The 105118-nt window shown below is 39.6% G+C and overlaps 2 protein-coding genes across 6 annotated transcripts in view; both read right to left on the bottom strand.

Moving 5' to 3' along the window:
* Nucleotides 1-5956: 5956 nt before the first annotated feature.
* baiap2b (BAR/IMD domain containing adaptor protein 2b) lies at nucleotides 5957-93110 on the bottom strand. Of its 5 annotated transcripts, XM_037754163.1 has the most exons (16): nucleotides 93017-93110; nucleotides 90590-90930; nucleotides 66939-67014; nucleotides 60502-60588; nucleotides 41809-41820; nucleotides 41196-41257; nucleotides 39392-39463; nucleotides 37085-37222; nucleotides 25905-26057; nucleotides 22590-22826; nucleotides 20865-21069; nucleotides 19553-19754; nucleotides 19343-19423; nucleotides 18753-18918; nucleotides 15762-15799; nucleotides 5957-6327 (listed from the first exon to the last, which is right to left on the bottom strand). In XM_037754163.1, the coding sequence occupies exons 2-16, from the start codon at nucleotides 90662-90664 to the stop codon at nucleotides 6177-6179; spliced, it is 1755 nt and encodes a 584-aa protein (XP_037610091.1). In that variant the 5' UTR covers nucleotides 90665-90930; nucleotides 93017-93110; the 3' UTR covers nucleotides 5957-6176. The 5 variants fall into 5 exon arrangements, with proteins under 5 accessions (XP_037610091.1, XP_037610092.1, XP_037610093.1 ...); XM_037754164.1 differs by lacking the exon at nucleotides 41809-41820; XM_037754166.1 differs by lacking the exons at nucleotides 5957-6327; nucleotides 41809-41820 and adding an exon at nucleotides 13531-14049.
* Nucleotides 93111-100916: 7806 nt separating this feature from the next.
* Nucleotides 100917-105118, bottom strand: part of chmp6b (charged multivesicular body protein 6b) — a 4633-nt gene continuing 431 nt past the window's right edge. Inside the window, exons 2-8 of the mRNA XM_037754218.1 lie at nucleotides 104137-104246; nucleotides 103492-103579; nucleotides 103250-103336; nucleotides 103100-103165; nucleotides 102930-103010; nucleotides 102493-102565; nucleotides 100917-101849 (exon numbers count right to left, since the gene is read on the bottom strand). Of these exons, the coding sequence (XP_037610146.1) occupies nucleotides 101800-101849; nucleotides 102493-102565; nucleotides 102930-103010; nucleotides 103100-103165; nucleotides 103250-103336; nucleotides 103492-103579; nucleotides 104137-104246 (555 nt within the window). The 3' untranslated portion in view covers nucleotides 100917-101799. The remainder of the gene's footprint in view (nucleotides 101850-102492; nucleotides 102566-102929; nucleotides 103011-103099; nucleotides 103166-103249; nucleotides 103337-103491; nucleotides 103580-104136; nucleotides 104247-105118) is intronic.

The raw sequence follows: 105118 nt of genomic DNA, 5'->3' as shown, positions 1-105118 counted from the left end.
CAATATTACGACCTTTTTTGCTTGTAATATGACTTTATTCTCGAAATCTCAGATTGATTTTTTTCCCCTCAACGTGGCCCTAATACTCCGTCGTACTAAAGTGACAGGAAATGAAGGAAGTCATTTCAGATTTCACTCTTATTAAAGATTTAACAGGTTTTTTCAAATATAGCAATGCATGGTTTCAAGTATCTAGAAAACAATATCTATTAGAATTCATTGCTGAGACACAGACACACATGTTCATGATTTAAAACACTAGTTCTCTAATGAAGATATGGACCAATACGGGTGGGCAATATGGATGAAATCATCACAGTATATGTAATATTATATTGCAATAATGGTATACATCTTAAAGTACTTTTTTCTGAACTTCACTTTGAATTGTTAGTTCATTAATATAATGTCTACTTTGAAGTTAAACACCTGACGAATCACGGTTCTTCATCACATTGATGCAAAGATCCAGTAAATCCAATATTGAAAAAGCAGAAAGCAATAATTCACAACGGCGGAGTACAACCGGAGATACTAAAGGAAGAGAACAGTTTTTTTTTATTGTCAGTATATATCATCATATTGCCCAACCCGTCAAGGCCAATATATCAAAATGCAAACTTGCAGAACAATATTAAAAAAAAGGCTGTAAAGTTCTATTTTTCTCTGCACATCAGTTTTTGCGTGTATAAATCAGCACACTATACATCCGGTATCATTCCTACCACGTCATGTTTGTAAGAGAAATGACAAACAGCTGTCTGACTTTACTGTCACCTGCTGTATATTGGCGTGGTTTTGTACTCTGATTCTGGTATTAAGCTGAACTGTTGAACCTTTTCTGATTCGAAAGAAAAAAAAAAGTTTGATATAATTTTGGGTTATTAAATATATAAAACATGACGACAAAATCTGAGCATCACATTGAAACAGTAACAGATTTAAGAGCACTTGAAAAGCTGAAATATTGAATGTGTTGAGCCACGTTGTTCTTTTGAGTCGGGACAGATGGAGTCGGTGTTGAGTTTTATTTGTCTGATCAGCTGGTTGAATCGAGGGCTGACGTCATGATCATGAAAATGTTCCAGCGCTTTGCTTTCTGTGTGTGTAAATGTACGGAAGTGAGATGGAAGGTCGGGGTCGACGGTTTGGCTGCTGTTTCGGCTCAAAGAATCGGGACGCCACCTTCCCAAACGCCCCCGCGATCGACATGTAGTGTCTTCGAAGTATTTGTTTGCCGTCCAAGGCGTTAATATCCTGTAACAGTTTAGCATAGAACCATCTACTGTAGACAGCTGTCCGTAATATTTTTGTATCTCCACACAAAAATACTTTAAAGAGTATTGATGTACTGCAGGAGGGAAGGTCAAAACAAAATGTGTCTCATGTTTTATTGTTGCCAAAGAGATGTTGTGTTGTGGTTCAGGGGCAACAGTCGCTGTTGTTTTTAACCCCAGAATGGAGACGGAGAGGAGGAACGTTACAGGAGCTTTGGGCTTGGTCTTGGTTTGCGATACTGTCAGTAACACTCACTGGCCCGGTCACATCATTACTTTCTGTACCTTCTATCAAATATAAATAAAGTCTGTTTTACACATCTTAAGATATCTTTTGACTGTTTATTAATTAAAAAAAAAAAAAAAAAGATCTGTGGAAGTTCTGTGTTCACACAAGAGAGTTCACACTGGCATCGTTGTTTTATTTGGTATAATTCTGTCTCTTAAATCATTTATATAAGGAGATTTAAAGGTCCCATATTGTAAAAACTGCCTCCTTCTCATCCCTGCTTTAACCTTTAACCTGTCTCCTCCCACTAATCAGCGCTGGTCAGGTGTCTCTCAGGTGGTGAGGAGGAGGCGTGGTCCAGGAACAAAGAGACAGAGAATTGTTTGTGAGGAGAGACGGAGGAGTTCAGGTTGCAGCTTTCTGGGGAAAATAACCAGATTTAGCTCCTTTTTATGGTTTTACCTGGACCGGCTGAAGACAGCAGAGAAACCAGCGTGAACTGAGGACGATAAAGACTAAGCAGCAAACAAAACCAAACCAAACCAAACCATGACCCAACCCCACATTCGGTGAGTTTGATTACTTTTTGGAGTTTTACTTATTTTTTTTAAATGCATGGCTTTGTTTTGGGTTGGATAAATGTGAACAATCTCGTGGACATTCCTCCAGTTAATATTTTAATTTTAATTTTGTTCTACTATATTCTCTATTTTTGTGGCATACTATACTGTGACATGTATGATTTTTTTTATGGCATACTATACTATGACTTTTTTATGACATTTTTCAACATACCACTCTGACTTTCACCATTTTTTTGATATGTTATACTATGACTTTATTTGCGGGGTTTTTTTTACACATTAGACTAAGACCTTTTTTCGACATACTATGACTTTTATAGCTTTTTTTCAACATGCTATAGTTTGACTTTTTTTAATGAGACTATGGGCCCTATTTCAACCATCTACAGCTCATGGTCTAAAGTGTATTTAGGGCGTGTCCAACTCCACATTTGCTGGTTAAAAGGCGCATAATCTGAGCGCCAAGTGTTAGCAGAGTGGAATTATGCATCATGTGTACCCAGTGAAAAGTCATAATATAGCATGTCGAAAAAGTTTTATGAAAAAAAGTCACAGTATAGTATGTTGAAAAATTCATTTAAAAAAAAGTCATAGTATAGTATGTCGAAAAGTTTCATTAAAAAAATCATAGTATAGTATGTCGAAAAGTTTTATGAAAAAAAGTCATAGTATAGTTAAGTATGTGGAAAAAGTCATACAAAAGTATAATAATAATAAATTCAACTTATATAGCGCTTTTCAAGGACTCAAAGACGCTTAAAGTATACTATACTATATGGGTATACAATGTAAACAGAGAGGTAAAAGAGGAAGGATATTGCTGGTGCTCTGAACTCCTTCCTGATCACTTATACGTTACGCAGGTCATCAAATAAGTCACGGCAAGAATTTATGACTACGATCACCTGATCTGACAGAACTATCATGTATTCTGATATATACAAGACACACAGCACAATGTGGGTAAATACTTGATTCTTTATTCTCAAAATGAAATCTAAAAACAGACACTGTGTTTGCCATCAAATCACATGATACAGGTTTGACTGTCAGTCATGTTTGTATTGTATTAGTCTTCATTAACATATCACTTAGAGTTCCACTGATACAGGTTTTACCAGTTTCAATACCAGTTTTTGGTTAATAGACTTACATCCTTCAAACCATAGATGTCAGTACAGTCATGTTGTTCCTACATGCAAGATTTAAGGTGCAGTTGCTCTTTACAATATACAGTAAATACACTGATTATCATGAGGTGAATAGCCTTTCACATTTAGAAAATTTAAACTGAGGCATACTTTGCTGGAACTATGTACCGTCTGCAAAGCAAGTTGCAAATCTTAGAAGTTTTTTTATATGAAGCCCATTTTTCAAACATTCAAATTTCGCTTCAAATCAGTTTTAAAATCAGTGTATATTTTTAAAATGTACTTTCAACCTCTCAAACCTTAGTCTACATTTTATGAATTGCAAAGGAGAATTCATATAAAAAAATATTTATATATATATATTTAAAGTTTTTTATATATTAAACATTGGTTTATATATAAAAAAACATTCTTTTTATATATATATATATACACATATATATATATGTGTATATATATATATATATATATATATATATATAAAGTTTTTTAAATATTAAACATTGTTTTATATATCAAAAACATTCTTTATATATATATATATATATATATATATATATATATATATATAAAACATTTTTTATATATATATGAAAACATTTTCTTTATATATATATATATATATATAAAACATTTTTTTTATATATATATATATATAAAACTTTTATATATATATAGACATATATAAACATTTTTTTAATATATATATATATAAAAAATTTTTATATATTAAACATTTTTTTATGTATAAAAAGACATTCTATATATATATATATATAAAACATTTTATATATATGTATATATATATATTTTCTTTTAGATATATAAAAACATTTTATATATATATATAAAACTTTGTTTATATATATATATATATAAAAACATTTGTTTACATATAAATATATATATAAAACATTTTTTTATATATATACATAAAACATTTTTATATATGTATAAATTCAACTTTTAACGAAAGGCCAATATCAGTGTAACTAATAACAACCTGTATCAGTGTAATCCTGATTGCTCGTCTCACTACATCAAAGTTATCTTAAACGTGACAATATGCAATCACAAAGTTTTTCTCCTGCTGATTGTATTATTTAATTTCTCTGTTGAAAATGTTGCTTTAAGATCAAACAAACTGCTTTTACACAATATTAATCAAACATCAAATCAGTGTAATCTGAGAACCAGTACATTATTATTACTGTAGGTACAAACACCTGCAGAGCTGCTTATAACTAATATTACAGAATATAGGATTATATAATTAGTTGATTAACAGTACTAGGAGTAGTGTGCTTATCAGTTTTCACTCAGCTCAAATGTATTCCACTGATGCTGTTGATTTTTCTGGCTGTTCTATTTTCTCTGGTATGTTTCATTACATTTGTTTTTCTCCGTCATCGGCTGAAACATCTGGCTTGTTAGATTATCCAGACAAATAACCCACTCTTCTGTTTTCCAGGTGTCCGACGCAGCACCAACACAAGTTTCCCTGTGAGGAGGCAGTGTTATTAACAGGTGAGACTAAACGGTGAAACACCTGACGAGATGTATAGCTCAGCAACATTAAAGCCCTTTTGTTGACAAGGCAGCGAGAGAAGCTGTGTTTTAAAAGCACAGAGATGTCGTCAGGCGACTTTTCAGACCGTCAGTCTTTAAAATGTACGAGGCAATAATTCAGGCTAACATATATTCTTATATCACACCATATACTCCTTGTTATGGAGGACGGAACCTGCCAAAATCAAAAATAAATGAATGACTCGATAAATAATCGTCATTAAATGTAGCACAAATGGGATAGAAAATAAATGTAGCCATTAATTAATTGATTAAATGTGACATAATTGTCTTTATTTATTTATCTTTGTATTAATTCCCTTATTTATTTACTCTTCTGTTTAATTTTCCCTTTTATTTATTTATTATTTTGTATGTATATATGTATTTGTTTTTATTTATTTTTTATTTTTGCACTTATTTTTTATTTTATATTTATTTTTAAAAGTATGTATTTATTTATGCGCAATTTTCCCTTTGCATTTAACCCCCTTATTTATGTCCCCAAACTTAGTTATTTCTGTATTCTTATGCCTCATTATGCAAATGAGGGGGCCGTCGCTCAACGTAAATAAAAAATAAATGCAAAAATAAATAAATAAATTGAAAAATTTATAAAAAATAAATGCATAAAAGGGAAAATTAAACAGAAGAGTAAATAAATAAGGGAATTAATACAGAGTACAAGTACAAATAAAAAACATTCATGTCACATTTTATCAATTAATTGATGACTACATTTATTTTTAATATTATTTTAGCTACATTTAATTACATATTTATTTATTTTTGGTTTTGGCAGGTTCAGTCCTCCATACCTTGTATGTTTAGAAAGTGAAAAAGTGAAACCCTGCTGCTGTCCATCACTATCACCCATAAATGTGAGCTCACGCCTTCACAGAAACACAACTCAGAGGAAAACAATCAAGAGTGATTTTTTTTTTTTTTTTAAAGTTATTTTTTTGGGGGCATTTTTCCATTTTTATGACAGGACAGTGGATAGAGTCTTGAAAGGGGGGAGAGAGAGAGTGGATGCGGAAAGGGCCACAGGCCGGATTTGAACCCGGGCCGCCGCGGTCAGGACCAAGCCTTAATACATGGACGCCCGCTCTACCAACTGAGCTAACCCAGGCGCCCAAGAGTGATTTTTAAAATGATTCTGGCTTCCAATGTGCTTTCCATGCTAGAAGATCAAATATAAATCAATTCTAGCTGTTATTTATATTAAATTACCTCTCTCAACTAATATAGAGATTATTGTAAATGTGAATTGTTTTCATTTGCTGGTCATATTATGATATAGTAGCACTACTGTAATACTGTGGTTGAATCGGAGCTGTGTGTCATTGTGTAGCGGTGATCCAGATCAGTACTCCCCCGGCGGAGTCGAGGCCTTCTCCACGGAGTCATAGTGAGCTTCGTCAGGCAGGTCGTCCTCCACTTCATCCTCCTCATCAGAGAGGGGCGGTTTGGCCGGGGCCTCCACGACCGGCCCGGTGGGTGGAAGAGAGAAAAGACTAGGAAGAGAGAAAATACAGTGGAAAAAAACCGATAAATATTATGCAAATCATGGATAATGCAACGGTCGGTGAGCACAGGATGAAACAGCTCTTTTTCAGCAACAGTGCAGTTGAAATGAAGTAAATAAAAGTCTCATGCAAAAAAAAAAAAGAGAGAAAGGAAGAGGGAAAGTTGAGCACGATGCTGAAACATGCAACTCGTTTTCTGAATTGAACTTTATGCCCCACAGGTCGGCATGCAGTCACATCACATCACATGATGGAAATAAACCCCAAAAAGCTGCTCCACGACACCCAAAGACGACGTGACAGTGAAGCAGTTCTGTGTGATGATGGAAAAGAGGAAGCGGTTACATGAAGACCCCGCAGACCCGAGGTCAGTCACTTACGATTTCACGGTTTTGGTCAGTCAAAAGCGGGCGTAATCAGGCCCTGTACTGAAAGAGACAGTCCCCATGCGTCAATAATCAGGATCTCCTCAAATACCAAGTGAAAACTTCTAACATAATACAGGGAAATGTATAGTTACTGTATACAGTGTGTTCTAACATAGCTTTACAGTAAACAGTATAGATATTTAACTACTATTAACACACGTTGTCATCAATATTAAAGGAGCAATATGTAGGATTTATGATTTCAACAAATGAGACCATGAGTGACAACTGGGAGGCTCCATTTAAAAAAACTAAAAAAAACTTTACTGTTTCTTGTCTGAATTTTGAGGTGCTGCTGCTAGTATTTCAATATTTAAAAAAATATATATTTTTTTACTTTTTTTGTAACATATTTTACTGACTTTTTGTTTTTTTTACTTTTTTGTGAAATACTATACAATGACTTTTTTTTTTACTTTCCTTCTTTTGTGACATACTTTACTGTGAATTTTTTTTTTATACTTTTTTTTCGACATACTATACTGTGACTTTTTTTTTTTTTAAACTTTTTTGTGACATACTTTACTGTGACTTTTTTTTAATTATTTTTTTATACTTTTTTTTCGACATACTATACTGTGACTTTCTTTTTTTTTACTTTTTTGTGACATATTTTACTATGACTTTTTTTTTTTTTTTTTTTACTTTTTTGTGACATATTTTACTATGACTTTTTTTTAATTTTTTTTTTATACTTTTTTTTCGACATACTATACTGTGACTTTTTTTTTTTTTAACTTTTTTTGTGACATATTTTACAATGACTTGTTTTTTTTTTTTTACTTTTTTGTGACATATTTTACTGTGACTTTTTTTTTACTTTTTTTACTTTTTTGTGACATAGTTTACTGTGACTTTTTTTTTACTTTTACTTTTTTGTGACATACTTTACTGTGACTTTTTTTTTTTTCGACATACTATACTGTGACTTTTTCTTTAACTTTTATTTCGACATACTATAGTGACTTTTTTTTTTTTTAACTTTTTTGTGATATACTATACTGTGACTTTTTTTTTTACTTTTTTGTGACATATTTTACTATGACTTTTTTTTTTTTTACTTTTTTTGTGACATATTTTACTATGACTTTTTTTTTTTTTACTTTTTTGTGACATATTTTACTATGACTTTTTTTTTTTTTTTTTTTACTTTTTTGTGACATATTTTACTATGACTTTTTTTAATTTTTTTTTACTTTTTTGTGACATACTATACTGTGACTTTTTTTTTTTACTTTTTTGTGACATATTTTACTATGACTTTTTTTTTTTTTTTACTTTTTTGTGACATATTTTACTATGACTTTTTTTTTTTTTTTACTTTTTTTGTGACATATTTTAATATTAATTTTTTTTTTTTTTTTAATTTTTTGTGACATATTTTACTATGACTTTTTTTTTTTTTTTTTACTTTTTTGTGACATACTATACTGTGACTTTTTTTTTTTTTACTTTTTTTGTTACATATTTTACTATGACTTATTTTTTTTTTTTTTACTTTTTTGTGACATATTTTACTGACTTTTTTTTTTTTTTTACTTTTTTGTGACATATTTTACTATGACTTTTTTTTTTTAAACTTTTTTTGTGACATATTTTACTGTGACTTTTTTTTTTTTACTTTTTTTGTGACATATTTTACTATGACTTTTTTTTTTTTTTTTACTTTTTTGTGACATACTATACTGTGACTTTTTTTTTTTTACTTTTTTGTGACATATTTTACTGACTTTTTTTTTTTTTTTACTTTTTTGTGACATATTTTACTATGACTTTTTTTTTTTTTAAACTTTTTTTGTGACATATTTTACTGTGACTTTTTTTTTTTTTTTACTTTTTTTGTGACATTTTACTATGACTTTTTTTTTTTTTTACTTTTTTGTGACATATTTTACTATGACTTTTTTTTTTTTAAACTTTTTTTGTGACATATTTTACTATGATTTTTTTTTTTTTTTTACTTTTTTGTGACATATTTTACTATGACTTTTTTTTTTTTTTACTTTTTTTGTGACATATTTTACTATGACTTTTTTTTTTTTTTACTTTTTTGTGACATATTTTACTGACTTTTTTTTTTTTTTACTTTTTTGTGACATACTATACTGTGACTTTTTTTTTTTTAAACTTTTTTTGTGACATATTTTACTATGATTTTTTTTTTTTTTACTTTTTTGTGACAAATTTTACTATGACTTTTTTTTTTTTTTTTTACTTTTTTGTGACAAATTTTACTATGACTTTTTTTTAATTTTTTTTTATACTTTTTTTTCGAGATACTATACTGTGACTTTTTTTTTTTTTAAACTTTTTTGTGACATATTTTACTATGATTTCTTTTTAATTTTTTTTTTATACTTTTTTTTCGACATACTATACTGTGACTTTTTTTTTTTTTTTACTTTTTTTGTGACATATTTTACTATGACTTTTTTTTTTTTTTTACTTTTTTGTGACATATTTTACTGACTTTTTTTTTTTTTTTTTACTTTTTTGTGACATACTATACTGTGACTTTTTTTTTTTTTACTTTTTTTGTGACATATTTTACTGACTTTTTTTTTTTTTTTTACTTTTTTGTGACATATTTTACTATGACTTTTTTTTTTTTTTTACTTTTTTGTGACATATTTTACTATGACTTTTTTTTTTTTTTTTTTACTTTTTTGTGACATACTATACTGTGACTTTTTTTTTTTTTACTTTTTTTGTGACATATTTTACTATGACTTTTTTTTTTTTTTTTACTTTTTTTGTGACATATTTTACTGACTTTTTTTTTTTTTTCACTTTTTTGTGACATATTTTACTATGACTTTTTTTTTTTTTTTACTTTTTTGTGACATATTTTACTATGACTTTTTTTTTTTTTTTTTTTACTTTTTTGTGACATACTATACTGTGACTTTTTTTTTTTTTACTTTTTTTGTGACATATTTTACTATGACTTTTTTTTTTTTTTTACTTTTTTTGTGACATATTTTACTGACTTTTTTTTTTTTTCACTTTTTTGTGACATATTTTACTATGACTTTTTTTTTTTTTTTTTACTTTTTTGTGACATATTTTACTATGACTTTTTTTTTTTTTTACTTTTTTGTGACATACTATACTGTGACTTTTTTTTTTTTTTAAACTTTTGTGACATATTTTACTATGATTTTTTTTAAATTTTTTTTTTATACTTTTTTTTCGACATACTATACTGTGACTTTTTTTTTTTTTACTTTTTTTGTGACATATTTTACTATGACTTTTTTTTTTTTTTTACTTTTTTGTGACATATTTTACTATGACTTTTTTTTTTTTTTTTTTACTTTTTTGTGACATATTTTACTATGACTTTTTTTTAATTTTTTTTTATACTTTTTTTTCGAGATACTATACTGTGACTTTTTTTTTTTTTAAACTTTTTTGTGACATATTTTACTATGATTTCTTTTTAATTTTTTTTTATACTTTTTTTTTCGACATACTATACTGTGACTTTTTTTTTTTTTTTTACTTTTTGTGACATATTTTACTATGACTTTTTTTTTTTTTTTACTTTTTTGTGACATATTTTACTATGACTTTTTTTTTTTTTTACTTTTTTTGTGACATATTTTACTATGACTTTTTTTTTTTTTTACTTTTTTTGTGACATATTTTACTGACTTTTTTTTTTTTTTACTTTTTTGTGACATATTTTACTATGACTTTTTTTTTTACTTTTTTGTGACATATTTTACTATGACTTTTTTTTAATTTTTTTTTTATACTTTTTTTTCGAGATACTATACTGTGACTTTTTTGTGACATATTTTACTATGATTTTTTTTTAAATTTTTTTTTTATACTTTTTTTTCGACATACTATACTGTGACTTTTTTTTTTTTTACTTTTTTTGTGACATATTTTACTATGACTTTTTTTTTTTTTTTTTACTTTTTTTGTGACATATTTTACTATGACTTTTTTTTTTTTTTTCACTTTTTTGTGACATATTTTACTATGACTTTTTTTTTTTTTTTTACTTTTTTGTGACATATTTTACTATGACTTTTTTTTAATTTTTTTTTTATACTTTTTTTTCGAGATACTATACTGTGACTTTTTTTTTTTACTTTTTTTGTGACATATTTTACTATGACTTTTTTTTTTTTTTTACTTTTTTGTGACATATTTTACTATGACTTTTTTTTTTTTTAACATTTTTTTCGACCTACTATACTGTGACTTTTTTTTTTTTTAACTTTAGTGTGTTAAATGTAAGATACTGAAAGTGAAAGTATTGACATGCACTAGGAATAATTAAAATATAATGCACAAAATGTTTGTGAGGGTCGCTCTTTGAGAAACTGCTGTAGAGACTGCCAGTCAGACTCAATGATGATCTTACTTGTTATGGTAACTCATATGTATCACATTCATAAATATAGTTCTACACACTCACAAATGCTGTGTGTTAACATGAAAATTATGACCCAAATATACTGAATTCAGGACACATGAAACAGGCAGGCACACCGACAGGCATAGAAACCACAACACAGTCAACTACAAATAAAAACAAACAGTGTCACTATAAAATGAAGATGCTGTGATTAGGAAACACAAACACATACGGTTGAGTTGAGAAAGGTACCTTTGCTAGCAGCAGGAAGAGCAGGCCAGTGTGTTTATGGTAGTGGCAGCTCAGGGCGGGTAGGATGCAGTTTAACTACTACTGTGCACTGAACACACACACACACACACACTCACACTGCACATGCAACAAGGCCGGTGAGAGGTTAAGATGGGAACCAACTCCGTTCCAGAAACGTTGACATGAGGAAGTGACGCCAAATGTGCACGAAAGCTTCTGGTTAATGCGTTAAAGCACGAGGATGATCACCAGCTTCTCAGCTATGAGACGGGAACGCTCATTCTTCTGTTAGGTTGTCATCAGTGTCAGGACCTGGAAAAGATTGTGCAAGAACCACAGCGACCTGGGGGAAATTGCCTCTTTTGTGGAGGAGGAAATTAATTTTTTTTCTCGTAACATTATGACTTTATTCTCAAAATCTCAGATTTGTTTTTCTCTCATTGTGGCCCTAATACTCCGTCGTAGACAGTACTTTGATGAGATTTTTTGTACAAACCTCTTCAAGACTTAGAAGCCAACAATATGAGGAAGACCAGGGACTAACTGGACCGACATACAGATAAGCAGACCAGCGTCTTTATTTAGCACAGAGACAATCAGACAAACAAGTTTCTTTTATCTTTCAAAACATGATGCTTTTACTCACCGGGGTTTTAAAATCAAGCCTTTAATTGCAAAGACAACAGTACAAGAAGGCTGAATGAGGGTTCAACATCACATTAACTCCCCTTGAAGGCTGCAGAGAGGCTGTGCCATAAATACGTGCCCTGGATAGACGTGGCTCAGCGTAAACACCACGCCGTTTCATTATAGGAACACTACCGACGCCTCATTTGAATCTCTGGATCCAGAAGTTCATCAGCATATTTATTATTGACGATAATTCAATGATAAAGTCTTAAATTGCCACAAAAAATATATATATATAATTCACGTTAGTCATTGAATCCACAGTAAGAGGCACTATAATGTCCGAACGTACAAAAAGATTTTAAATGGTTGCAGTTGAAAAGCAGATGTTTTGCAATGACGTGCACCGAACAACAGTACCAGTTGTCTTTTCTTCAAAATTTGATTATTCAGTCTGAAAAATGTAAAAAAAAAAAGTCCAAAACCCAAGAATATTCAATTTATGATGATAATTTAACAGAAAAAAGCAACAAATTGTACAACGGAGTATTAAACCACATTGAGGGGAAAAACTAAATCAGAGATTTCGAGAATAAAGTCATATTACAAGAAAAAAAGTCATATGAGATAAAGTCAGAAGTTTAAGAGACAAAAAGTCGTAATATGAGAATAAAGTCATAAGTTTCAAGAGAAAAAAAGTCATATATTTAATAGAAAAGTCGTAATATTATGAATATTACGACTTTTTTTTTTTTTTTTAAATAGTATGACTTTATTCTTATTAAATTACGACTTTTTTTTTTTTTTTTTTTTTAAATAGTATGACTTTATTCTTATTAAATTACGACTTTTTTTCTCGTAATATTATGACTTTATTCTCGTAATCTCTGATTTATTTTCCCCTCATTGTGGCCCTAATACTCCGTCGTAAAATTGTCACATAAGAGAAGCCAGCGGATGTTTAGCATTTTTAAAAATAAAGTCACGGTGATGAAACCGCTCCTCCGTTACGATCGTCTAATCAACGAATAGATTGAGCACTAAACTCAACTCAGAGCCTCGTGTGTCCTTCAGGGACATTCAGGGACGAGGGATAGTTGACCCCATTCAGCCTCGGCATGATATTCACACACCACAATAGATAGTCAAAGACCCGGAGCACCTGGGTTAGTGTGTCTGAGCACAGCGTTCAAAGGCTGATACTGAAAACAGTTACAGTAGGTTTGTTTACAGAAAGTCAGAAATATAGACTATTACTTTCATAAGGTGCGTTGTTTTAGTTTTTTTGTTGTATGAACTAATCATAGATACTTTGACAAGCACTTGTGTAGTATGGCACATTTATGTACAGTAAACATTCCCATCACAACGTCTCCGCTCCATAAAACATTTACATGAGCTGTCCACTACTCGTGATACCTCTTATGTCCGAGGAATACAAAACCTCACAGCATGGAAACTATCGGTAAATACTGAAAGACCCAGTAAAATATTGATTGTAATGCCGTTTTTTTACATGAAAATCCTCTTTGGGATCATTAATTTCACACCCTGATTATAACATATCCTTTACATAGTCATTCTGATGGGAGAGAGCACTGATGTCTGTGGTTCCGTTGGTGAGGAAATATGTAAAAGATGTGCATGCATGAAAGACAAGCAAAAGATACATTTTCCTCAGAGAAAATGTCCATCACGTTGATTTTTGAATATTGGGATGGCACAGAGTTTTTGTTGTGGTGCGGCGCGGCTCCGCACCGAGGCTTCACCACCGGCCCGGTTAGACAGCACAGGGCGGGGTAGGGGGGAGGAAGAGGAGGGAGATCAGAGAGAGGGGGGAGGATACAGACAAAAGCCTCTTCCTTGCTTTGATTGGCTCAGGGAGAGTTTATTGTCGTTAAGTGGGGAGGCAGGGAGGGAACGAAGGGGTAAGGGTTCGGCCCCCCCTGTCCTATCGCATCGTCTGGCTGAGTCTGTTTGTCTTTCTGTCCTCACACTGTGGAAATCAATTTTCCCTCTGTGGAACTGTGGACACAGAGAGGGAGAGGCTTCCAGGTGGGTGGGCTGGTTCAGGAGAAACAGCAGCAAACAACAACCAGGACACACGGAGAGAAGCAGAAAGCACGTCCACCCTCCAACATGACTAATAAAACCCCCCTCAACGTAAACCCACCTCTGAGAGGATGCTTATCAAATGAACGGTGAATGAGGAGGGTTGGAAGCAGGGTGAGCTCGTTAGTGATTGGGTGAGTGAATGGGTGGGTGGGTGCAGTTAGCAGGTGGAAGCGCTACTGGAGCTGCATGGTGCATGGGGGGGTGTTTGGAGGTCAAAGCACGAGTGTGATGATATTAATGAACAAAAAGAAAACTTAAATCAACTTAAGACAGAAACCAAATGAACCAAAACAACAACGTGTCCTCACACAACAGTTCGTATGATATCTTACGAAAAGTTAGTCCTCATTAGGGATGTCACGAAGACCAATACTTCGGTACCAAGTCGATACCAAAATTCTAAAAATGTGACGGTATTCTTTTTCTACAGTATTTTTAATATTCCTTCTATTTAAATTGTTCATATTTTATATGTCTGACTACTTTTTTTTTTTTTACTGTGTTGTATCTTGATTTTTGTTTTTAATGCTGCTTATTGTTTCTGCACTATATATCCCCTTTGCTGCTGTACACTGCAAATTCCCCCACTGTGGGACTAATAAAGGAATATCTGATCTTATCTTATCTTAGTATATAAACATCGAATTTAATTTAATATTTGAATTTTTTTTTATTTTTAATTTAATTATTTTAGACGAAAAAGGTTAAGAAGCGTGTGATCATGTGTAAATAATAGTAATAATCCACGATTAAAAAAAAAAAAAATATATATATATATATATATATAAAAATAATATAAATAATAACATAAAATAATATAATATAAATAATATAATAATATAAAAATAATTCCTGACATATTTGACTTCAGGACATCTCTGACTGCATACATGCTGAAAACCTTTTTACTGCATTAATTTAGATATTTTCCAAAGTAAAAGTCCCTAGAAGTGTATGATTCAACTGTTTCCCATAGAGTTAAAAAGTTAACAAAAATCGCAATACATATCGAATCGGCACCCGAGTATCGTGATAGTAACGGGAGATAGGTGAATCGTCCCAGCCTTACTAAACAGGGCATTACTTTTCGTATGTATAGCTACGAACAGCGTATGAGAACAGCCTGACCAATAACATGCCTTATAATATAATCCATTTTTATTTCTTAAAAAGGAAACAGTTATTTTGAAATGGTCGTGTCTGTCTGGGGGTGAGATGGACTTCTTAACATTCTTCAACCAAACACAGAGCCAGAGTCTTAATCACTTTATGATATTATCACTTATCGTATCCTATCAAACAGAAAAGAGCACAAAGAAAACAAAACAGAAATGTGGCGTGTTCTGCTGGTTGTGTGTTTGCGGGTCTGAACTTCAGGCTACGCGCCACAAAACGTCCCAACGTCCCTCAACTCTCCATCATCTGTTTGTTTCAACAAGTCAGTTCTGGTTCAGTCAGTTCACTCAGAATGGTAGTGTAGAAGATCCCAGCGCCCAACACCACCATCGTCCAATTATTCAACATATTTAATTTCTGCTTGAACTAACTGAACTGGATCTGAGTTGAACCAGATTTTTGTATCAATACAAAATAAAATATGAACTGCAAAAAGTGGTTCTTACCTTGTGGGGAAGCGGGGCTCGTACTCTTCAACTCCTTGCTGTAAAAACAAAGACAGAAGACAGACTTAGTCATGAATACTTACAATACACTACAAGATGATTCTGAGAATATGTGAGGAGAGAAATAGGCATTACAGTAACAGAATATTGATTCATATTTGATCAGCGCTGCCTAGTTTGACCGTTTGATCGGGGTTGGCGAGTGATTGACAGCTGATCAGAGACGGCAGACTCCAGATCAGCTCTGATTGGTTGTTTTCCTCCGGTCTGTGAAATCTTGCAGATGCCGTCAGGAGCACCGGAGGACACAGAGGCACATGATGTTTTTTCAGATTACCTGTCTCATGCACTACTGTCATGATATACTGATATAGTTTTATAAAAATAACTTTTTTTAAATCATATTTGCTCCATTTCTTCCCACTGCAGCTTCTAGAAACTGGAAAGTTGCGATGACCACAGCAGCCAGCAGATGGCAGCAGAGAAACGTGGTAGAAGAGCGAGACGGCAGCGTCTCAGCAGAGTGAGGCTCTTCCTACAGCAGCTGGATATCAACACTGATCTACTGTATGACTACACATCTCTCAACGAGAGAATATGAAAGATCTTATGATGTTCATATGACTCTAATAACACGTTAATACCTTCTTGACCTTCTTGCTAATTCCTTTTTGTAACCAGCAGATCCTCCGTAAGGCTGAATGTATGTTAGCATCTTCTGGTAATGTGCTCTCTAGTGATTTTCTCCGTTTGCCGTTGGGACGTCGTTGCGGTTTTAGATTATGCATTTCTTATGGATCACAGATCCTTTTATCGCTCATTAGACTGATTCTTCTATTGATCTTATTCAGTCTGTTTATTTAGTAGTTAGTCTCATTTACATCAGTCATCGTTTTAGGTCCTGTTACATATATTGTTGTTGTGTGTCACTATGTTTTATCTATGTTTTTATGTACTAGCTGCTCCAAACCATTTGCCCCTAGAGGGATTAATAAAGTTGTTTGAAGTGAATTGCTCTTTTTGATAGTCTGGTCTGTCCAGTCAGCATTAACTTTGGTGATTTGTAGGTCAAACATTGTTTGATTGTCTGTTAAAACAACATTTAAATGATGATAAGGTCGCTGAGTGATGAAGTTACACGAGTTTCCTCATTGGCTCGTTGCTTTTTCAATATGAAAAGGCGATAACAGTCCTTTATGCAAATGAGTTCATCTAGCGCGGCGCGTCCGTCCAGCTCACGAAACGTGGACCAAGCTGTGAAACTATGTTAACTTAAACGCTTAAAAAACTTAAATGTTTTCAGAAGTAGATTTTGGTGAATTGTTTAGACGGAATAACGTCTACGAGCAGGCCACCATGAAGTTGTTCCCTGTTTGAAAACCAGGGACCAATCAGGTGAACGTCACCGCTTGAACGGCCAGTTGAGTCAAAGAGTACAGAAGCAAAGAGACGAAACTCTGGTGTTGTTTTTGACAACAGCCGCTGCCATCTTGGACTGAAAACACTTATTAAATATATAATTTTATTGTTCAACACAGGCCATTTCAGTAGAATATGACTGTAGAATAGTAATAACTTTGTTTTACTTTCATACGGCACTTTTTAGGCGGACAGTTTACTGGCGTCCGGTAGTCGCTTTCAGTCCAAAATGGCGGAAGTAGCTCTGCTGCTGGGCGCAACGAACAATTGACTTTCACTTCTTGGCGATATACGATCTTTGCCCCTAGTGTCCTCAACGGAACTGGTGGACGCGTCCCGCTGGATTTAACATTATAGACATGACCACAGACTGACCGTACACGGCCCAGACATATACTCCGTTCGGACCGAGTCTTGTTGGATGTGAAACGAGTCCTAACTGTAATTTAAAACATACTCCGTTGAGTGTAACCGTGTACAATAAGTTTAATTTTTCACACCAAATTTAGCCCGTTGTTAACCAGAGGTTTTCTGACCTACATATCGAAGCATTGCGGACACTCTCAAGTGCACATGAGGCTGATGACGAACCCCCAGTTCTCCTTAAATGTCAGCAGAGATGTTTCCCTCCCTGACGGCTGTGAGGCGGAAGGAACACTTTAAGTTGTTATATGACTGCTGAGCAATTAAAGCATCGCCCACATGTTATGTTCCAGGTGAGGCGTGGGAGGCAGGCTGGGCTGATAGAAGGGTTCACTGCTGCATAAGTCTATTCCTGGTTCTGCCTTTTGAAAAATTAACCCCCGCTGCCTCCTCTCTCCCTCCCCTTTCATTCAGTCAGTGATCAACCGACGCCTGTCAGAAGTGCTTCCCCTCAGAGACCGAGGCAGCCGGGCGCACACAGAGAAACTTCTCCGATCTGAGCTGCGTTGCATCTTACACTCGACCTCCAGTAAACAGGAACATGGGAAGCGAAGGAGAACTGATTTGTGCGTCTATATGAGCTAATGTAGGAGGGCGTTCTCAGAGCTGGTAAAGGAAGAAACTAGGGATGCTAATAATTAACCGTTTAACCGCTATACGACATTAAGAAACGGTTAAAAAAATATACATATTAATAATTAATTAAAAACTGAACAAAACTCAGAGGACACCAGAGTTTTGTCTCTTTGCTTCTTTACTCTTTGACTCACCTGGCCGTTCAAGCGTTGACGTTCTCTCTCGTTGATGCACCTGATTGGTTCCTTGTTTTCTGCCTCCAATCCACCAACATCTACTTCTGAAAACATTTTCGTTGCATGCGACGCACTAATCTTGTCGGTTAACGGTTAATAATCGGTTAACTAGGGTTGATTATTAGCATCCCTAGAAGAGACAGCCTGTAGTGTATCTCAGGTCAGCAACACGTAGGGAGAAGCTGCCTCACAACTTTCTGAGACAGACGAGTGCAGCTCTTTGCCAGGTTTGGTGCGACGGCTCAGCTCATGTGTCACGTGTGAACTTGCGCGTGTGTGTGGGTAGATGCCAGTGTGTGTGTGTGTGTTTGTGTGCTTGTTTTTCAGACCCCCCCACCTGTGAGAAGCCTGGCACCGCCACGCTGTAGGGGCGTTGTTGTCTGCCATGCAGCGCCGCAGCGCTCTGTGCCGCCATATGGGAGTGGATGCCGTAATCAGGGACGGGGAGAGCCATGTCTTCTCTCTCTAGAAGGTTGCCCGTGCTGCTGCTCTTCCCGTGGAGGCTGGAAACACACAAGGAGCAGAAAATGAGGAAACAGTAAACATGTTGTCCCCCAGGCGGCCAATCAGGAAAAAATACTTTAGCCTGTGGGTGTTTATGAGGAAGATGTGCATGGGAGCCGTCAGAGGGCTGCAGTACTCTCTGTTTTCATTGGAAGGTTTTACATCTCACAAGCTGTCGGGCCAATCAGTGTCCAATCAAGTCTGTGACTTCCAGACAAAGGAACAGGAAGTGCTAAAATGCTAACTCATTTCCAGGATTTAGGACTCTTTCCTGCAGCGCTCTATTAACCTCAATAATATAACAAACTACAAAAATCATAAATATGCCTACAAAACAAATACATCAGCAATCACACAACATTCAGCTGATTCATGTTTAGTGAAGTAATGACTTTCACTTTTAGGACAAAATTAAAAACATACTTGTGTACTCGAAGTTGCCTCATGGAGCTGGCGTCAGCGTCATGGATCACCCGGGTGTAGGAGAAGGGAAACCAGCCACGCCTGGAAGAGGTGAAGGGGGGACACCAGATATTAGACATACAAAAAACTAATTAATAACTTTTTTAGGCTCATTGAAAACTGTTTTCTACCAAATAACATCAGTCAGCCTGAAAACAAATAAAAACTCACATCCTCGTCTTCTCGTTCTCTCCGTAGTGCCAGCCATCCCGGGCCTCGGGGACCAGCAGGGTGATCACATCGCCCTCGAAGAAGCTGAGCAGGGTGCTGTTGTCACCGGCCGCGTGGGAGAAGATGGCCTGGACTCGAGTCCTCCCGTTCTTCTCCAGCCCTGCCGCCATGGAGCTGGACCGGGGCAGCGTACGGGTCTCTGCTGGCAGAGACAACAGGAGGTATTTTAGATTTAAGCTTTAGACAAAAATGCTTTTTAGTTTTAGTCACCGAAAAGTGGTTTGATTTTAGTCAAAATATTTTCTCTCTTAATTTTGCCATTTATTTTAATTTAATCTTAGTCCTGTTTAGTCATCATATTATATTGAACATTTCTGTAATTTTAGTCAAACTTATTATCATGATCATTATCTGATAACAAACACAGGTTGAATGACTAAGAATGCAGCTTTGCTGTTAGTTTGAATCCTCCTGACTGACTGAGCTCATTAATGATGCGCGGTTCAGTCGCACCCACCAGTCCGTTATGAGAGCCAATCCGTTACTCAACCACCAGATCCCGACCCAACACCGCCAACTTGATGCATTATAGTAGCACAATGGTTGAGATTGAAACAAGAAGGACAGAGACAGAGGAAGAGAAGATGAAAAGTGACAAAAATAAAGAGTTTTTATGTTTTTAAACTACATTTTAGTCTTTTTTCATCAACGATATTTCATGTTTGATATCGCCACCGTTAGTGTTTAATGACGTCGGTGCCGTCTTCTCATCGTCTCGTCTCAGTCGTGGAAAAAAAGGTTGTTGATGAACAAATTTAGTCGTAGATTTCGTTAACAAAATAAACATTTCTCTAATAAAGACCGCTGACTGGTGTAAAACATGGAGCGTACCGCACCTCCAGACTTCTGCTATGAACCAGTTAACGACAGACACCGCAGGCATTTACTAGATGCACAACAGCTCTCTCTTCTGATATTACAAATGACTCAGTTTTTTGTAAAACCTGTCCTATATCTATTTTTACTCATCGTCTCTCTGTCTCATTTTTAATATCACATCTCCGTGTATTCCCGCCTGCTTTGGCCTGTTTTTTAATAAAACTCCACAGGTTGTGTGAGACATCCAGGCGGATGTGTTCCATTAGCTCTTTAATGGCTTCTTTCCTTGAGATGCAGTGATACTTTTCAAGGAATACACAACCTAATAGAATACATTTGCATACCGAATGCCAAGTTAAAGCTAACTGGTTTGATTAAAGTGTTCTTATGCCACCTTCATCCTTCCACATTAGTATACAGTGTGTGTCCTTACTCAGTGTGGTCTTGCTCTTGGCCGGGGCGACCTTGCGTACAGGCAGGGTGTTGGAGTAGACCTCGCCTCCATGCCGCTGGGTCTGCGGCGAAGGCTTGCCCTGGGCCACCTTGCCTTCCATCCACTGCTGGTAGTCCTCCCCTCCGTGAGCGCCCGCTGTGCCGTTCATCACCGCCATCCCTCCTTCAACGCCTCCCATCAGCCTCTGCCGAGACCGTGAAATTAGCATACAGGCAATTAAAACAAAGTCACCCGAAGCCGTTATATAACATCCGGCAGCTCATTAATAATAATGAAGGAGGTGGAGAGGATCTGGGTCAGGAAGTGCTGCTTAATGAAAAGACTACATTTGAGTATATGTTGCTTTTAAGATAAACATATGGAATGACTACTGGGAGACTGCAACCAGTTTCAAAGTGGATTTAATGAATTTGCGCCGCGGTTTTAATTAAAAACTCGAGCCAAACTGAGGCAGTCTTTCATGTAAATCTTGGAAGTTGTTCTGTTTCCAGTAGCGGGGGGGGGGGGGGGGCCGGCAGCAGGGCCGAGGACGGGAGGAATTTAAACCTCTTCTGTGCAACAAGCTAATTAGCATGGCGCGCTAACGAGTTCATTTGCATTCATAAGAGTTTTCTGAGGATGCGTTGAGATTCCCCCCCATGATGCAACAGCCCTCGACACATTCCTGGTTCTTATTAAGGGTCTCATTAGACACCACTTACCGGTGTTTGTGTGTGTTTGTGTGTGTGTGTACGTGTGTGTGTGCACTTGAGCTTCTATCTTAGTTGAGTTTTAGACCTTGAGACTGAAAACATGTTTGGAAAGCGGCTACATTTGCTAACAGAAGACATTCAGGCGTTCCAAATCTCATACTTGTTCTTTTTACTTTTAGTCCGTACTGCAGCTGCTCTTACTAAGTACATACTGCTGCATGCAGTACACATACAACTGAGACGTACCACTTCATCATGACATTGTGCCTTGAACTTTGACCCTCTTGCTCATATATCCGGTGCCTTCTGTCAGTGAGCGGTCATCTTCAGGCTGTCATCTGTCTGTGCTCAGTCTGCACAGAACAGCATGCTGGCTTACAAACTACAAAATGCAACTGGATGCAGTAGGACATCCTGGTATTTTTAGCGTACTGCATTTGACAAATAAAGAAGCCCTAAACGGACACTATTCTTCTTTGACACATTAACGCAACTTGCGATTTTAAGGTTGCGGCGGATTAGCTCAGTTTTAAAGCTAAAGTGAAGATACTAGTATCATATGAAACTAAAACGCCTGATGAATCCATCGGTACCAACCATGTCATACTAGTTTATCGTGAAAGAGCTCTCCTGACCTCTGACCTCAAGATATATATATCCCTGCTGGGCTGCAGTTTGCCATGTTATGATTGGAGCATATTGTTTTATGCTAAATGCAGTACCTGTGAGTGTTTCTGGATCAATATCTGTCATTGTTTTGTGTTGTTAATATGATTTCCAATAATAAATATATACATACATTTGCATAAAGCAGCGTATTTGCCCACTCCCAAGTTGATAAGAGGATTAAATACTTGATAAAAATCTCCCTTTAAGGTACATTTTGAACAGATAAAAAATGTGCAATTAACTATTTTAATTGAGTGACAACACTAATAAAATGTCTATAAATACTGCACAGGTCTCAGGTAGAATAAATGATGAATTAAAAGGTAGTAGTAGAGGAACCGACCTGCTGTCCCATGCCCCCACTGGCCCTGAGGGCCGCCAGCTCTGGAGGTACCGGCAGCGGTTTAGCACCGGGGATGGGCTCGGAGATGGGCATGCCTGGATGATGACCACCGGGGACCATGGCGCCCGCTACGCCGCTCATCTGCTGGGCCAGGAACATGGCACGATCTGGCAGTTTGTTGGGCTCGGCGCACGCCTGCTGCCACACGGGGATCTTCTGGGACAAAAGCTCTTTCCCCTGAAAGAAAGAAAGAAAGAAGGAAAGAAGGAAGAGATGGGTTGATGCTTGTTTTCAAAACAGTATTGTGCATGTGTGTATTCTTTTCCTCACTTTGCTAATAAATCCTTCAGATCAGGATTAGAAATATATGCACCCTCTGGAGGTAATGCTGCATCACCATGGCATCACATTATTCATACAAGCAGAAGCATGAAAAGGAGAAGGCGAGGAACATGGAGGAGATGCAGGCCACGAGAGATGAGAAGAAGGATGAGAGAGTCCTCCTCACTCATTTGAGAAGCTCTCAGATGCTGAGCTCTCAGGGCTGAGTTACATTCCCTCCATACATTATCCAGCAGCACAGTTACATAAAAGCTACGTCTCATTTGCATGTCGTCGTCGGTGAATAAATGAGGGAATCCATGAATATGGGATAGATGCTGCTCAAACAGTTTTAACTCCACCAGGCTTGTTGTGGAGGATAAACACAGCGAGGCTCTGAGGTTGTCTGGCCCCGCTGAGTGTACGTGGGCTGGAGGAGCGTCAGGTGTCAGGGTGTGGGCGGGATGAACCAATAAATTAACACTGATATTAAAGTACAGCAACAACACATTCATACCAGCAGAGTGAGCATCATGTCATTTGGGGATTCATGCTCCAACTGAAATAAGATAATGATTCCTCTGTCACAGTTAAATTATTGTTCCGTTCAGGTTAGATTAATAGATTTGGGATGCCCCCTCCATGTGTTTTCTATGTGCGTGCAGCTTTCTCAGTGTTTCTTGCTGCAGGTAGAAGCGATGAGTCACCGTGACCTCAGTCAGCCCTCTCCGATAGCTAAGGTAGAGTGTAGGTGGGACGTCTTTACCAGTGTGATGATAAAATCAACTAGCAGACGGTGGCTGTTTTTCCTTCATTCCTGCTTCGCCATCCGCAGCACCGGAGAAGCGCTCTCTGGCAGCGTGTGGGAGGTTTGCCAATTTGTAAAATGTTCCCAGAAAGTAAAGAGAGCTTTAAATCACCAGATTATTTCCTCCAGACCTCCATGCTAACGTACACTAGACTATAATGAGTGATAGCGCTGTGTATTGGCAAGAATCTGGCGATACGATCACGATACAGGGGTTACGATTCAATATATTGCGACACTGTAAGCAAGGCGATATATCGCGATTCTAATTTTAGGAAAACTGGTATAAAGACACTCCATATGTATAAAAGCTGAGCAAAAAAAATCACTATGTAAAATGTCTCCTATGGGGACTAACATCATCACACATGAATACAGTCGGGCTCATTGGATCCACAAGAGTCTCAGCTTTACAGTGAAACCCAATTCATGTAATTCAGAGACTGTTTAGGGACCCCAGTATGCAGAAATATTCAAACACATCATTTTTAGGATAAGAGAAAATAACACATTTATACTGCATTCAAAAAGCTGCATGTTTTTTGACCGTTTTCCTTAAATTAGATTTTTTTTAAAACGCAATAAATTGAATTGCTACCCCAGTATCATGATACGTATCTCGCCGCTATACAGCCATAATCTCTACTAAATATATATTCAAGACTCAACTGTACTTCACAGCCGAGTTTAAGACTAATTAAATCTCTTTCTGCTGTTTATTTATGCATCAACCCATCAGCAGTTTGTGCTCTGTGCTTCCTCCCTCCGTCTATCAATCACTCATTCAGACACTTTCACACCCACACAGTCAGTGAACCAAGTGTTCTCGCAAGAAGTAGGTCATCTTCTCTCTCTCCCGCTGCCTCCCCACCTCACCCACTCACTCCTCTTTACCACCTCACATGTCCCCAGTGTGAAGGGGTGAGGAGGAGATGCTTCTCTTATTAGTAGTTTCTTGGACGATATGAAACTCCTGACGAGTGATCTCCCGACTGCACGGCTGCACGTGAAAAGCCGAGACGCGATGGCGGAAAACTTTGAATGAAACGGACGAATAAATACAGAACGTGACGTGTTTGAGAGAGACAGATGGGAACAAGACAACATGTCGTAGTTTTAAAGGACCAGTGTGTAATATTTATGGAAAAGTATTAATAAGTAATAAGTATGTTTTCTTTATATATCTACGTAGGGAGCGGGTCCTCTCCACGGAGTTGGCCGCCATGTTTCTACAGTAGCCCAGAATGGACAAACCAAACTCTGATAACTTTCCTGCTTGAGCCAGAGTCGATAACGTTACTCGCTCCCGTCGTCGCTGCCTCTCTCATGCTTCATCACTCACTCTAATGGTACGTGAGGGATCGCCTCGCTTCCCAGCATTGGACGCTTGATGCCACTAGAAACAAGGAACGCTTTCCCTCGTGGGCTGCTGCTCCCAGCTTTCAAATCCAGAACCAATATGGCTCGTTTGGAAACTTTCTGCTCTTATATCACGAACATAGTTCACCGAAATGTGTTTCTGAAAACATTTTATGAGAAATAAGCCGTGCAGCTGCTGAATCTCTCTTTATTTTAGATCGACAATGTTTAGTTTAAAAGTTTCTAGTGAGTTTCCAGAGGCGGGGAGTCGCGTTGGAAGCCCCTGATTTGAATATGGAGCAGCCAACATGACTCCTCGTCTCTCGAATCGCGCCGCCACGCTACCAGAATGCATTGCACGGCTACTTACATAGACTGTGGACATGTACCACGAGCACGCTACTCTACAACAACAACAACAACAACAACTGGCTCTAGAGTTTGTGCAATAACACACTTTCCCTGGGACCAATGAAGTTCCAACTAATCAAATCATCTTTAATAAAGGATATTCCACAGAGCCCAGACTAGCTTCAATAAAACAAGAGGTGATTTCCCAGGATCTCACTGAGTAAAGCAATGACTTGGTGGTTAAAAGATGCCTCGATGACGACGTTCAAACTGGGATAAATATGGCTTTTAAATCGCTATATATAAATGTTTACCAGCACGACGAAAATAGATCAAGGAAATGCTGTTGAAACAATAAATATATATATCATTTAAATGTCTAAAAAACCCAGGTTTAACCTAGACATCTTTCAATGCGGAAAACTGTGACGTCACCAACACATGAACAGCTGTTGGCCGAAGCCGTTCCTTCTCACCTTGCTGTGGTAGACGCTGCTGTTCTTGGCCACGGCACACTGGCGGTCCACCAGGAAGCAGTACCTCCTCCTCTCCTCGGACAGAGCGTTCTTGTAGCCCTCGGCGATGTAGTTGTCCAGCTCGGTCTGCTTATTACTGATGGCCTCCACGTACTGCGGGAGAGAAGGGAAAAGGTGGCGTTAAAAAAACATGTTGGCATGTCCTTATTAGGACATTATCTCACTGTTCTGATAGGTAAGGAAGTTTATCTAATATAGCACCATCGTACATGTTTTATCTGTTCAAAATGAACCTTAAAGGGAGATTTGTAGATAGAAAACTACAGATTACTCCTTTTAATACATTCATTTTTTTATGTGTTGGATAAGTATGTTGTCGAGGCAGAAATATGTGATAATGAATGCATGAATTAGCTCAATGAATTACCTAATTAGCACGTCTAGTTATGCTTAATATGTGGCGGTGATTACAGCTCAGCGTTAGGTAACTAGAGCTTCTAATTTAAAATCACATCTCGCTGAAACCAGTTCTGCATGTGGACTTCAGCCTTCAGCAGAACTGGTGTTAATTCAACCAGCCAGTCTTTTATGACGGTGCGTAGGCTGCGTACTTTCTCTGCGAACAACGCCGTCATGGTCATTTACACCTCGCACTGTCTGGCGCTCTGAGAATCTCACTTTATTCAGGAATCTTCAAATGCTTTCAGTTACGTAAGTGAACCTGAGGACAAAGTGGGGTTCGCCACATGATGCTGCTGCCTCTGTGTGTCAAGGTGATGCTGGATGTGGATGAGTGGTTCCACTTGTTTGATGGAGATGTCCTGTGCCTCAGTTCAAGCTCTAAGAGGACTCAGTGGGCTGAGTTGTTGAAGGAGTAGAGGTATAAAAGCCAGACGCAGCCAAAAGGGTGAGCGAGTTTATACTGCAGAGCGAAACACCAGTCAACACATAACAGACACATCTACGATCGCATCTATGTGGAGTTTGACTTCTTTTGTTCTAATTCGTGGTTTTCAGGTCTGATGTGTAATGTGACATTTTAAAAATGCAAAGCGAGCGATTTGACTTTCAAAGCAATGAAAGCACAATTTGTCTGCTTTTTATATGTCAGGATTGTGATGTATGACGCCTGATTTAGTTTATAATGGCACAGTCCATTCAGGAAAATACACCTAAAACAGTTTTAACGCCATTATTTCTTTAACACATTAATACAATCGATCTTTCGGAGGTTGTAGCGGACTAAGTTTTAAAGTTAGAATGAAGATACTGACATCATATCAAATTAGAAGACCTAAAGAATCCATTGGTACCAAGTAGGAGATTAAATAACGCTCCAAACTTACGCTAAATTTTGGCGAGGAAAAACTGTCATGGCCATTTTCAAAGGGGTCCCTTGACCTCTGACCTCCAGATGTGTGAATGTAAATGGGTTCTATGGGTACCCACGAGTCTCCCCTCTACAGACATGCCCACTTTATGATAATCACATGCAGTTTGGGGCAAGTCATAGTCAAGTCAGCACACTGACACACTGACAGCTGTTGTTGCCTGTTGGGCTGCAGTTTGACATGTTATGATTGGAGCATATTGTTTTATGCTAAATGCAGTACCTGTGAGGGTTTCTGGACAATGTCTGTCATTGTTTTGTGTTGTTAATTGATTTCCAATAATAAATATATACATACATTTGCATAAAGCAGCATATTTGTCCACTCCCATGTTGATAAGAGTATTAAATACTTGATAAATCTCCCTTTAAGGTACATTTTGAACAGATAAAACATGTGCCATTAATTGATATTTGGTCTTAAAGGCTCATTTCAAAGCTTCTGTTTTTGGTTCTGACCCGGGATTTGGGGCGTATTCATCGTTCATCTCTCTCCTATACAGTCTCTCTGTTTCCCTGGTGGGAACACGGCTGATATACTGACGAGCCACATGGAGGAGCCACAGTGTCGCACCTCAAACCTCTCGTTGTCTCTTGCTCTCCTGTGTTTGACCCTAACGGGCATCAAAACTGGAAGAGAAGCTAAATGGAAACCATCTGCCAGAATGTGGTCAATTTAGCAGGAAAAGAACAATTTCTGAGAAGTGAACGAGGTCCTTCATGTGGGCGCACAAAGGCTGAACGAGCAGCGATCACCCACAGTGAAATATTAAATGGCGGCAGGCCAACGTAGCGGCAGCAGAGGAAGATGAAGGCCACCTATGAATCATAGAAACTGCGGAGGTGGAGAGGCTTTCAGCCAGCCAACAAAAACACACAGCGAGTGACCGTGTTGATCAGATTCAGACCAGCTTGGCGAGGTCAGGACGGCGGCGAGGGAGCAGTTAATCACCAGAGGGACTGACAGGCTGTGACACGAGGGAGGGGACGACGGAGTGCAGTTAGGAGTGTATTCTACGGATTGGAAGTCAATAGGCGGTTTACCCTGACGTTCATGTGTGTGTTATGAATTCCTCATGATTAAAAACCTGCTGAGAGCTCTGACACGGAAACTAAACACCTCACAGAGGTACGACGAGAAAGTGGAACATTCGCCCCGAGCATTAAGTCGTCCTCACCTGGAATCTACGGAGGACGGAACCTGCCAAAATAAATTAATAAATAAATAAATGACTAGATAAATAAATAAATATGTAATTTTTGTAGCAAAAATAATATTAAAAATAAATGTATCCATTAATTAATTGATAAAATGTGACATAAATTGGAATTTCTGTTTTAATTTGCTTCTATTATTCATATAAATACTCTTCTATTTAATTTAGCCTTTTTTATTTATTTATTTATTTTTTATTAATTTCTACATTTTATATTTATTTTAGCATTTATTTATTTATTTTCTCTCATTTGTGTTTATTTATTTTTGTATTTATTTATTAATTTATTTATTATCTTATTCATGTCTGTATTCTTTTCTTCACACATTTCTTTATGCATTTCTGCATACATTATATAAATATTATATATAGCATTAGATAAAAAATGCATGTGTTAAGTGCATTTAATTTGCGATTAATCACGATTAACTATGGACCATCATGCGATTACATATTGTAATCGATTGACAGCCCTTGTATGTACATGTAGAAAACAGAAAATCAGCTAATTTTCACATTTGAGAGGCTGGAAACTTCAATCATTTGGCATTTTTCCTTGAATAAATGACTTAGAAAATTAAATATATGTGATTTTATATATGTATATATATGACTGCAAATGCATCAGGACGGCAATTTCCCCAGGTTAATCCTGCCATGTCTACCATACAGTATATCTCCTATTACCTCATGAATCCTGTTAATACTGTTCCTTAGTTCTGGCACTGTGTGTGTAGGAGTATATAGTATATAGGACGTTCCTGCTGTAAGCTGAGCACAGCACAGTTTTATAACAGATCCCTGGAGCGCACCACTTCTTTGATGTACATTAAAGTACATTAATCCACCATAGCTGTTCCTGTTCTATTATTTAAGTAGCTTTAATACGTCAGGCCTGCTGTATGCGGCGGTCACATGTGATCACTCTCAGATATGTATGGAGCCCTAATTAGATGCCAACCAGCGTTTCATGCTGCTGCCAATCAGCCGCTCTTCGTCTGAAGCTCCTCTTCACACAAAATATAAAACGTGGCCAAAAGCTGCTCCTGGTTTCTGCTGACAGCGAGCGCAATCAGCATTTAAGACGTGTGCTGAGTGTGTCCAGGATTTATTGACTTATTTCTACGGCTGTCAATCGATTAAAATAATTAATCGTGATTAAACGCACATTTATCTGTTCAAAATGAACCTTAAAGGGAGATTTGTCAAGTATTTAATACTCTTATCAACATGGGAGTGGACAAATATGCTGCTTTATGCAAATGCATGTATATATTTATTATTGTAAATCAATTAACAACACAAAACAATGACAGATATTGATCCAGAAACCCTCACAGGTACTGCATTTAGCATAAAACAATATGCTCCAATCATAACATGGCAAACTGCAGCCCAACAGGCAACAACAGCTGTCAGTGTGTCAGTGTGCTGACTTGACTATGACTTGCCCCAAACTGCATGTGATTATCATAAAGTGGGCATGTCTGTAAAGGGGAGACTCGTGGGTACCCATAGAACCCATTTACATTCACTGATCTGGAGGTCAAAGGTCAAGGGACCCCTTTGAAAATGACCATGACAGTTTTTCCTCGCCAAAATTGAGTGTAAGTTTGGAGCGTTATTTAGCCTCTTACCTTACAAGCTAGTATAACATGGTTGGTACCGATGGATTCTTTAGGTTTTCTAGTTTCAGATGATACCAGTATCTTCACTCTGAATGACAGAATAGCGGCCGGGTTAAAGGGTTAATAATCTACTTTACCATGATGACAATGTCGTTCAGTATCTGTCCACCACTTTGGTCTAGACTGAAATATCTCAACAACTAAGATGAATTGCTGTGACATATTGTGACACTCATCTCCTGACTTTTCCTCTAGTGAGCTTCCTGTTTGTGTTCTTGAGTGAATCATCTCATCCCTCCTCGTTGTTCTCTTCGGAACACAAACACAGCGCTCATCTCACGACATCTGATCTCATCCCATCAAAACAAACGTGTCAGAAATCAGAAAACCCAAGTACTGTAGGCCGGCGGGAAGTGTTTTCACGTGGCATTCACACACGTTTCACACAAGGCAGGAAATTCCCACTTCCTCCTCATGATGGGATGATAATAATGTGTTTGATTGGTGTTACTACTCTGCACGTGTTGGGAACCTCAAACGGATGCAATTAAGTGTTAATATCAATCGTAATGTTGCTTCCCACTGAGAAATATCTTTATCGTTTCCACACGATAATCTGCATTCTTCCTTCTTTCTTATTACATTAACAACAAGAGGATTGTGCAGGACCTGATGCAGTGGACGTGGGAGGGAGGAAGAGTGATTTCTTTTACATTAGCATCATCTAAAGCCACAGAGCGCCCCTCTCTACCAATCACGCTCCGCTCACAAATGTACCGGGAGATTTATCAGACTGTAGAGGTAGCAGCTCAGTGCTTTATGGGCCCCGAGGGACACCGTAGTAAACGGGTGACCTCACATCGCCTATAGTTTTAATATCAACATCAATCACGAGCCGGAGGAGTGAATGATGACTACTTTAATCTTTAATCTTGCTGCATCACTTTAACTAACAGTTGGACAGTGGAGTATACAGCCTCATACATCCACACAAACACATTATCTGTCATAAGTACATTAGTATATAGTCATATATATATATATATAACGGCATATTGTATGTTCAAAAAGGCAAATCTGTCATTTTATGTTTGGCTGCGAGCTTCACGGTGCCGACCACTGGAGTCTCCTGTTCCTGCCAAGACCTGGTTCCCATGAGGGCCAATATGACGCCCAGCAAGAATCTGGCTACACTCAGTACATACACCAGCTACTCAGGAGGTACATAACACGCTAACACACTCTAACACACATACACGCTAACACACCAGACAGTTCTCAGAGTGCATATCTTTTCCAAGACTGCACAAGCTCTGGTTTTGTTAAAGGTTAAATTAAAGTTACTCTGGCACAACAAAGACTGGATCTGCAGAAATATTTCTCATCTTTTATAAAAAATGTCTGACTGAGCACCAGAAATGAATCCTGTGTTCGTTGACCGAGCTGAACTCCTACCAAGACTTTGTGCTAACTAGCAAACAAACAAGGATGTAAAATAACCTTCTTACTGGAGGTAAAGGCGTAAAAAGGTAGAAGGTAAAGAGCGCCGAGGTAGCGGCCCGGTGTCTGAGCTGAGACTGGCTCTTTAAAGCCCAGAGGAGGAACTGCAGGACTTTTGGGGGCTGAATGTTCCTCATAGCTCCATCCGTATCGATTTCTGTAACGACCGGCCCGGTCGCCCCCTTTCACGCTCCACCAGCCATCCATCGAAGCAACACTAACAATTACACAATAATTACCTCCCCTGCTGCTCCTGCAGAGCGCCGCGGGGGCCGACCGCCTCAGCCTCTGGAAGTGCTGCACAATTAGCCCTTAACCTCCGACACCATGTTTTCTCTGCGCTGCCATGATGAGTTAAAACCGTACAGTGGTGTGAAAACCACACAGTCTCCTACTGTGTTATGCTGCTTCTACTGTAGAGTTGAGTTAGACATGTTGTCGGGGGTTTTTGAGCTTGTTTAATGACCTGTCTAGTTAGAGATGTTCCGATACAGATACCAGTATCAGAAATGCCTCCGATACTGCCCCAGATTTGGGATCGGGTATCGGCGAGTACGGCAGTCTATGCACCGATCAGATACCATCATTTATTAACCCAGACAAGAATCAACTTGTTTAACTGGAAATCAATTCTTCTTCGCTGCTCCAAAACCGTCACTGTGCTTTCGCCACAAGGAAGGAAAACCGGTGAACCGGCGACAGGGTCAGACCCGAGGCTCATTGATGCACATGGGGAGCGAAGGCTGGCCCGCGTTGTCCGATCCAATAGAAGAGCTACTGGAGCTCAAACTGCTGAAAAACGTTAATGCTGGTTCTGATAGAAAGGTGTCAGAACACACAGTGCATCGCAGCGTAGCCGCAGACCGGTCAGGGTATATGTTATATAATGTTATGGCTGATCGGCGTATACGCTCGCGGCCGACACATCGCAGTTGCAGCGCCCAAAGTTGGGCTTTGCTCAACGCGGCGAAAAGCCGCCGTGGGGCGCAGCAAATCATTGGAAATAACAGGTTTCAGAGCTCAGTGGTGTCGTTGTCGCGTTGCGTCTGAAAGGACCTTCAGTGAGTGAGAGACGGAGAGAGAAATGGAGAGAACTAAGAGAAATCTCTGGTATTAATATTTATCAGTTTTTATTCATTTTCTGCTCCTGCTTGAGTATTTCACTCAAGCAGGAGCAGAAAATGAATAAAAACTGATAAATATTAATACCAGAGATGCTTGAGTATTTCACTCAAGCAGGAGCAGAAAATGAATAAAAACTGATAAATATTAATACCAGAGATTCACACAAGTTCTCGCCAGAGGGGAGAATTATTCTGTTTTCTGTCCTGAGAACTAAAAGTAAAATTAAAAGTACGTCTATTTAATATAAAAATGCGGTTACAGTGTTCTTATTATTTTGTTATTTTCAGTCTTTAAAAGTCACCAGAAGGCAGGAGAAGACTCTGAAACTCAAATTTTCCCGTGGGAGGACCAGAAAACTGGAAAATCTGAATAATAAAAAGGTAGTTCTATGTCATTCATTCTCTGTATAAAGTTGTTCATGTTTTACAAAAGGGTTTAACATGAGCCAAGCCAAACAACAAAGATAGTAATCATATCACATCTATACATGGTCAGTAGTAAACAGCTGTTTAATAATAATGGAGACTGTGGATAAACTGAACATTTCAGGTCAAAATCGGACTAAAATCGATTTAGTTTTTGTCATTTCCGTTCAGATTTAATGCCCATCATCATCATCATCATCTTATAAGCGACTACACAGATATTATGCACACACCCACACAAGCATTCAGCATAAATAATTACACACACTCTCCCTCTCTCTCTCAGCCTCTCATTGGAGAGGAGCAGCTGATTGGACAGACAGCAGCTAACAGCAGCATCCTGTGTGCAGGTTGCATAAGAGGGCACGCCCACCATGTGTCACCACAACACCTACAGACGGGGGCTCAGAGACTCTCACCGTCTCCTCACGCCTCCGCTCAGATACCTGAACACCAACTCGACCCCGTTCACCTGCCCTACATATCATAAACAATACGTTATGTAACAGCGATGGAGCGCAGCGACTAATGAAATAGATGTAAACAGTTTGGAAGAGTGGATTAAACGCTGTTAGTGTTGCATTCTTTCATTCTACAGAACAGCTTTTTAATGTTTCTTTATAGTGTTTTTTAAAAATATATCTTGATATAACACACTTAAAGGAACAGTGTGAAGCAATCTAGTAGCAGAATGGTATATAATATTCATAACTATGTTTTCATTAGCGTATAATCACCTGAAACTATGAACTGTTGTGTTTTCGTTAGCTTAGAATGAGCCGTTTATATCTACGTAGGAATCGGGTCCTATTCACGGAGTAATGTTTGTTTGTTTGTTTGTTTGTTCGTTAACAGGATTACTCCAAAAGTCTGGGATGGATTTGAATGAAATTCTTTGGAGTGGTGGGGTGTTGCACAATAAACAATCTATTCAATTTTGGTGGCGATCCGGATCATGATCCGGATTCAGGAATATTTTTTAGGATTCCGATCCGCCTGAGGATTAAGACCACAGGGTATAACACATGCGCAGGGTAAATGATGGCACGTTGAAGACGCATGAACCCGCCTTCTTCCTCCTTCTGACAGCAGAGAGATGCGTGTGTGGATGTGTGTTTGGAAGCTGCTGGCCGTCCGCGGTGAGAAAGAACTGTAGATTTGGCGTTTTTTCACATTAAACACGGTGAAATTACAGTCGAGTTCAACCAAAGCACACTTGGTGATTGTTGGAAAGAGTAACGACGACGGTTTAGGTGAGTTTTATTTTGTTTGTGTCCAGTTTGAATGAAGTGTTTTACGATGCTCCGCTACGTACAGCTGATCTCAACATAAACAAAAACACACGTGGATGATGGCGCAAGCTGAACGGAGAGGGGGGCGGAGGTCTACGCTCTCCGAGTGCCATTCTAGTTATGGTATGGATGGTATTTTGCACTTGGCGGCTCACGTTACTTCAGTCTTGGAAAGGGAGGAGTGAGCGTAGGGGTGCTGCTGTAATTCATTTATTATCCAGGTCATTGTTTTCTTGTACAATAGCTGAAGGCTGGGGGGGTGTTGTTGGGAGAGCCAGCTGTCTGTATGTCATGTTATGTAACGCTGCTTTTGTCTGTATGTGTTTTAGAATTGTGTATTTGTGTCTATAGGACCCAACCCGGTCTCACGGGAAGGCGTATAAATAGCACGACATTAAACGGGACATTCATGAGTACGCGTTTTAGTGTTTTCACGTATCCTTTGTTCGCCATGCAAACGACCGCAGTTCAGGCAAGAAAACCACTGAGTTATGGTCCGTGTCCACAGCCTCCGTCCTTTCAACAATTCCCATCCATTGTCTATGTAAGCAGCCATGCATTACATAGCACATTGGCAAAGTAACTTACAAAACGCCGGTCAACACCAGTCTCTGTGTTTGTTGGTCCCGTAGCATTTACACGCAGATGCGTTTTCATTGCAGTCAGTACAGGATACATGGCGTACAAATGATGTAGAAATCAAGAAAGGCGTACTCATTGCACGCTAAACGCCTTGTGCATTATCGTGGCATTTATACGCCTTTTTATGGGAACGGGCTGATAGGAGACCCTCGAAAATGAGATGCTACGTCTCCAGATGCCACCAAATCCTGCACACTGTACCTTTAAGAATCCAGATTCATCCCTCACCTGAACATTTCAGCAGTTTGTTAGGTCAATATCTACATGACCATATGATTTATTTGTAACATTTAACTGTGAATAGTTTAGTTTTTTTGATAATTATCCTATTTTAATGTACTTTGCAAGTGTTGACCTTGATGGAAGCCACAGAGGTCAAACCTCAGCTGTCCTTTATATTACTGCCGCACACATTTCGCTGTATTTTCAACTCGGTAACAATCACAGTTCAGATCTCTGGAATCGTTTTTGCCGCAGTGAGTTTGAGTGGTGAACTTTCTCCATCTCCATTTCTCTCCCCGTGAGGAGCCTCGCAAACTGGCACCCAAACAGCGAAGAGCTTGGTCGGGGGTCCCATCCCATTCAGCTCAGCACGTCCTATCCCATCAGCGCCGTCACGGATTACCAGGCGCACTGAAGCTCAAATCCCATCAGGAGGAGAGAGGGGAAAGCATCTGTACGAGGAGCGGAGTGTGTGCTACAACCATGGGTCAACGTGAGTTTACTAAAAGTCTGTTTGGTGACTCGAACTCTGCTGAAAGAAAGATGATGAGAAACTAATGTTTCCTCAAGAGGCTGACTGGCAGATTGTCTGCGCCACATACTGGGCTGAAACTAGGGCTGTCCTCAATACCATTCTCTGGGCTTCGAAGCTTCGCTGAGAAATATTGGAACGTATTGGAAACTTCACGGTGCAGCTGACTGACATGTTCTTCTGTCTGTCTCCATCTCCTCTGTTTCAGCGCCGCTGCTGCACTATTGTACTCACGCGTCTACACACAACAAACAGCGATATCCATCTGAAAATAACTATTAACTATTACTACATACTTATATATAAAAAAAATAAAACAATATTAAAAACGAAGCTTTCAAATAGTGATTTGGAGGTATATTACCATAGCAACGGTCGAAGCTTCGAAGCATTCAGCCCTAGCTGAAACCATGTTCTTGGCGCTGGCTGCTGTAACCAGTAGGCTGGCTGCGGTAGTCCGCAATTACATTACTTGCCCACTGCCATTTTGCTTGTTTTATAGAAATAAAACACATTTAGTTCATTTTGGCGTATCAGCGCTGTGTTATCAACACATGGTCGGACGACGGACGCTACAAACTGAAAGTGTCTGCTCCGTACGGAGTCTCAGCTCAGAGCAGCAGGAGTCAGATTTCACACACGGGACAAGAGAGAGAGAGTTGACCGACGAGACGATGGCGGAGGATTTGGTGTCAAAGTCAAAAGCAATTGAGCTTATCTGGCAATATCTCGGATTTAAACCCAACGCTATGAGGTGACCAAAACATTAATGAGGTAATCTCCGTGCGGAGGACGAAGCGGCGCCGGGTGTAGAGAAAGCTGGACCGGAGAGGCCAGACACACCGCCATCCGATGTTAAAGATCAAAGACGGCGCTCTACACATATATAGCGTCATCTTTTCTTGTAAAATGTCCGGTGTAATCTGCAACACCGAGTTTATTAACCGGTGGGAAAATGTCCTCACCGTCACATCCCTGGTAACCATGTTATGTGTTTTTATACAGCTGGGCATGAGGATGCACTGTGAGCCACAGAGCACACATTCATTATTGATCCATATATACTGCACCATTCAACACATCTGACACTTCAGCCTCCAACACACATCTGCAGACACATCCACACTGCATTCACACACACACAAATACACAAACACACACACACACACACACACACACACACACACACACACACACACACACTGACCTGCATCTCCTTGTCTCCATACTTGGACGGGTGCTTGCTGCCCTGGCTCTTTCTGCGCAGTTTCTTCAGCTCCGCCTGGCACTTCTCCAGACTCTCCCCTTTGCTCTTGTGCTCCATCTGGTACTTCTTCAGCGCAGCCTGAGGGGGGCAGCACAAAGTCAGCAGTGCAGCGTTCGCAGCGCTCGCAGTCACAATTTGTTTCCGCTGCCCCCCCAAGCCAAAACAAATCAGTTACTACAGGTTTAAATTACATTAAAATATTTAAATCGCACATATTTTATCTGTTCAAAATGAACCTTAAAGGGAGATTTGTCAAGTATTTAATACTCTTATCAACATGGGAGTGGACAAATATGCTGCTTTATGTAAATGTATGTATATATTTATTATTGGAAATCAATTAACAACACAAAACAATGACAGATATTGATCCAGAAACCCTCACAGGTACTGCATTTAGCATAAAACAATATGCTCCAATCATAACATGGCAAACTGCAGCCCAACAGGCAACAACAGCTGTCAGTGTGTCAGTGTGCTGACTTGACTATGACTTGCCCCAAACTGCATGCGATTATCATAAAGTGGGCATGTCTGTAAAGGGGAGACTCGTGGGTACCCATAGAACCCATTTACATTCACTGATCTGGAGGTCAGAGGTCAAGGGACCCCTTTGAAAATGGACATGACAGTTTTTCCTCGACAAAATTTAGCACAAGTTTGGAGCGTTATTTAACCTCCTTCATGACAAGCTAGTATGACATGGTTGGAACCGATGGATTCTTTAGGTTTTCTAGGTTCATATGATACCAGTATCTTCACTCTGAGCCCACTAGTACCTCCCGAAAATCGATTGCATTAATGCTTTAAAGAAATTAGTGGCAAAACAAATTTGTATTAACGCGTTATTATCGCATTAACTTTGACAGCCCTAAATGATTTAAAAAACTACTGGACATCTTTTCAATAAAGAAGAAAAACTCAAACTTAATTCAACTTAAATTATTAACTAACTACTAACTAATTAGTGGCCTGTATTTAAAGCATCAACAACATCATTATGTAACCGTGCACCTGACACACCATGTCCTCGAATGCAACACCACGTCAGGTTGGCCTCTCCAGAGAGGGGAGTTATGGGTAATACAGTGTGAAGCATGTTGAGATCAGAGACTAAATGAACACCTCTCTCCTTAATTTCCCATCGGCTTTCATCCAAACCACTGCAGCAAGTTACATAAATTACTTCCCACTCTGCCCTGTGACTCATTCTGAGAAAATGAGGAGTTTTGCAAAAAAAAAATAGACTAACTAATTTATGCTGATCAGGAGTCTGGAATCAGTCCCAGAAACATTTCATCATTTGAGACGGGGGACGTACCGGCATGTTTGGAAAGCTCCACGATGAAGGTCATTCAGATTATTACAGCCAGATATTCTGATGTGTTCAAATGCAAATCAGCTACAGAGACATTAAAATCAATCTAGCTTGTCGTGAAGGAGGTTAAATAACGCTCCAAACTTACACTCAATTTCAGCGAAGAAAAACTCATGATCATTTTCAAAGGGGTCCCTTGACCTCTGACCTCCAGATCAGTGAATGTAAATGGGTTCTATGGGTACCCACGAGTCTCCCCTTTACAGACATGCCCACTTTATGATCATCACATGCAGTTTGGGGCAAGTCATAGTCAAGTCAGCACACTGACAGCTGTTGTTGCCTGTTGGGCTGCAGTTTGCCATGTTATGATTTGAGCATATTGTTTTATGTTAAATGCAGTACCTGTGAGGGTTTCTGGACAATATCTGTCTTTGTTTTGTGTTGTTCATTGATTTACAATAATAAATATATACATACATTTACATAAAGCAGCATAGTTGTCCACTCCCATGTTGATAAGAGTATTAAATACTTGATAAATCTCCCTTTAAGGTTCATTTTGAACAGATAAAAAATGCGTGATTAAATATTTTAGTCGATTGACAGCCAATACCAATATATATAAGAGTTGTTTCTACATGAATCACTTGGAAAATATACAAGCGAAAGCTTATTCTCTAAGACAGAAAGTTATCAGCTATATTTATGATCAAATGTTAAACAGAGCTTGTTTGCTGAAAACAGCTGTTGCTGAAAATGAGGGTGATGAGACCGAACCAAACAGTATACAGTATGTGCTGTAAACCAAAACAACTAGCTAAAAGTGGTTAAAAGGTTCAGTAGAACTCTGTGGTTTGTCACTGTACACACAGACACCAGCTTAGTCGGGGCGTCTATGTATCTGCACGTGAAAAAGGGAAACTCACGTTCAGGTAGCGCGCGTCCAGCTCGACCTTCTTCTCCAGCTCTGTGAGCAGCTCGTTGTGGAAAGACTTCAGCTGTAAGACACACAGGAACACACAAAAACCTCAGAACAATGCAACAAAAACAAGATTAACTAAACCTCAAGTAGCTCTGTGCTTAACCACGGTGGAGTATTTTCACACAGGAATGTCAGTGTTGCAGTGTGAGAATGACTTGAAGGGATGTATTTGTTTTGCTGTCGGAAACGTCACACCCAGAGGATTAGGAGAGGATGTCTGGTATGTAAAAGCATGCCAAAGTCAATTTACTGTCTCTGTGCATGTCCACTATTTGTGTGTCTCCGAGAAAATTACGTTCCAATACAACTTAACTTTTAGTAAACATATTTTAGTTGTATGGGAACGTCATTTTTAGAAGACAGGGCTGGTAGTTGTTGAGTGAGCAAAGTTGAACCAGTGGTAAAATATTGCCAAGGAAAAAATATTTTATACATTAACACACACGTTTTAGCAAAACACATCTATTGTCCCACTTAATGACCTCCACTATCTTTGTCTCTCTTTTATCATCCATGTTGGGAAACATAATATTGTCTTAAACTACTATCAGCAGGATACTTGCTGAAAAAGCAGGAACTCCACTAGGGATGTCACGAGAACCGATACTTCGGTACCAAGTCGATGCCACTCTAAATGACTCTAAATAAATAAATATGTCATTAAATGTAGCAAAAATAATATTAAAAATAAATGTTGCCATTAATTAATTGATCAAATGTGACATAAATTGATGTTTCTGTTTTAATTTGCTTCTTTATTGCTTTTTGCTTTCTTTATTCATTTATTTATTTATTTTTGCACTTATCTTTTTATATTTATGTTCTCTGCCTCATCATACAAATGAGGGGGCAATAAATACACTCATAACTACAAACAATAATATACAAATAAATATAAAAAATAAGGGCAAAAATAAATAAATACATTTAAAAATTAATACAAATAAATATAAAGATAAATAAACAGGGAAATTAAACAGAAGAGTTAATACTAAGATAAATAAATTAAGAAGCAAATGAAAACAGAAATATCAATTTATGTCACATTTTATCAATTAATTAATGGCTACATTTATTTTTAATATTATTTTTGCTACATTTAATGACATATTTATTTATTTATCGAGTCATTTAATATTTTTTTATTTTGGCAGTCTCCGTCCTCCATAGGTCTGTGTTAACTTTGTTTGTAACTGTGTTACAAAAGTTTGAATATTTGTGTTTAATGTCACTATTGCATTCATTCTCAATCTGTCTGGATAAGAGATAAGCATCAGCTCACAGCTTAATTTGTAAATTATACTAATGTACGTAATAATTGCCTCGGATCATTGACATCCATTACCCAAAACGATGAGATGAAGTGCAATTTAAAACACCCTTAATAAAATACTTTGCATGTTTCCACAATTGGCCAATTTACTCTTTGAAAGATTCAAATAAAAATCTTTTGGGGAACCGAATTGAAAAATGTTTTTTTTTTCAGTCTGTAATGGTGGCGATTTACATATGAGAAGATAAGTAAACAAACTGTAATTAAGTGAAGCTGCTGCCTTCAGAAAGTAGTAGAAGCTCCTCAGTGAGAGTGTGTGTCTGTGTGTGTATCTAGAGTGTGTCTCGCTGAGTATTAAATATTAAAATATATCTTGTTTGTGGAGACTCCAAAGCAAAAGGCCCACAGTCTGTTTGGCTCCCGACTCGTGGCTTAAGAAGTGCTGATTTTAGCAACACCATCACCACATGCTCACCATCTCCTCAAGCTGGATCTGGATCTGTCTGTGCACTTCAGCCATCTGAAAGAGCACCTCCCCTGCAGAGAGAAGACAAAGAGAAGAAAGACGATAAACAAAAAAAAGGGAGGGAGGGAGAGAGAGAAGAGAGAGGGATATTAAATCCTTCCAATGTCAGAGAGAGCTACACACATCGTGCAAAAAGGAAAGACCATGCAGCCACACAGAAGAGATGAGAGACAGGTGAAGGGTGTCGAGGGAGGAGGAGGAGACGATGGACAGGATGAAACATCTGACGAAAGCAGACGAAACTCATTAAAATAAACAGAAATATGCAGCACAGACAGAATTATGAAAAAGCAAAGAGCTAATCAAGCAGTCTACTGAATATCTTAAATACTGAAACCATTTCCATATTACCAAGAGCTTACAACACTACACAGGAACAGATCAAGTATTTCATCTTAAGACATATGTGCTGTACTACAACAGGACAGGGGAAATAACACCAAAAAAAGCAGAACCCAGAGAGAAGTTAAAAAGCTAAAAACACAAAAGAATAATAAGAAGAAAGAAAGTAAAGGATGATTCATGCAGCCAGGGAGGTGCGTGTCGTTTTAAAGATACCTACATGCTGCCTCCTCTGAATATGCAATGCGTTGTAAAAAAAGGAACAAAAAGATCTAGTTTGAGCAAAGAACAGAGGGATAGAGACCTGGAGAGACAGTGACAGATCAAACTACCCCGAGAAAAATGAGACACACGACAGGTTTTCACACAGAAAAACACACACAGACAGGCAGTTAGTCAGACCCTGTTTACACTCCGGCTGCAGAATAACATCTATGAGATCAGCATCACATTTCAAAGTTAAAAAACATCCAATATTAGATTGTTTTTCTGTTTTCTTATCTTAAATGTCTTTGACAAAGATACCTCAGATTTGGTTTGATTAAAAACTGTGACAAAGATTTGAACTGAGTAGAGTTCAACCAATACATCCATATATATATATAAAAATATATATATATATATGCCAATAAGTAACAAGACATTACACAGAAATGCAAATAGGGCTGTCGCAATATTGCAGGGGAGTCAAGCAACCATCACCCAGGCTCCACTACACCTAGAGTACATATATGAGTTGGTAAACAGGCCTCGGTACAGTCAGTAAAACATTATACAGCTGCAGCTCTGAGAGCCAATTAAGTGTAAATGAGTCCACTAATAAGCATTAACGGGCCTCATCTGCCTCCCGCCTAATGCACGCTGACATCAGATAATGGATGTTGCTGCAGCGCTGACATGACAGAGCGCTGAGGTGTGTTGGTGGACCTGTGGACACTGGACAGTGGACAGTCATCATGGGGGACACAGAGAGAGGGAGTGGGCTGCCTGAATGGGATTACTGGGCTTAATGGAAGTGCTGTGGTCATGCAGACGAGACTCAGGTGAAGAAGATTTAGGAGCAGGAGGTGGGAAGAAAATAAGTGTATATGTACTTAAGTACTGGACTTAAACTTTTGCTGCTCGTACTTCACCAAAGAACATACAGTATAATGATAAGAAATCAATTATATGTTCCATTGCAACGCCAGCACCCAGCAGCAGAGCTACGCGATAACGTGTTAACGTCAATTAATTTTAACGCCACTAATTTCTTTAACGCATTAATGCAACTTGCGGTTTTTAGGTTGCAGCAGGCTCAGTTTTAAAGCTAAAGTGAAGACACTGGTATCATATGAAACAAGGAAACTTAAAGAATCCATCGGTACCAACTATGGCATACGGACATACGGACAAACAGACGGACGAAAACCAAGATGGTGACGGCAAAAAACCAAGATGACGACGCCAAAAACCAAGATGACAACGCCAAAAACCAAGATGACAATGCCAAAAACCAAGATGACAACGCCAAAAACCAAGATGACAACGCCAAAAACCAAGATGACAACGCCAAAAACCAAGATGGCAACACCAAAGACCAAGATGGCAAAGCCAAAACCGAAAATGGCGATGGCCAGTCATGCCATACTAGCTTGTCAGGAAGGAGGTTAAATAACGCTCCAAACTTCTGCTAAATTTTGTTGAGGAAAACTGGCATGGCCATTTTCAAAGTGGTCCCTTGACCTCTGACCTCCAGATATGTGAATGAAAATGGGTTCTATGGGTACACAAGAGTCTCTCTTTTACAGAGATAAAACAGCATATTTGCCTACTCCCATGTTGATAAGAGTATTAAATACTTGACAAATCTCCCTTTAAGATACATTTTGAACAGATAAAAAAATGTGTGATTAATCTGGGGTAGGAAACGTCTGTTGACCCGCACGACATAAAGAAACTGAAGGCCTTTTTATCCAGACTTTATCACAATGCCCTCATCTCCAAAAACCATCCCAGCTTACACCCGCCCCCCCCCCCCCCGCCCTCCACCCATCTGCTTATGAAAATGCAGTGGCAGCTTTAACAACGCTGTAGAGGTGTCTGACTGCCGCAGGACGGGACATTAGGAGCGGTGAGGCAGATTAATGCACCGGCTCGTACTTTCAATTCTTCTTTGATTCTTGGAGGGCGTCCAACACACCCTCCATCCCATCCATTAATAAACGGCCGCCGGCCAACGACGAGCTACGGCAACTGGGCTGAACCCAAACACACACTGTCATCACACACACACAATTACACAGATGTTGATCTCAGCCAGAGGGCTATCACAAAACTGTACTTTACAAAAACACATTCAAGATAATATTAGTTTACAGAAAATAACTAATTAGCAGGGAGCGGAGGTTGTTTCAATTAACTACCTTTTATGTTTATTTGTTTAGTCATGTTTATTTCTGTTATTTTCATTTTGTTTTAGCCTTTTTCAAATAACTCTATGCTACGGTGGGCGACGCAAAAACATGAATATCCCTCATAGAAACATGGCGGCTGTCTCCGTGAAGAGGACTCGCTCCCTATGTAAATATAAACAGCTCACTCTAAGGGAACGGAAACACAACGATTCTTATTTTCAGGTGATTATACACTAAAGAAAACATACTTATTAATATCATATTCCATTTCTGCCAGTAGATCCCCCTAAATGTAACACACTGGTCCTTTAAAGTTAGTATTTCTGAATGTTAAAAGTCATAATGCGAAAAAAATAATATAAATTCTTATGACAAAACATTCAAACAAGGCAAAAACAATCATATTTTTCCCCTTAACTTTTACACTTTCAGTTTCATTGACTCATAAAATCTCTAAACAGTTAGTATGCCTTCCTACTGTCCTGCCTCCATAATCCAGATCAATGATCTCATCTCTTCTTCAAATACATGTGTAAGCAGCAGCCAGTGCTCGTGATGTCAATGGCAAGTCTTTGTAAGACTACCGTTATCATGGAAAGCATGAAGTAAATGTTAAACGTTACTTGTTAAGTTAAGTTCAGCATTTTGTCCGTGGCCATCTTGGTTTTTAGCAACCAGAAGTGACACGATAGGGTGGAGCTAAGTACAACCGAATGCTGAATAAGACATCTTTAGGCGACCAAAATGTTATCTTGACCTACAACCTACAATGATATACAGTATAATATCAGAATAGATTTAAATTTGTATGGTATGGTCCTGGTTTTACTCAAAAGCCTGTATATAAGAAATGGCGATTAAGACCATAAACTCATGTTTACAATGTTTACTGAGGTAACCAGAGGAGTCGCCCCCTGCTGGCTGTTAGAAAGAATGCAAGTTTAAGGCACTTAAACAAGCCAACAGTCAATCCAGATTATCTAAACCACTTTATTTGGAAGTGAAACTGAAAATGAGAGCACCTGAAATGTCGATAAAAATCCCTCATTGCGCAAAAAAACTGAACACAACTACAAGCACGTTAGGTCAAAGTTGGACCAGGAAGTTGCTCTGCAAAATCTGTTGGATGTTTACAACGGACAGTTTGGGTCACAATTTTACCGCTTCATATTTCTTTTCCTTTCCAAATAAGTTCAGCTAACATTTATTTTATTTTTTTTAAACCTGCTCGTGGTTCTCTGCCCATCTAACTTTCTGTGTTCCCAGATTTCAGCAGTTAATGTGGTGCAGAGTTGGACATGACGGCCAAAACTACAAAGATGAGCTCCAAGTTGTGATAAAACTGAATTATCCTTTAAAAATCAATACACTCCTCTAGAAGAGAAACTGCTGTCTCAGAGTGCAGGTCTGCATCATCTGGAAGATCCCCAAATTCCTGGATGTTCTTGTTTCATTGCACCCGTTTAATCCATAAACCTTCTCCACCTTGCGTTGTGAAATACTGGACTTCTACCCGCCAGGACTAAGCTGCTTACCGGTAATCAGAGCAGATCACAACATCTGAGGCTTAGAGGGAGGAAAGCACATTGTTGTTGTCCGAGCCCAGTGTGCACGGGTCCGGATCAATTAAAGACACCCACGAAAATCTTTCCCAAATAGATAGTGAAGCTGGCATCCCTACAATCACAAGCTGGACTTTTTTTTCACCCTCTTAAGGCCTTTAAAACCCGGAGCGTTTTATTAAATATTATACAAATATTACACAGAACAATGCCAATTTTTCTGAGCTTTCGCACCGCGAATAAAAGCATCAACCGATCACGTTGGACATATTCAATACGTAGACTACAACAACAACACTGAGGCTCCGTAGGCCGAACCAAGACGGCAAACTTTATTACTCCTTTCAACCTCGACAAAGACAGCGCAGACCAGATCCTCTCCTTACGTTCTTACCTTTCACAATAAAAGCCCTGGACATACAGTATACACTGCATAACTAAATATTCAAAGGCGAGTATTTTTGCATTTCCGTGTCATTTATTCGTCACACCCCTGATGCGTGATAATAACGCGTTAACGCAACTTCTGATTCTTAGATTGTAGCGGGCTCAGTTTTAAAGCTAGAGTGAAGATACTGGCATCATATGAAACTAGAAAACCTAAAGAATCCATCGGTAACAACCATGTCATACTAACTTGTCGGGAAGAACGTTAAATAGCGCTACGAATCTACACTAAATTTTGGTGAGGAAAAACGGTCATGGCCATCTTCAAACGGGTCCCTTGACCTCTGACCTCCAGATGTGTGAATGTAAATGGGTTCTATGGGTACCCACGAGTCTCCCCTTTACAGACATGCCCACTTTATGATAATCACATGCAGTTTGGGGCAAGTCATAGTCAAGTCAGCACACTGACACACTGACAGCTGTTGTTGCCTGTTGGGCTGCAGTTTGCCATGTTGTGATTTGAGCATATTGTTTTATGCTAAATGTAGTACCTGTGAGGGTTTCTGGACAATATATGTCATTGTTTTGTGTTGTTAATTGATTTACAATAATAAATATATACATACATTTGCATAAATCAGAATATTTGTCCACTCCCATGTCGATAAGAGTATTAAATACTTGACAAATCTCCCTTTAAGGTACATTTTGAACAGATACAAAAAATGAGATTATAATAAATAAATATTTGAATATATTGACAACACTAGTAAAGACCATTAGTCTCTTAACAAGAATCCCAACATGTCAAACTATTTAGTTTACAAATGGAGACTAATGACAGGATTTTAATTGAGCGCGTCAGCATTTCTGACAAACTAAATGTCCAACCCAATTAACCAAAAGAAAAGGCAGGTTATTGTTGGTCTAATACTCTCAAGGTCCATCGTTACGTCTGAGATTTTACAGCACACGTGGGGAGAAATTAGGTAAGCACCTAAAACACCTTCCAACTCACAGAATTAAAGCTTAAGAATTATGGCTTGTGCATCATCAACACACATAAACCAAAGTGGGGTAAAGGTCATGTAACGGATAATGTACAGCGAGCCAGTCATTGTTGTGAAATAAACCCAGACAGGACTCACATCGCCCTGGAGGGGTTTATTTCACAACAATGACCCGCTAGCTGTACATTATCCCGCTTATTACACGGCTAATTACTAAAGAAATCAATCACTAGACATAAAAACAGTCCGCCAGAGTCTGACAGCAGAACTGCGTCCATAGCAACGGTCTGTTATACCTAGCAACGGTCTGTTACACCTAGCAACGGTCTGTTATACAGAGCAACGACCTGTTATGCATAGCAACGGTCTGTTATACGTAACAACGGTCTGTTATACATAGCAACGGCCTGTTATACATAGCAACGGTCTGTTATACGTAACAACGGTCTGTTATACATAGCAACGGTCTGTTATACATAGCAACGGCCTGTTATACATAGCAACAGTCTGTTATACGTAACAACGGTCTGTTATACATAGCAACGGTCTGTTATACATAGCAACAGTCTGTTATAAAGAAATAACAGACCGTAGAACGCCATGATTGACCAATCAGAATTGAATATTCAACAAAGCTGTGTAATAAAATTCTCCCCATGTGGTCTCAGCTACTCAGCAATCATACAACAAGTGGTCAGTGTATATGTGTGTGTGTATATATAGAGTACAGAGTGTGTGTGTTGAGCAGGGCGAGAACAGGCCCATCACTCAGTGAGGCTAACCCAAGGGCAGCGCTCATAACTGGCTTTATTACCAACTACTGTCCATACAGAGAGAGAGAGAGCCCCAGTGAAGGGCCATATGGAGGAAGGTGTTTTATGTGGCGCTCCTCTCTGCAGGGACTGTATTATAGGAGCCTGGAAGCAAACACAAGCAGCTCTAATCCCCCAGAAAGCTGCAGAGGAGGGAGTACAAGGTGCTGCAGGGAGATTTGTCCTCTGGAGAGCCACATGATTGACACCGTTATTGTTGTTGCTCTTTAATTTCTCTAAGCGTCCGTGTGTGCACGCAAACACACCCCAAGGACAGACATTTCCACTACAGCAAATACAATTGCTCATTAGTATTTACATTTTAAGCACCTACTTGACTACAGAGTGACTTGACAATGACAGGTTTTGTTGTAAAAAACAATTTAATCAACATTTTGTACATCTGCAGTCCGGCATGAAAGAATATAATCCTGCACCGGGCTAGTAGTAAGAGTTTAAGCTAACCACGCTGTCAGCATGCTCCTAGTTATAAACAATAACATTAGGGCTAAAAATCCATTCAAATATTTAATTGCGATTAATCGCACATTTTGTATCTGTTCAAAATGAACCTTAAAAGGGAGATTTGTCAAGTATTTAATCCTCTTATCAACATGGGAGTGGACAAATATGCTGCTTTATGCAAATATATGTATATATTTATTATTGGAAATCAATTAACAACACAAAACAATGACAGATATTGTCCATAAACCCTCACAGGTACTGCATTTAGCATAAAACAATATGCTCCAATCATAACATGGCAAACTGCAGCCCAACAGGCAACAACAGCTGTCAATGTGTCAGTGTGCTGACTTGACTATGACTTGCCCCAAACTGCATGTGATTATCATAAAGTGGGCATGTCTGTAAAGGGGAGACTCGTGGGTACCCAGAGAACCCATTTACATTCACTGATCTGGAGGTCAGAGGTCAAGGGACCCCTTTGAAGATGGACATGACAGTTTTTTCTCGCCAAAATTTAGTGCAACTTTATAGCGTTATTTAACCTCCTTCATGATAAGCTAGTTTAACATGGTTGGTACCGATGGATTCCTTAGGTTTTATAGTTTCATATGATACCAGTATCTTCACTCTAGCAAAAGAAATTAGTGGCGTTAAAATTAATTTGCGTTAATTATCGTGTTAACTTTGACAGCCCCTAACTAACACAAATCTTTGCAATCTGATGACACAAGTGGAAGCGTGTCATGTCATAACTGGGCTCCCCTTTTTATCTTCACTTCTACAGCGTGTTGAAAAGAAAAATGAATCCTCTTAAAAAGGAAGATCGATTGGAATGAGCAGCGATACATAATCATTACAGGCCGGCTGACGGGCTGCAAAATGGAGACTGATTATTTGAGACAGCAGACGCTGGCTGGGATCGGAGGGACGGAGGGACAGAGGGGGAAGAGAGACACAGTCCGATAGCTTTTTTCTGTTTTGACGAACACATGCAGCTCTGCTGGTCAATACGACGCCTGGCACCCAACTCTTCTAATTGGGTCCCAAAGTAAAGATTTTTTTTTTTAACCGTTTTCTTTAAGTGATCCGTCACCTGGTGCATCTCTGTCGCTGTCTGTCTCTACGGATTTCACACACTGAGTCACAAAAGGCAGACGTGGTCTACATCAAGAAGGATTGCAGCTTGGTGACATAAGTTAACAAGGAGCTCACAAGTGGTACTACGTTCAGTTTTTAGAAACTGTGAATCCCACAAGAACAGGGAACAAAACCGGTATTAAAAAGCTAAAAACAGTTTCACGATCTGTCTTGTTGTTGCTTGATTAGTGTTGTAACGATACCAAAATTCTCACTTCGATACGATAAGCTGCCTAAATATCTCGATACGGACACTCAAACGATACCAAAAAACGCTAAACATCAGGAAAAGTAATGAAATAATAGATGACAGAACATGGAACTTAAAATCATTCATGTGATTTCTTTGATGGTTAATTTTATATTTACATTTATTTTTGATAGTGCACACGTATTTACATTTCATCTGTATTCTGTATCTATGTTTATATATATATTACTGTAATTTCCCCCGGGGATCAATAAAGTATCTATAAGTAATACTTTAACACGTGACCTTTGGTGGATTATGTGTTTGCCGAATTACAGGAGATGCTTGGAAAGATTCAGAAAAGATGGTGAATCCAATGTTATCTGTATATTTGATCTGTAATTAGAGCCGCGCTGTTATTTCTTTGTTTTTCTGAATGGAGTTCTGCTGATGGAGACAGCAGCTCAGAGCGAGACTGTGGTTCATGACCTGCTTTAATCTTATTTTCAACATCACTTGTTGACTTCTGGTTATCACTACAGTTTAGTTTTTGACCGCTTGCTTCCACCAGCAGTAAAGTTATAACTTCCTGCCCCCGCGGGATCCCGATCCTTTCTAATACCGTGCAACACTACTCTTGATTTTGTCTTATAAAGACCGCCTAGAGCAGAATGTTTTTGTGTGATCTGGATGTTTGTCAGTTTAATTCTGCAGCGCCTCAGATCAGAGCCGGTGCTTCACATTATTATCAGCATCATTAAGTCACCGTTTGGCCGAATCCCAACATCAAGGACAATGCAACACCTCAAGGACATTTTTATGGTCCGACACGTTATTAAAGCCACATTAAGGCCCTATTACATTTTCATTTGCTCAATCAAACGCTACACAATCCCTCCCTGATCTCTTTTTAACTGGCACTCAAAGAGACGTGCGGCTTACTGTTGACAAGACGGCTTGTTTCAAAGTGTGACACTCGAGACAGAAACATGAGGCGGAGACAGAGGAAGGTGGTGTGGGTGGTGGTAATGAATGAATGGCGGGTAGGGATGTGGGGGGGGGTGATCAAAGTGCTGGTAGTCGGGCCGGTGTGCTCTGTTGGCAGCGAGGGTTTGATTCGACCAGAGACGGTCTGGAGGCTGCTAATGAGCCGGGAACACATCGCTCTCCGCCTCGCCTTCCTCTCTCCTCACCGTGTGTCTGTCGTTTCTTCCTCTTCCTCTCTCTGCGTCCTCCCTTCACCTCCTGAGGTGACTTTGTAAAGGACAGAAACAGTGAGGGGAAGCTAAATTGGTTGTGATGACGAAGGATAGCTGCGTCTCCCATCTGAGATCGGTCACTGGGGTTTTGGTAATTAGACAGTAAGTTCACCCCGGATGGAAATTAAAACCCAAGACAGGTTGGAGGAAAAAAGATATTCACAGTGAGTGAGTGCCAAATTCTTAAAAAGTTATTTAAAGTGTGTAGGATCTGGCGGTATCCAGCGGTGAGGAGATTACAACCAACTGAACCCTCTCTTGTGTGCCAAGCGTGTTGGAGAGCTACGGTGGCCGACGCAAAAACCCGAATGTCCCTCTCTAGAGCCATTTGGAGCAGAGCCAGTGCGTAGAGTGTGTGTGTACGTGGGAAGTGAGTGGTGAAGCAAGAGAGAGAGAACGGCAGCGACGGCAGCGACGGCAGCGACGGCAGCGACGGCAGCGACGGCAGCGACGGCAGCGACGGCAGCGACGGCAGCGACGGCAGCGACGGCAGCGACGGCAGCGGGCAACGGGCAACGTTATTGACTCCGGCCCAAGCAGGAAAGTTAACAGGGTTTGGTTTGTCCGTTCTGAGCTACTGTACAGACATGGTGGCAGTTTGGTTGTATGGGAATGTAAGTGTTCAAGTGTCCCTTTAGCACTTGAGTCCTTGCCGTTGGCCCAGCTGCCCCTTTACATCACCTGAATGTCCCTCAGATTGGCTCAACTGCCCCAATGGTTGGTCCAACAGTGCCTGTGGTTACCGCGTTAGCTACTGTACTGCCGCCAAAGGTGCCCCCATAGAGTTGGTGCACACCTCTGCACACAGCAATATAAACACATATATAAAGTTTTCCATTGGTCTGGAGATGAAGCCTGAACATGCAGATGAAAAGAAGCTCTCCACTATCTTGTACTGACACTTCATCCCTCAGTGTTATATAACTCCAATTAAGTCTAAACTCCAGAAATATCCCTCAGGTCCCACTTTGTTCCCAGACTTGTCATCAACTGATGATTCAAAACGCCACAATCAATCTCTTTAAAGTTGGACACCAGCAGGAAGCGTCCCCTGCAGGATGATGTGCGTGGGAGTGGGAGAACTATTACACTGTGGTGAGATAGTGAGATGGTGAGATGACAAGGCAGTGGTAAAAGGGTGCGGGGGGAATAAAGTACTTTGAAAGAGTGCTCTCGCTGCAGTTTCCCTCCACGCAGAGTGAACGCCGGCTGAATTCAGATTGGGGTTGAAGCTCGAGGGAAATTCAGCCTGTGCTGGCTCAGAAAAATGAGGGTCGAGGCGAGGTCGACCAGTTTTTCCTCAAACGGAGCGACGTGAGGTTTCAAACGAGACACAGTTGGAGGGAAAACAATATTGTGGACGAATTTCCGTAAGAGATGCAAAGCAATAAACCAGTCTGTCGTCTCAGAGTGTTGCTGAGGATGCTGTTTCTCTGTCGTTGTTTATGAGTCTTTATTATTACTTTCATCTGCTGTTTACCTCTGCTTCCAGGAGCAAGTATATGGAGGACAGAACCTGCTTAAATAAAAAATAAATTAATAAATAAATGTCATTAAATGTAGCAAACATCATATTGAAAATAAATTTAGTCATTAATTAATTGATAAAATGTGATATAAATTTATATTTCTGTTTTAATTTACTTCTTTATTTATTTTTCTTTGTATTAAATCCCTTATTTATATACTCTTCTGTTTACTTTTCAGTTTTATTTATTTATTTTTAAATTTATTTATTTATTTATTTTGCATTCATTTTTTATTTTATAATTTATTTTTGCCTTTATATTTTATTATTTTATATTTACTTCTAAATGCATTTATTTATTTATTTATTGATGCAAGATTTTCCCTTGGCATTGCACTCATTCATTTCTGTATTCTTTTCATTACAAATTTCTTTATGCATTTCTGCCTCATTACGCAAATGAGAGGGCTGTCAATAAATGCATGAATACAGAAATAAATACATACATTTAAAAATAAATATAAAAAAATAAGTGCAAAAATAAATAATAAATACATAAGTAATTAAAAGGGAAAATAACAGGAGAGTAAATAAATATGAGAATTAAAACAGAAATATCAATTTATGTCACATTTTATCAATTAATTAATGGCTACATTTATTTTTTTATATAATTTTTGCTAAATTTGATGACTTCTTTATTTATTTATCAAGTAATTTATTTATTTATTAATTTATATTTTATCTTGGCAGGTTCCGTCCTCCATACAAGTTCTCATACTTCTACTGCCGCCATCCAGCCTGAGCGGTGATTTAAAACACTTCTCTCCCAGACAAAGCATAATTATTAGAGAGACAAATGAGTAGAAAATTATACAGTTAAATAAGCTGACCACAGGAAGGAAATTTTGTCTTTTTGACCCAGCAGAATTAAATTCTCCCCCGCTGCTGCCTAATCGAGTCTGTGATATCAGTGCTTGTATCAGAGCCTTGTTCCCGTTTGTGAACGCCTGCTATCCTTCAACAGTGCGTCCGATGAAGACGAGGAAAGTGACTCTTCTAAAGCGTGTTCCTATGAATTAATTATCCAGAGGGTAATTGTTTCCCAGACCTCAAATTTGGCCATATGAATTAACCTGAAATTGTTTTAATGAAATGGATGTTATGCTAAAGCGTGTTCAGCCTGCGGCGACGGGAATATATGAGAGAATGATGAGAATTAGATGAGGAGAAGGAAAATGGGAGAATAATATATGCGGATACACCGTGTTAATTTGGCACGGTCATGGAAATATCTGGTAGGGTCGTGGCTGGAGTTATGGAGATAATTGGTCTAGTTTAAGTCTCATTTTTGGCTATGAATGAATAAAACATCTGTATCAGTATATATTTAGGTTATTTATAAAAGGGTAAAGATCAGATCAGTAACACAAATCTGGTTAGAGCACGGAGTGACGCTGTCCGACCGCCGTTTGTGTCCCGTGTGAAACCAAAAGTCAACGTTGGCTTATTTCATTTAACTTAATAACACAAGAAACGTAGTCATTCTTAATCAAACCAAGATGTTTTTTACTAAACCTCACCAAGTAGTTTTATTGCGGGTTTTTCTTCTTTTTTTTCAATTTACAACGTTAACCACATGTTTAAAACGGTTTAAAACTGCGACCGTTATCCGGGAGGGAATAGGTTTCCCAGTTTCAGTTGTCAATAAAGATCGGTTTGAAAGCTCCGAGGCAGATAAAGTTAGTTTGCTAGCAGAGGTCTGTACAGGCCACAATGCTAACAAAGCAGAAACGTGCTGCCTTGATCATCTGTGCCATCCTGTCTGCTGAAACGTCTAAAAAAAAAAGAAAAGGCAACCAGCCTATATTGACTCGCAGGTGGCGAAAAAGACGTGGGCAGTATGGCTTGTCCATTTTTCAGATAGAACTGGAGCTAAGCTAGCATTTTGATAGCTAAGCTCTGATTACTGTAAAAAGGGGAGAAAAAAGGCGCTGACTTTGGGGAATCGGTTCGTGGCTCTGCGTCAACTGTTTGAGAACCTGTGGACGGCCGACCAAAATTTCTGACAGAAATTCATCGGGAGGAGTTAATCGTCCTCGGTCCCCCCCCCCCGTACACTGCACGGCAAACGACGCCTGAGGAAGCTGAAATTTGGTCGGACTATAAAATGCCCAGTTTTAGGACTGACGTAGAATATGATGCATGTCACGATCTAACGGGAAAAATGAACAAGGAGTGGGCATTGTCATCAGGATGTGTCTAGACAAGGAGTGGGCATTGTCATCAGGATGTGTCTAGACAAGTGTCTTTTTGTCCTTGAGGTGCTTTAGGTTGTTCTATGAATGTCATTTTTTTTATAAGGTTATTGTTGGTGGTTTCTTTCATAATTTTAGATTTGCATTTCTCTTTCTATCTAGGTCTCAGTGAGGCTTCTCTGGTTAAGTAAAAGGTTTAATCATATTTTATAAAATCCTCCATCTTTTCCTCGCATGATTATAAACTTCCATTTCTGATGTTTATCTCTACATTTGTACATGTACTGAAATGTCTGATTGTGACATTGTCCAGACGTCTTTCCTTCTAAGGAGGACAGACGATGTGACAGGTGGAGACATACAGTACGTCTGTGTATAAACTGCAGAAATGCAGGTTCACAGGTCTACAATCTACACATATTATATAAAGTAAAGCCAAAATGGATGTTTTTTTCTTCAGGTTCGTGTGCCAGAGTGCAGATCTGAGCGAGTACCACCTCTGCTCACATTTGCATGTGAATGGCGGAGCCCTTATATGGTCAGAGAGGGGAACCGGAACTGCAGGAGCTTCCTTCCTTTTTTTTTTTCCCTCACAACCATGTCCATATTTAGTATACGGAAGAAAAGACGCCGGCGCTCTCAGGCGCACTGACGTCACCAACAAGCCATTTTTGGGCTGCGGATCGAGCATCGTACTCCGGTCTCTCCTCCTCCTTCCAAGCGGCTACAGTCGAAGGCGTTTCGTTTCGTCTATTTTTAGAAAACGTGTGCAGAGTCGGCGTGTTCTCCCAGGGCTGCCTGAGCTCCCACATCAGTGCGGGGGCGTTCGCAGACACACGGAGCTGAGCGCCGTAGTGAAAGAGGAGAGGATGAGTGGGATGACACTCCACACTGCGGTCGCCGAGCCTCTCGTCTCTCCACACGGGGAGTCATGCAGCAGAGCGGCCGTTCAAACGCTGACAGCATCGTGTAAATTAAGAATGAAACACAGCGAGGCATCATTTCCTCTTCCTGTGTATCAGCTGTGTGATACACAACACTGCTCTCCATAAACCGGTCAGTGTCCCCATGAGGAGACGTGGCTCGGGTTATTTTGGGATACAAAAGAGGATAATAATCATGTAATGGTTTTTCTTTGTCCTAATTACTCAGTTTGAGCACCGCCTGCTCCGGCATGTGAGGGTGTGTGCTTGTACATTATGTGTGAGCATGTGTGAGCATGTGTGTGTGTGTGTGTGTGTACGCAACGAATATCTGCTTGTAATAACTTCTGCAGTTTGCCTCATTCAGGTGACGTACCTGTTTGTAAGTTTCACTCAGGAGCAGATGCTTCACATACCTCCGCAGCTATGTTCACCATGTTTCAGTACGCTGCACTACAATCTCTTGACTCAATCACATGGAAGCGTATCCATCTAGTCCAATAGTCCAAAACTCCACCTTAATGTCAGCTACTGTATTAACAAAAGGTCTTATGGTTACATAATTGTTTTAGCATGATAGTTTAATACTATCATTAATCGCATGATTGTACGTAGTTAATCGTGATTAATCGCAAGTTAATCACACTTGACTCACTGACAAGGAATCCGTCCTCTTTACACCCACTGTCTTATTACTCCAGTAGAGTTTAAACTGGGTGCAACAACTTCTAAACAAAGTCAGGTTTCTTATGCAGTTTGCTTCTTGAACAGGATATTGTATCCAAACTAGAGCTGTCAGTCGATTAAAATATGTAATCGCACGATTGTCCATAGTTATGTGTTCAAAATGTACCTTAAAGTGAGATTTGTCAAGTATTTAATACTCTTATCAACATGGGAGTGGACAAATATGCTGCTTTATGCAAATGTATGTATATATTTATTATTGGGAATCAATTAACAACACAAAACAATGACAGATATTGTCCAGAAACCCTCACAGGTACTGCATTTAGTATAAAACAATATGCTCCAATCATAACATGGCACACTGCAGCCCAACAGGCAACAACAGCTGTCAGTGTGTCAGTGTGCTGACTTGACTATGACTTGCCCCAAACTGCATGTAATTATCATAAAGTGGGCATGTCTGTAAAGGGGAGACTCGTGGGTACCCATAGAACCCATTTACATTCACACATCTGGAGGTCAGAGGTCAAGGGACCCCTTTGAAAATGGACATGACAGTTTTTCCTTTTTGTTTGAAGCGTTATTTAGCCTCCTTCACGACAAGCTAGTATGACATGGTTGGTACCAAAACCAAGTTCCTTAGATTTTCTAGTTTCATATGATACCAGTATATTGACTCTAGCTTTAAAACTGAGCCGCTACAACCTCTGAAATATTGAAAGTAATTAATGGCGTTAAAACTATTTTGCGTTAACGTGTTATTATTGCGTTAACTTTGACAGCCATATTTAATACATTTGACCAACTTTCCTTCACTCAATGATGTTATCCATTAATAGCATCAGTGATGCTAATGAAGTTATGAAACAGTGCAGTGCTCCTCCACCCTACAGTACATGATGTTCTTCACTTTCTCCATCAAACCCAGCTCTCCCCTCTCCTCCTCATTTCGCCCCGTCACATTCTGTTCCTCATCCTCCGTTCGTGTGCTAATGCTATTAGCTGCTGTTCATCTCGGCGCTCTGATTAATTACATCGTCGCAGCGAGTACAGTCGGAGTGAATCCTGGCAAACAGGCTCTTCCACCTCAGAGAGAGATCAAGCAGTTTTGAAGTCCGGCCCTGTTAATTCGGCACCGCCGCGCCCAGACATTTTCCCCTCAACAAAACCCAATTAAATGCACAATTACAAGCTGGCCGATTTTACAAATCTGCCTTCAGTCCTCATCAATTATGAAGTGCGAGGTAAAGCCCCGGGTGAGCGATTATCTCTGACAAACACACACACGTCGTTATCTGTGGCTTCTCAGCTCTGGTCACAGTTAGGGACACGTGCCGGCTGAAGAAATGAGCCACAACACAACCAAATGCACAATCTGTGCTATCTGCTAATTAATAAGCTGGCAGGCTTAAGAGTTTTTTAATTTATTGACTGTATGCCATAACAACGGTGCTCAATGTTTCCCCTGACCTGGAATCCTGACCTCTCTACCCATCATAGTCTGTTATTTCTTTATAGCAGACCGCTGCCAAAGCAGAGCTACGCCTCCGCCATTTTGGACTGAAAGCAACTACCAGACGCCAGAAAAAACGTCCGCCTACATATTTAATGTCTCTACTGAAATGTCCTGTGTTCTGGTCTGTGGTCCAATAGACCACAGACCATGGATGTAGAAGAGGGTCCAATAGACCACAGACCATGGATGTAGAAGAGTACTAGCTACTGGCCGATAGCCGGTTGTTTGGGATCATAGACGTTAATATGTCCACCACGGTACAGGCTTACAGCATACAGCCCATGGGTGTATTAGAAGATAATAAAAGTGATGAATTACAGCCTATATATCCATTATTACAGCCGCATACAGTTAGCAGGAAGCTGGCAGAACCAGATATGTTCAGAATCGTTATTTAGCCTCCTTTCCCGCTACACTCGTAAAATCGCAAGTTGTGTTAATGTGTAAAAGACATTAGTGCCATTAAAACTAATTTACGTTAAGGCGTTATTACTGCGTTAACTTTGACAGCCCTACTATTTATTATTATTCCTGCCTTTCAAAAGTACGTTAGGAAACGCAGCTGTGAAACTATGCTAAAAAGATGCATTCATGTGCTTTTGTAGAGAATAGGAAAAACGGCTTCCCTGCAAAAAAAATAGCTTCACAAGACAGGTCATGAGTTATTTTTGGATGTGTCTGAGCTCCCCACTATCACATGACCCTACCCATACACACATATCTGTTGTAAACATTGTCATGCATGACTTATTATCATTATTGTTATAACCTGAAGTTACTATTTAATAATCCTCCTAAAACTACTCTTTAAACTCTCTTTGAACAGGTAGTTACTGAAGCTGTGAGGCTCAACACAAGTAATGGAAAATGCTAAAAGCAGTGAGTGTTGTCAGTCTGGAGCGACCGCAGCTGCTCTGACTGAGCCCTGCTGATTTGTGGGGACGGCATCAATCCTTTCTGCTCAGCCTGGTCTGTCATTTGACTGGAGGCGGAGGGAGGTTCTGCTGAGTTAAAGGGCTGCTGAGTCATGGTTCGGCTGCCAGACAAAGAAAGCAACTCAAGACGTGCATCTCTGCAACACGCATGCAGACAAGAGACGACAGAAGCACGCGTCGTGTGAGACAGAAAGCATGAATACAGCAAAGCAACCAAGCTTGATGCACAGATGAATGATGGGATATTCTGTTGCATGCCGAGTCAAACGTCTTCATATGCCAAATTAAGTCATCGTGATTAGGGATGCACCGAGCTGACTTTTTCAGTCCCGATAGTGATGCCTGGGCTTTGGGTATCGACCGATACCGGTGTTTAATCAATCAGCTGTATGCCTCACTGTGTATTATGTGTAAGAAAACATCAGACTTGACTTAAACATTGCTTTTCCTAACTTTGTAAAACTAAATCTAACAAATAACGACATAGATATAAATGTAATGAATGGTTATTTATGATTAAAATAATAATATAAAAGACTTACTTTTTAAAATATGGGACCTTTAGTTATTAGTAGTAATTTTCAGAAGGATATCCCGGTTTGTTGTTGTGTACAGTAGTGCAGCAGCGCGATGTCTCGGCAGTGAAACGGGGGACATGGAGACAAATGTGAAGCTTCGAATACCATCGAATATTTCTCATCGAAGCTTCGAACCCAAAAAAATGGTATTTGTGTGAGCCGTAGTCGTAGGCTTGTACCGTACGCTCATTAAAGCTGCCAGATTATAGCAGGAAGTAGATGAACCCCCTCAGCCTTAACAGACAGTGGTTGACTCTGGACTATTTTATGGATTTGGAGCTGAAAGGAGGGATAGTTTTGAGCTTTTCACTATTTAAAATCAGAGTGGACACACAAGCTCAGCGGAGTATTGACTCAAAGAGACACAGGGAGGAGAAATGAAGTGATGAGGCTGGAGAAGAAGTGCAAGGGAGCGCCCACACAGGTCTCCCCATGAATAATGAATGCATCTTTTATATCCTCCTCACTTCACCTCGGCTATCCCTCTTTTACCGTCCTCTCCCTCATCCTCATCCTCTTCCTCTCCTCTACCGTTTCAGTCCACGCCTGCTATCTTCAGTCACATCAGAGTGAAAGAACGAAGCGGACTGGTCACACTTCCCCGCCGTGTGACTACAACTATGACACAGAGCGCGATAGTGATGTGCTGGCCTGTCCTACTTCATACAGATGTTCCTACCTGTGTTATCTAGCTAGAAACTCTCACTAATCACTACAGATGTGTCTATGATGAACAGAACCAGGGCTGATCCAACCGAAACCAGACAACAACACGCTGCGTGAGAGCTGAGCGAGCCGGGGGGGGACTGTTCCCTCACATCCTGCTGGAAGCAGCGGCAGTCAAACGGAAAGATTTCTCATCAGCACAGTAAACATGTTGAGGGCTTATTATGAAGGGAGAGCATGTTGTGAATATCAACTGCCAGACAAATTCCTTATTATTTGCTCACAGCGGTGCGTTACAGAAACAACTGGAGAGCATTTATCGGTCCTGAACTTAAGGGGAAACAAGAGATTAACCAAATAGGTCTGCTGTGATAAACATGCTGAATTAATTCTTCTCATATTAGAAGGAGTTTGTTTATGTGAATTGGGGGTAATAATGCATCCAAACTGCAGTAAAAGGATCTGTTTTTAGGATTTACACAGTCTTTTAAGCACCGAATTACCAGAAAAATGGCCGTGTGTGTGTGTGTGTCCGGTTTCAAGTTGGTCATCAGCTGCTTCTGCTCGACAGCCCGAGCCATCCCATTCACCATCTGCTTGTGCAAACCCCCCTCCGCCCCACCAGGGGTGCTACGCCACTACGAGGACTCACCAAGATCCTTAGAGCCTTGACTCTCGCTGGCCATCTCGCCCATCCGCACCAGAGCGTCGAAGTAGCCCTTTGCAGCATATGTGACACCTGGAAACATGGAAGCATTGGGCATCAGATCAAGGGGGTGCGGAGATCTGCAACCCCTCCCCTTACAGCCCACCCCCCCCACAGAGAGGTAAGGTTGGGCATGGGAAATAAAGAGCGACAGGCGGAAATGGAGACCAGGCAGGAAGAGAAGAAGCTCTATGGAGGCAACTAGAGGAAACAGAGAAAGACTAATCTAAGACCTTTTGGAGTAAACCCTTTTAAAAGGATTAGTTTACCCAAATTACAGAAACCATAACGGTATCTAGCCATGCAGACACTCTAAAATCTGCCATCATGAGGACTGGGTCTATTTATTACAAACTAAGTGCAACACACAAAACATCCAGGTAGGAGGCTTCCAGTTTTTATCTGTCACAGACCACAGAGCGCCTGATGAAATGACGTCGCTAAAGGCCATTGTGGGGACCATTTGCACCAATAACGCCACTAATTTCTTTAAGGCATTAACGCAATTGATCTTTCGGAGGTTGTAGCGGGCTCAGTTTTAAATCTAGAGTGAAGATACTGGCATCATATGAAACTAGAGAACCTAAAGAATCCATTGTCATACTAGCCTGTGGGTAAGTAGGTTAAATAACGCTCCAAACTGGGCGAAGAACAACCATGTCATACTAACTTGTCGGGAAGAACGTTAAATAGCGCTACAAATCTACACTAAATTTTGGTGAGGAAAAACTGTCATGGCCATTTTCAAAGGGGTCCCTTGACCTCTGACCTCCAGATCAGTGAATGTAAATGGGTTTTATGGGTACCCACGATTCTCCCCTTTACAGCCATGCCCACTTTATGATAATCACATGCAGTTTGGGGCAAGTCATAGTCAAGTCAGCACACTGACACACTGACAGCTGTTGTTGTCTGTTGGGCTGCAGTTTGCCATGTTGTGATTTGAGCATATTGTTTTATGCTAAATGCAGTACCTGTGAGGGTTTCTGGACAATATCTGTCATTGATTTGTGTTGTTAATTGATTTCCAATAATAAATATATACATACATTTGCATAAAGCAGCATATTTGTCCTCTCCCATGTTGATAAGAGTATTAAATACTTGACAAATCTCCCTTAAAGGTTCATTTTGAACAGATAAAAAATGTGCGATTAATCGTGAATAAACAGGTAAACCTAGATACTGTATTTGTGATATGAAAGGATTCAATATGAGATTCAATAAAATGCAATCAAACCCGAACTATAGCAACCGCCGTGGAGGTGAACTGAGTTTAATTAGTGCTACGTGAAGCATTCAAAGATGATATTTCAGCTGTATGGCTAGATACCACTATGGGTACGCAGAAAAATATGTTTTTTGTAATTTGGATGAACTGAATCTTTAAAGCACCATCTTGACGTGTCCTTACTTGAAAGTACGCTGACGAAAATATTAATAAACCTTCCACAGCGATGGTGTCGAAGCATTTTGCAATTCAAATGCTGCATATGTCAGGCTGCTATTATTCTGTGCGGTGCGTTGTCACACAATGCCAGGGACACTGGCTGAGACGTCACAGTGACTCAGGCCTTAGAAAGTGGGACAAGACGGCCTCAAGCAGCAGCAGCAGCGACGGTGAATTGAAGCAGGTCAGGGGTTAGCCACACGGAGACTGACAGCCATGATGACAGAGGACACATGTCCAGTCAGGAGATACATATGGATGAGGGCTGAGATTATCACAGGGCCGTCATGTTGATGGGTGTTTGTGCTTTGAACTGCCAGAGGACACTCATGCAGAATCCCCAAGAGAGGGGAGAAATGACAACGTATTAATAAATCCACACAGAAGCCAACGGAAATCTGTTCTGAGTTCAGCTTCACTTCTAGTTGACGAGTCCACAGAGACGCTGAGCGAAGCCCACTGCTCTGAAAGTTATTGTTTGGAGAATAAAGACGTGCCTGGCTGCTCATTAAACATACTTAAAAATGACTACTTCTTTTTCCTGTTTGTTTTTGTTTTTTTAATCTTGCGTTGCATTGTTTCCTTAAGAAAAAAAACTACAACAACCTAAACCATGACTAATATAATATGTAGATATAAGAGATAGTAACTGTAAATGAAAAACAAACTATTCAAAAACAAAGGAGAAAAAAGGTAGTAATAATAATAAAATAAAAAAATAAATAAAATAAATATATATATTTTTTAATTTATGAAAAAAAAAGTAGTTATGATAATAATAAATAAATAAATAAATTAAACAAAGGAGAAAAGGTAATAATAATAATAATAATATAAATAATTAAATAAATATAACATAAAAAAATATATAATACATTTTTTTTCTAATTCATGAGCAAAAATAAATAAATAATAATGTTAATAATAAATAAATAAAGATTAATACCTACTTACAGTATATCCCTGTAGTCCTGACTCCCGCACAGGATAAATACAGAGTACATTCTGTGTGTTTAAGGCACATTTGCAAAAGAGTAAATAAAACCGAATATAAAAATAATTTAAAAATATGAATATAATTAAATTAAATATTTAAATAAAGGTTGCAACTTCTGAAATAACTTGGCCAGCTTTCATTTTATCACAACCATGAACAGATATTAAAGTCTCTACACGGCGGTGCAACCCCTCCCGGGTAAGCTACGACGGAGACACAAGCCAAGACCCTTTCCTGGCTTTTCCTGAGCCTGGCTTGAGTTAAGCCTAGGTGGGATATGAGAGTGTGAGAGAGGGGATGGACGTGAGGCTAAGGCGGCCGGGTGAGCACAGATAATTTAATCGATGTCCGGAGAAATCCCAGCCGGGAGGAGAGCGAGGCCAGGTGAGGCAGGATTAGCTCGAGGAGACGCTTCACTTGTCTGTCAGTTGAAAAGTGACAGCGAAGGAGGAAAGGAGGAGTAGAAAGGAAGGAAGGAGAAGAAAGGGAGGAGGAGAAGAAAGGAAGGAGAAGAAAGGGAGGAGGAGAAGGAGGGCTCTGCCTGTAAAGAGGATTAAAACAGTGATATAAAGCCGATACAGAGCGGAGAGTGTCAGTCTAAATGAAACACAAACAAGAAACAAAGTCTAAATCAGCTGAGATTCACATTTAATCTGGTCAATCAAACCTCTCACATTCCCTCCCAGGAAACACTGATTTGATTCTTCGCAGGTCAAAAAGACATTAGACATCTAAACTGGACTAAACATTTAGATGCATTACATCTAACTGTTTCAACAGTGTTTCAGTATGGAGGACGGAACCTGCCAAATAAATAAATGACTCGATAAATACATAAATGTTACATGACTGTTAATATTAAAAATAAAAATAGCCATTAATTAATTGATAAAATGTTTTAATTTTCTTATTTATTTATTTATTTATTTTTGTATTAATTCCTTTATTTAGTTGCTGTTATGATTAGAGATTATTAATATATTTATTTATGTTTTGCATTTTTTTTAATATTTATTCAATTATTTTTGCATTTGTATTTTATTTATTTATTTAAATTTGGACTTATTTTTAAATTTATTTTATATTCATTTTTAAATGTACATATTTATTCTGCATCGCACTGACATTTGTGCTCAAACGATTAATTGACACAACAATATTGATAATCGATTAATCATTTATCAAGCAAACATTTCCTGTTTGCAGCTTCTTAAATGTGAGGATTTTATGCTTTTCTACGTTTGATACCGTTGTTAGTTGAATATCTTTGTGTTTCTGTTACAAAAAACAAGCACCACTTTGAGCTCTGGGAAATTATGATCTGCAAAAACTAGAAATAGTTGGCAGATTATCCAATAATAAATAGAATCATTAGATGTCCCAATGGTTGAAGTAATTGAAACAACCACGACGAGACCTTCAAAACTACCCAATCAGTGCTTACTGGGCTCGCTTTCCTTTCACACATGTAGCCTCCAACACTCCCCAGAGTCACAGCTCCCAGTGCTGCAGTAAAGATTAGAATAAAGACTGAATTCACCACATCCCAAACCACACATCCAGTCCAATCGAGCCCTTTAAACTCAAACAAATAAAACCAGACAACAGTCAGCCTCCTCCCTCCACCACGCCGGTTCCCAACGTCCCCAGAGATGCAAACCTGCTCTACTTTATAAAAAACAAAGAGGTTGCACTGGCATCTTTCCAGAGACGATAGATCCTCGCCGGGTGCCCGGCCCAGCTCTGCTCTGCCCTACTCTAAACCCTGCCTCTGTGCCGCTGCCTGGCATTGATGAAGTGTAATCCCCACTCAGGGAGTCGCAGCGCTATTTTTAGCCTTATCTATCAGACTGGAGCGAGGCCTCCTTTATTGGTCTTGCGGGCTGCCGAGTCTTCCCTGCATTCCCCCTCCGAGCACACGGCGAAGGAGAGACCCGCTCCGCACGGCACGCCGAGCACCATCGCTGAAAATATGATACGACCCCGATAACCTCCTCCCTGCAGCGCGGCATGAAGGAGCGCCGTGGAAAAGAGTCTTTCTTATCAATAAATGAGCTGCTTGGAGGCTTATCTGACGACATGAACATGGCAAGAGGAGGAATCATGAAATATCTTAATCTATGCTGACTCTACTCAATAAGCTGCAGGACATCCTTCACAACGATGAAGGCTGTTTATTTCTATTTATTACACGGCTTTGTTGATTGGTCGATCATGGTGTTCTACTAGGGCTGCACGATTATGGCCAAAATGATAATCACGATTATTATTTGATTTTAGCGACAACATATTTTATTGCACTTTCACATTAAAATAAACAGTTTTCACTTCCATGCTGTGCTGCGTCCTTGTTAATGTACAGATTAGTGCGGCAAGATGTCTATTTTTTTCTGCTATACATATTGCAGTATCAGAAAATACACGCCATCGCTTTGTTAGCTACATTTTAAAGTGAAATGCTTCAATCTGGTGCACTTTGAGAGCTAAATTAGCAACAATAGGAGCTAGATAAACAATTTTATGCCCTTAATTTAATCATAAACACATTGGTTCTATAGATAATATCTATCCCCAGAAGTGAAACCAAAACATCTTGCTCACTGGCTGGCTGGCTGTTAGTTTAGGAAGCGCTTGATTTGATATGCAGCAGCGTTTTCTTTGAGCAGAACGCGCATTTTAAACGTTGTTTGCTTGTACTTTAGTTACTCTTTTTAGAATATCTCCAGAACAGTGTTGAGATTCTAGAGTAATTCTAACAAAAGGAGACCAGGCGGACCAAAAATAGCAAAAAAAATGGCTTAAATGTTTAAATGTTCATTTAATTGTAGGAAGCCAAAATTGTGATCGCGATTAATATTCGATTAATTGTGCAGCCCTGCGTTCTACGGTCTGTTAATTCTTTATAGTAGATCGTTTCTATGTATAACAGACTGTTGCTATGTATAACAGACCGTTGCTATGTATAACAGACCGTTGCTATGTATAACAGACTGTTTCTATGTATAACAGACTGCTATGTATAACAGACTGTTGCTATGTATAACAGACTGCTATGTATAACAGACTGTTGCTATGTATAACAGACCGTTGCTATGTATAGTAATTTATTATTTCTTCAGTAAGTAGCCATGTAATAAGCGGGATAATGTACAGCTAGCCGGTCATTGTTGTGAAGTAAACCCCTTCAGGGCGATGCAAGACCCTTCCGGGCGATGCAAGACCCCCCGCATCGCCCTGTCGGGGTTTATTTCACAACAATGACCGGCTCGCTGAACGTTATCCCTCACTTATGATCTGAATATTTCTCTCACAGCCTTTTCTTCCTTCCTCCTATTTTAAATATTTTTTGCACCCTGTCTTGTCCTGGATACCGGCTCGTTCTCCTTTCCTTGTTCCCGTGGGGGGGCACCGTTACTCTCGCGACGCCTCCTGTTCCACTTCCCATTGGCTCATGCTCCACTTAGTTCCCCCAAGACACTTCCAGTGTGCTTTTTGTCTTTAACCTTGAGCCACTCACTGCTGCATGAACACCTCCATCTTCCACACACACAGTGCGACCATGCAAGCAACGAAAAGCAATGACAAAGGACGTACAGTAGAGGCGGACATTTAGGATCAATGAAACCGGCGTGGACGTCGTCACAGAGGAAATCAACCCCAGAGTGTCATCTCTGATAAGAACATCTGCAGGGCGACACTACCGCCGTCACTTTTGCGACAGTTTAAAAGATTCCGGACTTGATGTCAACAACACTAGGAGCTATCTGTGTCGTCATCACACCGCATCTCTACTCAGGAGAAATTAAAGAGGATATAAAAGCAGCGCCAAGTGTCGGGTCAGTTGGCCCCGAGCCTGGACTACTGGACAGACAGGAGGAATGAAAGAAGGACGAAGACGACGGAGAGGAAAACCAGAAACGGTTGGTGTGTACTCACTGGTGAGCGCCTTCTCGTAGCTCTTTCCCATCGCTATGAAGTTCCGCAAGCAGGGGTTGAACTGCTCCATGATGGACTGGAAAAAGGGGGAGAAACAAACAGCACGTTTGGTTAGTCTGGTAGCAGGAAAAGACACGGATACAAACTCTGATATGAGCCACAGTGACGGAGCTCCACTCTTTACTGGGGCACACACAGCAGAGTCAGCTGAGGACTGCAGCACGGATTCATTTCAAGCTCATGGCGACGACTGGAGGGATGAAATATAAGAAACAAAGAGAGAGGACAAGTCACTGGGTGGAGGTTGGGGGGGTGTATATGTTATGTGTGTGTGAGTGTGTGTGGATGGAGGGGCTATTGCTGTTTCCTCTCACCTTCCCTGCTGTCTCTATTAAAATAAACCCAGGTTTTGGCTGCTGCCTCCCCTCAGCTCAGCAGCAGACTTGGACCCATCACTGTTTCCTTCCTTCTCTCCAACACTCTCTGAACTCTGGCAGCACACTGATCCTGCTAATTACTTTTTTTTAAAGGGTCAGTTCACCCAAATTATAAATAAAACCTGTTTTCTATGTAGGGATGACGTCATCAAATCTCAGAGGCAACAAATATGTGAAAATTCAAATATTTAATCGCACATTTTTTATCTATTCAAAGTGAACCTTAAAAGGGAGATTTATCAAGTATTTAATACTCTTATCAACATGGGAGTGGACAAATATGTTTGCTTTATGCAAATGTATGTATATATTTGGGATGTCAAAGTTAACGCAATAATGCTTTAACGCTAAATCGTTTTATCGTCACTAATATCTTTAACGCGATCGATCTTTCGGAGGTTGTAGCGGGCTCAGTTTTAAAGCTAGAGTGAAGATACTGGTATCATATCAAACTAGAAAACTTAATGAATCTATTGGTACCAACCATGTCATACTAGCTTGTCGCCAAGGAGGCTGAATAACGCTTCAAATTTATGCTAAATTTTGGCGAGGAAAAACTGTCATGGCCATTTTCAAAGGGGTCCTTTGACCTCTGACCTCCAGATCAGTGAATGAAAATGGGTTCTATGGGTACCCACGAGTCTCCCCTTTACAGACATGCCCACTTTATGATAATCACATGCAGTTTGGAGGCAAGTCATAGTCAAGTCAGCACACTGACACACTGACAGCTGTTGTTGCCTATTGGGCTGCAGTTTGCCATGTTATGATTGGAGCATATTGTTTTATGCTAAATGCAGTACCTGTGAGGGTTTCTGGACAATATCTGTCATTGTTTTGTGTTGTTAATTGATTTATAATAATAAATATATACATACATTTGCATAAGCAGCATATTTGCCCACTCACATGTTGATAAGAGTATTAAATACTTGACAAATCTCCCTTTAAGGTACATTTTGAACAGATAAAAAATGTGCGATTTGATGAAATATTTTAATCAGATTGACAGCCCTAATATGTATATACTTATTATTGGAAATCAATTAACAACACAAAACAATGAGAAATATTTCAGAAGGGTCAATTCTGAAAGGTCTCAGGTCATCCTGTAGGCGTCAGCTACAACACTGGTAAAATAAATGTTAATATTTGACAGTGAAAACAGAGAGGGAGGAATAACCCGACCTCCAGGAACAGCAGAGAGGACGAAGACGATCAGAGCAGATTCAACAGTCAGCAACATGAGATGTGACTTTGCTTCTTGTGTGATCAAGTTGTGGGCGATCGGAGCAACGGGGAGAAAAGACACAACCAGAACTGAGACACATATTCAAAAATACATGAATCTAAATGTCCGTCTGGTGTCGGTCAGCAGCACACAGGAAGTGGAGCGTGTCCACAGCGGGACACACGACGAGCGGACGCCTGATCCTTCGTTAACAAGTGAAGGAAAAGTCACAAAGACTCACGTAATGAGTTTAACTGTCTCTGTCTGTCTCGGCAGTGACTCAACCTCCCCCCTCAGTCCAAGCTGCCCTTTCACTTCTCGCTGCATTTCCGGCAAACACCAGCAATTTCTCTCCCTTTGACTTTCCTTTCTAACTTTGAAATGAGAGCAGAGGATGGAGGCAGAGAGACGGTGAAGGGACGGAGCGATGAGTGGGAGGATCCAAGACACTGCGATGAATAACAAGCAGCCTTTGAATAATCAAGACCTGGGCTGGATTCAAAACTACATACTACACTAGCAGGACGCACTGATGTAGCAGGTAGTATGCAAACAAAAGCAAACTCTACAGTATGCCAATAGATGTCGTACTGAGAAAATCTCCAGTATGCATCGGACCAGTCTAGCTGCATAGCGCTGGAACGGTACAGGCTACGGTCACAACAACAGTCGCCAAAAACGGCTTGTTTTTTACATTTTTTCGTAGCTATTTCATCACTAAAATCCCCTCTGAACATTTTTGAGGTGAGAAATCATCTGTGTAGATTTTGAATATTGGCACTTTTACGATATTAGACGGCGAATCGAACATTTGCTCCAACGTTTTTGAAGTTTAGAAGCTCCACACTCGTAGATAAGAGGCTGTGATGCTGTGATGCTGTGATGTGCGGCGAGCGCAGCTCAAACCATGGCATGCCTCTGCCGGGAAATGACATTTGATGTAGCTGTATTGCCGTCCGGGTGGAAAGAGTAGAGCTTATAGATGCTGTACAGCGCCAGGAAGCGGTTGAGGTAACGAAAAGGGAAAACTGACATAAATCAGGAGAAATACGGGAGAATTGTGACCCCGAGAGAGCGATGGAAAACAGGAGTCTACCGGGAAACTGGGAGAGTTGGCAAGTATGTTGATGGATGGTTTGTTTCAATATCACAACAACAGATGTCCATTATTAAATTAAAGTTAACTTTTTTAACACTAGACCATGGGAACAAGTTGAATCATACACTTCTAGGGACTTTTACTTTACATAAATGTCAGTATATGGGTGCTCTACAGTTGTAGCGTCGGCCCATTTGACCACAGAGATGAGAGTGACGGCTGGCTTGACCGCACGTTACCGCGATACGTTTTTAAGTTGAAACATGTTAAACATTTTACAGCGTGGGAGCAGAAAAGTAAGAAGTGGACGGAGAAAGAGAACAGAAGACTGAGCAGAAGGCCGGAGGAGACGAGGGGGACATTTGAGGTTGACGGATATCTTTTCGTGGCTGCTCGCTACGAGGGATGCCTGCTAATGCCCGCCGGCTGACGCACAACAGTCACCTTGGTACACAAACTTCACCACGACTTCAAACAGGGAAGTAGGGCAGGACGACGCAGGGGTGCAAGAAAAACAGGCCGAGTGCCCAGTGAACGGAGAGAGTGAACCGCTTCAAGGTGCTTAAATCAGGTGGAAAAGAGCTTAAAGGGGAGTGGGACTTGGCTGATAATAAATACATCATGAGTGGAAAAAGGTTTTTGATCTACGTGAGGCTGCTTTCGGATCAAAAGAACCCTGCTATGGATTCACAGGGAAGTTTTTTTTTGCTCCAGCGTCTGAAGCCGTAATCACACACACACAAACATGAAGAAGAAAAAAAGAGGTTAGCTGCGTTTCTTTGTGCATTTCTGGGGACAAACAAAACCTATTTATACCCCGATTCCCTCTCGCCCCTCTCTCCCATCTCTGGGCGTAATCACGGTTATGTAAGGCATCGGGCTGATGAACAAACCCACCGAGTGGAAGCGCTCCAGTGAGCGGTAATCAGCGCCGCGGCTGTACCGCCGCTTGGCAGGAAGAAAAGGGACGATCAACAAAAGAATAAATATAGAAGATGGAGAGAGGCCTACTTCTCATGTCTAAATCAACAGATGAACCGAGAGAGGACAGGGGATGTCTCTGGGAACAGGGGTGTGTGTGTATGTGTGAGTGTACATAGCGAGTGAGTGATGAGAGGAGTTATGTAATGACTGTCCGACAGGTTTGGCCTCATGCCTCACATTCTCCTGATGGATCGGTGTGGCTGCTGTTTAAATACTGAATAAACACACACAGATGTCAGAAGAAGTTCATACAACACGACGAGAACCTTTTTACATTCAACTAAATAAGCTGAACTCAGTGCCCAAAGTGGGTCGGAACTCACCGCTACGCATTACCAGCTGATCTACATTTCACTCCTTGGTGTACTGTGACTTTTTCATGCGTACCGGCACTTCTCACGGCACTCTCCATATCAGGTTCTCTGGGAGATTCATAACGGTGCAGTGTCTCATAAGCCGTAAAAACGCCATAACATAAAAACTAGAGTTGGATTTTCCGCTGTGAAATGTTGCCAAATGACTGACATGTTCCTCGCTCTGACTTCCGTTACACTCTACACCAGCACCGCACTGTTGTTGTTTGCTGTCGTCACGTGACAAACTAGCTGTAATCAGTTCCTCTTCGCTGCTCTAAAACAGTAGTTGCCAGTGGCAGCCGTGATACATCTAGAACGACAGCACAATGAAGGCGACTGTTTTGGAGCGGCGGAGAAGAAGAATTGATTTCTGGTTAAACAATTTTAAATTTCTAGGTTAATAAATGATGGTATCGGATCGGTGCATAGACCGGCACACTCGCTGATACCAGATACCGAATTAGTGAACTGTTCGTCGTAACTTTTTTTTTTAGTTATGAACAAATACAATGAATAAAACATTATTTAAAAGATTTCTGAATCTGCTCTTTTGATTTATAGAATATGATTTTACAGGACAAATATTTTCAGAAGAACTGAATGTTCAGACAAAGGCTATGATAAAAAAAATTAAATAATCATTTAACTAGTAATAATAATGATCCAAAATTATTTAAATTGCATAGTTTTAAGTCAAAAACCTTAAAATGTTCACCTCCAAAAACTAATATCTCCTGGTATCTTTTATTCACTGTAGAAATCCAGAATGTGTCTCTGTATAATATTTGATCAGCGGTCGAAGTTCACGAGTGATTGACAGCTGCCTCCGTTGAATGAACAGCCAATAGGAACGCTCTCTCTCTGAAATGACCTGTGATTGGTCAAAGTCTCCCGTCACAGGCTAGATGTTTTAAATCCTGAAAACAGAGCCATGAGGAGGTGCAGAAGTCTAGTTTTCTCTCAGAACACTTGAATTACAATTTGCTGAAAGGTTATTATGGAGTTTTTGCCCAATGATGCCAAAAACATTCTGCCTACTGCAGCTTTAATCTGTACACAGAAACATAAAAATGACTCTTTGTATGACTCTGTTTTGTTTTTGCTGTAATCTGCCACAGACGACAAAAACAAACTATTTTTTTGACGGGAAGCAGCAACAAAATAAAAGCAGCTGAGCTTCACGAGGCAAAGCTGCACAAACATCTGCACAAACATCTGCAAAAATAAAGCAGAACAGCTCATCGCAATGAAGTTTGAAGCTCTTGATCTTTCTCAAACTGTGCCCTTCACACACACACTAACCATGTTAGCTGTGAATAAAGTCTTCTGATCAACAGTGAAACCCGTCAATCAGCATCAGCGCTGCCCTGCGTACGTTAATGATGAACTAATTCATGAGTTCCCCCCCTCCTCACAACGTGCTCATGAGGTTTAGGGGGTCGTTTAGTTGGCCGATTCTGTCTTAATCCGCTCTCAATCAGCTGAGCTTGTTCCTGCAGCGTCGGGACCTGATGGAGGCTGATTAGCATTCCTCTCAGTGAAAGACCACGTTTGACCGAGTTCATGGGAAATGAGAGGGATTACCCATCAAACCCTGCTTTGTCTCACTTTGTGCTTCGGTCACGTGTGTTAATCAACTCGCCAATTAATAACAATACAAGGATTGTGTTATCACGTTGCAGCGCTGGGGAACGTGCTTCTTTATCTCCGATCGACACAACTGAACGTTATCTGGACGCCGAACAACAACAACAACTTCTGCATTGTTCAAACAGACATCCAGATACAAACAATGATAAAGATCCTTTCTGTTTACTGATCATAACCCTGATCACCACAGCGGAGCGAATCACTGAACACCGATCCCAGAGGGAAGATAGAAATATTATACTAATAATTAGCTGACTCAGACCGAAGTGGGATTAACCTTTTGAGGGAGAAGTGTGACAAGTTGGTTTCAACATATCTCAATAAAGTCATATGTTTTCAGGACTGTCAACGTTAACGCTACTAATTTCTTTAACGCATAAATGCATATTTAGGTTGTTGCGGGCTCAGTCAAACTAGGTTGTCATGAAGGAGGTTAAATAACACTCCAAACTTACTCTAAATTTTGGCGAGGAAAAACTGTCATGGTCAATTTTTAAAAGGGGTCCCTTGACCTCTGACCTCCAGATATGTGAATGTAAATGGGTTCTATGGGTACCCACGAGTCTCCCCTTTACAGACATGCCCACTTTATGATAATCACATGCAGTTTGGGGCAAGTCATAGTCAAGTCAGCACACTGACACGCTGTAATAAATACTAGATGATAGAAATATGAATCCACTTGCTTCCACTCAGTTATTTTTTAATGTCTGTCTTTGTCTCCACCTGGTCTGTCCCTTGTCCCTCCCTCCTTGCTGGGGTTGCCAGGTCCCATCTTGCTGGGGTTGCCAGGTCCCGTCTTGCTGGTTAATCTGTTTGGCAGCGAGCGGCACGGCAGGTTCTAATGGAGCCACATGGCTGGCTCGGCTTTACAGCAATTTACGCCCCAACATGATATGAACCTGCTGCTGTTTATGCAGGCTCTGACTCAGCCCTCACACTCGTCTGCTGCCGCCAACTGAACCACACACACACACACACACAGATTGGCTTCCCTACACCATCGTGGCGGAGCCAGCTAGGTCACAATGTTCTTAATGCTGCTGTTTTCTTACCTTTGTTCTCTCGTGTGTTGAGCTGCTGAAGGTTGGCCCACATTAAACGATTTATCAAATCTTAACAGATGCGTAAAATGTGAGAGAGCCCACACATAACGACATAAAGCTTTTGTTCCTATAGTGTGTGGAGAGCAACGATTTGGCCAAGACAGCAACAACACCACACACTAACAGATTCATTCATCAACAACAAGAGTCCCCAGTAAAAAAAACAGAAATCTCACAAAATCTCTCTCGAGTAGTTTCAACCTTGGTTTATGCTCCTCGTAGAGAAGCCGGCACAACATGTGTGCAAATACTTGGAGATAAATAGGCAAAACACTGGAGAAAGAATATAAGAGATCGTTTTGTAAAAGCTAAAAAAAGTTCTCACTGAAAGAGTGGCGACCCGAGGGTCAGTACACAAATGTAATGTTTGGCGGTACGTTGGTGTTTAGTGTTTACTACTGTTGCCAGGCAACCTACTTTCCTTTCCGGCACCACTCGTTGACTTCTTGCTTTCTTGCTTATCCACAGAATAGTTTGTTTGTACGCCAAAATGTACCTAAAGCTGGCAGATCAGAAAATGCTCGTATTATGCTCGTACATTTTGGAAGTCATATTGGTGGTTTACCAAACGACCGTATGATGGACCCGTTCTTAAAGGCCTGTTGGTGCGGCTCCCTGTTAAAACTCATCAGATAAAATAGATGAAATACTCCCAGAGGAACATTGTGAAGTGTTCTCACACACAGACAAACACCCCTCAAAAAACAAACCCAGGCTCACATCGTCATCCTTCCTGCAGAAAGTGATGCTACATGGCAGCCAAGTCCTGCCTGCCAGCACTGAGAACAACTACACACACACAGATAAACACACACGAGCAGCACACAAACACAATTATACTCCAGAGTTACACAAGCACACACATTTTGTCACACTCGGACGCTTCCAGGGTGAACATCTGCCTCGCCGACCAGCCCAAACATCCTCTGCTGAGACGCAGTGAAGCTTGTTTTCTTTTCCTTGTAAGGATAAATATTTCAGATGGAGGCCAGACCAACAACATGTCAGTGTGAGATGGATGGTACTCCTCCAAGGTCCTGTTTGTTTGTGTGTTTGTTTGTGTGTTTGTTTGTGTGTTTGTTTGTGTGTGAGAGATGGCATGTGGATGTTCACGTGTTCCCAGTCTTCAGCAGGTCTGGGCTCATTTTTCTATTTTGCTGCTCAAGTTTGATTTTAAGGTTTCAAATTCCTTGTTTTATGATCCAAAATCTCAAAAATATTAAACTTATGAAGGTTAAAAACAGAGAAACAACATATTGATGAATTTCCTTTTAATCAAATCCATAAACCGTCCTCGACCAAAGACACTCTTAGTCGACTAAAGGTCTTTGCACACTAAGTTTTCGTATGCGTTTTTTTAATTCGTCATCCGATAAAAAAACCACAGAAGCCTCGCTCACTGAGTGCGATGCGTTTTATTATTCTATTCGTTGCGAAAATTCGCAGAACAAGACAAAACTGAATTAATTATGTGGGTGTGATGGATAGCGCTCGTCCCAAACGGGGCTAATGAATGACTGACGTGAAGAAGAAGCTAACGTTTAGCTGCCCAGAGCTCAATCACTGCTGTCTGATCTTTCATTTGTTTTGGGATCATCTCCGATTCCAAGCTGTTCCTCACTCCCCTGCCACAATCTATCTTTAAATTCAGCATCTCTGTATTCTTTCATTTCTTTATCGTAAAGCGCTTTGTGCTGAGAAACAAAGTGATTGTTTATTAAACGTTTGCGACCGACGGGGCTTCTGAGAGGTCAAACAACCCTCTTGCAAAAAACGCAGAAAAATGGGCGCCTGGGTTAGCTCAGTTGGTAGAGCGGGCGTCCATGTATTAAGGCTTGGTCCTGACCGCGGCGGCCCGGGTTCGAATCCGGCCTGTGGCCCTTTCCGCATCCACTCTCTCTCTCTCCCCCCTTTCAAGACTCTATCCACTGTCCTGTCAATAAAAATGGAAAATGCCCCCAAAAAAATAACTTTAAAAAAAAAAAAAAAAAAAAAAAAAAAAAAAACGCAGAAAATCAAACCTGTTCTAAAAACTTTAATGATAGACGAAAGTTTGGGAGTCGGTGTGTAAGCGTGATTGACACAACGTGAGGTTGTGAGACAATTTCAGACAGAAAAATACAAACTTGGTGTGCCAAAGCCTTCACACTCGGACGGACTCGTAAAACTGAGTTTCTCCACAAAGAATCACACAAAAGCACCGCTTTAAATCTTGTTTACCAGAGATGTGCTCAGAAGTTTCTTAGAAATCAGTTATTCAGCATGAAAAAAACAAACATAAAAAATGACTCATGGACTAAGAGAGGGGGAGCAGCTCTAGATCCTACTGGCACCGTTTGTTTGCTTATATAAATATGGAAATATTAAACTGATTAGAGATGTGTTTTCTTCTTCAGAACGCCAGATGTGATCGATGTCTTAAAATTGGGCTCCCTTCATCATAAAAACAACGAGGGCTGTCACTCCATTCAAATATTTAGTTGCACATTTTTTATCTGTTCAAAATGTACCTTAAAGGGAGATTTCTCAAGTATTTAATCCTCTTATCAACATGGGAGTGGATAAATATGATGCTTTATGCAAATGTATGTATATATTTATTATTGTAAATCAATTAACAACACAAAACAATGACAGATATTGATCCAGAAACCCTCACAGGTACTGCATTTAGCATAAAACAATATGCTCCAATCATAACATGGCAAACTGCAGCCCAACAGGCAACAACAGCTGTCAGTGTGTCAGTGTGCTGACTTGACTATGACTTGCCCCAAACTGCATGTGATTATCATAAAGTGGTCATGTCTGTAAAGGGGAGACTCGTGGGTACCCATAGAACCTATTTACATTCACTGATCTGGAGCTCATAGGTCAAGGGACCCCTTTGAAAATGGCCTTGACAGTTTTTCCTCGCTGTAACTGAGATATACGTCACAATGCAGAAGATAAAGACGCTCTAACTTCCGTCCTGACACCAGCTTGATAAATGTTCTGAACGGAGATCTCCATCTCTGCCTTAAGTCACATGACTGAAACAAAGGTCACTTCCTCCTCTCAACACGGAGGATTCCACGCTGGAACAGCAGGAGGTGACATCATGTGAAGTTCAATCACTCACATATCAACAGTCTCCAGAGAATCTCTCAAAGGAAGCTGAAGAAACGTTAAAATGAACAGCACTGTAATAATCACCACAGTCAACAGTCTCAGTGTTGATAAGTAAAGTTCACCCTGTGTTCCCCCGCTGTTTAGACGTGTGTGAACTGGTCGGGATGTGAAGGTTACTCAGATTAAACGCTCAAACGCACACACGGGAAAGGCCATTTACTCCAAGTCGTCGCCCTGGAAACGGCGAGGGCTCGAGCTGCATTGGGGCGTATTTGGCTACCGCTCACAAGTCAAGGTGACCCCTTGTCATCAAGTTTTACTGCGTGTGTGTGTGTGTGAGCACACCTCTCCATAACCTGCCACCACACTCTCATTCCTCATCACTCTCACGCCAACATACACTACAGACGCAATCTGCCGTCACCACATGGCGTTTTCAATCAAACAGCTCAGGTGGCGTCCTCAACAAACGAACACAAATACTCTGCTTAGAATAGTCCTGCTTCCTTCAGCTAACGTATACAGAAAATGTAACATCTACATCAGAGCTGAAAAGGGTCTTCTACGTCCAAATAACATCTTCATCCTTTTAACACTCGGCCCAGACGCTATTCTGTCTTTCAGAGGTTTGTTGCGGGCTGAGTTTTAAAGCTACAGTGACGATACTAGGGCTGTGTATTGGCAAGAATCTGGCGATACCATATAAGTCATGATACTGGGGTAAGGATTCAATAAATTTAGTTTTTTTTAATTTTATTTTAGGAAAACTGTCATAGTATAAAGAACACACCAGAAATACACCATTTTAGAATAGGCAAAAATAACAAATTTATACTGCATGCAAAAAACGGCATTGTATTTGCCCCAAACTGCATGTGATTATCATAAAGTTAACATGTCTGTAAAGGGGAGACTCGTGGGTACCCAGAGAACCCATTTATATTCACATATCTGGAGGTCAGAGGTCAAGGGACCCCTTTGAAAATGGATATGCCAGTTTTTCCTCGCCAAAATTTAGCATAATGTCATCCGCGACAAGTGAGTATGACATGGTTGGTACCGATGGATTCATCAGGTTTTCTAGTTTCTTATGAAACCAGGATCTTCACTCTAGCTTTAAAAACTGCATTATTATCAGGTTAACTTTGACAGCCTTGGGTAAAAATGTTTTTTTAAAGCTGAGCCCGAGGTTAAGAGGTTAATTAAAGATACTGTGTTTTGGAGAGTCGATACAGTATCACAATTTGTCTCTCCTTGAACATCCCCCGTCCCCCTACCCCTCTAAAACATAATACATAGAATGATATAGTTGGATGCATCAGATCCTGCAGTACAGGTGCATGTACTGTGTGTGCTTTGTTATCTTACTCAACGGTTTAGTTAAACCACATTCCACACGTCCTCCTGTTGTGTTACTGTGAGCTTTATCAGAAATTTCTGCTGATAACACAGAGAGGTGCTTTTATTCTCATGAACCCTGACGGAAACTTTCCAAATGGATTAGATTAGATGTTGCTCAACAGCCTTTTTCCTTCATGAATTTATTAACATGCAACCAAAAGTAGAACAAAGCTTATCGTAACAAAAAAAACCTTTCTGAGCTGCAAATGTTGTAATCTAAATGAACAAAGAAAGCAAAGAAGTGAAAGCACATGCTCTTAATGTCAGGAATGGATGTGAAGTTTGCTCATTACTGAAAGCAGCTTGTTGTTGCAGATGCCTGCAGGCAGCCCTGAACACACAAACATCTCCTCATCGGGGAAACCATCAAACAATGGAAACTATTGTTTACTACGTGTGGATGTTTACTCAATATTTTATTCATTTATACTTTAAATTTAAGCTGGGACATATCGCTGACAAATTACTGTTATTTACTTCAAGGAGGTATTTTTTTCAATTTCTAAATATTTCTATTATTGAAAAATGTGTGCTTTCTAGTCGGACTGTCAAAGTTAACGTAATAATAATGTGTCAATGCAAATTCGTTTTTATACCACTAATTTATTTAACGCATTAATGCAATCGATCTATCGGAGGTTGTAGCAGGCTCAGTTTTAAAGCTAGAGTAAAGGTACTGGTATCGTATGAAACTAGACAACCTAAAGAATCCATTGGTACCAACCATGTCATACTAGCTTGTCGAGAAGAAGGATAAATAACGCTCCAAACTTATACTAAATTTTGGCGAGGAAAAACTGGCATGGCCATTTTGGGCTGTCAATTGATTAAAATATTTAATCATGATTAATTAAAACAATCGAGGTTAACTTTAACAGTCCTAGTTTTTATTCGACGCATTTTCATTCACGGGTCGCTCGATATACTACATCACCTGCTCTGCGTTTCGTTCGTTGTACCAGGTCAGTCTCTGCGGCCATCCTCATATTTACAGAGGTATTTGTGATATGTAAAAGACAAACAAAATATGTAATTTTTCAGAGGCAGGGCTGGTTGAAACAGGAGAGGGCTTTACCAAAACTGCTGCCACAAATTTGGAGACACGATACTGTTTTTCCATTGATTGGAAATATAGCAGCTATAGCCCAAACCGTTAAAAACAACAGTATGTATTCAGAGGTGACCACATACTTTTGACCAAATCATTCTTAAACCATTCCCGAGCTGTAGTTTGGTGAGCATCAATCCTATTTTAATTCTTACTATGCTGCATTTGGTCTGCACTTGACTGAAAGATGCTGCTGTGTCGAGGCTTTATAACCTCTCATGCACCTGTACAGTCCAACTCCACTGCTCTGCCGTAACGTGTGCACCCAAACACATACATGCACAGATGCATTAAAATAAGAAGCAGTGGGGATCATTATTGCTAATATAGAAAAAGCCATTAGCGATCCCCACTGCATTATATACTGTATATATGTGGGGCGGTACACTGATGTATATTATGTCCATTAGTGTTTTGCTGCTGTCCCTCATTATTCTGTTCCCAGGAAATGGAGGTTATTTGCTTCTGCTCAGTCAGTGTGACAATCAGCACGCTAAAGCTGCGCTGCTTCAACGCCCTCAGGAGATGAAATTCAGTCCCTATCTGCTGTGTGTGTGTGTGTGTGTGTGTGTGTGTGTGTGTGTGTGTGTTAGTGTGTATGAATGTGTGTGAACTCAGCCAATTTCCCTTTCAGATGAGCTCTTATCTGCGTGCAGGCGAGCAGCGGCGGAGGAGTCATTGCCCCCTACTCCACAGATGCAGTTTCAGGAGGAGACGGGAGGGAGGGGGCACTTCCGCCGCCAAATATGGAAGTGCTGGAATTCCCCCTCGTGACAGGGCAACCCATCTTTATTCACCTCACGTTCGCCTCATACCACAGGAAAGCTGACGGCGAGGCGAGAGCGAGGAGGTGACGGGAGGGAGGGAGGGAGTCTCCACCGCCATCCTCGCCTCAGACTGACGCATCACCTCTTATCCACACACGTGAATGAGCATGTGCTCTCACGCCAACACGTATGTTCACAAGCGCAGGTGTTCATTCACAAATATCAATGGCCAGGGTTTAACAAGAAATACGACGGAGCAACACATTTCCTGTGCAAAGACACGACGTACGAAGCTGAGCGTAGCGTGCATGAGCGTGTGTGTGTGTGTGTCTTCACCGTGAAATGTGAAAAGATGCAGCAGCCTAACACAGCAGCGAGATAATGGTGCATTTCATCTTCAAATCCCCCTGAGCACACCTCGCCATCCCTCCTCTTCACCCTCCACCCTCAGATTACAGATTAAATGTCACCCTGGAGTTACATCTCCAATCAGACACACACAAACACACACATCCTGCAGCAGGAAATTCAAGTTCTTCCTCGCCTCAGTCCTTTTTTTCCCGCTTAAAGCTGAAGGGAGGCAGTTTGTTTTTAGCATTATTGGGCAAAAATTCCATAGTAACTTTACAGCATATTGTAATTCAGGTGGTAGCCCAGGGTAGGCAGTTTTCTGGTAAAGAAAAAAAAAGCAAGATTTTGGAAATACAGCCCATCATCCTGCAGCTCTTCTCTCGCCTCTCTCTGTCCAGGCAAGCACGGGCATATGCACGTGCTTCATACAGTAACCAGTACGAGTACTAGTCATTCATTTCAGTCATCATCCAGATGGTAGTCGTGATCCTGATGGCGTCATAGCGGCAATTCTATGAGAATTACCATCTTGTTTTCTTTGCAAACTTGTGGGCCTGTAAAGCCCTTTGAGATGGCAAACTGTGATTCGAGGCTCTAGCGAACTGCAATATCAGCAAGTGTTGCTAATAGTCCAGCCTTCTGCTAACCGTGGCCGTCATGGCTGCTCCACAGCTGTGAGCTCCGTTCTCTTTATACATCCACCTTGAACTCACGCAATAGGACTGATGATACTTTTTGATAAGTCTGTCTTCCGTTTTGGGGTTGCTTTGCAGTGTAGGCAATGGTTGCCAACGCTGGAACAGCAACTTTTCCTGCAGGATATCCTCCGTTGAATCAGGCTTTCACTATCTGAAGGGACGTTCACGCGCATCTGTACTTCTAGAACAGCCAATAGGAACGCTCTCTCTCTGAAATGACCTGTGATTGGCCAAAGTCTCCCGTCTTGGCCTGTAAACAGAGCCATGAGGAGGTGCAGAAGTCTAGTTTTCTCTCAGAACACTTGAATTACAATATGCTGAAAAGTTATTATGGATTTCTTTGCCCAATAATGCCAAAAACATTCTGCCTACTGCAGGTTTAATTTCAGTGTAATTAGAGTCAGAAAGCATCAGTGGCTCCACACTCTGCTTCCATTTGTTCTGCTCCATCCTTTGTCTCTCTGTGGAGTATCTGTCCCAGTAACTTTCCTTTCATCCTCGGCCAACCTGCTGCTCCCTGACAGCCTCCTGCACTTCTCCTCTCTCCACCGACTACCTCCCTCCAGCTCACCTCAGATAACTTACAGATGTGCTAACGGCTGCTGACGTACTGAACACACACACACAGCAGATGCCAACAGTTATGTTGTGGGACAGCTATGAGAGCTGTGTTGTAACAGAGCAGTTGGTAGAAATCGAAATAATGAAAGCACCGAGATGATGAACGACCTGATTTTGGGTACAGCCTGTGCTTAAAGACAAATATTCAATTCAGATGTAAAAACAAGCTACATAGAGAATGCATTCAGACATTACCGTATGTATTTGTATGAGATTGGAGTCCTAAACCTCAAATCTGTATGGCCGGTAAAAGATACCTGGCCAAACATGCACAACAATCTATCATGGTGAAGCGTTTCTAGCTCCAGCTACTCGCCTTCTAACAAATCAACTGCCATGCAATGACACACAAAGGTCTTCTTTCTAAACTGCACTAGCGATGAACCAACACAGTCTCACGGCAGTTCATGAAACAGTCACGAAATTTAATATATTTGATTCGTGTACACACACAATAATTTCTATAAAAAATAAAACTACTTAGTTAGGTTTAGGAAAAGATCGTTGTTTGGGTAAAAATAACTCCAGAAGTGCCGTAATTACATAAATAAAAATAAATAAAATTATATATATATATATATATATTCGTAAAATTTAATTTAATTAAAAAATTAAAAAAATTAAATTAAAAAATAAAATACCTAAGTACAAAAGTTGCGTGACAAAAACCACTTAGTTAGGTTTAGGAATAGATCGCGTTTTGGGTTAAAATAACTCCGGAAGTGCCGTAACTACGTAAATAAAAATAAAAAAAATAATAAAATGATGTATTTATATATAAAATAAAGTAAAATAAAAATAATAAATGAAAAATAAAAATAAAATAAAAAGTCCTGTGTTTTTTGACCCTCCCATCCACCCCGACCTCCTCCCTACACGGCGTTCGGCGCTCTCTATACTTCCCGGTTTGATTTTGTGCTGACCATCACAACAAAAATATGAAATTTATGTCTATGTACACAAATCAATACATTCAATTTTGTGACTATTTCACGAACTGCTTTGCGACTGGGCTGCAATACAATGCTTAATGCAGGTTAAAGGGCACGACTTTAACACTGTACCTGCTCCCCTCATAACAGCATCAAACAGACCACAACACCACTGTCAGACGGCGTCACAATGACGCTCACAAACACTGATGCTGCCCAAAGATCAGTGACAAGGCACAAAGCCTTTAACAAAGCCTGGAGCTGGAGGAGGAACAGTATTCTGCAGGGACAGAAGCACAAAGCTCAGCGATGTCGCTCCAAACTGAGACAATAGAGGTGAAGGCATGTGTGACTGATCAGAGAGGAGAAATCAGTGGTTTGAAACAATCAAACTGGAGAAATCCTGCTTTAGCGGAGCATTTGGATTCAATATGCTTCCTTCCACATGGAGGCTCGGTTTCACCTCAAATGACCTCAAACATGAACAACGAACCAGAGCAGCTCAATCTGTCCGCTAACTACCGAGGCTGCACATGACACCAAGGCATCTTCACATGCTAGTGAAGAGAGAAGAGGGGGAAGAAAAACGTGCACAGTGATGGAGCTTTCTGCCAAAAACCCCTCCCTTCTTCAGTCCATCCACTGCTGCACTTTATCTTCACCCCAACAGATGCCCTGCATCTCACCTGCAGCGCTCTGCCTGCAACACACAGCCAACGACACTACATCACAATGCAACTGAATATGGATGAAATACTGGCTGTGGTCATGCTGCAAACTATATAAACTGTATAATTAGGGCTGTCAATCAATTAAAATATTAATTGCACATCTTTTATCTGTTCAAAATGAACCTTAAAGGGAGATTTGTCAAGTATTTAATCCTCTTATCAACATGGGAGTGGACAAATATGCTGCTTTATGCAAATGTATGTTTATATTTATTACTGGAGATCAATTAACACAAAACAATGACAGATATTGTCCAGAAACCCTCATGTACTATGTATAATATAACTGTATATAAGCTCTGTCTGAGAAAACAGCTGGAGAAATACTATAGTTGACTGTTTTTGTCCACATGGGTTAAGAAATGAAAAGGCTCTACAGGAGGGAAAACAAACATGAGCACATTTGTACTTGTGTGACTGTGGGGATAAAGTGTTCGCTAGCATTGCTCACAACCCCCACACATTCAACTAAAATCCCTCCCTTGACAACAAACATTTTTGGCTTCACATGAGCTCTGTTGTAGCCTTGAGTCTTGAGGAAGTTGGACTTGAAAATATGACAATATTTACAGAAGGGTTTGTGGCTCCAATCACTAGAGGACGCTCCCTATGGAGGACGGAACATGCCAACATAAAAAATAAGTGAATGAATAAATAAATGCCATTAAATGTAGCAAAAATAATATTAAAAACAAATGCCATTAATTAATCAGTAAAATGTGACAAATTGATATTCCGGTTTTAATTTGCTCCTTTTATTTATTTATCTTTGTATTAATTCCCTTATTTATTTACTCTTCTGTTTAATTTTCCCTTTTATTCATTTATATATTTATTTCTATTTTTTTATTTATTTAGAAATAAATAAATGCATAAATACATAAATAAATACATACATTTAATAAATATAAAATAAAAAAAAATAATTAATAGATAAAATAAATGTAAAAATTAATTAAAAAATAAATAAAAGGGGAAATTAAACAGAAGAATAAATAAATAAGGGAATAAATAAATAAGGAAGCAAATTAAAACAGAAATATTTATTTATGTCACATTTTATCAAATAATTAATGGGTATATTTATTTTTGATATTATTTTTGCTACATTTAATGACATCTTTATTTATTTATCAAGTCATTTAGTTATTTATTCATTTATTTTCTATTTTGGCAGATTCCATCCAATGTTGGGAAGTGAGGCGATCCCTCGCAATATAAAACGCCCCTGTGGACAACGCCTCGAGATCCTCCATGAGGAGCTGGAGGACGTGACAGGTAGAAGGACTCAGACAGTACAAAGAAAGTAATCAATCCATTGAGCATCTGATCTCTCTCTGATAATCCACTCCTTCCATCAAACACCATCTCAAAGCAGCCTCGCCCCGACACTGGAGCTTCATTCAACAGACGTCGCCCGCGGCGCTGTTGGGATTACGACGCTCGGCTGAATACACTCCTGAACAAACATACAGATGGTGCTTGTTCAGCAACCACAACAACCTGAGGACACACAGTTTACCCACACCATCAGCGGGTAACGAGCGGCATCGACAACTTCAACGCCCCAAATCTAGAGGGACATTTTTTACTTCAATCCCACGCCCACCGCTGAAGATGTGACATTTCATTACAGTGCAACAACAGAACAGTATGAGTGCTGACAAACACACACTGCCCACACACACACACACACACACACACACACACACACACACACACACACACACATTCATCCACCAGTGTGAGTCATCCAGATATTACATTCAGCATCTCTTGTTTCAGCAGCAGAGCAGCGGGGTTAAGGCTCCGGTCCTCTATTGTTGATTCGGAGTTATTGTTTTCTGGCAGCTAATAAAGAAAACAAACAGCACGCCGAGCTGCTGGATAACAAAATCACTGTTTACCCAGAGAAGGGTCATCATTCTCAGTCTGTAGCAGAACCACCTGGGGAGTAATTAAACCGCACTCTTCTTCTCCTGCGTGGAACCAGCTGCCCTGTAATGGTGGAATTATTCAAATATCAAATCTTCATGTTTACACCACTACTTTCAGTGAGAACCTGCAAAACGCTCGACACCAACTCTCTCTAATCACAGCACAGATGACTCTGACTCAGTCAAGTCATGATATTTCTCAACAGGATTTAGATACCCAGAATGAACGGCAAGTATCAGGACTTTTTCAGGACATTTTCAGTGTTGATCTAGCTGGTATGACAGACAGAGGTTGCAACATATATCAATATGTTCCTCTCTGTGGAAGTCGGATTTAAAAAGGCAATAGGGCTAAATCAATACATTCAATTTGGTGACTATTTCACAAGCTGCTGTGTGATGTTATGTTCTGTAATTGATGTCCCCGTCTTGATGCTGCATGATTTAACCGCTGACATTTGCCGCCTGTACCTTCCGTCCTCGGTGGAGAAACAGACCTGAGTGTTATCTAATGGGAGCTGGCACCTCTGGGCCTCTTCATCTTCCACGCCTTTAATGAATTAATAAAGACCTGTTAGTTTCTCTAAACACAGCCGCACACAAAGCTCAGCTCCCTCGTCGTCAGGTCGGCTAAAAAAAACACCCCGGGGGCCCCACCGCTGCTGCAACACAGACCGCCACGCCACGCCACACCAGCGGCAAGCATCGGTTTTCTTACAATCAGCAGCCGGCAGCAGGTCAAGCTGGCAGCGGCGCTCTGCTTCTCCTCCTCACTCCTGCTGACTCCATAATGATGCAGCCTGCTGGTGACAGGAAGAAACCCCACTGCTGCAGTGCTGCATGATGGCATTTTCATACTCGACCCCCGGTGTTCTCTCGCTAAGACGCTGCTACTAATGGTCCTGTTTTTTTATTCATTAATCTGACTTTTTACTTTTCCAATTAATTGTTTAGTCTATTAAAAAAGCCCATCACATTATGCCAAAGCACATGGTAGCATCTCCAAATGAATTGCAAATTAATCACACATTTGTTTATCTGTTCAAAATGTACCTTAAAGGGAGATTTGTCAAGTATTTAATACTCTTATCAACATGGGAGTGGACAAATATGCTGCTTTATACAAATGTATGTATACATTTATTATTGTAAATCAGTTAACAACACAAAACAATGACAGATATTGTCCAGAAACCCTCATAGGTACTGCATTCAGCATAAAACAATATGCTCCAATCATAACATGGCAAACTGCAGCCCAACAGGCAACAACAGCTGTCAGTGTGTCAGTGTGCTGACTTGACTATGACTTGCCCCAAACTGCATGTGATTATCATAAAGTGGGCATGTCTGTAAAGGGAAGACTTGTGGGTACCCATAGAACCCATTTACATTCACTGATCTGGAGGTCAGAGGTCAAGGGACCCCTTTGAAAATGGCCATGATGGTTATTTAATCTCCTTCACAACAAGCTAGTATGACATGGTTGGTACCGATGGATTCTTTAGGTTTTCTAGTTTCATATGATACCAGCATCTTGACAATCAACTAATCACTTCAGCACTACTTTTCAAACAGAAACTGCCTCCTTATACACCGTTATACCAGAGCCCATTCACATTAATGCAGATTCTGTCATCTTCCTCTCCCCCCTCATCATATTCCTCCTCCTCCTCCTCTTTTCTGTGCTTTCTCTGCAGCATAACGATCCACAGAAACCTCCCACATGTCACAACATCAGACGCCTCCTCCTCGTGCACCATTGATCCCTCATTAGAGCCTCTTCAGGGAAAGAGTGCGTGTGTTCGTGTTGCTTAAAGTCGGCCACAATCTGAAAGGACTCCCATCATTTCCTCGCTAGCTTAAATTCTCAAGTTACGCCACGCTGCCTCGGCCACACTATGATCATGAACTCCCGCCGACCCGACCTCCTCAAATGCATCTTTGGCTCGGTGAGCCTTCTCCTCCTCCTGCATCCACCAGCATCACCTCTGCCGTACGGAGAAGCTTTTAGTCTCTCTGAGCGCTCTCGCGGAGGCGGGTGGAACGGTGACAAGTTTCCTCACATAGAAGGAAAACCCTTGTCGTGCTTCTGCTGCTGAAATCTATCTCACCTGGAGAAAAGCCACCTCTCCTCCTCCTCATCCTCCTCCTCCGCCTCCCCCACCTGCCTCTGCTGAAGAGGAGCTTTGTTGTTGAAATAACAATGGAGGACCTGAGCGTTTGTCACCTTTTGCCTCTCGAGTTTCATCGAGTGCAGGGTGGTCCAATGTTGAGATTTTCCTGGAATACCTCTGACGATGCAGTCACACAGCAGTTTGTGAAATAGTGACAAAATCTAATGTATTGATTCATGTAGATCGACACTAAGGTCACATTTTTTTCATGACGGTCAGCACGAAATCAATTCGTATGCAATCCATGGAATTGTGAACCAGGAAGTATAAAGAGCTGTGTAGGGAGGAGGTCGAATTTGCTGGGTGGGTGTGGAGGCTGCTGTTTATGTCCCGTGTGAAACCACAAGTCAAATATGATTTATTTGTCACTTAACTTCCGAACTTCCAGTGTTATTTAAACTCAAACCGCAATCTTTTCCCAATCCTAACTAGGTAGTTTGTTGCCTAAACTCGTACTGTAGGTGCTGATGGGTCGTGTTTTTTTTTCTATTTTACACGTACAGTATGAGCACTCGGGTCGTGGCCGACGATCGCAGCGTACAGTATGAGCACATAAATCGGGAGATTTGGCTTTACATCGCAAACGATCTACTCGTAAAGCAAGAATGGGAATTACAAAACAACATTTCTAAAATCCTACAGAGCATATCCAGTTTAAGCCTAACTAAGTAGTTTTGTTGCCTAAACCTAGCCAAGTTGATCTATTCCTAAACCTAACTGAGTAGTTTTAATTTGAAAAGACTGGAGCGGAAATTGACATGTGCGTCACGTGTTGACATCTGTAGGAAAACGCATTAAAAATACGTTGTTGAAAGTCGCACCGGTGCCACTTTTTTTCAGACCGAGTACAAGTAGGAGTACTTACATTTGGGTTCATGCCGATACCGAGTACCGATACGAGTACTTATCTGTGCCAAAAGACCCTCGTTAACAGCCAGCTGGAGGGTGTGAGCGACACAAGGCAGGCTGGGGAGTCCCAAATACGAGGCGGTGCACCACGACCGGCTCTAGTTCGGCTTGGAAAGGCTCGCGGCTGCAGCTTTACAGCGCTCCCCGCCCGGACCTCGCTGCACTGTGGACAAAGTGCTCGCTGAGCCCTTTCTCCCATAAAAGGCGCCCCCCGACCCGTCTTGAAACACGGACCAAGGAGTCTAACGCACACGCCAGTCAGAGGGTGCAAGCAAAACCCTGTGGCTAAATGAAAGTCAGGGCCGGCCCAGCGGGGTCGGTTGCACCACTGGCCCGTCTCGCCCGCACCGTCGGGGATGTGGAGTGAAAGTAAAGTGGATCGGTGCCGTTGTATCGGAGCCGTTTTGCGAGTACGAGTACGAGTACGAGTACATGAACACAGTATCGGACCCGATACCCGATACTGGTATCGGTGCATCCCTAAAAAAAAAAGGTAAATTCGTGTCTACATACACGAATCAAATACATTTTGTGACTGTAGACATCGAGCTATTATTCTTTTCTCCGTCCTCTCACCGGAGTCATCTAACTGCATCTTATTGAACTATCGAATATCATCTCAGATTGGGAGTCCAGGGAACTTCCGCAGAAGCTGCAGTTCACTTTCACTATTTCAACAACGATCACTCCTTTCCTGCTGAAGGCATCAACAACACAGACAGCTGAAGGACATTTACTTATAAAGAGCCCAAGGGGATGATCGTCAGGCCAGTAAAGTCTACTTCCAGTAGAAGTTCCCACCGCTGGTTGACAGCTTCTCCTCTGCAACCTGAACTGAACCGCCCCGAGGCAAACTGTCAGTCTGGAGGTTTCGGTCACACCATGACAAATCTACATGACTGACTTGCACCATTATATTGCAGAAGAAATATCATTATAAGCAGAGACAGAAGGGAGGATGGATGCTTCCAGGGTGGGTTCACTGGTGCTAACATCTATCATTATTAGTGATACTTTCATTACTTATTGCTGTTGAGTTATTTGAAAACATCACTTTTTGCTGTAATAATCTGTGTATAATAATAATCTGTTGACATTTCTGATGTTTTATAGACTAAATTAACCTTTTATACATTTAGAATAATACATTTTAATACATGTCTGATCTTCTGCTATGTTCTGAACCATCCAGACCTCTCAGGTCATCTGGATCAGGTCTGCTTAGTGTCCCCAGAGTCACAACTAAACATGCAGAAGCAGCGTTCAGTTTTTATGCACCAAATATTTGGAACAAGCTCCCAGAAACCTGCAGGACCAACTCCAACTCTGAGTTCTTTATAATCAAAGCTTGAAACTTTCCTGTTTGCTGCTGCTGCCTTTTATTAAACCAGATAATGATCTTATATACTGCACTAGAGCTTTTACTCGTGTGTTATATTCTATTTTAGCTTCTATCCTAGCTTCTATTTTTATTTTCTAATCTTTAATGTTTTTATAATGTTTTAATTATGTCTTAATGTTCTTTTGAACAATGTTCTTGAATGTTTATGTAAAGCGTTTTGAATTGCCCTGTTGCTGAAATGTGTTCTACAGATAAAGCTGGCTTGCCTTGCCTTGTGTGTGTATGTTTCAGAGACAACATATTTTTGGTGCATATAAAGTAGACAGAACAATATCTATTTTTCATGCATGCAAATAGCTGTTAATGAAATAAAATGAAGTTTTAATGCAGACCAGGTCTGACCAGGTTTGACCAGGTGTGACCAGATGTTTTAGGCTCAATCAGCTGCAGCTCTTTTCTAGGAAAAAACAGGCTTTCTTGGTTTTTCCTGGTGCCTTGAGGTCATGTCTTTATCATTAAATCACAACAGACAGTAGAGACCAGACCTGGGCTAAGTGGAGTCAGCTGAGTCAAAGTTGTCTGTCCTCTAACATTGTCCTCTAACCAGCCTCCATCCGTCCACCGGTGCAGCAGGTGTCTCTCCGCGGCAGGAGGACGCGTATTCAGCGGGCACAAACAGCCAAACCCTCCGGTGGTCTCTTACCTTGTAGACATTCTCCGTGATACGGTGCACCTCGTCGGTCCGGGACATCCTGGTCGGAACGTCAGTCAGAACCATAGACTTCCTTTAGGTTGAAGAGGTTGAAGATGGTTAAATAACGCAGCTGCTGTTGTTGTGTTGCCGGTGACAGAGAGACAGAGAGACACAGAGACACAGAGCCTCGGCTGGCTGTGGGATTCCTGCTTTTATAGGAAAGTCCTCCCGCTGCGTTGCGCCCACAGACCGGCTCCCCACGCAGCCACGCAGCCGCTCCGTCAGTCAGTCCGTCCGTCGGTGAGTCTCCTCGGAGCGCAGAGGCGTCACTGCTGGAGGGGCGGTGCTGCCTTCACGGGCCGTGGGAAAAAACAAACACACAGCACTGAAATGTACACTGTTAAGAATTTCCCAGTAAAATAACAGTAAAGAACTGGCAGCAGGGTTGGCTCTATATTACTGTAAAATTAACATTATTATACTGTCGCTGAAATTTACAGCTTTGTACTGTTAATGAAAAATACAGTTTGAACTTTATTCATTTCACAGTATTTTACTGTTATTTTACAGTTTAAAGATACATTATATCGCTGTTTTCACCTTTCTTTTACATTATCTTACTGATTTGTTTTAATGCACTATTTAAGTTGTAGAGGTTGTGTCTGTAGAGATTCTACTGTTCTAATGGAGAACAAAGATGGTTCTGTAGAGGTTCTACTGTTCTAATGGAGAACAAAGATGGTTCTGTAGAGGTTCTACTGTTATAATGGAGAACAAAGATGGTTCTCTAGAGGTTCTACTGTTCTAATGGAGAACAAAGATGGTTCTCTAGAGGTTCTACTGTTCTAATGGAGAACAAAGATGGTTCTGTAGAGGTTCTACTGTTTTAATGGAGAACAAAGATGGTTCTGTAGAGGTTCTACTGTTCTAATGGAGAACAAAGATGGTTCTGTAGAGGTTCTACTGTTCTAATGGAGAACAAAGATGGTTCTGTAGAGGTTCTACTGTTATAATGGAGAACAAAGATGGTTCTCTAGAGGTTCTACTGTTCTAATGGAGAACAAAGATGGTTCTGTAGAGGTTCTACTGTTTTAATGGAGAACAAAGATGGTTCTGTAGAGGTTCTACTGTTCTAATGGAGAACAAAGATGGTTCTGTAAAGGTTCTATTGTTATAATGGAGAACAAAGATGGTTCTGTAGAGGTTCTACTGTTCTAATGGAGAACAAAGATGGTTCTGTAGAGGTTCTATTGTTATAATGGAGAACAAAGATGGTTCTGTAGAGGTTCTACTGTTCTAACGGAGAACAAAGATGGTTCTGTAGAGGTTCTACTGTTCTAATGGAGAACAAAGATGGTTCTGTAGAGGTTCTATTGTTATAATGGAGAACAAAGATGGTTCCTATTGAGGTTCTATTGTTATAATGGAGAACAAAGATGGTTCTGTAGAGGTTCTACTGTTCTAATGGAGAACCGTTAAAACCTGCACTGTTAAGAATTTCCCAGTAAAATAACAGTAAAGAACTGGCAGCAGGGTTGCCTTTATGTTACTGTAAAATTAACATTATTATACTGTCGCTGAAGTTTACAGCTTTGTACTGTTAATGAAAAATACAGTTTGAACTTTATTAATTTCACAGTATTTTACTGTTAATTTACTGTTTAAAGATACATTATATGGCTGTTTTCCACCTTTCTTTTATCTTACTGATTTGTTTTAATGCACTATTTAGGTTGTATTTTTTACATACATTATTTGTTGCCTAGATGAATAGACTTAGCAGGTTACAGACATAGCAATAGTCACACTAAATACAATTAAAGGCACTTGTTAGGAAAAAGGCTATAATAGACTATCTATAGCTAATAGATATCTCTAGCTGGCTACAAGCACAGAATGAAACCAGAACAACATGTGAGTGAAGAACAATAAAGCTAATTCACTGATTTTACAATCATGTACAATGTACAAGCCTCACATGAGCAGATCAGGTCCCAGAACTAAAACAATACTGCATGAAACTGTTACTGATGATACTTTAGACAGTTGAGTGATGTTTTTTAAGAATGCATTATAATTATAATATAATTAATTTAACAGGTTTTCTTTTGTATTAACAGTAAAGCACTGCTTTTAGCAATAACAGGTTAATACTGTTGAAATCCTGCTGTAAAGTAACAGATTGTTTACAGTGTGGGATGATCCTGATGAAAAGATGGGACAATACATTGAAAATGACTATTTAAAGAGTACAGTTAAGGACTAAACTGTGGGATAAACGGCAGATTTCATTGCAGATATCTGTTGTAACTTTTTTTCCAGCATTGTACACCAACCGGGAAGCTAGCATTAGCCTGGTTAGCTCGACAAAAAGCCAATGGGATTTTTCCATTATTATATTATTACAGAAAATAAACTGTAATTTATGATACTTACACGTTTTGTTCAGTAATATAAATCTCCACAAATTAACTACACCTACACAACTACACTACGGTCACTTTAATGTGAGTTTACACAACGCTGCGGCTTTAACCGACATTAACATTTTTGAATTCTTATTGAAGATATGATTTACGTCAACGGCCAACGGGTCGACGTGATGACGTCTAATAGCCTCATTTAGCCACTTGTTAGCAACCGCCATAGACTAAATGGTAATGATGGGAATTCCGGCTCTTTTTAGTGAGCCAGATCATTTGGCTCAGCTCACCAAGAAGAGCCGGCTCTTTCGGCTCCTTAACGGTTCTTCGTTTTACCACTTCTGCCTTTTATAGTTCAGCCAAATTTAGCGCTGTTTTGATTTTAAAAAATCAATAAAAATAACAGCTCTCGGACGGGAGCCGGCTCTTCTCGTTCACTTTAATATACTATTGTAACCAAGTGGTCTTTAATGTGCGTTTATACTTATTTATTATGTGAAATAAGGACACGATGAGACGGAGGCTTGAACTTGCTGGTGTCTTTACTCGTTCCCATCTTCAGACTCCCCTTCTAGTCACAGTAGCATCACGTTATAAACATTACACTTCCTCTTTCCCTTCACAATAAAAGCTCAGCACTCCCTTGTATTTGCTAACAGGAAAGAAGACCAACTTGAGGTTTTTTAAAAACAGTCCTAGTCCTCTCCATAATAAAGGTTACAAACCTCCCCTCCTCCAAAAAGAAACGTCCCCGTTTCTAAACAGGAACAGGGTAAGTGCAATAAACCCATATGTACATACTCATATCAACCTGCCAGCATTAAAACAAAAAAAATTACAACAGTGAACAATTTCCATGTACCCCTTACATAACTGCACATCCCCAACCAGTATGTCTCACTATATTCGTACACCAGAGGTAGCTGATACACATAGCCCTTAGACATACATACAGTTGCATTCATATACACATTCACGTTTCCCGTACATATAATAGCACCATGTGTTCAAGGGTTGTATCCGTCCAGAGCCCGCAAGTTCAGGGTTGAGTCTGTCAGAGCCCCGCAAGACCAGGGTTGTGTCCATCAAGAACCCAGTGCGTTCGAGGGTTGAGTCCGTCAGAGCCCTGCAAGACCAGGGTCGCGTCCACAGCCCGCAGATCGAGGGTTGCATCCAGACCGAGCCCACCACATCCATATCTTCACTCATTCCACCTCCCCCCATTAAAGTAGCATGACAATTGTAGAAACTTATAGAAAATTACAGAACATGTAACCATCACAACTTTGAAATAAATCAGTTAACCATAAGCAACAAAGTCATTGAAACGAACAGTGGGTTTGTGGCTCACTGCCATCTCTTAACCCCCTTCTTATTCTTCTGGTCCGCATTGTCGTTGTTCGCCTCCCTCTCAGTGGCTTGGTCCGCAGCTTCACCATCCTCCGTGCCTAACTTCTCCATGTCGTCGACATCACCTTTGGGCCTGGGAACCATCTCGTCTCCGTTCTCTTCCACGGCAACGCCATTACCGCCGCGCCCATGTCCCGGCACGCCTTCATCCTTCTCCTCGTCGTCAGCCTCCATGCTGCCTCCTATCGGGCCCTGGCCCTCGGCTACTTCTTCTTCTCCCATGTCCTCCTGAAAGACTAGAGCCCTCGGCTGCCCCCGCGTCCTGGCGTCCTTTACCACTTCTGCCTTTTATAGTTCAGCCAAATTTAGCGCTGTTTTGATTTTAAAAAATCAATAAAAATAACGGCTCTCAGACGGGAGCCGGCTCTTATCGTTCACTTAAATATACTATATATTAACTCAATATCTTCTGCAAAAAAAAAAAAAGGCAAGTAAAACGGTGAGTTTGTGCTCCCCTTTTAATATTTTTACTTACGTTACTATTATTTATTTATATTAACCCCTGGCATGTTTTCTGTTTTATGACATTTTTTGTTTATTTTAATTTTATGTTTGTTTGTTTTTATTTATCCCTACATTTCCTTTATATGTATTGTTTACCTAAGTATCGTACGCACATTTAAAATAAAGTTTATATTTAGAGGGAGAATGTGTCAGGGCAACATGTATTTATTTATAAATGTTTTGAATTATGTAATTTTTTTATTAGTAATTTCCAATGTATATCTTTAAACCAATACAATTTGATCCTAAAAAACTAATTATTTTTCTTCCTTATTATTTATTATTATAATTATTAGTAATAATTTAATTGTATGCATTATTTATTTATTCATTCAATTAATATTTTGTTTTGAATGATATATTTTTTTATTAGTTATTTCCAATGCATATATTTAAAACTAATTATTAGTAATAATTGTTATTTATTTATTTAATTAATTAATTAATATTTTGTTTTGAATTATGTATTTTTTTATTGGTAATTTCCAATGCATATATTTAAAACCAATAAAATTTGATCCCAAAAAACTAATTATTTTTGTTAATGACTTCATTAAAACGTGTTATTCTCCTCTGCCACTCTTCTTTCTGCCTCCCATAATTATCATTACCATCAATTAACCCGAACTAACCCCGAACAAAAAGCATCAGAAAGTGTGAGACAGGACTTTACAGTGAGTCCGTGAATGCAGCATAGCATTTAAAAGAGCCTCCTCATCTGCTGTGTCACACACTGCCCACATACCGCCTCTGCTACAACCATTCAGAAGACCTGACCCAGCATCTCCATACACTAACTACAGCATCTATCTATCTCTATCTATTCAGTGTGATTATATTCATCCAAACCAGCTGTTTCGTACTTATTATTTGTGAAAATAAAGACCCTGTAGCTGAGATCCTGTCCACATACTGTGGGACTGTTTGTGGGGGTTCACAATGTGGTGTTCATTTATTTGTTTACCCTCCCTGCTCTATATTTGTGTGACTCCACTCCTCTTGGCTGAGTGGGCTCCGCTTGGTGTGAGTGGGACGCAGCCACATTTTCTTGGATTTCAAAGCCTCGTATGGTGGGTTGGGGAATCCCACACATTTTAGCAGCACATCACGATCTGAAGGCCCTTTGAATGAGAATTTATGAGAAAGCAGAAGATAACAAGAAGAGCGGTGTGAAAGGACAGTCACGCCTTTTCTGTTCTGCAAACACAACGGAGATGAAACAGAGGAGATGTTTCAGCCAGGAGGATAATAAAAGTGGAACCAAGAAGAAACCAGCAGACCAAACTGCACAGTTAGTGGAAATCAATCAGGCATGTTTGATCTTTACCAGCAGCGTTCCCACCTGTCAGCCAGGATATTGATTTATTCCTCTGTGAGTATTCAATCCACACAGTTAGTTTTCATTATTGAATGTAATGTTTCCATTATGTTTGCTGACTGCCAATTCATCTTCAAGTCTAATTATACACAAACGAATCGAGATAATGATTGTTAATCACGGTTAGTTCAAGTATATAAGCAGAGCAGACTTGAGATTCAACTTAAAGTGTCAACAATGAGGACTTGAGACTTGAGTTGATACGAGAAAACACTAAAATTATACAGCAAAGCCCAGCAAAATAAATGAAACATCAGACCTTGAAAATATAAGTATTAGGGCTAAATAAATAAATAATAGGGATAAATAAATAAATCAATAGATACATAAATAAATGGCTTAATAAATAAATATGTCATTAAATTTAGCAAAAATAATATTCAAAATAAATGTAGCCATTAAGTAATTGATTAAATGTGACTTAAGTTGATATTTCTGTTTTAATTTGCTTCTTTATTTATTTTTACCTGTGCTTTGTATTAATTCCCTTATTTCTTTACTCTTCTGTTTAATTTTAACTTTTATTCATGTATTTATTTTTGATAAATTTTTCAATTTATTCATTTGTTTTTGCATTTATTTTTTAATTTATGTTGGCTGACAGCCACCTCATTTGCATAATGAGCCAGAAATATATAAAGAAATGTAAAAAAAAATTGTATGAAGAAAAGAATACAGAAATAAATCAGTTTGGGTAATTACATAAGGGGTGAATAAATAAATGCAAAAAAACAAATATGTACATTTAAAAATTTAAATTAAATTTTTTTTTTTAAAAATAAATAAATAAAATATGAATGCAAAAATAAATGAATAAATAAAAAAATAAATCCAAAAATAAATAAATAAATTTAAAAATTAATAAAAAGTAATACATAAACTAGGTATACTGTGTTAATTAGTGAGATTTAGCGCTGTTGGTAGGTGGATTTTATTACTTTTGGACAGAGCTTGAACGTAACTTGAAAATGGGCTCCCTAAAGATTTGACCTGGGAATTTTTAAAACGACCTTTTGTTGATATTTATGCTTTTATTTGATAGCCAACATGTTGTCAGATGACAGGAAACCAGGGGGGAGACAAGTGGAAAGTGACATGCAACAATGGACCCCAGCTGGTCTCAAACCTGGGACCTTACAGTTGAAGGTCAGCACTTTGACCTCTACACCACCTGGACTCCCCTAAAAACATTCTGGTATCAAGTGAATCCTCAAGAACCTGAAAGACTTTGAATTGAAAGACTTCACATTAGACTTGAGATCTGAGTTGTGCCTGTATATTCAGTACAGAGTGGAGGTGTAGTCAGGTAGGCAAGTATTAGGGTGGGCAGGACACACACACCTACACACCTACATCCTTGAAGCATCCATTCAGCAGCATTTGATCTCCCCCTTCATGACCATCCTACTCACCATCGTCCTCTCAGCCTATTTATCTACGCTTCAGATCCACGTCCGTGATTCATCAGCGTGGCGCTCTGACATTCAGGCTCCTGTCTGTGCGCCGCCCACTCCCACGCAGCACCGACGGGCTCGTAGAGCTCAGTCAGCTGCAGAACGGAGCCGGTCCATTCAAAAAGGAGTGCATCAGTGTGAAGGGCTCAGTAACTTGATAAAGACACCAATTCAGACTCTTTCAGGCTTGTTAAAGGCCCAATCAATGGAACGTCAACACACAGGCTCTGTGTGATAGAAATACTTCACTAAAAGCAGCAGTGGGTAGAAACAGAGCAAATATGATTAAAAAAAGTTATTTTTATAAAACAGTCATTATATCCTAACAGTAGTGCATGAGACAGCTAATCTGAAAAAAATCATGTTCCTCTGTGTCCTCCAGAGGAAAACAACCAATCAGAGCTGATCTGGAGTCTCTGAGCAGCTGTCAATCACTCGCAAACTCTGATCAAACGGTCAAACTAGTCAGCGCTGATCAAATATGAATCAATATTATGTTACGTTAATGACTATTTCTATCCTCAAATGTTTTCAGAATCATCTTGTAGTGTACTTTTTAGCTGTAAAATGAGAAAGTTTGTGCTAAAAGCTTTATTCAATCTAAGTCACCTGCTATTAACGTGGTGGCGGAACACAGGGATATGTATAGGTGTTAGTTATCGGGTCTGTGAATTTATTTTGTATTTATCATTAATGTTATTATTTATTTTATTTAAAACATTTTTATTTTGTTTTTATTTTATAAGTTTTTATCTATTTTATTGTTTAATAATAACAAAAAAATATCAAATAAAAACAATAAATATATAAAAATGATAAAACAAAACTATAAATAAAAAATATTTATATTTTTTATTTATAGTTTTGTTTTATCATTTCATCTATTTTTGTTCTTCTATTTTATTATTATTATTTGCGTAATAATAATAAAATAATGATAATAAAACATAAAAATAAAAAAAATTAAAAAATAAGATAAAAACAAAATAAAAAATATAAATATTTCTTATTTATATTTTTGTTTTATAATTCTTTATTTGTTTATATTTTTTATTTTTTTTATTATTATTTTATCATTACCATTTTTTCTCCTCCCTTGTGTTTGAATACTTTGTTTTTCAATTTACAGTTGTTATCATATATGCATCATATTATTTTATTTGTTATGGTTTAGTTTGTTTTCCTTTTTCTTAAGGAAACAATAAAAATCATGATTAAAAAAGAAAAATGAAAGTCACCTCTCCACAACACGCTTTAGAAAATATTTGTCGCCACCTTGTGTTCAACCGTGGAACCTTTGAATTGTGACCTGCAGTGTGGAAATGGAGAGTATGACAATTAAAAAATCACTTTTATTGTATAAAGAATATACAGAGAGAGAGAGAGAGAAGCAGTTTGATGCTGCACTGATGAAATGACGTCTGCAGCCTGACAGTATTAGTCATCAGTGTTTTTGAGATTAACTGATTTACAGATTAGTTGGATGGATTTTAAACCGTATGAATGTAGGCCATCTTTCTTTCTGGAATCTATCTATACAAGTAAAGTAAAATAATTACAGGAACCTGCGATGATGATCCTCGGTGGGTAAAGATCCAGGTTCTGTCAAGTTATTACCTTAAAGAGATTAGTTACTGTTGTCTGGGCTTCACAGGTAAACCCATGGACGATATGATTAGCCCTTTCTCCAATGACACTGAACTAATCCACAAGGGGAGCAGAGAATTAGATTAGTTAAGCTGCTTGAAAGGGGGTCACACTCAGGGAATATACGGCCAAACAGATGCTTGTGCAAATGTTTCGGTACTTTATGAAAAGTTCCAGGGTGGGTCAAATAACCCGGAATAACCTGTAATAAGTCCCCAGTTAGAACAACCGAGGCAGACAAGGACAGAGCACGGGTTACGTATTCATCACAGCTGCCTCAAAGGGTCAGAAAGAAAAACATTTTATCACTCAGTCCTATTGCTGTCTGGTGATGCAGATAGTTTCATTTGACCAGATTTTAAAGGGGACATATCATGCTCATTTCCAGGTTCATACTTGTATTTTAGGTTTCTACTAGAACATGTTTACTATGGAGTACAGAACCTGCCAAAATCAAAAATAAATTAATAGATAAATAAATGACTTGATAAATAAATAAATATGTCATTAATATGTAGCAAAAATAATATTAAAAATAAATGTAGTCATTAAGTAATTGATAAAATGTGACATAGATTGATATTATGTTTAATATTTAAATTTTTGTCTTTATTTATTTACCTTAGTATTGATTCCCTTATTTATTTACTGTTCTGTTTAATTTCCCCTTTTATTTATTTTTTATTAATTTTTAGATGTATTTATTTATTTTTGCATTTATTCTTTATTTTTGCACTTAGCTTTTTATTTAATATAACTTATATTTATTTTTTTAAGTATTTATTTATTTATTTATGCATGCATATTTCTTTATGCATTTCTGTCTCATTATGCAAATGATGGGCCTGTCACTCAACGTAAATAAAAATACAAAAATAAATAAATTGAAAAATGAATACAAATAAATACATAAATAAATAAAAGGGAAAATTGAACAGAAGAGTAAATACATAAGGGAATTAATACAAAGTACAAGTACAAATAAACAAAGAAGCAAATTAAAACAGAAATATCAACTTACACTTTTCATATTTTATCAATTAATTAATGGCTACATTTATTTTTTAAATTATTTTTGCTACATTTAATGACATATTTATTTATTTATCGAGTCATTTATTTATCTATTAATTTATTTTGGCAGGTTCAGTTCTCCATAGATTACATGCTTTAATGTTCAAAAAACAAATTATTTTTCTGATTGACTTTTGATCTCCAATAATAAATATATACATACATTTGTATAAAGCAAGCATATTTGTCCAATCCCAGGTGGATAAGAGTATTAAATACTTTACAAATCTTCCTTTAAGGTTCATTTTGAATGGATAAAAAATTTGATTAATTTGCGATTAAATATTTCAATCGATTGACAGCCCTAGTTTGTGTACAAGAAACCCGTCTACGTGCACAAGCACTGAAAAAGTGAGTTTTTCATGATATGTCCCCTTAAAGTCCAACTGAAATCACAGTGTAATTCCTTTTTGCAGTTAAAAAATAATGTCAGTGTTTCTTTTAAATGTATTGTAAATGTTTTTTATTATTAAAAGCAAGAAAAAAAAAAGGGTCTTTGGGGAAACTAAAGGTCCTGACACACCAAGCGGACGGTCGGCTTAGTTTTTGCATCGTGTCCCGCATCGTCGGCTCTAGTCTGCCCGTGTCGGAGTTTTTTCGGCCAATTCAGCATGTTGAGAGTAATTTCCTCTCATACAGGCGCAGAACATACGTGCTAACTGGCCGTCGGCTGTAGTCTTTGCAATGTGTTCGAGTGCAACTTTTTGGCCAAGACAAAGGCGACGTGAGGTGACGCAATTGGCGGCCTTCGTCGCCGCTTGTTCTTTGATGTCGGCTTGGTGTGTCTGTATTCTGACAAATGAATGCAGAGATTGAGAGATGTTACTGTTGAGGTTTTAAAGCACCTCCGCTGTACTGAAAGAAGGCAGAAATCACTAAAAGCTGAACAAATAAAAATGATGAGATAAAACTATGTGATTGGATAAATAAGTCTTTGAGTAATTTGGGTAAATCGACCCTTGATTTGATCATTTGATGAATTACAATGAGTAACACATGCATTTAAGTTAAGTCAATGTATGTAAAATGATTCACTAGTGAAACAAAGATTAGGCACAATTATCTGATCTCACAGGTCTTCGTGGTCGGAGTGAAGCCGTCCTGCCGCCTTCACGTGTCGACGCACCAGCAGCCGAGGACGGACAGCGGCTGGGTGATGCTATGGAGGAAGCCCAGTATCTGAGAGAGGCTGCTGTCACTTCATCAAAGGCCTCTGAAGGAGACACAGACTTCTCCAGCAAATGTTTGTGTTGGTTGTAGGTTAATGAAAGGACTTGAGGTGTCGTGGAGAAGATCCAGCAGGTCAGCTGAGGCAGGTCAGTCACGTTCCTACGCAGCGAGCATCTCTCGCTCCGGCTTCTTTCTGGGACGTTCCCTCGCTGAGAAAAAAACACAGATTCACAGATAGGGTCTGAAATCAACTTCTTTCATTTCCTGCCACTGTGGCAGGCAAGTATTGTTTTTGGTCTCACGGAATGGGGGGGTGTAGGCTCAGTTGTTGCATCGGCTTATCGTTGCAGCTGGGCGGCTTGTTAGGCACTAAAACCACCAACTAATCTTGATTAACGAGGGTCGACTATCGGTCAGACAAAAAATCTAAATTAGCGTCCCTAGTATGGACCCAGTAGTAGAGGTGAAATGCTGCTCCTTATTTGTTTGGAGCATGTGACGATATGTGACACATTGCACCTTTAAACATGCCAAACGCGCCAAAAAACTTAAATTAGAGAAGCGACACAAAGCTGAGAATGATTTTTTTCAAACAGCATGTTGGGGCTGAATCCTCATAATGAGGTCAGCAGTATTGAGGCGCATGCTGATCCTTACTTTTCCTTTTCACCATAAAAAAAACAAAGTTTGGTTTCTTCTCTCTGAACTCTGAGGTTTGATGACAAGCGGGATCAATAAACACAGAAGGGCAGCAACAGGACAACACAAGGAGTCTATTTGGCGTTGTGTTACAGCAAAAGGTCAGAGAGGAATTTGAGAGAAAAAAGAGAAAAGGTGTGCGGGAGAACAAACCTGGTGTCTTCTCTGTGGCCTCTGGGACTTCTGGGAGCTCGTCCTCGGGAACCTCTGGAAGCTCAACGTCTCCCTGAGAGGGCAAACAGAGCAGATTGAACACAATGAAGGGTCGCACTGCTCCTCTCAACCTCTAATGTCGTTTTAATTTCAATTTCAAACACACAAATCCAATAAAATCATAAACAATGGTTCACCAATATTTCCCATATGGACTGCCTTTTACTAAATCTAAAATTACAAATCTTGTATTTTACATTATACTGTAATCATTAAATGTAATATGCTGCCTGGAGAATGACACTTTTCAAGCCCCTGGAGGGTTTTTAGGTAATTCTCCTTCACATCCCCTTACAAATTATATATTGTATCTTTTTAATTTTTGACATGTGTAAATAAACAAACAAACAAACAAACAAAATGCTGATGAGACCAACCTGAGTTATGGCCTCCAGCTCAGCCAGTACAGCATCTTCATCTTCTTGTGATAAAGATCCAGCCAGCATTTCGTCTATTTGCTGCAGAGAGAAAACAAGCTCTCAGTAAACAACAATAACAAACATATTTATATTCTCCATCAGAGTTTAGAAAATGGTCCTCAATTTACCTTTTGGTACTCGATGGCATCTTGGGTTTCGTCCATAATCCGCTCTACTTCTTCGACAGACATCACCTAACATGGGAACAACCAGAGCAATAATCAATAAGCAGCGAATACAGACGTGAGATTACATCTGGGACTCTTTCCACCGCCTACCTCGTGCATCTTCTTCAGACATTCATTTCCAACTTTCAACCCTTGAATGACCTTCGATTCAATCTGGGCGAACTCCAGGTCCTGGACCTAAAACACGCAGAAAAGAGAGGAACTGTTAGGCCCCATTCAGACCTGGTATTAACACGCGTCCTGAATGATCCGATCACGAGTGGACAGCTCCAAGTACAGGTGTGAACGCACTCAAGACAGTCGCGTGTCAGTCGAATCCTCCGATAACTCACCATACGCTCCAGGTTGCCAATCTGGTTCTCCGTCTTGTCTAGAAGTTGATCCTGGTAGCGCTTCTTTTTCAGCAAGAGGAGTGCTTTCCTGTTTGAACCCAAAAGATCAATCAAATAAGAATCCCTCTGAATAATAAAATCACAATAAAACCAGGACTAAGATGGTTAAATACACAAAAAGATGGGAAAATAGGGTTCAGGTTGAAAAACACCAAAGTTATCCTTTAAGAGATGGCTTAAAGCAAAGCAAACCTGCAATCATGAGTAACCATACTACCTCATCTCTGTCACTGTCGTTACATACTCTTATTGTTTAAAAAAAAAAACAGCTACTTTTGTAATGTAGTCATGTGTTTTATTGTATTTTATTATATTGTGTTGTGCTGCAGTACTTGCCGAAGCACTGCGTTGATAACATCAGGACACTCATTTGTAATAACCTGCTAACTCTGGCACATTTACACTGAGGTAGACACTGAAATGTTGATTAATGTGCACTATCGCTGCTAAATAAATAAATAGTTTCTAATATATATATAAGGAATTACACAAGAAGTTTTTTTTGGTGGTCTGATATGAATAACATCTGGCTGAAAGGACACAACAGCATCCTTGTTCAGTAGTGATCCGTCTCTCTATACTCACTCTTTTTTGCCATTTCTCAGCAGCTGCTTGGCTAAAAGTCTCTCCTTCTCCAGCTGCAGGTTGATCCTCTTCTGATACTGCCTCAGTTTATCTCTTTGCTGTTTCAGTTGCTGTAATGAGGAAAAGAAACTGAGACACAAGCACACGTTGTGTATGCACAAACCAGCTGTTTACTCACATACTCTATTAATATCACACAGCTTGTTGTTGTTGTTGTTGTTGTGCTCCTCAACAGCCTGACTGGGTTTAGACTCTGTAGCTGTCATTACAGGGTTACTAGCCCACCTGCAGCTCTGCTAAACTCTACAGGAGCTGCAATCTGAACATACACAACCCAGTAAAACACTAGTTGTTAAGATATTTTACTAAAATAGCAACGACTGACTCCTCGAATAAAATCGGCACTCACGTAGCTGAGCACCACTTTGGTTAAATATCTCAACTTCTATAACTACTACACCCAAAGGGTCCTTCGTTCCTGCAGCTGTCAGACTCCACAACCAGCACTGCTCCCAGTAGACCACTTACACACTAAAAAAATAAAAAATAACCTGATATTTTCTATATTATTCATTATCTTGTTTTTTGCACTATCCCCTTTGCTGCTGTACACTGCAAATTTCCCCACTGTGGGACTAAAACAAGAATATCTTATTTTATATCTTATATATATATATGTATATATATATATATATGTGTGTATATATATGTATTATATATATATATATATAATACATATATATATATATTTTGTATTTGTTTTACTGTGTGAGCTGATGCATCTTGTTTTTTGCACTATCCCCTTTGCTGCTGTACACTGCACATTTCCCCACTGTGGGACTAATAAAGGAATATCTGATCTTATCTTACTGTTTGCTAAGGCTCCCAATCAGGATCAGACATTAGGGTTTAAGTTAATAAATAGAAGTATATATTATATTATATTCGTGCCGAATTGAAGAGTAACTCAGAGAGAGCTAAA

Source organism: Sebastes umbrosus, chromosome 20 (genome assembly GCF_015220745.1).
Source record: "Sebastes umbrosus isolate fSebUmb1 chromosome 20, fSebUmb1.pri, whole genome shotgun sequence".
Lineage (NCBI taxonomy): Eukaryota > Metazoa > Chordata > Actinopteri > Perciformes > Sebastidae > Sebastes > Sebastes umbrosus.
The sequence above is the reverse complement of the archived record's forward strand: the minus strand, read 5'-3'. Positions and strand labels throughout refer to the sequence as shown.

Bases quoted from the DNA above. Each gene is read 5' to 3' on its own strand.
- baiap2b (XM_037754163.1), bottom strand. From the start codon at position 90,664: ATGGTTCTGACTGACGTTCCGACCAGGATGTCCCGGACCGACGAGGTG. The intron at 60,589-66,938 runs GTGAGTACACAC...CCATGTTTCCAG, and splicing joins CTACGAGAAGGCGCTCACCA to GTGTCACATATGCTGCAAAG. The intron at 22,827-25,904 runs GTGAGAAGGAAC...TCTTTCTTTCAG, and splicing joins GCAGCGTCTACCACAGCAAG to GGGAAAGAGCTTTTGTCCCA.